We start from the raw sequence: 144179 nt of genomic DNA on the forward strand, positions 1-144179 counted from the left end.
GGCACACCACTGGTCACCGGCCTCCAACCTGACAGACAATTATCCACTACCACTCTCTGGCCTCTCCCTTTCAGCCAATGTTCAATCCATTTGACTATCTCAAAATTTATACCTAAAGACTGCACCTTCCTAACTAACCTTCCATGTGGTACCTTATCGAAGGCCTTACTGAAGTCCATATAGACAACATCCACTGCGCTACCCTCATCCACATTCCTAGTCACCTCTTCAAAAAATTCAATCAGATTGGTCAAACATGACCTTCCTCCCACAAATCCATGTTGAGTACTCCTGATCAGACCCTGTCTATCCAGATGTTTATAAGTACTATCTCTAAGAATTTTCTCCATTAATTTACCTACCACAGACGTCAAACTTACAGGCCGATAGTTGCCAGGCTTCCTCCTTGAACCCTTTTTAAATAACGGAACCACATGCGCAATGCGCCAATCCTCCGGCACTATCCCCATATCTAATGACATTCGAAAAATTACCGCCAGAGCCTCTGCTATTTCCTCCTTCACTTCTCTCAATGTCCTGGGGAAGATCCCGTCTGGTCCTGGAGACTTATCCACCTTTATATTCTTCAAAAGCCTTAAAACTACACCTTTTGTAATCTCTATATTCCCCATATTTACCCAATTTGCTTTTTTTATCCCACATCTCCCAATATCCTTCTCTTTAGTGAATACCGAAGAAAAGAAACTGTTCAATATCTCCCCCATTTCTCTAGGTTCCACACACAGTTTTCCACTCTGATTTTCTAAGGGACCAATTTTGTCTCTAGCTTTCCTCTTACCATTAACATATTTGTAGAACTCTTATGAGCTTTATGAGAGATTTGTTTGTTTTTGTGGTCTATGACAGCTGAAAACTATACAAACTAGGGTTTTCTTTGATCCTGATGGTTGTGCAGCAGTTCAAACTTCTCAAATGCAGAATTTGAGCTGTTTGCTCTCCCAGTGCCCTAGAGCATTGGTTTGGGAATATTTATGCCACAGGTGGTGTTATGGTCCTGTTAAGCCAATGTGAGAGATGGGAAAATTGATCTAAAATTATGAACATGGAAGAAACTAAAGTTCATCAGTAAAATGGCTGTAACCAGTTCAAACAGGATAAGCTTGGGGCTTAGGATGCAGGAAAGCAGAGTCAGCACGATTAACATAAGAATCTTCTAGTCTTTGTGACAAGACCATAGGACTAAGATAAGGAATGGTAAGGTACAATAGAATGTAGGAAGTTGAGGTAGTCTGGATCAGATAATGGGTCTCCTAGCCCTGGACAGAAGTACCAAGTCATACATTTCTAATTAGCTAACCATACACAGATTTATACATATGAAATTAGCCAACCCTAGATAGAATGAGTCAACTCTGCATATCAAGAGACTGTAGCCCAGAGAATCAGGAAGGTGTGAATAAGGACAATGACATGATGGGGCACCCACAGGATACCCCCTGGTCCTCCAAGTGTACTGAAACTGCACGTAGGCAGGAAGGATTGCCTATGCCAAACCCATCCAGGGGGCAGAAGAATGTAAGGGGGAGGGCACTCTGATACTGAAATTGACTGTATAAAAGTTGGGTGAGCCCCAGTGTATGTGTGTATTCCCAGGGTAAGGGGAAGCACCCAACTTTGCATTGTTGTAGTAATAAATGTTCTTTGTTCTCAATTTTTGTCTCGAGCAATTTCTTTAAAGGTACTTTAATTTCTAACACCAATGACTCTGGATCAAATCTGGCCCCGTCTGCAAGGGGTTTGTGTGTTCACCCACTCTTCAGTGGAGGTGGCAGGTTAACAGGGGTTTGTGGGGGGGGGGAAATCGCAGGTGAATTAGGGGGAATGCACAGAGCTGGTGGGGTGAATAGGAGTGTGAGGCAGTTGTTGGCGAAGGAGAGTGTGTTGCAGGGATGTGTAGCTGAGGACTCACCATCCAATCTCAGACCAGAGGGAAACAGGATTCTTATCGTGCTCACAAATTCCTTCGTCACTCCTCGAACGATGATCAGTATTCTGACTCAAGCGTTTTCTGGCCCTGTGACGACAAGCGAGCCTAACGTTCCAATGGCAAATGAGGCAAATGAGGCAGGGAGGATGTTTCCTGTAATAGAGGTAGTAAAAGTTCCATTAGAGAGGAATACGTTGCCTTTAACTGATAACATGCGGTGGGGTCTCAGTTCATTTGGTGATGTCTGGGATCTCTCTATCAATATAAAAAATGAAAATCAAGGCTGGGTCTCTCTGTGGGGGGGGGGGGGGTGGTGTCTAATATTTGCTTATGTCATCATCTAATTCATCCCAACTGGCAGTGCGGGCTTTGTTCCCCAAAGTATCCGTATTGGCTGTCCATGGACCATCTCTGTCCCAATGCAGTCCTCAGTGTCACTTGCATTTAAATCAATGATGGCATCAGCACCTTTTGGCCAATTTTAGCTGTGTTTACTCAGTCAATCTGGCCAGTTTAGTTTTTGATTCAGTACTGGTGTCTGGGGTTAATGGGAGTAGTGGATGATTGATAATTCCTGAAATAATTCTTCATTCATCTTATTTTTTAAAAAATTATTTAATTTCACATATGCATTAAAAACTAATTTTTTATTTGAAATAACATCAAATGAATGCATAGTGATTAAAAAAAATTAACCCCTTGTCTTGGGATGATGGTTTTGGGATGTTTGTGCCTGAGGTTTGTCTCTGAAGTGGACGCTGCTGATGGGTTCATCCCAGAATGGGGGGGGGGGGGGGTGTTTGTGGGCAAGGGCTGGTTTGGAGGCTGCGGGGAATTCTCTTGCTCTTGACTGCAAGAATCATTTCATTTAATTTTTGCTGATGTAAAGAAAAAAAAGAAAAAACATCTGGATAGTATTTATAAAAATTTACCAAACTTTTCAAATAAAATCTAACATCTTAATTTTCTTGATTTTAGGAGTCGGAAGGTTCATGTTGGGTGATTACAACTTAATTCCTACAATTGGTAAATACACATCCCAAATCTTCAAAGAAATTCAAATTTGTTCCGTGAATTCGATGTAACTATTTCAAGGGGGATACAATGACCTATTTCAGTGTGGCCATCGACCCATTCCCAAATGCGCATCGGACTTCCAAGTTACTGCCACACATTTTACCCCTATAACAATTACAGCACAGAAACAGGTCATTTGGCCCTTCTCGTCTGCACTGAACTAAATGCTCTCCTCTAGTACCACCTCTCTGCATTCCCCTCCCCTCCAATTTTCTCTTAAATGACAAAATGGACCCTGCCGCCACTATTTCTCCCGGAAGCTCACTCCACTCAACCACCATTCTGAGTAAAGAAGTTCCCCCTCATGTTACTTCCAAACTTTTGCCTCTTAACTCAAGACCTCTTGTTTCAATCTCTCCCACTTGCAATGGAATTGCCTATCCACATCAACTCTATCCATCCTTCTTGTAATTTTAAATACTCTACCAAATCCCCTCTCGGCTTTCGAGTTGACCGTAATGCAGTCATGGATGGTCGGATGAATTCTCTTGGGGAAGAGTTCATAGTGGCTCAAAAGTGCTTGATTAGATGCAAGGAGAGCTGCCACTGAATGTTGCATGTATTTGGTTCTGGGTTTCGAAGGTACCTCAGCTCTCTCTCTTTTGTACTCGGTCCAAAAGACATTGCTGATCTTATTTGGAATTAGACCAGTTTCAATGAAGCAATGCTGAAGATTTTTGCTGGGGGGGGGGGGGGGGGGGTGGGGGTTGGGAAATAAGCATTGCATTAAATGAAGCTGCGGCTGGTCATCCTTAAGTGTTGATCTGCAGTCCAAGTCTGGTGAGCTTTCTGGGATGGGCTAACATTCCAGGCAACTCCTTCTTCACGCAACAGGATTCAACATTTAATAGGACGGGGGGGGGGGTGGGGGAATAATCTGGGGCTTAGTTCCGTATGTGTTTTGAGTTGATCTGATATAGTTCATGAAGCCCACTGGATTTTGACTTCTGTCGGGAGAACAGTGGGCTATGAACAACATTTCTTGTTGTTTTCAGAGAATATCTTTCCCCTGGTTTATAATTCTTTGTGTGAATCATTTTTTTACTCCTGTCCAAGTTAGTAACAGGAAACACTGTGGGAGTGGGACGTTGTTTCATTGCTGGTAAAGTCCAACAACTGGTGAAACATTCACATGATTGAAGCTCTCTGGAAGGCAGGTTTCCAATTACTGCAGGTAACTTTCAGTTCAAGGTCTTTCACCCCATCTTCCTCACTCGTGCACAGTGTCACGGCCGTCAACAATGGAGGGAGGAAAGTTGGTTTTAAAATGAGCAAATTGTTTACATCAGAGCCAAGTCTGAAACCACCTTTTATTGAACCAAGTGAGATGCAGGACTGGTCACGGTGGCTGCTGGGGAGCACATGCAGATAGCCTTGCCCACAAGGAATCTTTTGAGTCCTCATTCTCAACATAGGGTGGCAGTGTCCTAGGGTCTCCTTCTTTCACCTTGTCTTCCTTAATCATCTGGAGCCTGGTTTCTTTCCCCTCTCATTCAGCCTGCATTATTTTCTGCATCCTCTCCCTGTTCCTCCCTTGCTTTCTGTTCCCTTCATTTTCTCCCTCATCATTAATTTTAGCAAAGATGACTGGCTTGGTTTAGTCTGTAACATGTTTGAGTTTCAAGTGGAACATTTAACGTGGCCTCAGTGCTGTTTTGAAATATTAGCAGAACAGAGGATGACACCAGTCACTAATGGATAGAAGAGAAAAAGATCCCCCTCTCTCTGGTAAGATTGTGGGCAAGAGACCTAAGAGAGGAACAAGTCTGAATAAACATCTTTCCTGATTAACTGTGTCCGGTGCATTGATTGAGTGGTGCTGTTGCAGCAGACCTCAAACTTATCCATAATTGATTGGAAACTAATCTATGGCCACTGGACCCAAAATTAACAACACATTTCCAACACATTACTTAGCATCAGCGAAAGCTACTTTAACAGCTCCAGGTCGTCTGCAAAGGCCACCCCTATTATTCTTGTTAATATTTCAGTAATATCCTGCCAGAAAGGTTTCACATGGCCACATTGCATGTAAGAACTTTCCTATTTCTGTCCCACACCTCAAACACATCTCAGATATTTAAGATTTTGATTGAGGTAATTTCTGTGGTGTGAGGTATAAATGGTGCAGAAAATTATATTACACTAATCTGTGTCTTGCTGCCCAGTCACCTTCCATTATTGTAGCCGCTTTTAGGTGGCCAGAATACCTGACTGTAAAGCCGCCTATTCTACCCCAATGTGGTTGTCGGGTGGCCACGTGAAAGTGGAGAACCCGGCCCCAAGGAATACTTACCTAACCCTCCTCGGGTAGGTATATTCTCCGGCTCAGAGCACCTCTCCCCCCTCCCCCCTCTACACTCCCCATTGCACCTGAACATAGCATCATGAATGTAGCACAAGACACAATCCTTCTAAGATATTTAATATCCTATTAAATATTGTTTCTCTCACCATCAGGTAGGTAACAATTTAACAACAGTACCTTACGTTTAGTTAATGACTTTAACATTGCAAACCATTTATTCTGTTTAAAAAAATATTTTGGGGCATTAGATTACATAAATAAAAACTCGGTAAAAAAAAATACATTGCTTCCAAAACTCAGAACCTTGACAGCTACAGGCAAGGCTGCCAAAGTTGGCACAATTAAATGTTGACAAATAATAGGTCCAAATTAAAGGTCTGAAGAGATCTCAAGAGAGGGGAAGCGAACACAGCAGTGACTACGTCCACAGGAGCCACATTCACTCGGACGTGGCTCTCCCTCAGGTGACAGAAAGGAGTCTTCTCCACGGCCACCCGAACGTCCCAGCCGAACATCCCCCAGCCGCATCTGCCGGCACATTATCTGTGTCAGAGCACCTGAAAGTGGTTTGAGAATCCTAGATCTGACTCCCAACTCTCTCTCTCTCTCAATCTCTGTAAATCTGGCATTGCACTTTCATTTTAGATATGAATTTAGGTGTGTTCTCTAAGATGTGGATACATCTTTAAAATGAACAAGCCCAAATATCACTAGGCTGTGATTTAACAAGATTGTCTGCAGTGTTTCAGACCTGACAAAGGCAGGATTTGCATGATGGTGTGAGAGATAATAGATTATAGGAAGTAAAGTTAGTATGAATGAAATAAGGAATACTAGACTAGACTAGAGGAAGTTAAGTTAGTGCTGAATAGGGATGAAGTCCGTTAAGAGTGTGAGGAAGGGTTACGCAAGTACAATAGAAGAAAGGTCTTATAGTGATAGAAAGAATTAGCAAGTTCTGCAGAATTAGTAGGTCCTGGGGGTTGAGATGTGTGAATAAGGACAAAGGCAGATTCATGAATAAGGACAATGACATGATGGGACCCAGACAGGATACCCCATGGTCTTCCAAGTTTACAGAAACTGCACGTAGGCAGACAGAATTACCAAATGCCAAACCAATCCAGGAGGCAGAAGAATGTTAAGGCGGGGGGGGGGGGGTTCTCTACACTGAAATGAACTATATAAAAGTTGGGTGAGCCCCGGTATATGTGTGTATTCCCATGGTAAGGGGAAGCACCCAACTTTGCATTGTTGTACAATAAATGTTCTTTGTTCTCAATTTTTGTCTCGAGCAAAATCTGTGAAGGTACTTCTGTTTCTCACAATTGGGGGATCGTCCGGGATCCCACTCCCCTCACTGACAGAGTGCCCGACGACGGGGGTAGGTGCACCCCAGCTGATTCAGCTAGACTCCCGAACAACGGGTGACTGGTCAGTGGATGAAGCGAGTGATATCCGAGAGGAGGCATTGAGAACAAAAGACAGGAGGACGTTCTAGGAATAGCTACTGGATCCCGGTAAGAGGAATTTATTTACCTGCTAGTATGGGAGGAGTAAGTAGCAAGGGAAACAGTCCTGGAGAAGGACAGGAAGATCAGATACCTAAACATAGTCTGTTAGGATTAATGTTATCTGATTGGGGTGCAGGGAAAACCCGTGGGAAGGATAAACAGACCATGGTCAGGTATTGTTATCAGGAATGGGTTAAGAATCCGATGAAAGGGAGTTCGTTATATTGGCCAAAGTTTGGATCCGATGAGGACGGATGTGTCAGGCATTGATCATCTGACTCTACCAAAATCAAGGAGGTAATACCGAGAGCAGAGAATATGCAGCCTGTTGGCTCAGTGGATCATTTGATCAAATGATTTTGAGCGAAAAGGAATGAAAGAACAAGAAGGATGAGGAACCCTCTGCCCCTGAAATACAAGGATGGGATGTGTTACATTCCCTTCCTCCACCTTATGCTTCCCCTGTGCCGGCTCCTATCTTTCCTCTCTCACCTACGCTTTACCCTTTTTCACCTTCCCCTCTTCCTCCACAGTTAGAGAAAGAAAAAGAAAGTCGGGGTGGTATGATGACCCGCTCACAGAGTACAAGATTACCGCCTCACTTGACACGAGAGGGAGGAGACTTTGATTATGAGGGTCATTCAGAACATCATAGAGGGGGGCGGGGGGGAATAAGCCAGAAATTAACTGGATGAGACCTTTACGAGAGGTTCCGTTAGGAGGGTATGCAGGGGGTCTCAGATTTGTAAATGTGCCTTTGACTAGTACTGAGGTGCGCAACTTTAAGAAGGAAATGACCTCTCTGATAGAAGACCCTCAGGGATGTGCAGAACAATTAGATCAATTTTTGGGACCTAATATATATACCTGGGATGAATTAATGTCTATCTTTAAGACTCTGTTTACTTTGGATGAGCGTGGAATGATTCGCCAGGCAGGGATTAGAGTCTGGGATAGGGAACACCAAGGGGGACCAGAGGCGATACCTGGGGAAGCTAAATTTCCCCTGGCAAACCCAAATTGGGATAAGACTACTAATGATGGTCGCACGTGAATGGATGAGTACAGGGTTAATCTAATTAAAGGAATGAAGGAGTCGGTTCCAAAAGGACAGAACTTTAAGAAGGCATTTGAGGTTCCCCAAGGTCCCGAGGAAACCCCCTCCGCATTTCTGAATAGATTACGTGCGGCCATACAGCAATATGGGGGGTTGGATACAGGATCCCCAGCAGGTGAACAGTTGGTATTGACGGGCTTTGTTACTAATTCAGCCCCAAATATCAGGAAGAAATTTCAAAAGACAGAGAATTGGTATGAACAGGGAATAACTCAGCTTTTACAGATCGCACAAAGGGCATCCGTCCAGAGGTCTGAAGATAAATAGAAAGGAAAGTCTAAGATTTGGATGCAGGCAGTCAAGGAAGTTGTGGAGGGACAGCAGGGAAATGTTAGGAACTGTGTGCTAGCTCCTGGACATTGGGAGGAGCGCCAGGAGTGGGGAAGTAGAGACCAGAGCAGAGGCAGGGGTAGAGGAGAATTCCGGGGATGACGACCATCCCTGGGACCCCGTGGAGACCCTGGAAGAAATTGGGAAACAAGAGCTATTATTTGCTATTATTATAAAAAGGAGGGACACTTTAAGAGGGAATGCCCAATGCGAGCCAGAGAGATGCGATCTTATGCATTGATGGAGGCAGATTATGAATAGGCGGGTCACGGTTCTCAGTCAATACACACCGTGGGGCTGCACGGAGAACCATTGGTAAATTAAAGCATAGGACCCCACGGTGACGAGATGACTTTTCTAGTAGATTCTGGAGCAGCCCAGTCTAGTATTTTACAACGGCCCGAGGGTGTTAAAACAGAAGGGACAGTGCTGGTTTCGGGAGTGGGAGGAAGAGATTTTATGGGCCCTATACTAAAGAATGTAAGGATACAAATGGGAGAAAAGATAATAACAGAGGATATTTTACTAGTTCCCCAAGCTGGAGTTTGGCTGTTGGGTAGAGATTTACAAGACCAATTGGCTATCGGTACCAGACCACAGGGATCAGGTATCGGGGTTCAATTTTATGTGCTGATGGAGGAGGATCGGGAACTAATAAATCCTAGAGTATGGGCAAAAAAGAGGCAATAGAGGAGGGTTAGATGTTCCTCCCCTGCAAGTTACTTTAAAAGACCCTGACCAAGTAATTAGACGAAAACAGTACCCAATTCCTATGGCTGGCCAAAAGGAGCTGCAGCCAGTAATTGACCAGTTGGTGAAAGATGGTATACTCGAACCTTGTATGTCACCTTTTAATACCCCAATTTTACCTGTCCAAAAACCAGACGGTACCTATTGATTAGTGCAGGATTTAAGGGAGTTAAACAAAATCATTCTCACCCGTTATCCGGTCGTACCTAACCCCTAAACAATAATGGGTAAAATTGATCCCCATAGTAAGTGGTTTAGTGTAATTGACCTCAAAGATGCCTTCTGGACCTGTCCGTTGGCAATAGACAGTAAGGACATGTTTGCATTTGAGTGGGAGAATCCTTTTACAGGACGGAAAAATCAATACCGGTGGACAGTCCTTTCCCAGGGTTTTACAGAATCCCCAAATTTGTTTGGCCAAGTTTTAGAACAGGTACAAGATGAGGCCCCTCGGAGAGAGAATTGTCAATTAATACAATATGTTGATGATTTATTAATCATGGGAAAAACGTATGATGTGGAATAAGGCAATAAGGGTCTTAGAGTGAGCGAGTCAAAGTTACAATTTGTTCAATCTGAAGTTAAATACTTAGGTTATCTGGTTAGTCAAGGGATTAGGAAGATAAGTCCAGAGAGAACACGCGGTATTCTGCAGATTCCGCCTCCAAAGAGTGCTCGAGAACTTAGAAAATTCCTTGGTTTAGTAGAATACTGTAGAATTTGGATTGAGAACTATTCTAGCCTGGTCAAATTTCATTATGATAAACTTGTGTCTCTAGGGGGTGAAACTGTTGTCTGGACGGAGGAGAAGATTAAAGATTTTACCTCAGTGAAACAGCGTCTTATTAGTGCCCCAGTTTTGGCTTTACCCGACCTAAATAAGCCATTTGGTCTATATACCAATGCAAAAGACGGTGTGGCCATGGGAGTATTAACGCAAGAGGCTTTAGACAGTCAGTTGCCTTTCTGTCAAAAATTTTAGATCCCGTTTGTCGTGGTTGGCCAGAATGTGTGCAAGCAATTGCAGCCACTGCTATTTTAGTCGAACAAGAATGAAAGATTACGTTTGGTGCCCTGATGTTAGTTCATACCCCTCACCCAGTCCACACCATTCTCTTACAACGTGCCGGAAGGTGGCTTACTGATTCCAGAATTTTAAAGTATGATGCGATTCTCATGGATAAGGATGATTTGACACTGATTATGAACAAAGAACAGAATCCAGCCGCCTTCTTGGTTTCTCCAGATTCTGATACTGTCCCCAATGAGTTAGAGCATGTATGTTTAGAAGTCATAGATTTACAGACAAAAATTAGAGATGGTTTAAGTGATGAACCTTTACAGAAGGGTGAAAGATGGTTTATTGATGGATCTTCCCGCTGCATTGACGGCATTCGTTATAGCAGGTATAGTGTAGTGGATGGAAATGAAGGAATTGTGATTGAAGCCGGACGTCTTCGCGGTCATTGGTCGGCACAATCCTGTGAATTATATGCCCTCTGTAGAGCTCTCCAGGGTTTAGAGGGAAAGGTGGGCACAATCTATACCGACTCAAAGTACGCTTTTGGTGTAGTGCACATCTTTGGAAAGATTTGGAAAGAGCAGGGAATAATGATAACTGGGAAAGGACAAAAGTTGATCCATGAAAACTTAATTGTTCAATCCTTAGATGCTCTTATGTTACCTGAGGAGATAGCTGTAGTTCATGTACGGGGCCATCAACTTATTGACAGTCCTGAAGCACAGGGGAACAGACGGGCAGATGAAGCTGCCAAACAGACTGCACTCACAGAAAAAATAGACATGCAGCTGTTACTCCCCACCCCACGAGGTTCAAAAGACTCTTATCTTTTCACGGGAAGAGGAGGTTTATGTGAAAGACCAGGGAATGCGTCAAACTGCCGATGGGTTTTGGTGGACGGCAGAGGGACGCCAAGTACTGAACAAAGCCTTGGCTTGTCAGATTATTGATCAGTTCCACCAGCAGACATATTGGGGAACACAGGCACTTGTTGATGCTTTTGTATGGTCCTTTAATTGCTCGGGAATATACACCATAGCCAAGCAAAGTATTCAGGGGTGCCCAATCTGTCAGCGAGTGAATAAGAAAGCCATGCGCCAGGTCATGCCTGGCGGTCGCAATATAGCCGTACGCCCGTTTCAACGACTACAGATTGACTTCACAGAATTACCTAAGATAGGGATTTATAAATACCTCCTGGTGATGGTAGATCATTTTACTCAATGGGTTGAGGCTTTCCCGACCCCTAATGATTGTGCTAGCACCATTATCTGGATATTACTAGAGTCTGTTATTCCGTGTCATGGCATTATTCAAACCATTGACTCAGATCGAGGTACACATTTTACCTCTCAGGTACTCCAGGGTGTGTGTAAAATTCTGGGAATAGATTGGCAGTTACATACCCCATGGCACCCCCAGAGTTCAGGCTGTGTTGAACGGATGAATCAGACCCTGAAAAATCAACTCACTCGACTTCATGAGGAAACTGGCCTCTCCTGGATTAAATGATTACCTTTAGCTTTAATTAGGACTCGCACAGCTCCTCGTAAGGACCTTGCTGTCTCACCATATGAAATGATGTTTGGTCTTCCTTACATGGGATTCCACACTGATACCCCTACCCCTGAGGCTAATGACCAGTACATATCTAAATATTTACAGGGACTTTCTACTTCTCTATATGACTTACGACAGAAGGGTTTATTAGCTCAAAACCCACCCCGGGACTATCCTATTCATTCTGTTAAACCTGGTGATTGAGTATATGTAAAAGCGTGGCAAGACCATAAACTAAAACCGATATGGGACGGCCCTTATTGTGTACTTCTGATTACAGTCACTGCAGTGCGAACAAAAGAAATGGGGTGGACTCACATACAACGCATTAAGCAAACTAACCCACAAACTAAAGACATTGATAATACACCCTCCACCTGGCGTGCTGTCTCGCATCCTTCTGGTCTGAAAGTTACACTACGCCGGGAAAAAGTGCTGTAATGTTATTTTTATTATTTGCTATATTGTTTTTCTGCTGGTTCCCAATTTTTGGGAAACCACCCAATTGTACACAATGTATTAAGTCCTCCTGGAATAGGGGCAGCAGAGGTGATAATTATTTTGAGGAATGGACAAGTTTACCTTTAGAATGCAGACAGGGCACAGGTATAGAGTCTATTCATAGTGGAGTACCTTATTTAGTATGGTTTAATTTAGGATCCCAACATGGACCAGGGAAACAGACCTGCCCTAGGGGAGTGGATTGGGTTGGTGTCATGGCCTCTACAGATATTAAAGAGATGAGTGCTCAGGGCTATACCTGGAGTAGGGATGAAGGAGGTATAAATGCTAATACTCACAGACAAGCTGCTACTCACAGGTTAGGTAACAATAAACGCTCCCCCCCAACTTGGCACCTTGTAAATCATCCTTTAGGTCACGAATGCATTCGGAAGGCTAAAGGGAAGGCTAAAGGCAAGGATAAAGGTAATCACTATAAGGGCGATTCGAGTTGTAAACAGCTCAGACTGCTCCAGACTACCACAGCTGTTTGGCATTTAAACCGTTTAACCAGACTCCAGGCAGTTTTGAAGATTATCACCAAATAGACAGCGATAGCCTTGGATTTATTGGCTGAAGAACCACGTCAGATACGAGCTACAGCTTATCAAAACCACCTGGCTCTCGATTACTTGTTAGCTGCTGAGGGCAGCGTTTGTGGAAGATCAATTGATGACAACGGTCACAATGGTCAGGCGGTTGAACTTTTTACTGGTGACTGGAGGTGAATACTCACAGCCCTTATAGCAGTTGGACTCATTACTTTAGCCATCATGAAATTTCCCTGCCTAATGACTTGTGTGCAGTGTTTAATTCAACGGACCCTTCGTCAGATCTCTACAACCCAAAGGATGTATGTTTCCCAAACTCTGTCTGATGATGCTGAGATTACAGTTCGTTTACTGACTCGCTGGGAAAAAGACCAAGTTTCCAGTTGAGCATTTACTCAGCGTAGCTAAAGAAAAAGTGGGGATTGTGAGAGATAATAGATTATAGGAAGTAAAGTTAGTATGAATAAAATAAGGAATACTGGACTGGACTAGAGGAAGTTAAGTAAGTGCTGAATAGGGATGAATTCCGATAAGAGTGTGATGTGAGGAAGGGTTATGTAAGTATAATAGAAGAAAGGTCTTATAGAGATAAAAAGAACTAACAAGTTCTGATATAGATTAGTAAGTCCCGTTGTGATGTGTGAATAAGGACAAAGGCAGATTCATGAATAAGGTCAATGACATGATGGGACCCAGACAGGATACCCCATGGTCTTCCAAGTTTACAGAAACTGCACGTAGGCAGACAGAATTACCAAATGCCAAACCAATCCAGGAGGCAGAAGAATGTTAAGGCGGTGGGGGGGGGGGGGGGGGGGTTCTCTACGCTGAAATGAACTGTATAAAAGTTGGGTGAGCCCCAGTGTATGTGTGTATTCCCATGGTAAGGGGAAGCACCCAACTTTGCACTGTTGTACAATAAATGTTCTTCGTTCTCAATTTTTGTCTCAAGCAAAATCTGTGAAGGTGCTTCTGTTTCTCACAATGGTTTGAAGTGTTGGAGGTGTGATTCACAGCATGAGACAGGAGTCCGTCATAGTTTTCCAAAGATGGCCATGGGTGTGACTTGAAAAAAATGTGTCTTGCGAGTGGTTTGTTTGTAATAAACACCCAAAATGATGAAGGAATTCAGCTGGTCTTTCCAGCATTTGGAGGAGACAATTGCCCTTCTTCCACAAACAACCCCGATTATTGGAAGTGCAAAAAAGTCAATGTGCATATGCAGACAAATAAACGTGAACAAACTGGAATACAGAGGGAAAAAAATTCAAAGTGCAACAGTAGGAGTCCTTAAATGAGTCCTGAGTCACTTTTCCACAGCTGCAGTGTGAACATGTCGAGATGAGATTTTTTTCATGTGAATTCCATACTGTAATTTATCCATTGGGACCCCTACATATTTTTACAGAGCGGCTGCAGTGTAAAATGACCGCAGCCACTCTGTAAGAAACAGGCCTAATGAATGACGTTCCCCCTCTGACAAACTCCATAACACTGGCTGTGTAAAAGTGCTCCTGTGTAAACAACCACATTGGGATATTCTGAAATATCCCAATTTCTTTCCGAATGATTCCAGTTTCTGTATAAAAATGCCATCTGATTGAGTCTGATGGTGGAGGGGGAGCAGCTATTCCTGAACTGGTGGGGTGAGTCTTGTGGCACCGATACCTCTTTCCTGATGGCAGCAGCAAGAAGAGAGTGTGCTGGGTGATGTGGGTCTTTGACGATCACTGTTGCTCTCAGACGGTAGCATTCCCTGTAGATGTTCTCCATGGTCCTGGGCTGTGTCCACTATATTTTGCAGGGCATTTTGTTCAGGGGTATTAGTGTCCTAATTAGGGAGGCCAGATGTCTGGTTTTAAGCCACAGTCCAATTTTGAGCCCTCTGTCCTCCATCTGGTACCAACTCAAGCCAAACATTAATTTGTTCTCCATTTGGGGGTGTTGGCCCTACTAGGTTAGCCAGACATCCGGGTGGCAGCTTGACACCTCCAAATGGAGGACAAATTAAGGGGAAAAAAGGGCACTTACCTGTGGACAGCCACATTTCTTCTCGCATGCAGGTGTGACGAGGGGGAAGTGTGACAATTGCACCTGTCTTCCCCCCTGAGTTTCTTATGCTGACCCTGCACGTCTTCTGTTTTAGCAAGTTTGAAATGGCCAACTGACCTCAAACCTACCTAAACCTACTCCACAAATTGAATCTTCCCAATCTCACACTTCATAACCCTCTATTTTCCTTGTATCCATGTATCAGAGTGTTGTTAACTTGGCCTGTGACATCACAGGCACCAGACTTCACTCCATGAAGGACATCGACATGATGCAGTGTCTAAAAGCAGCTGCTCACCTCAAAGACCCCACCACCCAGGCCATGCCCTCTTCACTCTGCTACCATCAGGGAAAAGGTACAGCAGCTCAAAGTCGAGCACTCAGTAACACAAGGACAGCTTCTTCCCCCTCTGAATAATCAACGAACCAAAGACACTGCCTTACTTTTCATGCATCATTATTTTCATATTCATGTTGCAAGATGGTTGAAATAGGAATGTTCGCAACTGTGATGGTGCTGTAGAACACAATTTCATGACTTGTTCATGAAAATCAAATCCTGATACTGTTTCTGAGAACCACAGATGGCAATGAGGAACTGAACAGGAGGCAGACAGATCAGCTTGTTGACTGGTGCTACAACAACAACCTTGTGCTCAACATTAGCAAAACGAAGGAACTGATTGTGGACTTCAAGAAGGGGAAATCTAGAAAATACAAATCAGTCCTCATCGAAGGAACAGCAGTGGAAACAGTCAAGAACTACAATTCCTGGGTGTCAGCACCTCCGATGATCTGTCCAGGGGCCTCTGTGTTGATGCAATCACTTTCTCTTTATTTTTAAACTAATTTTTCAAAATATAATTTAAAGCAATTTTGCACAGGGAAAACATGCAAACTCCTTATAGACAGTGCGAGTTCAAACATGGCGGGTTTTCGTGTGAAGACCCCAGTCCCGATTGCTGGTGCTGCAAAGGTGTTGCTCTAACTGCTCCGTCAACCATGCCCCCCCCCCTGAAGTTATTGCACTTACAGGCATAAAGATTCTCAGATCAATATCCTTGGGATGTGTTTTTCCTGGGGCGATTGGGGGAGTGAGGGTTCAAACTGAAATAGAGGGTGGTGTGAGAAACAGAAGTACCTTCACAGAAATTGCTCGAGACAAAAATTGAGAACAAAGAACATTTATGATACAACAATGCAAAGTTGGGTGCTTCCCCTTACCCTGGAAATACACACATACACTGGGGCTCACCCAACTTTTATACAGTTTATTTCAGTATAGAAGTACCCTCCCCCTTACATTCTTCTGCCTCCTGGATGAGTTTGGCATTAGGCAATCCTGTCTGCCTACGTCCTGTTTCTGTGAACTTGAAGGACCAGGGGGTATCCTGTCTGTGTCCCATCATGTCATTGGGGGTGTTTCTACTGAGCCAGGAAAAGCACGGTGATGTGAGGTAATGCGAGGTGAAGCGCAGTGATACGCGGTGACACCTCGAATCTGGCCGCACTGTAAACACATCCGGTTGTGGCCGATGTGCGGCAATTCAAGGTGCTCTGGCATCCTACATTTGAGGTGGTCGATGCGGGGTGATGCGAAGGATGACCTCGCAGTGGAAACACCGCGGGTGACTCACTGGAAGTCGCGATTTTTCACCCGCGGTTTTCAATTGCTCATCGGACTTCCTGGTCACCTCGCATCGCCCTGCATCACTGCGTATTCAATCACTCGGTAGAAATAGTTCAGGTAGTCCAAAAATGCGCGGTGATGCGAGCGGAAAAAAAATCGCGGTGATTCGAGGTGATGCGGGGAGATGCGAGATGTCCTTAGTATAAACACAGCTATTGTCCTTATTGTCCTTATTCACAAACCTGCCTTTGTCCTTATTCGCACCTTCCCAACCCTCAGGGCTTACTAACTGTTATATGCAGAACTTGCTAATTCTGTCTAAGGCTAGAAGACCCTTATCTTATTCAGACTAACTTTACTTCCTACATTCTATTATCTACCCTTATCCTATTCATACTGGCTTTATTCATCACACATATATCCATACTAGCTTTCTTCATCTCTCATATTTTCATATTAGTTTTACTCATCTCTCACAATCCTTACTTTTTTTTAGCTACGCTTCCTGAATTCTCAACTGGAATGTATTACTTGTAAACTTGGTTTTTTTTTCCCAGCGAGTCAGTAAACGAACTGCAGTCTCAGCATCATCAGACAGAATTTGGGAAACATACATCCTTTGGGTTATAGTGATCTAACAAGGGGTCAGTTGAATTAAATACTGCACACAAGTCTTAAGGCAGGGGAGTACCATAATGGCCAGAATAGTGAGTCCAGCTGCTATAAGGGCTGTGGTATCAAACTCCAGTTACCAATAAAAAGTCTAGTCCATCCCACACTGGACCAAGGTTGCCAAGTCTGAACCTGGGCATGGGAAGATTTTTGAACTCCTGAAGAAGTGTCTTTTACCACCTGACCATTGTGAGCATTGTCATTAACCAGTCTTTCGGGAAGTCACGTGATGGAGTAGTGGCCGGTCGGTGAACTCCAGCCCTCTCCAGAAAAGTAGAAAAAAATAAAGGAAAACACAAAGGCACAAAAATAAAAATTAAAGTAAAGTGAGTATAAAGGTGGAAAGAAGATGGCAACGAAAAAAGAAAAATCGAAACGAACGGTAAGAAGAGAGGAAGAGAAGACAACGGAAGAAGAAGGAGAAGGCCTTACCTGTTCGAAGAGGTCCGCAGTGGAGAGAGAAACCCGCTCCCTCAGGTCGGTAGGAAGTGGACTACAAAAATGGCTCGCTGAGCCGAGTAAAAGTGCGCAACCGCGCATGCGCGACTCTTCGCGCATGCAAAACAACACACCGACGGGAGGGGCGACCAGCTGGGGAGTCGATCTCCACAGCCGGCAACGACAGCTGCAGAACAGCAGCAGCAAGAAGAGAACATAGAAGACAACGAAAACAAGAAAGAAGAGAAGGAAAGGGCAACAAAGAAACAACAGATGGCCAACCCAGAGGAAGAAGAAGAGGAAGAGGAAGAGGACAGTGAAATGGAAGAAGAAGGGAAAGGCAAGACAATGGATATACTTTCTCTTATTAAAGAATACATGGATTCATTTAAAGAATGGCAAGCACAAGAATTTAGTGATTTAAGAAGAAGAATAAACAATGCAGAAGAGAAAGTGAATAAAATAGATATGACCTTATCAGAAATAGGAAAAAGAATGGACAAGGTGGAAGAACGAGAAGCAGCAGTAGAAATGGAGGTAGAGGACTTAACATAACATAACATAATAACATAACAATTACAGCACGGAAACAGGCCATTAGGCCCTTCTAGTCCGCACCGAACCAAACACCCCTTTCTAGTCCCACCTCCCTGCAAAATGCCCATAACCCTCCACATTAGGGTTAGGGTTAGGGTTATATAAAAAGAAATTAGAGGAATCTAATAAAAAAGTTAAAGAGACACAAGAGCGGTTAGCTCAGAAAATAGATATAATGGAAAATTATAACAGAAGAAATAACATAAAGATAGTGGGCCTTAAGGAAGATGAAGAAGGCAAGAATATGAGAGAGTTTATAAAAGATTGGATCCCCAGGATCTTAGGATGTCCGGAACTACAGCAAGAAATGGAAATAGAAAGGGCACATAGAGCATTAGCCTTTAAACCACAACCACAACAAAAGCCAAGGTCTATTTTAGTAAAATTCCTAAGATATACTACAAGAGAAAAGGTACTGGAGAAAACAATGGAGAAAGTAAGAGAGGACAACAAGCCACTGGAGTACAAAGGGCGAAAAATCTTTATTTATCCAGATATAAGTTTTGAACTCCTGAAGAAGAGAAAGGAGTTCAATACAGCAAAGGCGATTTTATGGAAGAAAGGGTATAAATTTATACTAAAGCATCCAGCGGTATTGAAAATATTTATTCCAGGACAGCAAAACAGACTATTCTCGGATCCAGAGGAAGCACGAAAATTTGCAGAACAATTACAAAATAGACTGAGAGATGAAGACGTGTAACGAGAGTACAAAAGACTGTGAACTAAAAAGACACATAAGTTTCGAACTCCTGAAGAAGTGGAAGGAGTTCAATACAGCGAAAACGATCTTATGGAAAAAGACTATTCTCGGATCCAGAGGAAGGAAGGAAATTTGCAGAACAACTACAAAACAAGCAGAGAGATGAAGACATGTAATAAGAGTAAAAATGACCACGATCTATATGTATGTGGGTAAAGAGGTATATGTGTGTATATATATATATAGTGTGCATACATGAATGTATCCATATTTAGAGGAAAATATATAGAGTATAGACAAGAATTAATAAGGGAGGGAAATGGAATAGAGGGAATAAGGAGGGAATTAAAAGAGTGACCTTTGTTACATATGAAAATTGAAATCTTTTCTGGGGGGGGCTGGGTGGGGAGGAGTTAGTTCACCTAACGAAGAAGATCAAAAGTTTATGCAAGATATCTTTTTGAAGATAGCAGATACGCAAGGGAACATATTAATAGGAGGGGATTTCAACTTGAATTTGGATTCAAAAATGGACAAAACTGGGAAAAAATTAACAGAAAGAACAAAGTAACCAAATTTATAATTAAATCGATGGAAGAAATGCAACTTTTGGATATATGGAGGAAACAACACCCAAAGGAAAAGGAATATTCATATTACTCGGCTAGACATAAAACATACTCAAGAATAGACCTATTTTTGTTATCAGCTCGTATGCAAGATAGAGTGAAAAAAACAGAATATAAAGCTAGAATACTATCGGACCATTCACCTTAATATTGACAGTAAAGTTAGAGGACATCCCTCCAAGAATGTATAGATGGAGATTAAACCCCATGTTACTTAAAAGGCAGGATTTTAGAGAATTTATTGAAAGACAAATTAAAATGTATTTTGAAATAAATACAAAATCAGTGAAAGATAAGTTTATACTATGGGATGCAATGAAAGCATTCATTAGAGGGCAAATAATAAGTTATGTAACAAAGATGAAAAAGGACTATAATCAGGAAACAGAGCAGTTGGAAAGGGAAATAGTAAATATAGAAAAATAATTAGCAATGAAGGAAGATACAACTAAAAGAAGAGAATTGGCAGATAAAAAAATAAAATATGAAACACTACAAACATATAAGGTGGAGAAGAATATAATGAAGACAAAACAGAAATATTATGAACTAGGGGAAAAACGCACAAAATTCTAGCATGGCAGCTTAAGACAGAACAAGCTAAGAAAATGGTATTGGCATCAAGGAAAAAAGACAAACAAATTACATATAATCCAAAAGAGATCAAGGAAAACTTTAGAGAATTCTATGAACAATTATACCGAACTGAAAACGAAGGGAAAGAAGGGAAAATAGATGAATTACTAACTAAAACTGAACTACCAAAACTACAAATAGAGGAACAAAATAAATTAACAGAGCCATTTGGAATAGTAGAAATACAAGAGATAATAAAAAAAATTACCAAATAATAAGACACCAGGAGAGGATGGATTCCCAATAGAATTCTATAAAACATTTAAAGATTTATTAATTCCGCCCCTCCTGGAAGTAATCAACCAGATTGATAAAACACAAAAGCTTACCAGATTTATGTAAAACAGCAATAATTACAGAAATACTAAAGCAAGGGAAAGATCCACTCACACCAGCGTCATATAGACCAATATCTTTACTTAACACAGATTATAAGATAATAGCTAAACTATTAGCAAACAGATTAGCAGAGCATGTACCGAAAATGGTAAATCTAGACCAAACTGGATTTATTAAAAAAAGACGCACAACAGACAATATTTGTAAATTTATTAACTTAATTCATGCAGTAGAAGGGAGTAAAGCGCCAACAGTAGCAGTAGCTTTAGACGCAGAGAAGGCCTTTGACAGAGTAGAATGGAATTATTTGTTCAAAGTATTGCAAAAATTCAGTTTACCGGAGAAGTATATTAATTGGATTAAAGCATTATATAAGGGACCATTGGCGAAAGTGAAAGTAAATGGATATATATCAAAGCAATTTAACTTAAGCAGGTCAACACGGCAGGGATGCCCACTATCACCTTTATTGTTCGCATTAGCTATAGAACCACTAGCAGAATTGATAAGAACAGAAAATAATATAAAAGGGATAAAAATAAAAGACAAGGAATATAAAATCAGTTTATTTGCGATGCGGATGATGTTATAGTATACTTAACAGAACCAGAACTATCAATAAAAGAATTATATAAGAAATTGAAGGAATATGGAGAAGTGTCGGGTTACAAGATTAATGTAAATAAAAGTGAAACAATGCCTATGAATAATGCGGATTTCTCAAAATTTAAGAAGGAATCACCATTTAGATGGCAAATGCAAGCAATAAAATAAATAAAAATCTCGGCCAACTATATAAACTCAATTATTATCCGCTAATGAAAAAATTACAGGACGATTTAGAGCATTGGAAAGATTTACCACTAACACTAATAGGAAGGATAAACTGTATTAAAATGAAAATTTTTCCAAAGATATTATACCTATTTCAGGCATTGCCAATACACCTGACAGAGAAATTCTTCAAGGAGTTAAAGAAAATAATAAGGAAATTTTTATGGAAAGGGGGGAAACCGAGGATAGCACTAGATAAATTAACAGAATGGTATAAACAAGGAGGTTTACAACTGCCAAAGTTTAAAAATTATTATAGAGCCGCACAATTAAGATACCTATCAGATTTTTATCAAACAAGGGAAAAGCCAGATTGGACCAGATTAGAATTAGATAAAATAGGGGAAAAGATACCTGAACACATATTATATAAATGGGATGAAAAATTGGTACAACATAGAAGTTCTCCAGTATTACATCATCTACTCAATATTTGGAAGAAGATTCATGTAGAAAGAAATAAAACAAGTTATCAATTACCAAAACTAATATTGATGCAAAACAAGTTACTCCATTTTACAATAGATAACCTTTCCTTTAGAGAATGGGAGAAAAAAGGGATTAAAAGAATAGAAAATTGTTTTTCAGGAATTAGATTATTATCCTTTGAAAAAATGAAAGATAAATACAATATAACTCAAGATACAGTGCTGGCCTATTACCAATTGAGATCCTACTTGAAGGACAAATTAGGAAGCAGTCTGAGTTTACCAGAGGGAAGTAACTTTGAATATGTGATTACAGATACAATGATAATCAAAAGATTTATAACAAATATGTATATTAAACTGCAAGAAAAGGAGAAGGAGGAAACAAATGGTAAAACTAAACAAAAATGGGAACAAGATTTAAATATAAAGATAAAAAGGAAACATGGGAGAAGTTATGTTCTGGAACGATGAGAAATACAATAAATACGAGGTTACGTATGATACAATATAACTGGATACACAGGCTATACATTACACCTCAAAAGTTAAATAAATGGGACCCAACAGTATCTGATAGATGTTTTCGATGTAAAAAAGAAATGGGAACAACAATTTATGCAATCTGGACATGTGAGAAAGTAAAAAAATTTTGGGAAGATCTAAACCAAATATTAAATAAAATTACAGAAAACAATATACCAAAGAATCCAGAGATCTTCCTCCTAAGTAACATAAAAAACAAAGAATTTGGAATTGATTTGGATGGAGCACAAAAAAGATTTGTTAAGATAGCTCTAGCCGTAGCAAAAAAATGTATTATGTCAACCTGGAAATTGGAAGATAATTTGAAAATACAACAATGGTATATAGAAATGAATAAATGTATTCCATTGGAAAAAATAACATATAGTTTAAGAAATAATATTGAAATATTTGAACAAATATGGGAGCCTTACATGAAACACAATAGCGAAAACCTACCGGGGACATTCACTACCTAAATTAACGGAAGGAGAAGGAAATGAAAAGAATTGACTCAGTGGAATTTCTTGTTTATTTTTATTGAATGACAACATTGTTTGACTGGTTTAATGTATCCTAGATTTTGTACTTTAAATGGACGGGAGGGGGAGGTAGGGAGGGTGGGATGGGAGGAGGGAGGGGGGGAAAGAGAAAATGGCACTGTTTATGTTTGAAAAGGAAAAAGTGTGTATCATGGTTAATGTGGTTTATGGTGTGAAAAATAAAAAAATTAATAAATTTTAAAAAACAGTCTTTCACAAACGCTGCCTTCAGCAGCCAACGAGTCATCGAGAGCCAGGTGGTTTTGTTGAACTGTGGCTCGTATCTGTCGTCTTTCTTCAGCCCATAAATTCAGGGCCATCGCTGTCTGTTCGGTGATGATCTCTAAGGCTGCCTGGAGTCTGATTAAATGATTTAAATGCCAAGCAGCTGTGGTGTTCTGGTGCAGTTACGTCATTTACAGCTGGAACTCCCCTTACCGAGGTGGTGCTTAACATTCCGAATGTCTGTGTGACCCAAAGGATGCTTTACAGGAGACCAAGTTGGGGAGGGGTGTTTCTTGTCACTTTACCTGTGAGTTGCAGCCTGTCTGTGAACATTAGCATATGTATTCACTCTATCTCTGCTACATGTCCAATCCTGACTAACATTCTGTCTGTCATTGTCCCACCATCTTCTTTGTGCTATCTCTTTAAAACTCTTCTTTTTAATACCCGTAGAGGCCGAAATACAAATCAAATCTACTCCCCTAGGGCCGTTCTGTTCCCCTGGTCCATGTTGGGATCCTATTTTAACCCATACCCTAACTATGATTATACTCTATACCTGCGCCCTGTCTACATTCTAAAGGTAAATAATTGTCACCTCTGCTGCCCCTGTTCCAGAAGGACTTAATACATCGTGAGCAATTTGGTGATTTCCCAAAAATTGGGAACCAACAAGTAAATATAACAACAAATCGTAAAAACAGCATTACGGCACTTTTTCCCGGCGTAGTGTAACTTTTAGATCAGAAGGATGAGGGACTGCACGCCAGGTGGAGGGTAGATTATCAATGTCGTTAATCCGTGGATCAACAGCTCATTTAATTCGTTGGATGTGGCTCCATCCCCTTTCTTTCGTTCGCACAGCAGTGTCTGTAATCAAAAGTACACAATAGGGGCCATCCCAGACAGGTTTTAGTGGGTGATCTTGCCATGCATTTACATAAACCCAATCCCCAGGTTTAATAGAATGAATAGGATAGTCCAGGGGTGGGTTTTGAGCTAATAAACCCTTCTGTCGTAAGCCACGGAGAGAAGTAGAAAGTCCCTGTAAATATTTAGATATGTACTGGTCATTAGCCTCAGGGGTAGGGGTATCAGTGTGGAATCCCATGTAAGGAAGACCAAACATCATTTCATATGGTGAGACAGCAAGGTCCTTACGAGGGGCTGTGCGAGTCCTGATTAAAGCTAAGGGTAAGCATTTAATCCAGGAGAGACCAGTTTCCTCATGAAGTCGAGTGAGCTGATTTTTCAAGGTCGTTCAACACGGCCTGAGCTCTGTGGGTGCCATGGGGTATGTAGCTGCCCATCTATTCCCAGTATTTTACACACACCCTGGAGTACCTGAGAGGTAAAATGTGTACCTCGATCTGAGTCAATGGTTTGAATCATACCATATCGTGGAATCACAGACTCCAGTAGTATCCTGATAACGGTGCTGGCACGATCATTAGGGGTCGGGAAAGCCTCAACCCATCGTGTTAAATGATCTACCATCACCAGGAAGTATTTGTAAACCCCTATCTTAGGTAATTCCGTAAAGTCAATTTGTACCCGTTATATCGCGACCGCCAGTCATTACCTGGCGCATAACTTTCTTATTTACTCTCTGACAGATTGGACAACCCTGAGTACTTTGCTTGGCTATAGTGTATATTCCCGAGTAATGAAAATACCATACAAAAGTATGCACAAGTGCCTGTGTTCCCCAGTGTGTCTGCTGGTGGAGCTGATCAATAATTTGCCGAGCCAAGGCTTTGTTCAGCACTTGGCGACCTTCTGCTGTCCACCACAACCCATCAGCAGTTTGACGCATTCCCTGGTCCTTCATGTAAACCTCCTCTTCCCGTGAAAAGATGGGAATCTTTTGAACCTCATGTGGGGTGGGCAATAACAGCTGCATGTCTATTTTCTCCATGAGCGCAGCCTGTTTGGCAGCTGCATCTGCCTGTCTGTTCCCCTGTGCTTCAGGACTGTCACCACTTTGATAGCCCCGTACATGAACTACAGCTATCTTCTCAGGTAATGTAAGAGCATCTAGAGATTGGACAATTAAGTTTTCATGGATCAACTTTTGTCCTTTCCCAGTTATCATTCCCCGCTCTTTCCAGATCTTCCCAAAGGTGTGCACTACACCAAAAGCCTACTTTGAGTCTGTGTAGATCGTGCCCACCTTGTTCTCTAGACCCTGGAGAGCTCTACAGAGGGCATACAATTCACAAGATTGTGCTGACCAATGACCAGGAAGGCGACCGGCTTCAATCACTACTCCTTCCTTCCCATCCACTACACTATGCCCACTATAACGAGTGCCATCAATGCAACGGGAAGATCCATCAATAAACCACCTTTCACCCTCCTGTAAAGGCTCATCACTTAAATCCTCTCTAATTTTGGTTTACCTCTAAACATACATGCTCTAAATCATTTATGGTATTGTCAGAATTTGGAGAAACCAAGAAAGCTGCTGGATTCTGTTCTTTATTCGTAATCAGGGTCAAATCATCCCTATCCATTAGGATCGCTTCATATTTTAAAATTCTAGAGTCTGTAAGCCACCTTCCAGCACTTTGTAAGAGAATATTGCGGACTGTGTGAGGGGTGTGAACTATCATCGGGGCACCAAACGTAATCTTTCGTCCTTCCTCAACTAAAATAGCAGTGGCTGCAATGGCTTTCACACATTCTGGCCAACCACGACAAACAGGGTCTAAAACTTTTGACAGAAAAGCAACTGGCTGTCTACAGCCTGCCCTCTCTTGTGTTAGTACTCCGGTGGCCACACCATCTGGTTTCTGGACAGGCAAAACTGGGGTGTTAAAAGGTGACATACAAGGTTCAAGTATACCATCTTTTACCAACTGGTCAATTACTGGCTGCAGCCCCTTTTGGCCAGCCATCGGAATTGGATACTGCTTTCGTCTAATTACTTGCTCAGGATCTTTTAAAGTAACTTGCAGGGGAGGAATATCTAACACTCTTCTATTGCCTCTTTTTGCCCATACTCCAGGATTTATTAGTTCCTGATCCTCCTCGGTTAATACATACAATTGAACCCCGATACCTGATCCCTGTGGTCTGGTACCGATACCCAATTGGTCTTGTAAATCCCATCCCAACAAGCAAACTCCAGCTTGGGGAACTAGTAAAATATCCTCTGTTATTATCTTTTCTCCCATTTGTATCCTTACTTTCTTTAGTATAGGGACCGTAAAATCTCTTCCTCCCACTCCCGAAATCATCATTGTCCCTTCTGTTTTAACACCCTCGGGCCATTGTAAAATACTAGACCGGGCTGCCCCAGAATCTACTAGAAAAGTCATCTCGTCACCGTGGGGTCCTATGCTTTAATTTACCAATGGTTCTCCGTGCAGCCCCACGGTGTGTATTGACTGAGAACCGTGACCCCCCCTATTCATAATCTGCTTCCATCAGTGCGTAAGATCGCGTCTCCCTGGCTCGCATTGGATATTCTCTCTTAAAATGTCCCTCCTTTTTACAATGGTAGCAAACTAATGCTCCTGTTTCCCAATTCCTACCGGGATTACCACGAGGTCCCAGGAACGGTCCTCATCCCCGGAATTCCCCTCTACTCTTGCCCCTCCTCTGGTCTCTACTCTCCCACTCCCGGAGCTCCTCCCAATGTCCAGGAGCTGGCACACAGCCCGTACCCTTTCCTTGCTGTCCCTCCATGACTTCCTTGACTGCCTGCATCCAAATCTTAGCCTTACCTTTCTGTTTATCTTCAGACCTCTGGATGGATGCCCTTTGTGCGATCTGTAAAAGCTGTGTTATTCCCTGTTCATGCCAATTCTCAGTCTTCTACAATTTCCTTCTAATGTCTGGGGCTGAATTTGTAACAAAGCCCGTTAATACCAATTGTTCACCCGCTGGGGATTCTATATCCAGACCTCCATATTGCTGTCTGGCCGTATGCAATCTATTCAGAAATGCAGAGGGGGTCTCCTCGGGACCTTGGGGAACCTCAAATGCTTTCTTAAAATTCTGTCCCTTTGGAACAGATTTCTTGATTCCTTTTATCAGATTAACCCTATATTCCTCCATTAATGTGCGACCATCATTGGTATTCTTATCCCAATTTGGCTTTGCCAGGGGGAATTTAAGTACTCCAGGTATCGCCTCTGGTCCCCCTTGGTGTTCCCTATCCCAGACTCTAATCCCTGCCTGGCGAGTCATTCCACGTTCATCCAAAGTGAACAGAGCCCTAACGATTGATGTTAACTCATCCCATGTATATATATTTGGTCCCAAAAATTGATCTAATTGTTCGGCACATCCCTGAGGATCCTCTATCAGGGAGGTCATTTCTCTCTTAACGTTACTCACCTCCGTACTAGTCAGGGGCACATTTACGAAACCAAGACCCCCCTCCTACGGGAACTTCCCGTAAAGGTCTCATCCAGTTAATTTCTGGCTTATCCTCTCCTTTATAATGTCTAGGTTCCTGCTCTCTGGGAAATGAATCAAAGGGTTATGCCCTTCCCTCCCGGAGGGTCTCACACTGTTCTGAATCAAAGTTTCCTCCCTCTCTTGTCAATTGAGGTGGTAATCTAGTACTTTTTGAACGGGTCATCATACCACCCCTACTTTCTTCTCCTTTCTTTAGCTGTGGGGGAGGAGGGGAAGGTAAAGAAGGGTAGAGCATAGGAGAGAGGGGAAAGATAGGAGCTGGCATAGAAGGAGCATAAGTTGGAGGAAGGGAATATAACACATCCCATCCTTGTGTTTCAGGGACAAAAGGTTCCTCATCCTTCTTGTCCTTACATTCCTTTTCATTCAAAACCAGTTGATCAACCGATCCACTGAGCCAGCAGGCTGTATATTCTCTGCTCTCAATATTATCTCTTTGATTTTGATAGAGCCAGATGTTCAATGCCTGACACATCCAGTCCTCATCGGATCCGAACTTTGGCCAATATACCGAATTCCCTTTTATTGGCTTTTTAACCCATTCCAGACAGAAATACCTGACCACAGTCTGTTTGTCTTTCCCCTGGGTTCTCCCCGCACCCCAATCAGATAGCATTAATCCTAACGGACTTTGCTTAGTTATCTGATCGTCCCGTCCTTCCTTAGGACTATTTCCCTTGCTACTCACACCTCCCATACTAAAAGGTAAGTAAAATTCCTCTTACCGGGATCCAGTAGCTATTCCTGGCGCGTTTCCTTAACGTCCTCCCGTCGTTTGTTCTCAATGCCTCTTCTCGGATATCACTCATTTCATCCACTGACTAGTCACCCGTCGTCCGTGAGTCCAGCTGAATCAGCCGGGGTGCACCTACCCTCGTCGTCGGGCACTCTGTCAGTGGAGGGAGTGGGATCCTGGACGAACCCCCATTTGTGAGAAACAGAAGTACCTTCACAGAAATTGCTCGAGAGAAAAATTGAGAACAAAGAACATTTATAATACAACAATGCAAAGTTGGGTGCTTCCCCTTACCCTGGGAATACACACATACACTGGGGCTCACCCAACTTTTATACAGTTTATTTCAGTATAGAAGTACCCTCCCCCTTCCATTCTTCTGCCTCCTGGATGAGTTTGGCATTAGGCAATCCTGTCTGCCTACGTCCTATTTCTGTGAACTTGGAGGACCAGGGGATATCCTGTCGGTGTCCCATCATGTCATTGTCCTTATTCACAAACCTGCCTTTGTCCTTATTCACACCTTCCCGACTCTCAAGGCTACTAACTCTTATATGCAGAACTTGCTAATTCTGTCTAAGGCTAGAAGACCCTTATCTTATTCAGACTAACTTTACTTTTCCTACATTCTATAATCTACCCTTATCCTATTCATACTGGCTTTATTCATTACACATATATCCATACTAGCTTTCTTCATCTCTCATATTTTCATATTAGTTTTACTCATCTCTCACAGTGGGAATTCATGGGAAAAGACAGGGAAAGAATGGAGTGGAGAGAAGTAAAATGTTTAGGAGACAAAGATTCAGTTCCACAGGGAGAGAGTGGGCAGGCACTTCATGAAGCTGAATCACAATCTATTTTCATGAACATGCCATGAAATTTGTGGCAGTGTTACACTGCAAATATTGGTATAAAATTACTTTTAAAAATAAATAAATCAGTGCAAAAAAAAAGGGAAAGTGAAGTCATGTCTATGGTTCATTGTCCTTTCAGAAGTCTGTTGGCAGAGGGGGAGAAGCTGCTCTTGTCACAGGGAGCTCGTCTTCAGGCTCCTGCACCTCTCTGATGGTAGCAGTGTGAAGAGGGCATAGCCTGGGTGGTGTGGTTCCTTGTGTCAGTACCATACTCTGAAATATCTCTATTCTACAACACTCCCCACCATTGACAGTGTCAGTACCCATACCCTGAGGTCTCTCATTTCTATATTCCCCATTGTTCACCATGTCAGTCCCCACACCCCAAGGTCTCTCTGTATGACAACATTCCCCACTTCACCGTGTTAGCCCCGAATGCTGAGGTCTCTTTGTTCCATGACATTCCCCACCATTCGCCATGTTGGTCCCCGTACCTCAATGTGTCTGTTGGTCAACACTCCCCACCATCCACCATATCGGTCCCTGTAGCCTGAGGTCCCTCTGTGCAATGACCCTCCCCAACATTCACCATGTCAGTCCCCATACCCTGATGTTTCTCTGTTAAGAACATTAAAAAATTGGAGAAAGAGTAGGCCCTCCAGCCTGTCAAGCCTGCTCCAGCATTCAATAAGATCATGGATGATCTGATCATTGCCTCAACTCCACCTCCCTACCTTTTCCCCTTATCCCGTGCTCTTCAACGATGACAGCTCGTCCTTCAAAACCATTATTCCCTCAGTGCTGGTCGAGAAGCTACAAACTCTAGGCCTCTGTCCACACCTCTGCAACTGGAGCCTTGACTTTCTCATGGGAAGACCACAGTCAGTACAAATTGGAAACAACATCTCCTCCTCACTAACCATCAACACAGGTGGACTCCAAGGATATGTGTTTAGCCCACTGCTCTCCTCATTATGCACCTATGACTGTGTGGCCAGGCACAATTCCAATGCCATCTAGTGATGCAATTTTTACAGTAATGTCAGACGGTTATGATATGAATGTCTGCACTGACGCTGCCGCAAAACTCAGAATTTCATGACCTGTTCAGATAATAAACCCTGATTCTGAATTATGGAGTGTGCCACAGAAAAAAATAATAAATCTAGATTTAAAATGTTAACCCCCGGCCCCAAAACAAGATTGAAAGTTAATGTTGACAAAACAACGTTGCTGTGAAGGTTTGGGGGGGGGGGGGGGTAACACTGAGCCCACGTTCTGTATTAACACTGAACCTGGAGATGAACAGGCCCCATAACATTTGGAATCTCATGTTTAAATCATTAATTGCGAATCTAATTCTCCCCAATTTAAACAGGACCTGACATCCCTCAGCCGTTGTGCAAAAGTAGGGCCGGGCTTTTATCTTTCCACTTCATCCAAATAGCATGTCTGCATCAGCAAGGAAGCGAAAGATAAAAATCACAAGACCTCAAGATAAAGGAATAGGCATAGGCCATTATGCCCATCAAGTCTGTTCCACAAATATACCCTGAGCTCAACCATTCTAACATCTAGTTCCAAATTCCAGCCTTTCCCCAGATCCCTTGATACCCCAACTAATTAGACACGAATCAATCTCCCCTTAAACTCCCTCAATTATCCCACCTCTCCACAACTGTTTGTGGCAATGAATTCCATAAATCCACAACCTAGCTAGAATGGGGAGGGGGGGAGAACAGAGGAGAAGGAATGGAGAATTAAGATTGCAACACCATGAAACTATGTTCAAGGGAGGTGGAGGAGGCACCTGCAGGAATGCTTTGAATCGGTGACTGGATCATATTCAAGGACTCTGCCTCAAACTTGAATGAATCTGCCATGGCTGTTATTGACTTTGAGACCTGCGTGGATGAGTGTGTGTCCATGTGCACAAACCAGGAGTTTCCCAACCAGAAGCCAAGTACGAATCAAAATATTCTCAACCTGCTGAGGGTGAGGACAATACCGTTTAAGATCCGTGAACCAAATCTCTATGTCAAGTCCATGTACGACCTGCAGAAGGCTATCTCAGCTGCATAGAAGCAATTCCAAGGGAAACTGGAGAAGGAATCAGGTACTCACCAGCTATGGGAGGGATTGCAGGCCATTGCATCCAACAAGCCAAGGCTTGTTGAGGCCAGAAAAGTCCATCCTGCTTCACCACTCGAGGAGCTGAACACTTTTTATGCCGGCTTTGAAAAGGGTGGAGGCAGAAGGCACGAGGTGTAGGGGCCAAAGTAGAGGGCACAAGGTAGAGGGGCCAAGGCGGAGGGTGAGAAAGACTGACAATTCCTCAATGCTACCATACTACCCCATTCTCTCCGCTCCCATGACTGGACACAATTCCAATGCCATTTACAAATTTGCCTGTGACCCCATGGTTGTTGGCAGACAGCAATGAGGAATCATATGGGAGGGAGACAGATCAGCTCGTTGAGTGGTGCCACCACAAGAACCTTGCACTCAATGTTAGCAAAACTAAAGAATGGATTGTGGACGTCAGGAAGGGGAAATCTGAAAAATACAAACCAGCCCTCATCGAGGGAACAGCAGTGGAAACGGTCAAGAACTACAAATTCCTGGGTGTCAGCACCTCCAAGAATCTGTCCAGGGGCCTCCGTGTCGATGAAATCATTTTCTTTTCTTTTAAGCTAATTTTTTAAAATGGCATTTAAAACAATTATCCATCTGTTATGTGGCTGCAAAACAACAAATTCTCTGACCCATGTTCATGACAATAAATGAGAAAAGGGCCATTTAATAAAGATTCTCCACACACATCCAGCAAGGAACCACCTTGGACATTGTATCCACTCACCTTGAAAACTAAGGTTGTGTCTCGCAGTTGGAAAACTTCACATACTTTCTGCAAGACAGACATTGTTTTTAATACTAAAATGTTGCACATAAACATGTAGCTTTTTTTTGGGTGTGGAAAAAAATCAGAATTCGGAGGTGGAAAAGGAATTGGGAATCCTCATGCAGGATACCAGAAAAGTTCACCTCAGGTTGAGTCAGTGGTGAAGAAGGCAAATGCAATATTGACATTCCTATTGAGGGAATAGGACTCAAGAGCAGGGATGTGATATTGAGGATTTACTGTGTAAGACACTAAAGAGGCCTCATGAAGTTCGGGGCACAGTTTTTGGCACATTATTTCAAAAAGAATAGGGGAGGGTTCAGAAAAGATTTACAAGAATGATTCCTGGAATGTAGGGATGAGCAGATGAGGAATATCTGACAGCTCTTGCACTGGACTCCTTGGAGTTCAGAACAATGATGGGGAACCACAGGAACATGATGAAAGTTGAAAGGCCCGCGCAGAGTAAATGCGGCGAAGTTGTTTCCCAGGATAGGGGAGTGGGAAAAAGGGCACAATTTCAGGATTGAAGGGCACCCATTTCAATGGGGAGGAATTTCTTCAGCCAGAGTGCAGAGAAGCTCTGGAATTTACTGCCAGAGGCACCTGCGGAGGCCATGTCGTTGGGTGTATTCATGGCAGAGATTGACAGCCATCTGTGATGAACTAATGTTTGGGACTAAAGGGTCTTTTTTAATTTTATTGGGACATGTAAAAAATTACATCTTGAGCCAAAATTTCTATATATAAAAATCAATACATGCTTTTTAAAAATAATTTTCCTTCCCCCCCCCCCCCCACCCACTCCCTCCCACCTTGAAAAGAAAACCTCCAAAGAAAAGGGAAAAAAGAAAGAGCGAAAGAGAAAAGAATAAACTAATTTTAAAACTATCTGGGGTTATTACCTCCTCGATCAATTGTGATCAAATTATTCTAACACTAACGGTCATCGTTATATCTTTTAAGCATAAAATATACAATAAAATAAAATGCTACTGTATATCATACAACACTTCATCAAAATCAAAGTATAATATTATATTAAAGAAAACACATACAGAACCTCCAGCAAAAATGGGAAATAAAATATTAAAGTTCCCACCAAATTCTACCAAGGGACTAAAGGGTCTTTGACAAGAATCCACTTCTGTCTCCACAAAGTCTGCTTTCCTCTGAACTAAAATGGCCAGACTTTATACAGGTGCTTCTGAACTAACACCTATTGTTTTCAATATCTCAAGTACCATCATAAATCCTTTTCACCTTCTTGACTCTAACTTCAATCAGCACCCATGTTTGTCTCAACTGCCTTCTGTCTGCGATCTCCAAGAACCATGTGTGTTTAAAATGCTAATGCTTTGTCCTTGTGCCCCTGAACCATCCAAGCTAACGCACCAAGAATATAGGTACAATATTTTACCTCTGTAATTTATTTTACCAAGACATTTTTATAAATGAGAAATATTATTTAATATTAAATTAAAGGTTAACACAACTCTGTAACAGATCTGAATAGTCAGGGTGTCAAAGGATATGTGGAGAAGCAGGGGAGTGGGACTGAGTGGGAGTTTTCAAAACCACAATTAGTAAATCAGTTTTGGCTTTTTAAATAAAAATTGCTCGCATTTTTACACAAAGATGTGGCTTTTGACACAAAAACTCGACACACTTTGAAAAAATACAACTTTATAGCAGCGGCTACACTGGCTCCTGCAATAACACACTCAACCAGACGGGTTGAGCTCAGTGAGCAGACGAGTTTATTGCAGGCTGCTGGCCTGCGCTTATACTCCCAGCCCAGACCTGGCTGAGAACTGTGCTGGCTGGAGGGCGCTGACATCAACTGGGCGTCACATGGTCCCCAAGCGCAGGTTTCTGAGCCCTGAGCTGGAAGGAAGGGAAACCCCCGACAGCACCATTTTGGCCGGCTACCCCGCCGCGTGGTTTACAAGCAGGGTCGGTTCGCCTGCCTTATGGTGAGCTGCCACAACCTTGTCTTTTTTTAAAAAACAACACACTTTCCTTCAAAACACAACCTTCAGTTTTTGTTCATTGGAGCCTCCACTTCTCACAAAACAACCATTGTGCACAAATTCCCCCAAACACCACAACCTTTCCTTTCTTGGGGAACCCTTCTCCTAAATATTGGCAACATTTATTCTGGTGTTGCTCGGGCACCCTAATCAGAGTGACCCACAGTCGCCAGGAGTGGGTGCTGCCACGCGAGCCATCATTCAAGTAAATGGCTCGCGAGACTATCTTGTGACTTGAAATCAAGCTGGTGTAAATACGATCAATAACTCTCTCCGTTTTGTGTGAAGAGTTTTGCATATCAGAAATAAAGAGAGTTGGAGTGTGGTTTGGGGAAACTCTGTGTCTGTCATTAATTCTCTGAGTCAACTCAAAGTGGGAGTTCGATTCCTCAGCTCCGTGTGAAGCCCAAACATTTCAGGCACAGTTACACCAGGTGTACACGTTGCCCAAAGCCTTTGGAATCAGCATTGTCGTGCACACAATAATCACGTCAAATAGGATGGAGTGATTAAATGGTTTTAGTTAGAATGCAATAATCTTCCAGAGGAAATAGTTGAGGCAGAGTCAATTCTTTCATTTAAGAGGAGGCTGGATATATACATGGATAAGAGGGAGCTGGAGGGATATGGGCGGAGAATAGGCAGGGGGATCTCGCAGAGTTGTTTGAGTGAACCGGTGTGGACTTGAAGGGCTGAGATGGCCTGCTTCCATGCCATAAACTGTTATATGGTTAAAAATCTAAGCATTACTGATACATGACTGGGCCAGGTTCCAGGTACAGGAGCAAGAGCGGACAAGTCCGGGAAATCCAGGGAGGAGCCAAGAGAGGGGTTGGGGAAGGTCAGGTAGATTTGGGCTGGCCAGTCCATACATCTGTACAAAGGCCTTTCACCACATTCACCCCTTCTTTGAGACAAAACTCGGTGGGGTGATGTGGCGACATGAAGCACAGACTGTACTTTATTACATACACACACAGTTCATAGTGTCCATCACAGGTTCAGCCTGTCGGGTGTCTCGTGATCCTCTGTGATTTCCAAGGCACTGGGTGAGGCCCCTGTTGTTCCTGCACTGAGCTTGCAGACCTGTGTGGGTGGAATTTCAGTTACTGAGCCCTTTGCTATCTGTTAGGATGGGCTCCTTGCTGGCGAGATCTCTATGGGATTGAGTGCCGCAGGTGCTTGGCTAGTGCTGGCGGGGTAGGTTCTACAGATGACCAGATTATCGGGGGGGAGCAGTTGGGCTGGAGTATGTCAAAACCCTGGGACGTGGATGGGCACTGTGTCAATTAATGGACTGGATCTTCTGGGGTCACCTGAACAGTGTTAGTGTACCTGCCTGGACCAGGTCTCATGCTGACACTGTGTCCTCCCTCCTGTCCTGGTACCACACAAATGAATATTGTGGGTTCACGTTCACCAGATGCACTTCTTCCACTAAGGCATCTGTCTTGTGGGGTCTAATATGTCTGTGAAGAAGGACCAGTCCCGGTGTCATCAACCAGACTGGCACAGTGGTTCTGGATGCTGACCTCCTGGGTAAAGAGTTTCTTGTGGGGGTGGTATTTGTAGCCGTGCACAGCAGGGACTCAGTCGCATGCAATGCATCCAATCATACCTCTTGCCACTGGGAAACGGGCATCCCTTTTGACGTGAGAGCAGCAAGATGGCTCTCCAGTTTGTACCATTCAGCCTCTCCACTTGCTCATTCCTATGGGGGTTGTAGCTAATAGTTCTGCTTGTAGCTATCCCCATCGCCTGTAGCTGGTAGTTCTGCTTATGGCTATCCTCGCCGCCTGTAACTAGTAGTTCTATTCATGGCTATCCCCACCACCTGTAGCTGGTAGTTCTGCTCGTGGCTAACCCCGCCGCCTGTAGCGAGTAGTTTTGCTCATGGGTATCCCCCCCACCTGTAGCTGGTAGTTCTGCTCGTGGCTATCCCCGCCACCTGTAGCGAGTAGTTCTGCTCATGGCTATCCCCACCGCCTGTAGCTGGTAGTTCTGGTTGTGGCTATCCCCACCACTGCAGCAAGTAGTTCTGCTCGTGGCTATCCCCCCCACCTGTAGCTGGTAGTTCTGCTCGTGGCTATCCCTGCCACCTGTAGCGAGTAGTTCTGCTCATGGCTATCCCCACCGCCTGTAGCTAGTAGTTCTGCTCATGGCTAACCCCGCCACCTGTAGCTGGTAGTTCTGCTCATGGCTATACCTGCCGCCTGTAGCTAGAAGTTCTGCTTGTGGCTATCCCCATCGCCTGTAGCTGGTAGTTCTGCTCATGGCTATCCCTGCCGCCTGTAGCTAGAAGTTCTGCTCCTGGCTATCCCTGCCATCTGTAGCTAGAAGTTCTGCTCGTGGCTATCCCCGCCACCTGTAGCTGGTAGTTCTGCTCGTGGCTTTCCACGCCGCGTGTAGCGAGTAGTTTTGCTCGTGGCTATCCCCGCCACCTGTAGCTGGTAGTTCTGCTCGTGGCTATCCACGCCGCCTGTAGCGAGTAGTTTTGCTCATGGGTATCCCCGCTGCCTGTAACTAGTAGTTCTATTTGTGGCTATCCCCATCGCATGTAGCTGGTAGTTCTGCTCGTGGCTATCCACGCTGCCTGTAGCGAGTAGTTTTGCTCATGGGTATCCCCGCTGCCTGTAACTAGTAATTATATTTGTGGCTATCCCCACTGCCTGTAGCTGGTAGTTCTGCTCATGGCTATCCCTGCCGCCTGTAACTAGTAGTTATATTTGAGGCTATCCCCATCGCCTGTAGCTGGTAGTTCTGCTCGTGGCTATCCACGCCACCTGTAGCAAGTAGTTTTGCTCATGGGTATCCCCACCACCTTTAACTAGTAGTTCTATTTGTGGCTATCCCCATCGCCTGCAGCTGGTAGTTCTGCTCGTGGCTATCCTTGCCGCCTGTAGCTAGTAGTTCTGCTCATGGCTAGCCCCACCACCTGTAGCTGGTAGTTTTGCTCATGGGTATCCCCGCTGCCTGTAACTAGTAGTTCTATTTGTGGCTATCCCCGCCACCTGAAGCTGGTAGTTCTGCTCATGGCTATCCCCGCTGCCTGTAGCTAGTAGTTCTGCTCATGGCTCTCCCCGCCACCTGTAACTAGTAGTTCTATCTGTGGCTATCCCCATCGCCTGTAGCTGGTAGTTCTGCTCATGGCTATCCCTGCCACCTGTAGCTAGAAGTTCTGCTCGTGGCTATCCCTGCCGTCTGTAGCTAGAAGTTCTGCTCGTGGCAACCGCGGAAACCTGTAGATACTGTCACAGCTCCTGACTCATGAAAGAGGAACCCCTGTCACTCTGTACATAGCTGGGGTATTCCAACATAGTGAATGTGGTCTGGAGGCTTTGATGACCATGGCTGTGGTCATATCCACAAATGGGAACCGGGAGTTCTCATCCACTACATTCAGGAAGTAGAGATTCCTGTTATTGAATGGGAGGGGACCCTCGAAGTCCATACTAGGATGTTCAAAGGGACAAGTTGCCTTAATCAGTTGGACTCTATCTGGTCTGTAAAAATGCGGCTTGCATTCGGCACAGACTGGACAGTTCCCGAATCTCCAACTGAATCGGGTAAATTTCTAGCCCTCATGAAGAGACACAGCTTCGTGACCCCAGGTGGCAGAGCTTGTCATGCAGGAACTTCATACGATCCACTTGTGTGTTGGCACACATTTCCCGGGACAGAGCATTGGGTGGCTTATTAAACTTCCTGGGCCAGTATAAGATCTCAATAATTATATGTGGAGAGTTCAATTCTCCACCACATGATCTTATCAATTTTTATTTTACCCCACTGTTTGTTGTTTAACATAAACATGACAGCCCTCTGGACCTTCAGCAGGGTAAATGGTTACCAGCCAAATGCCTCCAGTGGCACACAGCTTCCACTATGGCCTGGGCCTCTTTCTCCATTGCCGAGTGCCTGAATTCCGGGCCCTGGAGTTTTCTGGAGAAAAGCGCCACTGGCCTGCTGGCCTGATTCAGCAGTAGAGGTATTACTTTCTACTTGGAATGGGATGGATTCATCAAAGACAGGCATCGCCACCTTGGGAACCTCATCTCAAAGGCTTTACGAGCCTCCGCCGATGGGGGAAAATCCATTGCCCTCACTAATGGCCAGGCCTTGTCCTCATAATTGGGCACCCATTGGGCATAATAGGAAAAGAACCCGAGGCACCTTTGCAGGGCTTTCAGGTTCTGGGGCAACGGGAGTTCCCTCAGGTTCTGCATTCTCGGGGCCCAGGGACATGATCCCTCCCTCTAACACGTACCCTGGCATTGTCAGCCGCGAACATGCACTTCTTCTGATTATATGTCAGGTTTAGGGCTTTTGCTGTGGCGAGGAATTCCCTTCGATTCATATCATGTTCCTCCATGACATGGCCGCATATGGTGACGTTATCCAAATACGTGAACATTGACTTTAGTTTGTGATCGTCCACCACATATGTGGTCCATCTCCCTTTGGAACACTGATACACCCATCATCAGACTGAATGGCACCCCGTGGAACTGATACAGTCAGCCATCGGCTTCAAAAGCCATGTAGCACCTGTCCTCTGGGCAGGTTGGGATCTGATGGGATGCTCACTTAAGATCTATGGTGGAGAAGACCCTATGGGGCAGAATCGAGGGTTATGATCTCAGGGTTGTTACCTGTGCCATGTGTTGGTGAAGATCAGAATAGGAACACAATGGTGCTGAAGATGTGGCTGAAGACATTATGTGGGAGGGAGGGATTTGTGTTTCTGGATCACTGGGCAGTCTTCCAGGGAAGTCAGGACCTGTTCTGACAGAACAGTTCACATCTGAACTGGAAGGGAAAGGAATATCTGTGAGGGAAGGTTTGCTAGTGGGGCTCCAGGGTTCTAAAACTATATCTGCAGAGGAAGGGAATCATAGAGGCAGAACAAATTGGGGAGTGGAGGAGAGAAAAACATTCCACAGGGAGATGGATGGAAAGGCATTTATCTGAGTGTCCAGAGCATTGAAACCAAGGCCCATAAATGCGTGGCACAAATCAGTGGCTGTTAGAGATCTGTGGCTCCAGGGAGAAGATAATGGAGAAAGGTTGAACATGGTTATTGATTCAGTGAAAACTGAACTGCAGATGTTTGAATCTGGAGCAGTGTCCTTTTTATCACAAAGAGAAAGATACATCACCAACGTTTCAGGCTTGAGGCCTTCAATATGGTTGAAACCTTGATGAAGGCTTCAAGCCCAAAACATTAGTCAGGCATCTTTAGCAGGTGAAGTACACTGTTTGACTGCTGAGTTTCTCCAGCATTGTATTTTTACAGAATTTGGTTACTACAGATTAGGTTACTGTACATCCTCGCAGACCAAAACTTTAAATATCGATGTACAAAACAGTAACAGGCCATAACAAGCCCTTGTCGTACAAATATCCCAATTCACCTGCCCTTCCCATGTTATGAAGGGTGGGAGAAAACAGATGCAGACACAGGAGAACAAAGATATTCCTTGCAAACAATGACAGATTTGAGCCTGGGTCACTGACATTTTAAGAGCATTGCACTTGCCATGCCAAGATCGAGATTCAATTTATAATAAAGACAATGGAATATTGGAAAAAATTCACTTCATTCTCCTGTAAGGCAAACCGATTTGCCGCAGCCACAAGTCCAGCCTGAACCATCAGCAAACACAAGTTCCACATACAAATCTCAGACACAAATATCCCTTCACCATCACCCCAAACTAAGACCCAAAATTGCTGGCAGAGTAAACCAATGCATTTGAGTCGTTTCAGCTACAATATCTATCAGTCACATGGAAAACACCAGCTTACATTGTTAAACAATTTAGCAATCACAGACAACTACCAACATAGAATGGCTTTCACTAACACCTGATGCCTTTCACACCAACTCAAAGGACAAGCCCAAAAAAATTAACAATTAGAACATAGAACTTTCCAGCACAGTATGGCCCTTCAGCCCTCAATGTTGTGCTGACCCAAATTTTCCTTCCTAGACCCTCCATACCCATAACCCTCTTTTTCTTTCATTCATCTTTCTAAGAGTCTCTTAAATGGACCTAATGGTTCATCCTCCACCATTCCAGGCACCCACAACTCTGTGTTTAAAAAAAAAACTTACTCTTGATGTCTCCCGTAAACCTCCCTCCCTTAACTTTGTTCGTATGCCCTCTGGTGTTTTCTGATTCTGCCCTGAGAAACAGGTGCTGGCACTCCACCCTGTCTCTACTTCTCAGAGAGCAGTCAATGGCATCTTCCAGCTAATTGTTGATCCATAATCCAGCAAGCGCAGTCTCCTCCATCCACAGTTGTGGCAAACAGCAAAACAGCATCAATTACGGAATGGGCGGCTATTATCAGGTGACAGGAGTTCATGGGTTTAAAACGGGGGAATCTCCCCAGTTTAATGCATTCAGAGGGAATATCTCGTCATGTGGAATAAGCTGCCAGCAGAGTTACTGGATATTGATTTTCATATTTAACATAAATTTGAAGAGGTATTGGGGCAGGAGGGGTAGAGGGGGCTATGGTGTGGGTGCAGGTTGACAGGACTAGGCAGAATAATTTGGCACAGACTAAATTGGCTGAAGGGCTTGTTTCTGTGCTGTAGTGTTGGAGTATTTTAGTTGTTTCTATCCCAATTGCAGCAGTCTGCTGAACAATGGAAGGATTGCACAGCAAAGCCTGATCGAGCTGTTACCAGAATTTCATCTTCCATTGATGAGGACAGTGACTTTTGGTGCAATGCAGAAGTTTAAGTTTTCTTTCTATCTGTCTCCTGTACATATGGAACAGTCAAGCTGCAAGCGAGTTCGCTGATGCTTGAAAGCATCTTTGCGCTTCCCTATGGCAGACACTGATTAACAATCCACAGTTGAAACTTTGATATTTGTTCTCTTTAGACAGGTGCACAAAACAGTGCAACACAGAAAGTCAGAATAACTTGGGTTTTAATTTTTCAGTGCAAGTTGGGTCACAAACATTTGAACTGATGTATAATATTATGATCAAACAAGGAATAAAATGTGTCACACATTGAGTACCTTATCTGATTGCAACATATCACATCATCTTGAACCCATTATTTAATACAAGTTTAATAATACCACCAATTTGGCTTCAACAATATTCCAACGGTTTCTTGAAAATGAGAACTCAAACTTCCCACCATTTCGGTCTTGGGATGATCATAAACAGAAAAAAAAATCCAGGAACTTTTGACCCAAGTGAAGTAAAAGCTAGTTTGTATTCAATGCATCAAATATCCTCACCAAGTTTCCAAAATTCACTGTTATATTCTCTCAAATTCAAAATACTTTAACCCTTTACTGAAATCTTAGCCATGCCCAAACTAGTTTCTTATTCTGAAGTTCCAACAAGAAAAGTCATCTCATTGATTCTTTTCAAGTAGTGTACTTTGAAATTTCAGTGAATTCTTGCTGGCCCTGAATGTTCACAGTCATATCAGTAAATATTATAAAATTGACCCAAAATCATGGGAAATTTCCAAGGAGGAAATTTCCTTGTGTGCTCAATGGTGGGAGATTTTGGATGAAGATTAGAATTCTGACTGTTTGCAATTTCCTCGAGTCTTCCTCCCCATTCTCCCAGGGAACAAACTCATTACCTTGTCCCAGCATGGATCGGAACAGGCACCTTGCCTTCCACTGTTGGAGTTTGATTTCCTGTACAAACAAAGCTTCAGACAGCTAAGTTGCTAGGTTACAAAAACAGCAAAGATTGTGCAAGTTCACATTACTTGCATTCTTCACTGCACTTACTTCGTTCATCAAGAGAGTTGACTTTGGGAATGACCCTGTCAAAGGAGTATGGGTTGTACCACACTCAGGTTGCAAGAAGGGGAAAGTGGGAGTGGAGAGATGCAGAGGAAACCCCGTCCCTTCATTTTTGCTTTTGTCATTGTCTGCAGAGTGCTCCAATTATTATGGAAAAAAGTATGTCCAGTTTAAATTAATCATAAACCACAGACAAAATCATTGAAAATAAAATCCACACAGCAATAGTCCGTCTTTCATTATTAAATGGTCCCCAAGTTAATGCTCCAATGGCAATAATTTATCCAGACTTGAATCAGTGTTTTGATGTTCAGCTATTATCCTAATCAGTCAGTTTGAGGCCACTGTCTAAAACTCCTCCCTGTTTCGTGTGAAAAACCAAAGAGAACCAGTTGAGAGTCCTTGTAAATTTTTAACACCAGTCAAGAGGGAATCGAAATTTCTGGATTGAGGTCAAACAGCACAAGTCACTGACTTTCTCCCTTCAATTGGCTTTGCATCAGATTTTAAATTTGCATTTTTCTTCTTGAGATATTTTAAGCTGAAACAGAAAAATAAATGTAACAGACCCTTCACAGCATAACATAGGATGGAGCCTGTAATCGAAATACTGGAAATAAGCTTTGGAAAAAAGCCTTCCTCGCATGAAGTTGCATGTTTACTAATTATCAAAACATGTGAACACTTAAGCCGCTCCTCAAGCTCACAAGAGCTTATAAACATACATCATAATATGCTCTATGTTATGTTCCTAATTCAGCTATTAAATTATCTATTAAAGTGGCAATTGTTTTTAATAAAAAGCGCAAAATATTGCTTCTCAGCATATTTGTGAAAATAATATAAAAATAATTTCTATATTACAATTTTAAACGTTTGCTCGTAAAGTTCCATCATAATGCATCATCTAGTTCACAAACACATAGTTATCTTCTGATATGTTATTTTTACAGTCATAATTAATGTGCAAATTATCACTGGAGTTTATTCTGCAGTCGTGTCATTAAAAAACGTACAGGTAGGAATAGAATCATCTATTTGGTAACAGTCCATGGAGTTCAAACACAAAAGCTCTTGTATTGCCCTGGACAATGGGCAGGAATTCAAATGTGGAGTTTCAATCCTGGAGGCACAGATTTTCACTGTTCCAATACTTCCAATTGCAGCAATTGGCCCAGGACTCGCAAATGCAGTGAACAGATATTTCATCCTGCTTTTAAGATTTCTATTTCGCAAATCGTTCATCAAGATATTTCTAATCATAGAATTGTTTAATATGGAAAAACAGAACTCTCCATCCTGCCATCACAATCAAACAGACTTGTTTCCTCGCTCTCTGCGTTTGAGCTCCTCCTTGTAGCAGCAGGAACAGTAAGACTGTGTCTCCGGACGGCCATAGAAAGGGCAGTTGTGCTGTTTGCATCTGCTCTGTTGCAGGGAATGAGGCGGGGTTGCCACACTTTGCTCTTTGCTTTTCTCCCCACTCTGCCACACAAAGAACGTGTCCTCATCTGCATATTCCATGTAGTCACTAACATCACTGGATCCAAAACCATTGGTATATGTGTGACTTTTGTGTTCAGGGGGCAACAAACACTTTAGAGGTTCCATGGTTTCCATCGTGGGCAGCCCGTGCAGATCCACAGGGCTATAGCTTTGATAAGACAGTGAGCGACTATGTTGTGGGTAAGTTGCACATGTTTTCAGAGAACTGATCATGGTTTGTTGATTGCCAGTTCGATGACTTGATGGCGGAGACATCATCTCAGATACGTGGATGACATGCTGTAACAAAGCTGGTGAGTGGGTAAAATGGGCAGAAGTGAGGGTGCCAGCTTTGGGGATTCCACCATTTTGTGAAGACTTTGTGGATACCTGCTCATTGATCCCATGTAGTTTTGAGCTCAGGTGACCTGTATGGCTTTGAGAAGAGCCTTGAAGAGTGTCCTCTTGTGAATTTGCTTCTGATTTGTTTCTCCAAGTTGGCTCCTGCTCCTCATTTTTACACGTGGAGCCACTGCAAGTCTTTTTCTCTACCTCCTTGCGCTTTTGCTCCTGCTCTGAACTGAAGCGCTGCTGAGCAGTGGTCAAGTAATAATTAATCATCTCCTCGTGAAACTGATGCCTGTGACTGGTCAACAGAAGACCAGCAAAAATGAACTTCCTCTCTCCTTGCATAGCAGCTCTCAAAATGTTGAGGCTGAGTTTGACATCAGTGCTATATTTCCACTGATCAGATTGTCTCTCAATTTGACATTTAACTGAGACATTTGGCTTGTCTGTGGGAGATGAATTTGCAGAATTTGATGACTCCTCCTTACTACCTTTACGATTTTTGCTAGATTCTTTTTTTTTGAGTTTCTCTCCAATTTCTCCATTCCGCCCATTGCTGTTGTTTCCCCGACTGATCTTCCCATGGACGAGGCCTCCAAGTCCTCCCATATTTTTCTTGATTTTAATTCCCAGAGTTTTACTGAGGCTCCCAAGTTTATTTGCAACAGAATCTGTCCTGTTCTTTTCCTTGTCCTTCTTTGGTTTCTCTCCTTTCTCTTTTTCTTTCTTGTTTCTGTTGACATTCAGGTTGGAGTTGCTGCAGACGGAGTCTCCGTCGGACTCTGTTGAGTCGGCAAGTGAATGAACGTCCTCCCCTGCTGAGGCAGTTGGTGATTCTGGCTGTGCCAACGGTGCCTGTGAATACAGATCTATTTATTATTAATAATCTTATTATCCCATCAACACTATGAAAAGACCATTGATAAAATAATTGCAAGATCTGCCTCCTGCTCTCTGTCTGATCCTATTGATGCAGTTGATACAATACTTGGTGACAGAACCAATAAGTATCCAGAACTTCACCTTAATCGTCTCTGTGGATAAGTGTTGAGCATCAGTGGCACCAGGCTTATTGAACACATACAAATGTATGGATGTAAAACAACTGGTTCTTGTACAGGTTCATCACGAGAAAATGCATAACAAACCTACAAACCCATAACTCCCATAGTTACCTTGATTACACCTCTTCACATCCTGTCCCCTATTAGGATTCTGTTCCTTTCTCTCAATACCTCATCTCCATCGCATCTGCTCTCAGGATGAGGTTTTTCATTCCAGATCATCAGAGATGTCCTCCTTCTTCCGCACAATTGCCCTGGCCCCCTCTGCCTCATGATGCAACAGGAACAGGATAGCCCTTGTCCTCACCCCAACATCCTCCTCATTCAACATAGTATCCTCAGCAATTCCCATCACTTACAACAGGTTTGCACCACCAAACCAATCTTTTCCTCTCCGCCTTCCAGAGAGCTTGCTCCCTCAACCACTCATCCTTTCCCCCTTGGCACCTACCCCTGTGACTACAGGAAATACTACGTTTTCGGTCACACTTCCTCCCTCACCAACATTCGAGGCCACAAACGGTCCTGCCAAGTGAAGCAACATTTCACTCATGAATCTGTGGGTGCCATCTACTGCATCCAGTGCTCCTGTTATGCCCTTTTCTACATTGGAAAGACTGGACGCAGACTGGGAGATAATTTTGCTGAGCTCCTTTGCTCTGTCCACAGCAATGGCAGAGATTGGTGGTGGTCAGAGAAGAAGGTTAAGATTGCAACAGGATTCAGATCAACTGGGGAAGTGGGCCAAGAAATGGCAGATGGAATTGAACTTGAATTTTGCATTTGGAAGTTAAACTAAGGAAGGACTTGCATCATAAATGGCAGAACCTCGGAGCATGTTGGAAAACACAAGGAGCCTCAGAATAAAAGTACACACATAGTTCCCTGAAAGGGCAGGATAGTGAACTGTGGCATGTAGCACACTTACCTTCATTAGTGAGGACACTGAGTACAGGAGTTGGGTCATCATGCGACAATTGCAGAAGATGTTGTTTAGAATAAGTTATGTTACCAGGTCAGAAACCCAGTACAATTCTGTGTTATATGGAGAAATTGAATAGTGAGACTTTTTTTCTTGGAGAGTAGGAGGCTGAGGGATGACCTTATAAAGGTATATAAAGGGCATTGATAAGGGGAATTTAAAACTTGAGGGCACAGAAGCTTGAGGGGTTATTTTGTTCCTGGGTACGTGGAAAGAGCTTGCAGAGGAAGTGGTAGAGGCAGGCCGTCATGGAGTCAGTCAGAAGAGAACAGGTCTTTTGGCCCAAATTCTCCATGATGACCAAGTTGGCATTTGAGTTCGTCCCATTTGGCTCATATCCCTGTAACCCCTCCTATCCATTAATCTGTTAAAATGACTTGTGAATGCTGTTCTTCCAGTTTACTCTCTGACAGCTCATTCCATTTACAACCTTCTCTGTGTGGAAAAAAAGTTGCTTCCCAGGTCCCCCGTATCTTAAACCTATGCCCTCTAGAACCATCTAACCTGGGGAAAAGGCAGTGAGCAGGATTCCACAAATTGTTTGCCTCTTTTGCTCAAAGGAATAAAGCTCCAGACTCTCCAATCTCTTTTCAATTAAGCCCTCCAGCTCCAGATAATTACAATTTAGAAGAACTGAGACAGGTACATGGATAGAAAAAAATCGAGCAGTATGGGCCAAGTGAAAGCAAATGGGTCTAGCTCAGGTAGGCCATTGGCCGGCATGGATGAGCTGTGGTGAAGGGCCTATTTCTGTGCCACATAATTCTCTGATCATAACTCATGGTCCATTTTAGATCAGGATGGGCACAGTTGCAATAGCATCGAATGCTCCATTGCCAATTTCTATGATATTTATCATTCTTAAACTTCAAAAGACGGCTTTTAAAATGTTCCGACCGTAAAGCTAATTTACAATCTTTCATGTTGAGCTGAGAAATCTTTTCCACTGAATCAATGGAGCAATGTTCTATCTGTCAATTAAGTCACAGTTCTAACTTCCAAAATGTAGGAGAGAGAGAGTTTACCCTTGTTTCTCCAGGAATACATATCCAGGATACATTCATATAGCTGTGCAGGAGGTGAAGCTTTGCTTCCAGGGAGAGGATCAAACTGCAAGAAAAGATTGCACCAAGACTAAACATCGACACAAAACCAATCAGAGTAAATTGGCTGCCAGTGGAAAAAATATATAATAACGTCAATTGTGGAAATGAATTATACAAACCTAATCAGTCTGAATGTCACCAGACAAAGCTGACAGTCATTGTCCACAACATGCAAATGAACACAACTCGGCACTTGCTTCTCGACATGTACAGCACCTATGTTTCCAGTCATTCTCAATGGGATGAAAGATCACACAGAAATTGATATCACAATGAATCATACCCACTTACTTCGCTAGCTTCGTACTATCACTGTCATCCTTTCCCCATTCCCAATCCTTGGGGTCTGTTGCAAAGTGCAAAGGGAGCAGCTTGTGTTCTGAATCAGTCAAAGGAATCACAGCTAATGAAAAAGAGTTATTAGTACAGCATATTAAATAAAGGGAAGATTTAAAGAATTCAAATACATGGCTGGGCGTCACAAATGAAAATTATATTTCTCTGCTGTACATTTCCCTTTGCAATCTTACTCAGAAACAAGATGCTATCTTCCTCGAATTAATTGTATCAGTGGCCCTCAATGCTCACCTGATGAAGACAAAACATTGACTTGCTTTCCAGATCAGTGTGAAAGACAAGGAGCATCAGCAACCGTGGGCAGGAATTTAAATTTTATTACCTTTGGAGGGCAGCTCAACTCATTCCTACGTGCTCTGTGTTAAGTCATTTGATGGTGAGGTGATGGGTGGGAGGAGGGAACAGGACAGGAATTCTGCAACCAACATCCCATCCTAAACCCTGTGACTGAATCTACTCAGAGATGCACAACGATTCTTATTCTCAAATGCACTGAAGCAGAAGCTACAGAAATATCTTCCGACAGAAATATGTGGATGGTCTATCTCTCGTTACAAAAAGACAATTCTCTGAAATCATATACACATCTGCTTCTTCAAGCATTAGGCTTGATTTCAAGAACTTCCTTCTGTCCTCCTTCCAGGATCCACCAGTGAGCATCACTCTGGTTATTCTACCAGCACTCAACCCCCATCCTTATTCAGTGCTCCTGTCCCATCTCTGTTCTGCCCCGGCACTTTGCCGAATTTTGTGTGTTTTCAGTTTTTAATCATATTTGCAGCTCAATCCATTTACTACGTCTTTATTTGAGAATTCTTTGAAGTTCAACTATATTTTCCACTGCAGACCTCTTCCACTAGACCCACCCACATCCTCCACACTACCCCTCCCCTAATACACACACCCACACAGTCCTCATTCCCATCTTCTGAGATGTCTGCTGTGATCTAATATCTGCTCAGAAGTGAGAATGTACTCTCCATCTCAGCAAATAAGATCTGCAACATCAGAAAAACAGCCAGGAGCTAACAGATTTCCACATGCACAAGAAATTGTGCTGGAATGGAGATTTGTCCTTTGAAAAGAGTTTAATCAGACATACAAGATTCATTGGTGGTTCGTAGAGGATAGATGAACAAAATTTTCCCTGCCTGTGACCCAAAACAGTCAACCATTCAGTGCAGTACACAAAGGTTTTGGAGAAACTCAGCAGATCCATGGAAGGAAAAAAGTGTCACACCTAAAGAAGGACTCAGGCTCGAAATGTCAAATGCCTTTTGCTTTTCACATATGCTGCATGAACCACTCAGATTCTCCAGCACTTCTGTGTATTGTACTGTATCTCAACATCTGCAGACGTACCATATATTTTGGCAGACAAGTTGACTGGCTTATTGGTTGATCCCGATTTTTCAGGCTGTCTGGGCCTCCCAGGAACAACCCAAAAACATTTAAAACACCCCAATTGCAAGTAACAAAGCTGTAAATGAAATAAATAAAAATAAATAATGGCATACCAGAGAGCACTGGCTCCCGGAGTTGGAGCAGTGATATCGTGTTCCAAGTGGCAGCAGAAACCTCGGCCTACCAGGCAGCAGCGGCAACGACCATGGAGCTGGAGCACCAACATGGTGCTCCTAGCGGGAGCAGGAACCTTGGCCTACCAGGCACGAGCGGCAATGGTGACTTCAGGGTCCCAGGTAGGGGTGGTTATGGCAGCACATAGCGGTGGGGAGGTGTTGGGGAGCGGTGCCGCTGGCAGTGGGAAGGTGCTTCCAGCATTGACTTATACGCCAAATTGACGTTAATCTGGTTTTATTTCCTGGTGAAATTAAGGTCTCAAAAGTATATAAGTTGATCCCTCCTTTTTGAGAAATTTTTAAGGGTTACACGACTTAACTTATGCACCAAAATATACATCTTTTTTACATTCAACCATTCAGAACAGAGGTAAGAGACTACGTCTTCACCCAGAGGGTTGAGAATCAGCCATGATCGAATTTGGCGTGCGCAAGGAGCCAAACAACCAATTGCTTCTAGTCCTCATTATTTATTATAATATTGAATTATTGGTACCTTATTGATTTTGAACTGAGAACCTTCTTGGTCTGCCTCACCAAAACTCTACATTATTTTGAAAATGGACAAACTGCTTCAATGGTCATATCCCCTTTCGTGATTTCTCTTTGTGAAATTGCCTTTAATCAATAGTCAATTGAGTTGGACAAACAAACACAAATACCTTGTTCCCTTTGTTGGTCATTCTGTTCCATGGACACGAGTGCAGAAAAGTGGGCCTGATCATAGGCTAAGACTAAAGGTGAACAGTGACATCTGTTAGGAGGAACTTCCAGAGGTAAGTAAATCCCTCCAAAAGGTATTGGTGCAAAAGCTGCAAAAATAAATACAATTTCTTTAATTTACAGTGGAAAAATGTAAACTGGTAAAGCCAAAAAAATCACTCCATGGATTACCCTTCAGAATAGTCTGATGAAGGATGCTGTCTGAAACATTCCTGATTTGGTACTGATTGGGCCATGTGAATTTTCAGTTAATTTTTAGGTGGCCTTTCTACTGGAAATTATCACAGCATTTGCTGCATTCCGTGATGTCAAAAATAGTCTGAGACAGCTGGGGAAGGACCCCAAATTCTATCTTCAAAAAATGATTTCTCAACAGGAATTCTGATTTAAACTGAATGCCTTGGGTCTATTCTTCCTAGAATGGCTTTAAATTACCAATGTTTAGAATAAATGGCTTGAATAACATTGTTGTCATTGAATTTGACTGTTTCAATAGCTTTAATATCGTTAAAAGATCACATGGTCTAAAATCAAATTGATAAAAGCTGTGTAATTGGAAAATCTGGAGCTGACTAAACATGCATTACAGTGAGGAATGAAACGACAAGGAGAAATGAGATGGCATCCAATGCTGACCCCTGCCTAAAACCTCCATCCCTATCCTGTTGAACATCTTCCCAACTCCAGATCCACGGATGTGTCAGGCTGAGATTTTGCTTCTCCATTCCAACTTGCTGCAATTCATGTTTTAACTTCCCACTTCCACTGCTAATGTACATCTAAATATGCAATCCTGGAAATTTATTGTGATATGCCTTTTCCCAGAGCTCGTAATTTCCTTGTACAACGAAGATTAACAGAATGTCTTACTTTATCTTTGACATTATTGTCTCCTTTGAAAAGATGCTGAAAATGTCAGGTTTAGCAGAACAGATCCATAATAGGGCAAAGCTCTGCAAGACTCCGGAAGACCACTGAAAAACACACACCCTGTTTTAAAAATTCCAGATGTATTCGTTGAATAATATAACTGGTGGAAAGGGCGAACACCCTCTCGTGCCAACTCTACTGGGTGCTGAAATTACCTAGTGACATTTTTTTTCTTTCTCCATCCTCATTTTCAGATAAAGGAATGCTTTTTAGTCTTGGCTGTATGCATTTACTCTCAAGGGAAGGCAGATGGTGAGTTAACTTAAACTGCTCCCTTTCTCAGTACTGCCTCCTTGAACAACGTTGCTAGAAAAAATACCCTGAACAAATAAAACAAAGAGGGTGAGGATGTAAGAGTCATACTAACCTTCACCTCCTGAGTCCCTTAGCATAGTATCTGCAACCACAACAATTGGTCTCCGTAATACATGGGCAAGAACAAACACATGGAGCTCCTCCAAACTTTCATACACTGGGTCCTCAGAGTTGTCAACACTGTGAAAGAATAGACCCAGCTTTAATTCTCTACAATATTCAAAGTTCACTCATCATCTTTTAGTCTCTATATTTTACCTTTTTTGTTCAAGATGTGAGTCATTGCTGGAGAACAGAACAATTTTCATCTCAATAATTGGTGTCAGTACATCCAACTTACATATGTTACATAGAGATGCAGAGCAAGAAGATTCCATCTTGTCCCAGCAAAGTATCTCAGTCCTAACCGTCTAATATTATATTTCATATCCCCCATCCTTGTTAACTGGCTCTGGCTGGTTGTTTCATGGTGTGGTTCGGTATTCATGAGGCTGTGAGTTCTGAGTCATTTCAAATGGAACCTTTGCAGCTGGAAAACACAGGTTATTTTTGATCTTATTGAACTGAACAGGGTTTGAACCCAAGCTCTGAAGTGAGAGGACAGCATCCAACACAATGCTCCAACTAATTCTCAAGCAAGATTTTTTGATTTAAAATGATCATTTTTCTGCAAACTATCTATACTAATAGCAAGCAACTTCCAATATGTAAGAGATGAATTCATGTTGTTCCCTGGTCCAGGGGCAAGCCTTAAAAAGAATACTCTATCTAGTAGCACAAAACTTCTACAATAAAATAAACTTAATAAAACAAACCTGTGCACCTCCCTGGTTGAGCGCAGGTAATGTGTTTTAAATTCATATGCTTGAAGTTTTAGTGCACCAAGCTGCTTCCTTCCATCTTTTGGGGGTGGGGAGGGGAAATATCACAACTGGTGAGATTATCTTATCTTGCCTCAACATCGAGCTGTCAGAAAGAGAGCACGGCAAATTGATTGCAACCATGATTTCATCTGCAGGTGCAGAGGGACTAGGAAATGAGGTCAAGATCACCTTAACCTCCAAATGCCTTTCCACAACCCGACTTCAATGCATGTGCATGAGGCCATAAAAACTACGGGAGCAAACCAGAGAAAACCAACATTTCACTACCCATGATGCATTGACATGTTGTACTAGTTCAAGCTAAGAATCCTTCATTGAAAGTGAAGTAAGAATAAAATTATATTGCAGAATATTTATTTCAAGGAAATTGACATTTAATCAGAATAGAGGTATATTGTTAACATAACAATTACAGCACGGAAACAGGCCATTAGGCCCTTCTAGTCCGCACCAAACCAAACACCCCTTTCTAGTCCCACCTCCCTGCACAATGCCCATAACCCTCCATCTTCTTCTCATCCATATACATGTCCAACCTTTTCTTAAATAATACAATTGACTCTGCCGCCACTATTTCTCCCGGAAGATGATTCCACACAGCTACCACTCTCTAAGTAAAGAAGTTCCCCCTCATGTTACCTCTAAACCTCTGCCCCTTAATTCTTAACTCATGTCCTCTTGTTTTAATCTTTCCTCCTCTTAACGGAAATAGTCTATCCACATCCATTCTGTCTATCCCTTTCATAATCTTAAATACTTCTATCAAATCCCCTTTCAACCTTCTACGCTCCAAAGAATAAAGACCCAATCTGTCCAATCTCTCCCCATACTCCAGATGCTTAAACCCAGGCAACATTCTGGTAAACCTTCTCTGCACTCTCTCCACCCTGTTTATATCCTTCCTATAATTAGGCGACCAGAACTGCACACAGAACTCCAAATGAGGCCGCACCAACGTCTTATACAATCTCAACATCACCTCCCAACTCCTATATTCCATGCAATGATTGATAAAGGCCAGCATACTAAAAGCCTTCTTCACCACCCTATTCACGTGAGTTTCTACCTTCAGGGAACGATGTACCGTTACTCCTAAATCTTTCTGTCTTCTGTATTCCTCAATGCTCTCCCATTTACCACATATGTCCTATTCTGATTCTTCTTACCAAAATGAAGCACCTCACACTTATCAGCATTAAATTCCATCTGCCATTTTTCAGCCCACTTTTCTAAGCAGCCCAAATCCCTCTACAATCCTTGAAAACCTTCTTCATTATCCACTATTCCACCTATCTTAGTATCGTCTGCATATTTACTAATCCAATTCACCACCCCATCATCTAGATCATTAATGTATATAACGAACAACAATGGGCCCAATACAGATCCTTGAGGCACACCACTGGTCACCGGCCTCCAACCTGACAGACAATTATCCACTACCACTCTCTGGCCTCTCCCTTTCAGCCAATGTTCAATCCATTTGACTATCTTAAAATTTATACCCAAAGACTGCACCTTCCTAACTAACCTTCCATGTGTTACCTTATCGAAGGCCTTACTGAAGTCCATATAGACAACATCCACTGCGCTACCCTCATCCACATTCCTAGTCACCTCTTCAAAAAATTCAATCAGATTGGTCAAACATGACCTTCCTCCCACAAATCCATGTTGAGTGCTCCTGATCAGACCCTGTCTATCCAGATGTTTATAAGTACTATCTCTAAGAATTTTCTCCATTAATTTACCTACCACAGACGTCAAACTTACAGGCCGATAGTTGCCAGGCTTCCTCCTTGAACCCTTTTTAAATAACGGAACCACATGCGCAATGCGCCAATCCTCCGGCACTATCCCCATATCTAATGACATTTGGAAAATTACCGCCAGAGCCTCTGCTATTTCCTCCTTCACTTCTCTCAATGTCCTGGGGAAGATCCCGTCTGGTCCCGGAGACTTATCCACCTTTATATTCTTCAAAAGCCTTAAAACTACACCTTTTGTAATCTCTATATTCCCCATATTTACCCAATTTGCTTTTTTTATCCCACATCTCCCAATATCCTTCTCCTTAGTGAATACCGAAGAAAAGAAACTGTTCAATATCTCCCCCATTTCTCTAGGCTCCACACACAGTTTTCCACTCTGATTTTCTAAGGGACCAATTTTGTCTCTAGCTTTCCTCTTACCATTAACATATTTGTAGAACTCTTTTGGATTAGTTTTCACCCTGCTTGCCATAGTTTTCTCGTACCTAAATCAATGGAAAAGTAAAAGTCTTCTCAAAGGAAAAAGGAGGACTTTTGAGGCAGATTGTAATCTTACAGTAGAGAACTGGAGCGTAACATCAAATGAGGTTATGCACTTCGTTTTTGCTTCGCTGGCAGATGGTTCTTTACTTCTGTTACACAACACAGGCCAGTAGTTTATGCTGGTAACAGTAAAGTTATTCCACCCTTCCCATTCATCTGTACCATGCAACTCATTCTCTCACAGGCCCAACTTTCTTTCGATATTTTTCATCACTTATGATGTGAAATGGATAATTAACAACAATCTATGAACTGAACAATGAAGACATGTATGTACTTTGACAATAAATTTGAACTTTAAGAGGAAACCAGAGTTACCTACTCTGTCAACATACTCTGTCATCAGGAGAATTTACAAACTTCCACAGACCTCTTACAACACAGATCAAAGAAGCTGTGAGAATAGCTGTAATCTGCCGTATTCTCTTTCCGCTAGCCAGATGTTGAGAGAAGGATGGGAGGCAAAGTCGTGCTGTTCGACTGAAATCTTAATCTACTCAATAAGCTGCTTAGTTATAGTGAATTTCACATGACTGTGTAGGAATAATTAAGTGGCAGATTGCTGTTTTAATCTTTGCAAATACAATCTGATCAACTGAATATTTCCAGCAGTGGAGCCTGGTTTTTCCATTAGATTTTCAATTTATTTTGAACAATACAGAGCTCTCTGTACTGACCTCAAGCATATTTGGTAATATGTAGCAATTACTTTGCTTGTCTCATGGGTATATCAGATTTTGCTGGGTGTTCATCACCATGACAAGTTCCAGTTCATTGTCAGAGCACATACGTGACATCACATCACATGAGATTCTTTTTCTTGAGGGCCAGGCAGCATTTCTACTTCTTGGTCGTGTTAAGAAGTATTCTTATCCAAAAGAGATCAATGTGAACAAGGAAAGAAATGTAAACAAACTGTAACAACAGAAAAACCATTCAATAATAAATAATGTGCAACCCAAGAGTCCTTCAATGTTCCTGAACCGGGGGGGACGAGCCTTGTGGCATCTTTCTGATAGCAGTCGTGAGAACAGAGGTTGTTCTGGGTCCTTGATGATTGCTGCTTCTCTCCAGCGGCAACATTCCATGCAGATTTTCTCAGAGCAAAAAGGAGGATTTTTGAGGCAGGTGGTGGGTGGGGGGGGGGGGGGGGGGGTTGCCTGAGATGTACTGGGTTGTATCCAGGGCTTTCAACTGAGAGGCATTGGAACCCCTGCACCAGGCCACGATGCAGCCAGTCAGCCCACTTTCCACAACACATTGCCAGAAGTTTGCAAAGGTTATACCGAACCTCTGCAAACTCCTGAGGAAGTAGAGGCGCTGACGTGCTTTCTTCATGATGACATTAGTATCTTGAATTGAGGAAAGGTCTTCAGAGAGTGACGCGCAGGAATTTAAATTTGCTCACCCTCTCCACCTCTGACCTCCCAATGATGATTGATCGTATACCATTCAGCCAAGTTTTCAATCTCCCTCCTGAATTGCTGACTCCTTACTCCTTTCTATACAGCACATTTGAAAATGGTGTTGCTATCGTAGCAAGCAATGCAGCTGTAGCTGTTAAGTGAGTCAAACGAGGGCTAGATATGCAGCCCTGTGGTGCTCCAGTACTCAATAGAGAGAATTATGTCATTTAAGTGATCTCCAAATTATGCAGCATGAGTATTAGGCTCCTCAGTTGACTAGATCCACGCTGACTCATCTATGCTCATTCCATTTTACTCACATCATTTCCAAAGCATTTTACATGATTAACAGAAAGATGGTCATGAACTTATTTACAATTAGTTTCTGATTCATCCATGTACCTATTCAAATTTCTCAATTCAGAATCAAGCCTGAATTCTTCAGCTGGCAACTTGTCCTAGACTCACCACACTCTCTGTGTATCCCCTAATGTTCCCTTCAAATCAGTGGTTCATAACCTTTTTCTTTCCACTCACGTACCACTTTAAGTATTCCCTGTGATTCGTAAGGGATTGCTTAAGGTGGTATGTGAGTGGAAAGAAAATGTTTAAAACCCCTGTTTTAATTGCACCGAATTGACTCACTATGTGCACAGTTCCATCACTCCAAAGGAAATGGGCCAATGACAATTTTTCAATAACAATTAGGTCTAGAGCAGTGATTCTCAACCTTCCCTTCCCACCCACATACCACCTTAAGCAATCCCTTCCTAATAACAGACCACCAATGGCATCGGGATGACTTAAGGTGGTATGGGAGTAGAAAGAAAAAGGTTGAGAACCACTGCCTTAAATATTTCACCCTTAACACATGTCCTTTAGTTCTTTTCTCTCCTGACCTCAGTGAGAAAAGTCTGCTTGCATTTACCCTATCTATCATAATTTTGTAAACCTCTCCTCTCATACTCCAACACTCCAGGGAATAAAGTTTTAACTGTTTCACCTTTCTCTGTAACTCAGTTCCTCAAGCACTATCCTCGTCAATTTCTCAATCTTATTGATATATTTCCTGTCGTAAAGTGACCAAAACTCCAAATTTGGCCTCACTATTGTATTATTACAACTTCACCATAACATCCCAACTCCTATTGGTGATATTTTGATTTATGAAGGTGAATGTGCCAAAAGTTCTCTTTACAACCTCATTTACCCTAATCCTAACCCTGTGACCCCGCTTCACAGGAATTATGTATCTGTATTCCCAGATCCCTCTGCTTTACTGTACTCCTCACTCCCCAACCACTTACCTTGCGTTCTATCTTGGTTAGTCCTCCAAAAGTGCAATACCTCACACTTTTCCACATTAAATTCCATCTGCATTTTTCCAGCTCGTCTCGATCCCAATGCAAGCTTTGAGACTCTTCCTCACTGTCTGATCCATTCACCAAAACCTGTAAGGAGCTTTTGGCATCATGATCAGGCAGTAGGACCCTGAAGGATAGCGCTGTTTCTTCCAGGTCTGTACTAGTGGCAGTGCTCCCATTGCAGCAGTGCTATTTTATTTTCCAGATTTGTTATTACAACTTTATCAAAGATCAATGAAAAAAATCAAGCATTGAGAAGACAGAATTATGAAATTTAACATGGATTCAATGTTCCAAAAACTGTTGTGTTTCACAATAAGGACCATTCTATCAATCCTCCAGAAGAAACAGAGTCCATCTCTATATGCACCTTCAACTACCTTCAATTAGCTTATTTTATTTTTAAATTCAATTTTTGTGATAAGGAAAGATAATGCTTCAATAAATGAAAATTAACCAATTCAATATGAATTGCACACTGTACCTTTTTTAAAATTTTTATTTCATATAAAACCACTTAGCAAACATATCACAATATTTCAAACAATCCAAATACATGTGGACAAATTTTATTAAAAAAAGAAAGTAAAGAAATACAAAATAAAGAAAAAAACCTCCTATAAATCCCCCCCACCCCTCACAACTAAAAAAAGAAAAGGAGGGACAAGAAAATCACAACAGGAGTACTTCACTTTCTAATACTTTTAAGTATATAAAAGGAATGTTTGAGATTTATTTAGATTTTAATACCAACAGTCTGTAAATATGGACTCCATATTTCACAAGGTGTATGATACTTATCTCTTAAATTATAAGTGATTTGCTCAAGTGGAATACAACTCTGAACTTCTGCATGCCATCTCTCCATTCCCAGATTAGTATCTGACTTCCAAGTTATAGCAATATATTTTCTAGCATAATTTTATCACATTTTACTTGATACCTATTCAATTTTAATTTAGATTTAATCCCTCTCACATCTCCCAATATAAATAATATTGGATCCTGTGGGAATCTTACTCCAGTTATTTGTTGTAATAAGTTAACCAAATCAAGCCAAAAAGGTTTAATTGTGGAACACTGCCAAGTCGAATGCAAAAAAAGTACCAACTTCTTGTCCACTTCTAAAACATAAATCTAAATAAATATAAATTATATTATGTAACTTTTGTGCTTTTAAATTTAATGGATGAATAAAATTATATTGAACGAACAATATCTCACATTTATTGTCCTTGTCTTATACTCACTTTACATATCTGAATCTGTCTATGTTCATCGATCTGCTTATTTCAATCTACCTCCCATTATGTTTTGATTTATGAACTCCTTTTCGAGCCTTCTTTTGTAATAATTTATACATCTCTGAAAATAATTTATTTAATAATAATTCTATTTCTGTTGGTAATACTAAATCTTGACTAAAAAGTTCACAAAAAAAATCTCTAATAGGCAAAAATCTGTGTATCAATTCAGACCACCTCTTTAAACAGAATGAACATTTGTTTTTTTATGTCCATCCATCGAAGAAGCTAAGAATTCACCAGAACACAAAAGTCCATACTGAATTATATTTTAATAAAGATATTTGGTGGTAACTTTTATAACTTCCATTTAATCTACCAAAGTAATGTAGGTCGCACACCAGCCAATTTGTATAAATTCTAGTTGAGGGACAAGCATTGATAAGACACTGGGGATAATGAACTTTATCATTTTGCAAGCAGTCCCAATTTATACCAAATAAAACGATTTAACAATAAAACCTTGTATTTGAACAGAAAATCTGTGATTGGGATAAGACACGTCAATATTTGCAACTCACTGCAACAGCAAACATGCTAAAATTAGAGTGAACAGTTGAACTCAACAAAACAGTCCACTTACCCACCACTGGTGCCAGTATTCTTACTGTGGTGCGTCCGAGGTTCACTGGATGCAAGTTTAAGCAGCTCATTCCACTCTCGCTCCCATTCCTCTTCAGTGTACACCAAACCAGACTAGTTTGTCAAGGGAGAAAATGGTAGTTCATTTAAATTTGTTGCCACATTTTAATGAATTTTACAAAATTCAAATTGTTTGGGAAAGCAATTAATTTAATGGACACATTATATGAATGGTGATGATGACAACAAAATTACCACTGGCACCCTAAATTCATCCAATTTTTATGGGGAATAGTGTGATTAAGAAGATCGGGTCCACTGCCTGGAAAGAAGATAAATATACGATGTACCTATGCAGGATTTTGCCACTTCATTCTGTACATATCTTTGACAATACGTTTATGTATATAACACATTTAAAACAACTCACGTTGACCAAAGTGCTGTACAGATTATAATTACATCTGCTATTTAAAGTGCAGTATCAAACGGGTCCCTGAGGTTCAAAATTGTTCATACCACATGGTTAGAATCAACAATCACCTCAAAACTCTTGCGAGTAAAAACTTGCACCAGGATTTAAAAGTTAAAGGAAGGGGCTGATTTGATGGAGGAAGGAATGTTGTTCCACAGTTTGGGAGCTGCAATAACAAAGGCGTGATCTCCCAAGTTTGTGATTTGAGCACAGAACAACCAAGTGCCCTAAATTGGGTGATCTGAGGGGTCTTAATGTGGAGTAGGGAGTTAGATCAGTGATTTAAGAGGGGGTTAGTCCATTAAGGGCTTTGTAAACAAACTGGAGAACTTTAAAATCTTTCTGAGCCATTCTGGCAGCCAGTGGAGGGAGACCAGAATAGGGGTGATATGATCCCTCTTCTTGGCTCCTGTGAGGAGCCTGGCTGCAGCATTCTGGACCAGTTGCAACGGGATAATGACAACTGACTAATTCCTGTATATAGAGAGTTAGAGCAGTCCAAACGGGAGAAAATGAGGGCATGGATAAGTTTCAGTGACAGGGATGAGTTGAATTTGGCATAGTGTGGAGCTGGAAAAAGCTAACTCTTACTACTGCCTTGACTTGTTTTTCAAACTTCAGGTGAAATGGAATATCACACCAAGGGATTTGACGTGTACTTTAATGAGGGTGGTTAAGTTACCAAGGATACTGGAGATAATTTTGGTGGAGTTGAGGGGGAAAATTGGATGATAGATTTGTTTAGCTGCAGGAGGTTTTGAGCCATCAAGCACTTCAGATGGTCATTGAGGTTGTTTATCTTTGCTTGGTCATTGGGCTTTAAGGGGAGAGGTCAGTGTGCTAGACCACAACAACATCATCTGGCTTCAAGAAGGTCGAGGTCAATGCGCCAGACCACAACAGCGCCACCTCTGTCTGCAGGTTTGATAACGAGGTTGGGATTGGTATGGAGAGATTGGAGAGTAGAGAGTCTGAGATGAGAATAAATGAGGGGAGGGGAGGGTGTCTCGATAACAGTTGGAAATATAAATATCCAGAGCTGGTAGAAGACCAGAACAAAGTGCAAAAGGAAGAAAGTTCAAGTTGGGAGAAGAGGTCTGCAGTGGGAGATGAAGGATCCTGGAGGAAGTGGGCACAGAGACATTGGAAAAAGAGTTCAGCATCATGGCATGCACAGAACTCACTGAGGTGTGGGTGAAGGAGGATGAAGGCTAGGCCTCTGCTGAGGACAGAATGTGTCATCTAAGTGTGCCGATGATTCGGAATTGATTTGAACAACAAATTGTGTGGAGGACACTGAGAATCTATAGAGACATGTAGATAGGATAAGTGAGTGACAAGGGTTTGGGAGATGGAGGACAATATTACGAAAAGTGAGGTCTTCGACTTTGGAAGGAAACACACTAAATTAAAATATTTTATACATCATGACAAGTTGCAGCCTGCTGTTGTGCAGAGATCACAAAACATGAATTTGCAGGTTCAGCGGGTAATTAATATGGCATATGGGATGCTGGTCTTTACTGCCAGAAGACCAGGGGATTCGACTGCAACTGGAGATGAAACATATTTAATTTCTCCGAGGAAACTAGTGAGCTGTTTTCAAAAGCTGTTCCGTTTTCTTCATCATGCCTAATAACAATACCCGTTTTAACATGACAAAACAAAGAGTTGATCCAAAAACCAGTGCAAACATCTACCTCCTTATTTTGCTGCGTTTGTTGCCACCTCCATCTCCTTTTTAGTGCATCTCTCTCTGGACCTTCTTTCATCATGGTATAAAGAGATTTCCGAAGCATCAGATCTCTATCATGGAAACCCCACATCCCTTTAATACAAGCAAGCATTTTTTTTAAAGTCAAACCTCAAAATATTGCAACAAAATAGAATGAACGTACTTCTCACATGTGTTACCTAGAGAAGCTGCGTGTAAGAGACAGTTCCCATCTCCAGTTGTTGCTAATGGCAAAAGACGTTTACAGCTTGAACAAACAACTGACCACCAATTTAGTCGACCTGTAAAAATCAAGAGTTAGTTCATTAGCAAGATGACCCCCCAATGTTCTTGAGATTTTCCAAGTTTGAGAACTTGCCTAACTATTCAATCGTTCAAATTAATTATATTAGGTGGCATTTTGGAAATACAGTTTAGAGAATTCTGTGGGAGTCTACGTACTGAGGAAGACACTGAAAACTGAAGGCAGCCAACAAAGCCTCTTTTGGGATTGCGCCCGCATAAAAAACTCAAACTTATTACTCAAGGAATAAAACTGAAAAAAAATTCTGAAATCATGTGATGTACTGATTTTCTTTTCAATCAAAGGATACATTTTGTGCAAGTGACAAATGAATGACCACAATACTCACTTGAAATTTATGTCTTCTAATTTTAGACTTCTCTAGCCTGGGACTATTTACCTTTTCTATACCCTTCATCATTTTATATACTTCCACAAAGTTTCCCCTCAGCCTCCAACATTCCAGGAGAAAAGTCTCAGTTTGGAACTGAGAAAAGTACAGCACATGCCAGGCTCTTCAGCTCACCAAACACGATGCCGAATTAAAACTCAAATTCTGCTGTTTACACATGATCCATGACCATCTCTTCCCTGCATATTCATTGTCATTCAGCTTCTCCTCATCATTCAAGCCCAGCAATCTTGGTAAAATTCTTGTCGATCTTTTCTGAACGCTTTCCAGCTTCATGACATCTTTCCTATAGTTGGGTGACCAGAATTGCACACAATATTCCAACTGTGATCCCATCAATATCAATCCCAACATGAGATTCCAATATTTAATCCACTTTTTTCTCTAAAAAACTAATTCTTGTTGAGAACTGGTCCATGGCAAGAGGAAACAATCATACCTCACTTAAAAGCCAACACATGTAAATGGGTAATTAAATAATGAAAACAATAGACCACAGCATATCCAACATTCAGCAGGGGTCTGTAGACAGTAACTGACAAATCTGATACAAAGGTTGGAGATGGGGTGGATAGTGCAGAAGGTTTTAGGTAACAACAGGAAATAGACAGGATAGAGAATTGAGTGGAAAAGTGGCAGACAGAGTATAATCCAGAAAAGTATGAAGCGATGCATTTGGAAGGTCAAACTTTAAGCAGAATGCATTGTTAATGTCAGGATTCTTAACACAATGGAAGAAAAGATGGACCTTGGGGTGCAAATTCATAGATCTCTCAAGGTGGTCGGACAGATTGATAGGGTTGACTGTATGCTGATCTTCATTAGTCGGGGGAATGGAGTTCAAGTGTCATGAGGTAATGTTGCAGCTCGAGAAACCTCTGGTGAGACAAGACTTGGAATAATGTGTTCAGTTCTGGCCATCTCATTGCAAGAAGGATGTGAGAGCTATGGAGAGGGTGCAGAGATTTCCCAGGATGTTGCTGGAATTGGAGAACTTGCATAGCCTGCATCTCCTCGATTTCTTGCACTTCCATTCTCACCCTGCCTCCTCCTGACAGAAGCAGGAAAGAGTCAACTTTTCAACTCTGAAGGCCCTGTATCCACCATCATTCCTTTGCACTTCCATCAACTTCCCCTTCCTGCCCCTTTCTTCAGGAATCATTTTCTCAGTGACTCTCTGGACTCATCTACTCTCCCCAGCCAATCTTCTATCCACTTCAACGCTTTCCACTGCAACCGTAGAAGTAGTATTTTACTACATCTACCCCTAAACTTTACTCAGGACAAAGCTTCACATGCACATTGTCCAACCTAATCTACTGCATTCAGTGTGGCCTTCACCATATTGGTGAGATCATCGCAGAATAAATTACTGCTTCACCAGACATTCTGACCTCAGGTGGAAGCTGAAGCACCTTTTCATTTGCCTCACCATTCACACAAAAACATGTCTGTCCTTGGCCAAACATCAGCTTGAGGAACAATTTCTCCAGTCTTCCTCACCCTCCTCCACCCGTATATGTTTGTATCTCCCTTTATTACTTTAGTCTCAAAAATGTGTTCTGACATGAAACTTATCATTCTCTATATAATTATTCTCATTATCATTACTATATGATCAGTATATGATCATATATGTTCACTATATGATTATTATATGTTCACTATATTATCACTCTTTTCAAGACGCTGTTTACATCCGGTACCGCACGGATGGCAGTCTCTTCAATCTGAGGCGCCTGCAAGCTCACACCAAGACACAAGAGAAACTTGTCCGTGAACTACTCTTTGCAGATGATGCCGCTTTAGTTGCCCATTCAGAGCCAGCTCTTCAGCGCTTGACGTCCTGCTTTGCGGAAACTGCCAAAATGTTTGGCCTGGAAGTCAGCCTGAAGAAAACTGAGGTCCTCCATCAGCCAGCTCCCCACCATGACTACCAGCCCCCCCACATCTCCATCGGGCACTCAAAACTCAAAACGGTCAACCAGTTTACCTATCTCGGCTGCACCATTTCATCAGATGCAAGGATCGACAATGAGATAGACAACAGACTCGCCAAGGCAAATAGCGCCTTTGGAAGACTACACAAAAGAGTCTGGAAAAACAACCAACTGAAAAACCTCACAAAGATAAGCGAATACAGAGCCGTTGTCATACCCACACTCCTGTTCGGCTCCGAATCATGGGTCCTCTACCGGCATCACCTACGGCTCCTAGAACGCTTCCACCAGCGTTGTCTCCGCTCCATCCTCAACATTCATTGGAGCGCTTTCATCCCTAACATCGAAGTACTCGAGATGGCAGAGGTCGACAGCATCGAGTCCACGCTGCTGAAGATCCAGCTGCGCTGGGTGGGTCACGTCTCCAGAATGGAGGATCATCGCCTTCCCAAGATCGTGTTGTATGCCGAGCTCTCCACTGGCCACCGTGACAGGGGTGCACCAAAGAAAAGGTACAAGGACTGCCTAAAGAAATGTCTTGGTGCCTGCCACATTGACCACCGCCAGTGGGCTGATATCACCTCCAACCGTGCATCTTGGCGCCTCACAGTTCGGCGGGCAGCAACCTCCTTTGAAGAAGACCGTGGAGCTCACCTCACTGACAAAAGACAAAGGAGGAAAAACCCAACCCCAACCAACCAAATTTCCCCTGCAACTGCTGCAACCGTGTCTGCCTGTCCCGCATCGGACTTGTCAGCCACAATCGAGCCTTGCAGGGGAAAATTGGTTGGTTGGGGTTGGGTGTTGGGTTTTTCCTCCTTTGTCTTTTGTCAGTGAGGTGGGCTCTGCGGTCTTCTTCAAAGGAGGTTGCTGCCCGCCGAACTGTGAGGCACCAAGATGCACGGTTGGAGGTGATATCAGCCCACTGGCGGTGGTCAATGTGGCAGGCACCAAGACATTTCTTTAGTCAGTCCTTGTACCTCTTCTTTGGTGCACCTCTGTCTCGGTGGCCAGTGGAGAGCTCGCCATATAACACGATCTTGGGAAGGCGATGGTCCTCCATTCTGGAGACGTGTCCTACCCAGCGCAGTTGGATCTTCACCAGCGTCGATTCGATGCCGTTGGCCTCTGCCATCTCGAGTACTTCGATGTTGGTGATGAAGTCGCTCCAATGAATGTTGAGGATGGAGCGGAGACAACGCTGGTGGAAGCGATCTAGGAGCCGTAGGTGATGCCAGTAGAGGACCCATGATTCGGAGCCGAACAGGAGTGTGGGTATGACAACGGCTCTGTATACGCTTATCTTTGTGAGGTTTTTCAGTTGGTTGTTTTTCCAGACTCTTTTGTGTAGTCTTCCAAAGGCGCTATTTCCCTTGGCGAGTCTGTTGTCTATCTCATTGTCGATCCTTGCATCCGATGAAATGGTGCAGCCGAGATAGGGAAACTGGTTGACCGTTTTGAGTTTTGTGTGCCCGATGGAGATGTGGGGGGGCTGGTAGTCATGGTGGGGAGCTGGCTGATGGAGGACCTCAGTTTTCTTCAGGCTGACTTCCAGGCCAAACATTTTGGCAGTTTCCGCAAAACAGGACGTCAAGCGCTGAAGAGCTGGCTCTGAATGGGCAACTAAAGCGGCATCGTCTGCAAAGAGTAGTTCACGGACAAGTTGCTCTTGTGTCTTGGTGTGAGCTTGCAGGCGCCTCAGATTGAAGAGACTGCCATCCGTGAGGAACCGGATGTAAATTGTTGAGGTCTTTCATGGTTTGTTTCAGAAACAAGCCATGATATGATCACTATATATTACTATATGATCACTCTTCTTCTTTGGCTTGGCTTCGCGGACGAAGATTTATGGAGGGGGTAAAAAGTCCACGTCAGCTGCAGGCTCGTTTGTGGCTATATGATCACTATACTATCACTATATGGTTATTATATTATTACTATATAATTACTGTATTATTACTATATGTTCATTTTATTATTATTATATGATCACTACATTGTCATTCTCTATATAATATAGCCTGATCTGTTTATTTGCTCAAGTTTCCAGCATCTTAAGTTCTTGTGTTCTCTTACTAATAATAACATCTGACTTTCTAACAACTACAAATTTAAACACTCATAGAGTAAATATGATGCCACCGTATTAATATACTTAACATCAGTGGTGATCCCAAAAGCTTGTTGTCATGAATTTAAGACCAAAAATCTCCTGTGTCTTATGTTAATTAATTATAAATCTCAAAACACTCCACTTAAGGTGTTTTCTCACCTGCCTGTTCCAAGGCTACCATTGTCGACTGTTCAATCAAATCTCTTTCAATAAAACTTCGGAAATCTTCACTGTAGACATTTAAATCAGGCAGCTGGAATGTATAAATGGGCATCTCTAAAGGAAATTGTTCACTACTGCATTCAGTTGCCACTTGTGAGCGAGCCAGGGTTGCAATGGCTGAACTTGCATGAGAAATTCCTCGTGAGAGGCGTTTTTCTATATTGAATGGGAAAAGACAATCAATTATAATGTCCTAAAAGTTCAAATTCTGATTGGCTAGGAAAGACCTAGGAAAGATCTTATAGTGGAAAAGTAAAACCAGAAAAAAAAACACATTTAAATTACAGAGAAGATTCTAAAACTCTGCAGAGAACTGACATAGAAACAGTCAGAAAAAGATCATTGTTTACAATAAGCGGTACTGGAAACACTCAGATCACACAGCACAGTACAGGGCCTTTGGCCCACAGTGTTGAGCCAACAACAATAACCTATTCTACTAATGGTCTTGTATTTCCCCACTGCATAACCTTCCATTTTTCTCTGTTCCATGTACCTATCTGATAGCCTCTCAATAAATCCTAATGTACCTGCCTCCACCACACTCTGTGTTATGAAGTTAACTTTGACATCCCCTGTATTTATTCCAAATCACCTTAAAACAATGTCCCCTCCTGTTAGCCATTTCATCCCTGGGGAAAAGCCTCTATGATCCACATGATCAATGTCTCTCATCATCTTGTATACTTCTATCAGGTCACCCCTCATCCTCCACTGCTCCAAGAAGAAAACACCAAGTTTACTCAACCTTTCCTCGTAGAGGAATGCTATCCAATCTTGGCAACATCCTTGTAAATCTCCTCTGCACCTTCACTATATCATCCACATCTTTCCATTCATGAAGTGACCAGAACTGAACCCTATTTTCCAAGTGGGGTCGAACCAAGGTCTTGTATATCTCATGAATCTTGAACAATCCCACGGTTCATGAAGGCCAACACACTAGATGTCTTCTTAACAACGTTGTGCAGCAGCTTTGAATGTCCTATGGACAAGGACCCCAAGATCTCAGTTCATCCACAATACTCAAAGTCCTCCCATGAACATTGTATTCTGTCTTCAAATTCGTTTTTCTGAAATGAACCACCTCACATTGTTCTGGTTTAAACTCCATCTCAAGTCAAGTCACCTTTATTTATCGTTCATACATTAATCACAAATAGCACAGTAAAGACGAGATAATGTTTCTCCAGCATCAAGAAACAGATTTACGCAAGTAGGAATGAACTAATAAGTCATATTAGGTTATGACACTAGGTATTGGTTATGAGAGGTTGTAAATTAGATTCAAAATTGGCTGTGTGGGAGAAAACAGAGACTGGTAGTGGATGGTTGCTTCTCAGGTTAGAGGCCTGTGGCCAGTGGTTTGCCTCAGGGATCCATGTTGGGATCATTGCTGTTTGTTGCATTATATCAATGATCTGGATGATAATGTGGTGAATTGGATCAGCAAGTTTGCAGAAGACACAAAGATAGGAGGTGTTGTGGACAGCAAGAAAGTTTTTCAAAGCTTGCAGAGAGATCTGGAGAATGAACCAAAAAAATGGCAGATGGAGTTTAATGTAGACAAGTGTACGGTGATGCATTTTGGAAGGGCAAACCAAGGTAGGAGATGTACAGTAAATGGTTGGGCACAGAGGAGTGCGGAAGAGCAGAGAGTTCTGGGAATACAAATACATTATTCCCTGAAGGTGGCGTCACAAATGGAATGTTTACCTTCATCACTAGAGGAATTGAATTCAAGAGTAAGGAGGTCATGCGGCAACTATACAAGGTACTGGTGCGGCCACACCTGGGCTAATGTGTGCAGTTCTGGTCTCCATACTTGAGGAGAGATACACTGGCCTTGGAGGCAGGCCAGAGGAGGTTCACCAGGTTGATCCCAGAGATTGACCTACGAGGAGAGACTAAATCACCTGGGATTATTCTCACTTAAATTCAGAAGAATGAGAGGAGATCTTATAGAAACATATAAAAATAAGATATATTGTTTTCACAGATAGGTGAGACCAGAACTAGAGGATCCAGCCTCAAGATTCAGGGGAGTAGATTTCAGAAGGAGTTGAGGAAAAATTGTTTCTCCCAGAGAGTAGTGAATCCGTGGAATTCTCTGCCCAGGGAAGCAGTTCTGGCGACTTCATTAAACTTATTTAAGGTTCAGTTAGATAGATTTTTACATAAAAAAGGAATTAAGGGATATGGGGAGAAGGCAGGTAGGTGGAGTTGAGTCACTGATCAGATCAGCCATGATCTTATTGAATGCTGAAGCAGGATCGACGGGCCCGATGGCCGACTCCAGCTCCTATTTCTTATTTTCTTATGACAGGGTTGTCAAGAAAACTTTTGATATCTTAGCCTTTATAAATCAAAGTATTAAGTACAAGAGTTGGGATGTTATGTTGAAGTTGTTTAAGACATTGGTGAGGCCAAATTTGGAATATTGTGTGCAGTTCTGGATGCCAAACTACAGGAAGGATATAAATAAAATTGAAATCGTGAAAAAAAGATTTATTAGGATGTTGCTGAGTCTTCAGAAGTTGAGATACAGAGAAAGATTAAACAGGTTAAGATTTTATTCCTTAAAGCGAAGATGAATGAGAGGAGATTTGACCGAGGTTTACAAGATTATGAGAGGTAGAGACAGAGTGGATGCGAATAAACGATTTCCACTTAGATTGGGGGAGATAAATACAAGAGGTCATAGTTTTAAGATGAGGGGGAAAGGTTTAGTGGGAAGTTCTTCACTCAGAGAGTGCTGGGAGTTTTGGATGACCTGCCATTTGATATGGTGAATGCGGGCTCGATCCTATGTTTTAAGAATAAATTAGATAGATACGTGGATGGGAAAGGCCTGGAGGGGTTGAAATGGGAGCAGGTCAGTGGACTAGGGAGATGGTGGTGAGCATAGACTAGAGGGGCTGAATGGGCTGTTTTCTGTGCTATATCATTCTATGGTTCATAATGCAATAAAAACTATGAAAACAAAACATGAGATACTAGCACACATATATTCTAGGAATTGAGAAGCCTGATGGCTAGGGCTAAACTGTTGCACAATCTAGACATGTGGTCCTGAATGTTACGATACCTCCTTCCAGACGGCAGACGGGAGAAAAATTTACAAGGGGTGTGTGAAGTCCTTCACAATGTTATTTACCTTCTGCATGCATCATTCTTGTAGATGTCCACCATGATAGGAAGAGAGGCCCCAGTGATTTTCTCCACTGACTCCACTATCCTCTGCAGGGTCTTACGGACTAAGGTAGTAAAGTTTCCAAACCAGGCGGTGAAGCAGTTGCTCAGAATGCTCTCAATACATCCTCTGTATGATATAGGGAGGATGGAGGGTGGGAGATGAACGTTCCTCAGGCTTTGGAGGAAGTGGCTATGGAGCTGGCGTTGAGAGATCAGGTGAGATTCTCAGCCAAGTGCACACCAAGAAATTTGGTACTCTTGACAATCTCAATGGTGGAGCCATCAAAGGTCAGTGGAGAGTGATCCCCCAGGCCCTCCTGAAGTTGACAACTCTGTCTTTTGTTTTATTAACATTCAGATGCAGGTTGTTGGCTCTGCATCAGTCTGTTAGCAACTACACCTCATCTTTGTACGCTGACTTATTGTTCTTGCTGCTAAGGCCCTCCACGGTCATATTGTCAGTGAACGATGATGTGGTTCAAGCTGTTTTACTGCACAGTCATGAGTCTGCTGAGTAAACAGCAATGGACTAAGAACACGGCCCTGATGGGCCCCTGTGTTCAGTGTGATAGTCATGGAGGTGCTGTTTCCGATCCAGACTTGCCTGAGGTCTCCCCATCAGGGTCAAGAATTCAATTGCAGAGGAAGGTGTTTCGGCCCAGCAGACTCAACTTCTCTCAGGTACTGAGGTACGATTGTGTTAAATGCTGAACTGAAGTCAATAAACTCCATTCGAAATACGTGTCCTTATTTTCCAAAGGGGTGAGGGCGAGAGAGAGGGTGGTGGTGATGGCATCGTCCACAGAGCGGTTGAATCTATACTGCAGGGGCTCCAGTGAGGGGGGCAGGGCAGCAGGATCTTGATGGGCCCCATGACTAAACTCTCAAAGCACTTCATGACGGTACATGTGGGTGCGACAGAGAGAGTGGTCATTGAGGCAGGACACTGATGACCATTTTCGGCACGAGGACGACGGTGCCGGCTTGGAAGCATGATGAAACCATGGTGCTGCTCAGGGAGATGTTAAAGATGTCAGTGTGCATATCTGCCAGTTGAGCCACACATCCCCTGAGCACTCTGCCGAGAATTTTATCCAGACCAGCAGCTTTCTGTGGGTTGATCTTGCCTAACACTCTCCTCACAATGGCCTTTGTAAGACACAGCACCAGATCATTTGAAGGTGAATGGGTCTTCATTGCCATCAGATCATTTTTTGCCTCAAAATGTGTGTCAAAGTTGCTCAGTGCATCGAGGAGGAAGGCATCACCAACACAGGCAGATGGTGTAGTCTTGCAGTTAGTGATATTTTGAATGCCCTTCCACATGCATCGCCTGCTCTTGGTGTCCAAGAAGTGACTATGAATTTGCTGGGCATGTGCACGCTTTGCCTCCCTGATGGCCTTAGACAGATTGGCTCCCGCAATAGCTTGGGCTACCTTGCCGCCTGCTCTGAAGGCAGAGTCTTGGCTCCTCAGCAACACACGCACCTCTGCAGTCATCCATGGCTTCTGGTTGGAGCAGGTAATGATGGTCTTGGGCATAGTGATGTCATCAGTACACTTACTGATGTAGCTGGTCACTGATGCCATATACTCCTCCAGGTTGCTGGTTCCTTGAACATGTTCCAATAGTGTGCTCCAAGCAGTCCTGAAGTGCATGAATGGCTCCTACTAGCCAGGTTTTAATCTGCTTCAGAACTGATCTAGAGCATCTGACAAGCAGTCTATATGCTGGGGTGAGCATCACAGAGATGTGGTCTGAATAACCGAGGAGGGGGCGAAGCTCCACCCAATACACGTCAGAAATATTCATAAACACAAGATCCAACGTGTTCACCCCTCTCGTAGCAAAGTCCACATACTGATGAAGTTTAGGTAGCACTGACTTGAGGTTTGCCTGGTTGAAATCCCCAGCAATAATAAACAGTCCATCAGGATGTGCAGTCTGCATTCGCTTATAGTCCCATTCAGTTCCCAGATCGCCTCCTTAGTGTTAGCGCTGGAGGGGACGTGCACGCCAACTATGAGGACTGTGGTAAATTCCCACGGTAGATAAAATGGTCTACATCTGACAGTCACAAATTCCACCAGTGCTGAGCACTGACTGGAGACCAGTACACTATCCTTACACCGTTCTGTGTTGATGTAAACACACAAGCTACTGCAACGCAGAGCAGTATCTCTGCTAGCCCTAAATAAAGTGAGTCCATCCAGCTAAATGGCGGCATCCGGGACTCTGTCCCAAGCCACATTTCAGCAAAGACCAAAACACAGCAGTCCCTGAGTTGAATGTAGTCCAGACATTGGCGAGGAGGATGGACAGGAGAGCCGGGTGGCAGGGTTCATTCTCAGCCTAGCATGATCCCCTGCTTGCTTACTGAGCTTCCTCCAGCTCGCACACCATGTCCGTCTTCTCCACCATCCCAAGGCCTAAGACCTAGTCCCCACAGCAGCCCACAGCATAGCTTGACCCGCAGATCTTCCCAGAGCTAAGTTGAAGAGTTTCTGAATAATATTAAATACTGGAGGTTGCATCGGGTAACCATACCTCATGCATTTTTGTAAAAAATAAAACATTCTTTAATGCTATATAACTATAAAATAAGAATAAAACTAACGGTTCCGGAAAGGTTGCTGCATGGCGTCTCCTCAACACTTCTCAGTCCAGCTCGACATTCTATCAATGTCCTTTTTTGTGACTTCTGGCAACCTTCCAGACAAGCCACTTTTGTGTCATCCACAATCTACCAACCCACCCTTTCACTTCCTTATCCAGATTATTTATAAAAATCACAAAGAAGAGGCATTCCAGAACAGATCCCTGCAGGACACCACTGGTCACTGAACTCCTGCAGAATATAAACGATTTACAACCACTCTCTCCCTTCTCCATACAAGCCAATTCTGTATCCACAAAGTGAGACCTCCTTGGATTCCATGCCCCCTTACTTTCTGAATGAACCTTGCACGGGGAACCTTATGAAGTGCCTTTCTGAAATCCATATACACTACATCCACCGCTCTAAAATCTTTATCATTTTTTGTTACATCCTCCACAAATTTAATCAGGCTTGTGTGACATGATTTGGTCGTGACAAAGCCATGCCAACTATCCCTGATCATATCATGCCTCTATGAATGGATGTACATCCTGTATCTCAGGATCTTCTCCAACAGCTTGCCCACCACTGAAGACTCACTGGTCTATAATTTCCTGGGTTATCTCTACTCCCCTTCATGAACAAGGGAACAGTATTTGCAACCCTCCAATCCTTCATACTTCTGTCCCTATGACGATGCAAAGGTCATGGCATGTGTCTCAGCAATCTCATCCCTTGCTTCCCACAGTCGGTTTGAGTAAATCCATACAGAGAACAAGAATTGATGGTGCTCCCAGGATGAGTTTTAAAATTGGAGAATATTTTGTCAAATCACTATTTGTTTTGTTCTTCACAGATGCTGCCTGAGTTGCAATGTGTTTCGAGCATCTTCTAGTTTTGTTTTAGAATTCAACAGTTGCAACCTTTTGCATACTGCACATGTAGGCATTTTAGATTGAAATTTTGACCACGTGAAAAGTGCATTTTGCTGGACAATTGTGCTTGAAAATAAATTTAAGATTTTCATTAATTTCGAGTATAGTAATCATTAAGACATACTACATGAGTTCTGAAAGGAGTGATTTCAGAGTTTTGGGTGAAACAATGAACTCTTCTGAAAAATTCAATTATCTAAGATATTTACATTGCTCGGTCAATTGAAGACACGAGAAAAATATATTTTGCATCAGCCTCAGGGTTTATGACTTGCAGATACAAATCCAAGCAATTTATTTCAGTGTAAACACCCATTGTGTGTTCAGGAATAAGTCTCATGGTTTCTGAGAAAAGGAATTCATTCATATTTTGGGTCCTGGGCATCCCTGGCAAAGGCATCATTTATTGTTCCTCTAATTGCAGATGGCATTGATGAGGAGAAAACATGCAGGAGTCTCTCAATGAGGGCAGGTTTCCTCCCCCCCACCCCCCACCCCCCAAATCACAGCAATCCAGTAACTTTGTGGTCATCACAATTAACAACTAGATCTCTTTTACAAACTCAAGATCATTAAAGTTATCTGAAATTTTACACTTGGCTGATGAGAAATAAACCCATTCTGGTGAGTCAAGTCTCCTTCAGCTGTTGGGCTTCCACCATATTCAGTCTAATATGATATAAATTGGATAAATTAGATCAGATAGTAGTCGTCGTCCTGAAAATATAAATTTCTCCTTTCATAAATCCAGCTTGACTTACTAAGTACAGTAAAATCCCTATTACCTGGATTCAAGCAACTGGCAACAAAAAAACCACGGAAAATAAACAGGTAAAAAATACAAAAGTTTAAAATGGGCAACCCCCCTATCAGTCATGTCACCAATTGTGCAAAAAGCAATCTCAAGCATCCAGCAAGTTCATTCATACGGCATCTACCACTCCCCATAGGTGCCAGATACCAAAGGATTTTACTGTATCTCCAATATTTTCTATTTTAACATTAAACAGTATTTCCTGATTTCCAAACAACATCTCTGACAAACTTTTACCTCGTCGTATTTTGCTCTCACTGCTTATAGAATCTTCTTTCATTATATAGGTCAGGTTTACATTGCTTCAAGTCATGCTCACGTTTTACTCAGCTTCCGCATGAAGAACTGTGGCTTAGCAATCTACCACAATGTAAACTACACAGTAATCAATGAAAAACTGAATGAGACAAGTTTTGAGTTGTTGCCTGATGCAATAAGATCCACGAACTTCTCATATTTTCTATTTCTAATTGTAGAGATGCTAAGTGAACAATGAAATATCTTAAAAACATTTGAAGATGCTTGCAGGAACGTAGGGGAAGACTATTACCTTGAGTAATCTCATCCTGTCTCTGTTCACATGTGTTCACCTGATTGGATTGTTCTTTTTCTTGTTGTTTGCAGAAGTTTCCTTCATTGAACACATGAGTGTGAACTTGCCTAAGTTGTTCAAAATCATTCAGTGCTGCACTCAGATCCCAGTTCTTACCTACAAATATAAAATTATACATGAGTCTTTATTGTCTCAACATAATCAAAATTCTTTCCTTCTACTGATGTCAGGCTCACCAGGTTGCTGGGAAATTCTTTCAGCCAATTTCTAGTTGTGATTCTTAAACTTCTACAGATTAAATCATGATTACAAGCTACTTTAAACAAGTTCAGAATCTTTGCTCAGTTAACAGAAATTGGCTGTTCTGTAAATAAAAATCTACACGACAGCAGAACTTTATTACAAAGGAGATGGAGTACAAGGGCAAAGAACTCTCATTAGAAACTGTTTCTAGCCTTGTTGATGGCCCTACCAGTTATTGTCTTTTTATTTAAGGAAATTCATACTTTCCTGGAGGTAATACAGCTGACACAATTCCTCCAGGACATCGTTAGCACCTCACAGCAGCAGTGCTCTATCTCTGAGGATTCCTAGCCACCATCATCATGGTGCCCAAGAGACTGGATTAAATGACTATCGCCCAGTGGCACTGACCTCGACCGTCATGAGCAAACACAGAAGTCTGCAGACACTGTAATTGAAGTAAAAACACGAGGCTGGAGAAACTCAGTAGGTCGACAATGTACTTTATAGAGCAAGGATAAAGATGCACAACAAATGTTTTGGGCTTGAACCCCTTTATCAAGGTCTGAGCAAAATGTAGGCAGGCGCCCGAACTTCGGTCAGAATCCCACCTTCCTGTGGCATTGGGCCTGTTCCAGTTAGCTTTCCATCCAAACCGGTCCACAGAAAATGCTGTAGCCTTGACCCTCCACCCTATTTGCAAATGGTTTCAAGGAATTGGCATAGTTCACACTTCTTTTTTATTGCTCAGGAAATCGGAGGAATGTTGTGCTGCAGTTCATTAGGGCATTGGTGAGATCACATTTGAAATATTGTGTACATCACTGTTCTAATTTAAGGAAGGATGCAAATGCATTGGAAACAGTTCAGAGGCAGCTTACTAGACTAATAGCTGTAACAGACAGATTATCTTATCAATAAAACGTGGGCAGGCTTGCCGGCTGAAGTTCAGAGAAACATGACAATTTAAATGGATCTGGCAAAATGGATGGAGAGAGAATGTCTCCTCCCATGTCAATGTTTGAAGAAGGGGTCTACTTATTTAAGACACAAGAAATGGAATCTTTTTATCTTTGGGTTTTAAGTCTTTGGTGGAGAAAGAGTCTGAATATTTTTAAAGCACAGACAAATATGAAAAGTAAAAGAGCAGAGTGTAATGGCTGAAAGGTGAATTGAATGGGAATGTACAGGTGAGGTCACTGTCAGATGAGGCATGATTCTGCTCAATATCAGAGCAAGCATGAGTGGTTGAGAAGCCTTCGCTTGATATAAGAGTTTATAGGTACAGTCACACACGGATAGAATGGTTCCTGGAAGTGTGGAAGATGAGTGCAGGCGGGTTATCATTGAAGATGGTGGAAATGGCAAAGGGTGATGGGGAGCAATTTTTGAGAAGGGTAAGTACTGTCTAAGACATTTTTAAACTCAGTGTTCTTGCAAATAAAATGTCGATCAGAGGGACGACAAGTGCCATCCCCGCTACCTTACCATAAATAATTGATGTGTGTATTTGGAAGAGCTAACTGTATCTCTTTATAACTGTGCAGTGTAGTATAATTTCTTCCATCTTGTTATTGTTCTTTACTCACATAACTCACTGCAATTCTTGTTCATTATTTGCCATTCAGCCCTTCTAGTCTGTGCTGACCATTATCCATCTAGTCCTACTGACCTGCTCTCTCTCTCTCACCCTCCAGACCTCTCCCATCCATGTATCTATCCAATCTATTCTTAAAACTCAAGATCAAGTCCGCATTCACCACATCAGATGACAACCCATTCCATTCTCCCACCACTCTCTGAGTGAAGAACTTTCCCCTAATGTTCCCCTAAACCTTTCCCTTTTCAGCTTAAAACTATGGTATTTATCTCCCCCCAGTCTAAGTGGAAAAAGCCTCTGTCTGTACCTCTCATACTGTGTAAATCTCGATCAAATCTCACCTCGTTCTTCTTCACTCCAAGGAATAAATTCCTAACCTATTTAATCTTTCCCTGTAACTCAACTCCTGAAAACCCAACAAGGTCCTAATAAATCTTCTCTGTCCTCTTTCAATCTTATTGATATCTTTCCTGTAGTTAGGTGACCAGAACAGCACACAATATTCCAAATTTGGCCTCACCAATGTCTTAAACAACTTCAACATAACATCTCAACTTCTGTACTTAAAATTTTGATTTATAAAGCAAAGGTACCACAAGATTTCTTTTCAACTCTGTCCCCCTGTGATGCCACCTTCAGGGAACAATGTATCTGTATTACCAGATCTCTTTGTTGCTCCGCATTCCTCAATGCCCTATCATTTTTCTGTGTATGTACTACCTTGGTTTGCCCTTCCCAAATGCATCACCCTTGTTGCCAAGGGGGGCATCCGCGGGCATTTCCCCCCCCCCAAGCGAGGTGCTCTGCCCCCCCCCCCCCCAATATGGTCGTGTCCATTGCTCAGTGTCAGAACCATCCCACCCCCCTCCCCTAGCGACAACACATTAGTTCGGTGGCAAAATAAACAAATATTCCAACTGCCAATCAGGAGGTCACATTCCAATTTCACACAGTTAAGAAATGCTACATCACTGGATAAAACATACAATATGGCAAAGCAAAACAAAAATGAGCACCAAAACATTAAACTGAGGATAAGACAGTTAGTTAACAGTCTATAACTCACCTTCCAGCAGATCTCTTGCCAGACCAGGTTCTGCCCCCGTGGACCGAACAAAGTCTGACAGGACTGCATCCATGTCAAGAGTCATGTGATCATATAGATGGACTGCCTGACCCACCACAGAACTGGTTAGAGTCCGCAAGATTTTAGATGGACATCTGTGAAAACAAAAGCGAATATGAACTGCTTTCAGAGTGAGAAAACAAATATGGCATCAAAGATTTATCCTGGAGGAGCTCATGAATATTTCCCACCCGATACTGCAGCAGCTCGTTGGGGAAGCACAGAATTCTCACAGACTCACTGGTTTGTTTTCTGCGGTGCTACGAATGAAGCAGATCACTTCCGTTTGTACCATCCGGCAGCTGGAAAAGTAACCGTATCACCAGTGTGCGACAATGACTCACACTTTAGGAACCCAAGAATGAAGAGAGCAAACCAACAACTGCAAACAGCACAAGTTAAGAGCTGTTCCATTTTGCTAGAATAATTAATAAAGTAGAATTAATAGCTAACATTGGGGAAATTCTGTGGTGACCTGAAAAAAAGAGGTTATCATCTGGAAAACCCTGAAGGCGGCAAGTTTTGTCACCAAGACACTGGAGTGGCTGATTAAAAAGGAATCAGTTGTGGATGTCCTGGAACAAGGAAAATACTCTCTCTGAAAACCAACAAGAACCTTTCTGAGTGATAACCATTACCTGTTAAGCACCAAAGCCTAGTGAACTTTATTAATGTTAACTTCTAGGCACGGTATAAGCATTGCCTGCAATCAGTGAGATTGGACTATGAACCAAAGAACTTTGCTGAACTTACATACACATTACACACATATGCACTTAGAATTAGCGGGAGGTTAAGTAGGTTAAATGAGTCAATAGAGATAAGTTTAAGTTTGATTCTTTTTTCATATTCAAAGATAATTAAAAATAACTTTTGTTGAAGTAACCCTTTGTCGTGGTGCATACCTATTGCTGCTGGGTTTTGGGGTCCTCTGGACTCATAATGTTGCCTTAAATCTTACAGGAGCACTTTCCTGACACACCCTGTAATGGAGTGGCAGCATCCACCACCTGGTGGCACTGATGAGCTCCTGTTCGGAGGACACACTATTGCCAATCAAGGTCAAAGACATTCCCCAAGCCATCAAGGTGACCCTTGTGATTAGCCCACCTAAATCATCAGGTGCTGCAGTTCAGACAGCCTGCCCAGACTCAGCCTGACCTTCACCTAATTGACCCAGGTGAATCACCTCAGCTAACCCCTGCTGAGTCCATGCACTTGGCTTCAAGCCATTGACCACAATAGCCAAAGGGGCCCAGCCTGCCCCGAGTAATTGGCCCCCAGTACTGCCTGCAGAACTATAAAGAACCATGTGTCCCTTTGTTTTGCCTCTTTGGACTCCTCGTGGCATGTAAATAGCACCTTTCACACTGGGTTGGGGTGAGTTGCGAGGCCAGATAGCATGAGCCGTGTCTGTACCGGTCAAGGGGCACGTGGTTTCACCTTGATCCTAACTGTTGAATGTGTATGTTCATGTAATTTTCCCCAGTCTTCTGTCGGTTTCTCCCTCGCTATCCGAAGTGTATATTTACTCCTTGCGTATTGTGTGTGTATGTGTGTAGAGGTTCGCCGAGCATATTGACTTTGTTGTTCCGCTTGCATTCCCGAAATAAACGTGTGCTCTTTGGTCAACTTTGGTCTGGTTCTTAACCTGTGGGACCCACACGAACCCAAACAACACACCTTTGCTATGAAACCACATATCCCAATCCACTCCTAAATCCTTTCTCATTTCCACAAAATTTGCCTTCCTCCAATTTAAAATCTCAACATGAGGGCCAGACTTATCCTTTTATATAAATGAAGCTAATGTCATTATAGTTACTGGACCCAAAATGTTTCCATTTGTCACCTGACCTGCCTTGCTTCCTAATAGGAGATTAAGTATTGCATGATTTCTCATTGGTATCTCCACGTATTGAATTAGAAAATTTCTTGAACACATCTCACAAACTCTAAGCCATCCATCCATTTTACAGTATGGGAGTCCCAGTTAAGATCTGGGAAGCTAAAATCACTATCACAACGTTCTGCTTCCTACATCGGTCCGTTATCGCTCTACGGATTTGCTCCTCCAATTCTCTCCAACTATTGGATGGTCTATAACACAACCCCATCAACGTGGTCACACCTTTCCCGTTCCTCAACTCCACCCATATGATCTCTGTGGACATGCAGTCCTCGTATGACCCTTATCCTCCCCCTTCCCACCAACTGCTCGAACATACTGAATCCCTCCCCCTGCAAATCAAGTTTAAACCCATCAGGACAAGACTAACAAACCTTCCTGCAAGGATATTAATCCCCTTCCAGTTCAGATACAATTCGTCCTGTCAGTACAGATTCCACCCTCCCTGGAACACAGCCCAGTGAAGCCCTCCCTCCAGCCACGTGTTAAGCTGTCTTATCCTCCTATTACTAATCTCTCCAGCATGTGACTCGGGAAGTAATGTTGAGATCACTACCCTGGAGGTCCTTTTCAGCCTAGCACCTAACTTGCTGAATTCTCCTTTCAGGACCTCCTCACCCTTTCTACCTGTGTATTGGTCCCTACATTGATCACGACATCTGGCTGATCACCGATCTGAGATATCCCATACCCTGGCACCAGGGAGACAATATACCATCCGGGATTCATGATCTCTTCCACAAAACCTCTAACTTCCTAACTATAGAATCCCCTGTCACTGCAGCTCACCTCTTTGTCCCCCTTCTCAGGCACACCACCAGACTCCGTGCCAGAGACCTGTTTTCCATGGCTTGTGTCCGTTAAGTCATTCCTCTCAACAGTATTCAAAGCAGCATACTTGTTTTTCATGGGGTCGCCCACTGGGTGGTCCTGCTGTACCTGCCTGGTCCCTCGACTAACTGTAACCCAACCACCTGTTTCCTAGGCGTAAAAGTCTCCCTGTAACTCCTACATATCACATCTTCTGCCTCCCGATTGCTCTGGAGTTTATCCATTATCTGCTCCAAAGCCTCAACATGGCTTGTCAAGAGCATCATCTGTAATCAACAGGGAAACTATTAACTTCCCTAACAATCCACATCAGACAAGAGGCGCATTCCACTGCCCTGGGCTCCATTCTCCCTCTCTCTACCCTGCTCTCTCTATCCCACTTTCTCTATTTCATAACAATATCACTCTCTGCCTATTTATGCAAGTGGTTCCTGGGGGAGGCAAAAAATCAAAGAAAAACCTGGGGCCAAATACAGGGGAAAACTTGGGAAAATTCCTCCCCGACTCCCTCGTGACATTTGAGCAAAGCTCCAGATCATTGAAAATAGTGATACACCATCAGCAAAACTACTTCTAATATTTTATAACTATTGTACTCTACAACAGAATTAGACGGGTCCTCTGGCCCAGACTTCTCTCTGCGACGACGACTGCTCCACTGGCCTTGAACTCCGCGTCACTCTTCTCACGCAGACCACTCAACTACGCTTCGCCTGCTGACGCTGTTCACCTCCACCTCGTTCATTGCTACTGACAACCTTTCCTCTCACCACCGCTACTGCCAATATCCTCACCGCTACTTCTGCTGACCTCCCCTACCCTGGATATATATTTAAAGGTGGGGTGGGGAGACTTCAGGGGAGATATGTGGGGAATTTTAATTTCCAGAACAAAGGTGACAAGAATGGACTGTCAGGGTAGCAAAAATAACATTTAAGAAGCTTCTAGCTCGTGTGCAAGGAATGGAGGTCTAGTCATCCTGCACAAACAACAAGTGTTTAATTTGGCCTGTTAGGTCCAGACATCAGGAGCCAAAAGGCTCTATGTACATAGATAGTATCCATGTACATAGATAGTGCCTTACACTTTGATCCACATGGGATCAAGGGCAACATATTGAAGACAAAATCACATCGATCTTGAGTAGTCTATTTACCAATGACAGGAATGTTGACTATTCCAATTTCAAGGAATCCTTATCTCTTCTGTTCCCTTCTTTTTCTCCTTCTGATCCACCTTCAAATTTTGTTGCCTTTCTCATATCCCCTGTCTCTCCTGGATATTGTGCCAGGAGGAAAAGAATGGTAGTGTCGGGTTATTTTTTTCAGATGGGAGACGTAACCACAGGAATTGATGCAGGCCCCTTATTGTGATGTTTATTAATGTTTTGAAAGGTTAGATGATTCATAAGTATGCAGAGGCCAACATTAGTGCCACATTAGACTTTGAAGAAGGTGGTTCTCTATGAGGGTTTCAGATATTTAGTTAATTGGACTCTTCCAGGGAAGGTGGGATTTTACAAAAGGGACAAGTTACACCTAGACTGGAGAAGGACCAATATCCTCACAGGGAGATTCACTTGTGCCACTGGGAGGGTTTCAACTCGAGCAGCAGAGGGACTGGAAACTGAGCAGCAGGGCAGAAAGTGGAGGAGCTGAGAGGATGGGAGATGCAAGGGTGAACAGAGGCCAGGTGAATGGCTGCAAGCAGAATCATTATAAGCAGAATAGAAAAAAGGAGATTCAGGAGATATTGCATGCTAGAATTTTCAGAAGCCTTTGACAATGTGCTTCTCGAGGCTGCTAAATAAGATAGGATCCCTAAATATTACAGATAAGGTACTAATATGGATAGATTGGCAGAAGTGGGAATGAAGTAGACCTTTACTGGCTAGTTGCCAGTGACTAGTGGTGTCCTGAAGTGATCAGTGTTGGGTCCGATACCTTTCACATGATTTGTTAATTATTTTGATGACAGAATTGATGGCTTTGTGTCCAAGTTGCTAGATGATACAAAAGAGTCGGCACCAAGGGGGGCATCCACAGGCATTGCACCCCCAAACGAGGTCATGGGCACCCCTGCCTGTCAGACCTGCCCCACTCCCTCCCACATCAGTAGCGTCTAGGTTGATGCCTGCTAGCAACTTTTCACCCACTCGCTGCCACATCACTGGCGTGTATTAAGCGTCAGTAGCGTCTAGTGACGCTTGACGCAAAAAGAAGAGCGCCCTCCTGTCCCACATCAGAGGGATGGCCTCAACAACGTGTAGTCTCCTGCCAGCACTCCACCCCCCCCCCACCATCAATAGGTAGTGTCCTGCCAGCACTCCACCCACCACCACCCTCCCCCCATCAACAGGTCAGTCCTTTCCCCCTCTAACTTGCTAATGCCCCCCCAACATACATTCTGGCACCGACCCTGCGATGCAAAGATAGGTGGAGGGGCAAGTAGTATTGAGGAAGCAGGAATTCTGCAGACGGGTTTGGGCGAACAGACAAAGTAGCAGGTGGAATATAGCTTAGGGCACACATATCAAACTCAGGACCGTGGGCCAAATTTGGCCCGTGATATAATTATATTTAGCCCGCAAGATCATATCAAATATATATTAGAGCTGGCCCGCTGGCCGCCGCGCCAGTATAGCGCATGCACAGCTAATACTACAAATCCCAGAATGCTTTGCAAATGCATTGGCGCGGGCCCGTCAGCCCACTAATCGCCCCCACCTCCTCTCTTTACTTTCATTACCATCTGCGACCTGTCGCCTAACTCACATGTAATAAACCCCTTATGAAAAATGGCCAAACGAAAGACAGAAAACAGGACCTTTCAAGACAGGTGGGAGGCAAACTCTGACCCCAGAGTTTGATGAACTTGTATCGAAAAGAGATGCCAAGTATCTGGTTTAGACCCAGGTGCATCAGAGTAAATCACAGTGGAGCAAGAAAAGCTTGGATTGATATTTTCTTTGGTTAACTTTGGACTGTTCATAGTTGAAAGATTGGATTTTCATTGAAGCAAGTTGTTATTTTTTTGACTTGTTGGCTTGTAAAAAAAAATACATTTAAAAGGAGCTTAAAGGCTATAGAGAAATATTATTGATTGAATATTTTATTTCTTATTTGTTAATGCTTCTTCTGGAAAGAGTTTAACCAAAACTATTTGTCACTGTATAACCATATAACCACTTACAGCACAGAACAGGCCAGTTCGGCCCTACTAGTCCATGCCGTAACAAATCCCCACCCTCCTAGTCCCACTGACCAGCACCCGGTCCATACCCCTCTAGTCCCCTCCTATCCATGTAACGATCCAGTCTTTCCTTAAATGTCACCAATGATCCCGCCTCGACCACGTCTGCCGGAAGCTCATTCCACATCCCCACAACCCTCTGCGTAAAGAAATTTCCCCTCATGTTCCCCTTATAATTTTCCCCCTTCAATCTTAAACCATGTCCTCAAGTTTGAATCTCCCCCTTTCTTAATTGAAAAAGCCTATCCACATTTACTGTCTGTCCCTTTTAAAATCTTAAACACCTCGATCAAGTCCCCCTCTCAATCTTCTACGCTCCAGAGAAAAAAGCCCCAGTCTGCACAACCTTTCCCTGTAACTCAGACCCTGAAATCCTGTCAACATTCTCGTGAACCTTCTCTGCACTCTCTCTATTTTGTTTACATCTTTCCTATAATTTGGTGACCAAAACTGTACACAGTACTCCAAATTTGGCCTCACCAATGCCTTGTACAATTTCATCATAACCTCCCTACTCTTGAATTCAATACTCCGATTTATGAAGGCCAACATTCCAAATGCCTTCTTCACCACACCATCTACCTGAGTATCAGCCTTGAGGGTACTATTTACCATAACTCCTAAATCACTTTGTTGCTCTGCACTCCTCAATTGTCTACCATTCAATGTATATGACCTATTTAAATTTGCCTTTCCAAAATGCAGCACCTCACATTTCTCTGTATTAAATTCCATCAGCCATTTCTCAGCCCACACCTCCAGCCTTCCTAAATCACCTTTTAATCTACGGTAATCTACCTCACTGTCCACAACACCACCAATCTTTGTGTCATCTGCAAACTTGCTTATCCAATTCTCTACCCCTACATCCAGATCGTTAATATATATAACAAATAGTAGTGGACCCAGGACCGAACCCTGAGGAACTCCACTAGTCACCGGCCTCCAATTGGACAAACAATTGTCTACCACTACTCTCTGGCACCTTCCATCCAACCACTGCTGAATCCATTTCACTACCTCCTTATTTATACCTAATGCCTCCACCTTTTTTCCTAACCTCCTGTTTGGAACTTTGTCAAAAGCTTTACTAAAGTCCAAATAGACAACATCCACAGCTTTCCCTTCATCAACCTTTTTTGTAACCCCCTCGAAGAACTCAATCAGGTTTGTCAAGAATGATCTACCCCTGACAAAACCATGCTGATTACTCCCTATCAATCCTTGTACGTCCAAAAATTTGTAAATAGCATCCCTCAGAACACTTTCCATCAACTTGCCCACCACAGACGTCAGGCTTACAGGCCTATAATTCCCAGGTTTGCATTTGGACCCTTTCTTAAACAGAGGAACCACATGCGCCATCCTCCAATCCTTTGGTACCACCCCCGTGGCCAGTGACATCCTAAGTATCTCTGTTAATGGCCCCACTAACTGTCCACTAGCCTCCCTGAGTGTCCTAGGGAATATTTTGTCCGGTCCGGGAGATTTATCCACCTTTGTCTTTTTTAACACAGCCATCTCCACATTTATTAAACATTTATTTTAATAAGAAAAAGTTTAACATTACATATGTTGAAAGAAGAGAAAACATGCAGATGTTGTTGAAAATTTTCAGTAAATATTTAGTTTGGCCCACGACTTAGTCCAAGTTTTTAATTTTGGTCCTCTGTGAATTTGAGTTTGACACCCCTGGCTTAGGGGATTGAGTGGTCATGGACTCTGGTGAAAGAAATAAAGGCTTAGTCTATTTTCTAAATGGGGGAAGAATTCAAAAAGCAGATATCCAAAGGGTCTTGGAAGGGCTAATGCAGGATTCCCTGAAGGTAAACTTGTAGGTTGAGTTAATAGTAAGGAAAGCAATGCAAGTTAGCATTCAGTTGGAGAGGCCGAGTATTAAAAATCTGTGCTGACCAACATATCAATGTATTCTCAGGTACCTTCAATATCTCACTCCAGCAGGATGTGGTACCCATTGGTTTCAGACAGGCATCAATCATACCTGTGCTCAAGAAGAGTGCAGTGACCTGCCTTAATGACTATCAGCCAATAGCACTTCCATCAACAGTCATGAAGTGATTTGAAAGGATGGTGTTGAACCATATCAGCTCCTGTCTGAGCAGTGATATGGATACATTCCAGTTCATCTATAATAGCAACAGGTCTATGGCAGATGCCGTCTCACTGGCTTTACACAAAGCCCTGGACACCTGGACAGTGAAGATGCATTCATCAGGATTCTCTTTATCGACTACAGTTCAGCATGAAACACTATCGTCCCCTCAAAACCACCCCATTGGGTCATGGATTTCCTCACCTCCAGACCACAATCAGTGTAGATTGGCAAGAACATCTCCTTCACAATCCCCACGGAGCTGTGTTCTTAGCACCCTGCTTTATTCAGCTAACACCTATGACTGTGTGACTTGGTTCAACAATAACCCCAGCTACAAATATGCCAGCAATACAACTGGAGTGAATTGTAGAAAGAATCTACAGGAGGGAGGTTGAAAACTTGAATGGTGAACTAACAACAACCTTGCACTCAATGTGACCAAAATAAAGGAGCTGATTGTTGACTTCAGGAACAGAAAGCAAGAGGTTTATAATCCAGTGATCATTGGGGGATCAGAGGTGGAGAGGGTGAGCAAATTTAAGTTCTTGGGAGTCACTATCTCGAAGGATCTTTCCTGGAACCAACACACAAATGGCTTCATGAAGAAAGCATTTCAGCACCTCCACTTCCTCAGGAGTTTGCAGAGGTTTGGTATGATACCAGAAACCCCTGGCAAATGTCTACAGATGTGTGATGGAAAAGTGTGCTGACCGGCTCCATCACAGTCTGGTCTGGGGACACCAATACCCCTGAGCGTAAAGCCCTGCAAAAGCTCGTGGCCCTCCCCATTATCGAGAATATCTACAGGGAACACTGCGATCGGAAAGCAGCAGCAATCATCAAGGAGCCACACCATTAAGCACACTCTCTGTTCTCAGGAAGGAGGCCTCAGTACCACAAGACTCGCACGACCAGGTTCAGGAACAGTGACTACCCCTCCACCATCAGACTCCTCAACGATAAAGTCAATCAGGGGTTCAAATATTAAAGCAAAGATGTAATGTTGTGGCTTTATAAGGCATTGGTCAGACCTCATTTGGGCCCCATATCTGAGGAAGAATGTACTGGCATTGAAGAGGGACCAGAGTAGGTTTACAAGAATAATACCAGGGATGAGAGGACTAATGTACAAGAAGCATTTCATGGCTCTGGCTTGTACTTGCTGAAGTTTAAAACCATGAGGAGGGATCTCATTGAAACCTAGCAAATACTGCAAAGGCTTGATCGAGTGGACAAGGAGATGCTTCCAGGAATGAGTCTAGGACCATGGGAAAACCCTCTGAGCAAAAGGACTTCTCTTTAGAACAGAGATGAGGAGAAAATTATTCAGCAGAGGATGATGAACCAATAGAATTTGTTGCCACAGCCAGCTGTGGAGGCCATCATTGGATATATTTAAAGCAGAGATTGATAGATTCTTGATTAGTAAGGGTCTGGAAAGTTTAAGGGAGAAGGCTGGAGAATGAGGCTGAGATGAGAAATATATCAGTTGTGATTTCAATGGAAGAGTCGGCTCGATGGGCTGAATGGCCTAATTTTCCCCGTTGTCTTATTTGCCCAGGGTGATATGGAGCTTGAGACGTTGGAGGTAGAATCATCCAGGCAAGTGGACATCATTCAATCAGGTTTTTGTTTGTACCTTTTGTGTTTTAAAGTCAGAACCTTTAAACAGTTGTTTAGAAGTAGTTACGAAGAAGATGACACACTGCGTGATCACATTGTTCAAAACTCACAAATTCTTATCGAGTTGCTTCCAGAGAAATGTTCTTTCATATCAATGAAGGTTACAACTCCCCTCTTCCTTACATAGGGGAAACAAAATGTGTGTCTTTCACAATGCTTTCAAAGACCCAGGCAAGGGTCAGATGAAATAACCATCAAAATGGTCATTGCCAGAAATAAAACTTCTCACACATGAGTCTCTTTAAAACTGATGACACGACAAGCTTTATTTACAAGTCTGCAGAGTTGGACTCAACTGGTTTCTCACCAGTTAAGCCCCGATACATACAGTGCATTGATTTTTATACCCTTATTATTTGCCCTTCCCCTTCTTATTAATACTGTTTTAATTGGTTAGTATTACAAAAACATTCTAAGTATAACTGCATTATTAATTATCACGTTCGTTACGTACGCTGTGAACTCTACATTCACTAAATTCTGTTTCTCACACTTCTTATCAATCCTTTGTCTCCTGCATGTCTCTCACTATGACCATGAAAAGATAGGTTTAAAAAAACATATTCAGCAGATCCTTCTGTCCTTGACTGCTAGTAAACTCTCTGTCCGTTCTGGCTTCCCTGTTTATGATTAATCATCACATTTTAACTTAAGTCTTTTTAACCTAAATTCTCTATATCACAGTCATAATCCAAATGCAAGAATGATCATGCTTTCTTTACCTCGATATGGGTCAATCAAAAGTGACCATTACAATGGCCACAGCAGATCATTGTTTCCCCTTGTCAAGGAGAAAACCACAGCAGTGTCCATCTCACACAGTTACTTCATTTCTCTCTTTTCAGATGACACTGGTTGATGATACTAAATGTTGCTTCTTCATTGGGTGGCCATTTCAAAATTACCAAAATGGAGGACATGCAGGATCTCAGCGGGAGGGTGGGAGTGGGGTGCAGTGGTGCGTGTGCCTTACCTGCCATGAACCTCTGTGTGCCGCCATCACACTTCTCCCTCCCTCCAACAGAACACACAAACATGCCTGCTTATATTGAATGCTGCCTCTACTGACACTAGTGCTGTGGGTGGGGGTGGGGAACAATAACTCATGGGGGGGGGGGGGGGTTGTCTGCGAATGCCCTCCCCCTTGGCGCCTGCCCTGAGGACATGGTCATAGGTTATCTATATACACACACACACAAAGTGTTTCAAAAAAAATTATTTCTTTATAAAATTAAGCTGTATTGCAAAAACAACAAATGCAGACATGATAACCTTAGTTATTAAATTAAAATCCTAACTTTTTTTCCTATTTAAATCCAGCAAAAACCTAGCTATTTCAACATAAATCAACAATTATCTGCTCGAGCGCTTTTTCCTATTCAATGATTCATTACTCTGCATAAGACAGTCTTCCATTATTGATCCCTCCATTACTCCATATAATTCTCCATTCTTCCTCAAAAGTTATCCTTCCTTCTTTTTCCCATTTTGTTTTAATGATTGTCAGACCGCGACTCACTTTTATGCATCAGTTTTTTCTTGTCTTGTCATTCAACTACATTTTTAATTTAACAGTGCCGGGAAAAAGGACAATTACCCAAAAGTAGGTATTGGATCTGTGGTACAACAAGAAATATAAATATATCAAGGTTTATTGCTCATTCTCAATATTGAGCTTCCAGAAAACATTTTGCAAACGAGACTCTTGGAGTTTGCCAAGGTGGAATGACGAAAGAATTCAGCCACTGAAGTTGGAATTCGAGGGCCAAACCCATCGGGATCATTGCCTGAAGAGAGCACACAAAATCAGTGAACCGGTGCGGACTCGAAAGGCCAACATGGCCTGTTTCCGCTCCGTCAATGGTTCTATGGTTCTATGGTAAGAAGTTGAGTAAGTCTTAAAATTTGACAGACCTTTATATCCACAACACAATACTTCAAATGATTTTATTACCATTATCTGGATGATATGCTTCTAAAAACAGTAGTGTCAAACACCTTGCCTTGGTTACATTTTTAACTCTCCTATTACCATAATTCACATGATCTGCAAATACTGATAAAAGTCTTGTATTTCTCATAAGTGTTTCTCTTATACAGATAAACCTTTGTCAGCATCTCAGGAAAAGTTTTAGCTTTTATCACATTGATAGCCAGACGACCAATCTTACTGAAATGGAAAGATGATTAATCTCCTACTCATACACGTGGTTACATGATATAACGTCCTATTTAAGTTTTGAGAAAATTAGATACAATATTAAAGATAGAAAGTTTCAATTTATGAAATTGTGGGGCCCATTTTTAAAATTTTTTTTTATTATTGGAAGAATTAACAATTCTGAATATTCCAGTGACTCATGGCCTGTTCTCTGGGGGTCACCAGTGGTTCCACATTATTGTTTTTTTTTTAAATTTGTACAAGGTAATCTTGATTAGAGGGAGGGGGTAGATTAGCTTGAGTTTTAGTTTTCTTTCTTTTTTTTTACAACTTATTTCCACAAATAGGTTTAACATGGTCATACAGATCATTTCATTTTAATTGTTTTTGTGGTATTATATAAGCAATTATTGATGTCATTTTTTTGCATGTGCTTACTTGTATACAAATAAATTGTTATGTGCTTTTCAATTCTCTATGTATGCTTAGATGTTAAACTCAATAAAAATATTTTAAAAAGAAAAATGCTTAGAGAAATACTAATTAAAAAATTAAATTTAAAAAATTGAATCAAAACTGAGTTATTCACCCGAATTCAAAGATCACAGTCCACAAACACACTCCACTCGATGTTATCCGTTATCGTCGACTCAAGGGATCATTTGCAGGCACAGCCAAATATCTTTGCACCACAAGTACAAACCTGTACCCTGAGCTAAACATCTGACCCAAACTTACCCCCCCCCACCCCCCACCATCTGCATGTGGGCCCCCTGTGCATGCGCTGGCTGGCACAGGTCCTCAAATCTATCGCGCATGTGCAAGTGCTGACTGGCGCATGCACACAAGAAGAAACATGACCACGCCAGGTCTTCTGACCCTGGTATGCCACAAATTGACAGGTAAGTACTGTGTCCCTTGACTCCCTTTCCTTTTTGCGGATTCTGTCCTTTAATTTGTCCTGTTTGGGGATGTATGGCCTACAGAGGACAGAGTCCTCAAAAGCTGGACTGACCGGCCTAAATCCAGACACCTGGCCACCCTAGTTTCAATCACATGACTTGCTTGATCAATACTGGTTTCAGTTTCAATTTCCTGAGAGCATGATTCATTAACATATCTCTGTTCACCAGTTGTCTTTTCCTTAGGTCACACATGTCAAACTCTGGCCCGTGGGCCAAATTTGACCCGCGATATAATTATATTTGGCCCGCAAGATCATATCAAAAATGTATTAGAGGTGGCCCGCTGGCCGCCGCGCCAGTATAGCGCATGCACAGTAACTGCTGTCTCCCAGGGTGAGAGAGAGAGAGAAAAATCCTGGTCCTTGAAAAGTAGTGGTAGGTGGTTTAATAAACACGCTGTCGTGTCCCCCCGCCCACCCCCCCCCCCCCCACCACCGCAGCGTGGCCTGGCTGGTGTCAGGGGAAGCCAAGGCCGCTTCCCAGCGCCTGGAACCCCAGTGACGCAGCGTTTGTTGGAGCTGCAGATGGAGTCGGGACACCGGAGGGAAGTTTGGGGCTCCCCGCTGGGCGATGAGGGCGCCGGCCGCCGGCCGCCCTGCATCTTCCCACCGGACCAGCGGCGGGTGCCCGGAGTACACGTGGAGAGTGAGGCTGGTCGGGCAGGTAGGGTGGAACCCCCCCCGCCAATCTCGGGAGTGGCGTGGGCTGGATCAGGATTAGCCGCGCTCACCTGCTCCTCCACCGCTGACCGGGATCCCAGCGCGGTCCTGAGAGCGGAGACTGCCCTGGAAAGGTCCTGGGACACCGGCATGGAAAGAAGAGCAGGGTCCATAGAACATTACAGATCAGAAACAGGCCCTTCGGCCCTTTGACTCTACCTCGTGAAAACCCAACACTGGAGAAACTCAGCGGGTTAAACCGTATCCTTTATCCAGCAGAGAGGTATCTGACAATGTTTGGCCCTTGATCCCCCTCATCAATGTATGAGCGAAAGTCTGTGGTTGTCGTAAAAACACCAGAAGGGAGAAACTCAGCAGGTCAAGGGGGGTCCGGGAGAAACTCAGCAGGTCAAGGGGGGTCTGGCAGAAACTCAGGGGGGGCCTGACCTCGCCAGGATTGTTGCCCACTCCCCCTCCCTGCCGCAAGCCGACCCGCGACTCACTGATCCGCCGAGATGCCGCCCTGCAGCGAGAGCCGATGCCCCCGTACTGTCGTTATCCAACCCGATCGCCCGCAAACCCCGCCCTCCCGCACAGGCCTGAGTAAGTATTATGAACTTTAATCTCAGGATAAAACGATCTTCCAATAGTTTCATGTCACAGTGATAAATATATTCCTGGTTAAAAATGGTCCTGCACCTGGATACAAGCTCATTAGCCATAAAACTTGAAAAGTGTGTAAATCAAAGGATATCTGTACCAATGGAAAAAGGGCATGGCAAATAACCCTGCTAGAGTTCATGCCCACAATCAGTGTCCCATTGGATTGTTTCAGGAATCATGTTATTCTCCCACATTCTCAATAGCCCTCAGATTTTACTATTCGACAGCACACTAGCAACATTTGACAAATCCTCTATAGAGAAATATTATTTATTGAATATTTTATTTCTCATTTGTTAATGCTTCTGGAAAGAGTTTATCCTAAACTATTATTAAACATTTATTTTAATAAGAAAAAGTTTAACATTACACATGTTGAAAGAAGAGAAAACATGCAGATGTTGTTGAAAATTTTCAATAAATATTTAGTTCGGCCCTCGACTTAGTCCAAGTTTTTAATTTTGGCCCTGCGTGAATTTGAGTTTGACACCCCTGCCTTAAGTAAACGAACCATTGTTATAGTCTTTACTTGAGATTATTAACTGCGTTTACAGCTTGGACTGAGGTGCCTCTGCATCTGTTCAAATGATATTATGAAATCTGTGAGTTGCTTCATCCCTGTTCCAACCTCCAAAGTAACTCTAAAATATGACAGAAGCCTGCAACACAGGAGGAAACCATTTTTTTCCTTGTATATAGTACAACTCTGACAATCCTCAATGGTCAGGTCCAGACCAGATTACTGGTCTTTTTTTTTTTAAATAGCCCAGGAGCAACAGGAAATCACTTTTTTTTCAAACTTTATTTAAAAGATTAAAACAACATAACATACAGTATAGAAATAATAATTTTTTTTTACATTAACACGCACCCCACCCTCTCACCCCTTCAGCCAACTCCCTTAAGGGGAGCAACAAAAAAAAAGATATATATTTATATATATATATATATATATATATAAAATATTATAAAGGTTAGTAACATTTCAAAGTATATCTAAATGCATATTATTCAAATATGGAGACCACTTACTAACAAAAGAAGAATAATTATCATGTGAATTATAAGTAATTTTTTCCATGACAATACATACTTTCAATTCATTATGCCAACGTGATATATGAATCTCAGTATCATCTTTCCAAGTACTAGCAACACATTTACACGCAACTGATAACACCAAACATACCAAAACAATTTGAATTTTGTCCAATCCCATCCCCCTTACGAATACAAATTTCCCAACAAAAAAATTGTTGGATCTAATGGTAATATAAAATGATAAAATTTTTCCAAAACTACTTTAATTCCTTGCCAAACGGCATGTAGAAAAGTTCCAATACATGAGCCACCTCTAAAACAAGAATCCGAATTACTAAACCCATTTTTTTTTTTTTAGCTTTTCCGGGGTCAAATATAATTGATGTAAAAAATTATAATTAACCATTCCATATCGTACATTAGTCAATTTAATTACATTGTCCTGACACATATTTGCCCAATCATCATCGGGAAAAATAATACCAAATCACTCTCCCATTTAAGTTTAGATTTCTCCCAATCTGACTTATCCATACTATCTTGTAACAAGATATACATAACTGAAATATAACCCTTTTTCGGTATAGAGGAAATCAAACATTCAAATCTCAATAAAGTAGGTAAAATCATCTCTCTATCATAATTATCTTTTATTAAAGCTCTTTGATAATACGTAAACAAAGAATTTACAGGTATATCAAATCTTTCTCTCAATTGATTAAAAGAAAGATATTGCCCCTCTTCAAAACAATCTTGTATTGTCTTTATACCTTTAGAATCCCAAATCTTTAAATGATTATTAAACATTGAAAAAGGAATAAGCTGATTATTATACAATGGAGTTAAAATTGATAATTTATCTTTCGACCCTAACACCCTGTTTTTTTAAAATCCAAATCTTTAACAAATGTTTCAATATCGGCATATCATATTGCTGTAACAAAATCAAATTCCAATGAAATATAAATTCATGTACCTCAACCTGAGGAATACACGCCATTTCCACCTTAGCCCAGCAAGGAGGATGATCTAAATCCATCAATCTACTAACAAACTTCAACTGGGCCTCTTCATAATAATTTTGAAAATATGGTAATTGCAGTCCGCCCAATGCACACTTCCATTTAAGTCAATGCCACTCGAGCTAATTTACCTTTCTATAAAAACTCTTGCACTGCTTTATTCAAATCTTGAAAAAAGCCCTTAGAAAGTAAACAAGGTATTGGCTGAAATAAATATTGAATTCCAGGAAAGATATTCATTTTAATACAATCAATTAACCTGATCAATCAAAGTTAATGGAAGATTTTTCAACTTAATCAAATCTGCTTTAATCCATTTTAAAATAGGTAAATAATTTAATTGATATAATGATTGATAATTAGTATCCATAAACACACCTAAATATTTAATTTTATTTGTCACCTTAATTATGTAATAGTTTTAAATTCAGAATAATCTCCCACTCCAACTGGTAAAATTTGACTTTATCCCAATTAACTTTATATCCCGATAATTCTTCAAATTTCAACAAACACTTTATAAGCTAATAAAAGCGTGTCTTCTCCCTCCAGTTGTGAGAGCTTATATTTTATTCGCTTATTAACTAGGAGATGGAAGCGCTGCTCAAGCTGAGCATGCTCCTGATCGACTCTCTGTCCCCGGATGCTGCCGAGGAGTTTGCTTACTGGCTGGACTGCTTCCGGGACTACCTGAATGCGACCAAGGATGTATTCAACACGGATGAACTCAGGAGGTCGGCCCTCGTTTCCAGAGGAAGCTGTGCCTCAGCACACACCAGCCAATTACAGTCTTTGCATAATGACCTCTGGCATCCCAGGGTTACCCGGATGGCTCATTTTGTCAAGACACGCAATCTGCCCTTTTCAACGGAAGATATCAGGGAAATGACCAAGTCCTGCCAGGTCTGCGCGGAGTGCAAACTGCACTTGTACCACCCCACAAAGGCGCACCTGATAAAATAATCCTGGCCCTTTGAATGGCTCAGTGTCAATTTTAAGGGACATCTCCACTCCACGAGCGGTAACACATTTTTCCTCTCCATCACTGATGAGTACTTTCACTTCCCTCTTCAGTTATTAAGGCCTTAGATTCTATTTTCACCCTGTTCAGGTATCCCGGCTATATCCATAGTGACTGGGGGTCATCATTTATGATTGAGGAGCTACGTAAATACCTGCTGGCAAGGGCCATCGCATCCAGTAGGACTACTAGCTACAACTCCCAGGGGAACAGGAAGATGGAAAAAGAAAACGCCACGGTCTGGAAAGCCGTCAAATTGACCCTCAAGAGGCCTTCCAAATGCACGCTGGCAGGATGTCCTGCCCATGGTGCTCCACTCCATTCGCTTGCTACTCTGTACAGTGAACAATGTGACTCCTAATGAGCTTTTATTCAATTTTGAATGGAGATTGGCATCAGGAACCACACTCCCAACCTGGCTCATCACACCAGGTCCAGTCCTTCTAAGAAAGCATGTGAGGAGAAGCAAAACTGATGCCCTGTTGGAGAGAATGAGACTTCTCCATACCAACCCCACGTATGCCTAGGTGGAGCACCCAGATGGCAGGGAAGACACTGTCTCTATCAGGGACCTGGCACCTGCTGGAACAGAGAATCCATTTCCTCAGGTGACCCACAGGTTCCAGAACTCTTTTTCACCATCTCTCTCACCATCCCCAATCAGGGTCTCAGGAGGAAAAGTCATCCCCCACTGTTGCAGAACCTACTGCCCACTGTTCCTCTCCTATGAGGGGACCAGGAGACCCAAAGAGCCCAAGGACCACCAGTCTTCCAGGAGTTCCAGACCCCCCGGATTGTCTAATTGTAAATATTCTGATTTTTTTTCTGCTGAGTCTGTGTTCTCTGTCTTCGTCCATAGGCCCTAATTTTGCAGGAAAGGGTGAATACAGCTCCTCCCCCAGGATCCATCCCCAACCACCCACATATAACCCAGGTCTCCCTCCTAAACCCTGATCCCTTCTGAAGATTACTGGTGACCCTAACCTTTGTTATAAGCTAATAAAAGTGTGTCTTCTCCCTCCAGTTGTGAGGCCATTAACAGAGATATTTAGGATGTCACTGGCCACGGGGGTGGTACCAAAGGATTGGAGGGTGGCGCATGTGGTTCCTCTGTTTAAGAAAGGGTCCAAATGCAAACCTGGGAATTATAGGCCTGTAAGTCTGACGTCTGTGGTGGGCAAGTTGATGGAAAGTATTCTGAGGGATGCTATTTACAAATTTTTGGACGTACAAGGATTGATAGGGAGTAATCAGCATGGTTTTGTCAGGGGTAGATCATGCTTGACAAACCTGATTGAGTTCTTCGAGGGGGTTACAAAAAAGGTTGATGAAGGGAAAGCTGTGGATGTTGTCTATTTGGACTTTAGTAAAGCTTTTGACAAAGTTCCCCACAGGAGGTTAGGAAAAAAGGTGGAGGCATTAGGTATAAATAAGGAGGTAGTGAAATGGATTCAGCAGTGGTTGGATGGAAGGTGTCAGAGAGTAGTGGTAGAAAATTGTTTGCCCAATTGGAGGCCGGTGACTAGTGGAGTTCCTCAGGGTTCGGTCCTGGGTCCACTATTATTTGTTATATATATTAACGATCTGGATGTAGGGGTAGAAAATTGGATAAGCAAGTTTGCGGATGACACAAAGGTTGGTGGTGTTGTGGACAGTGAGGTAGATTACCGTAGATTAAAAGGTGATTTAGGAAGGCTGGAGGTGTGGGCTGAGAAATGGCTGATGGAATTTAATACAGATAAATGTGAGGTGCTGCCTTTTGGAAAGGCAAATTTAAATAGGTCATATACATTGAATGGTAGACAATTGAGGAGTGCAGAGCAACAAAGGGATTTAGGAGTTATGGTAAATAGTACCCTCAAGGCTGATATTCAGGTAGATGGTGTGGTGAAGAAGGCATTTGGAATGTTGGCCTTCATAAATCAGAGTATTGAATTCAAGAGTAGGGAGGTTATGATGAAATTGTACAAGGCATTGGTGAGGCCAAATTTGGAGTACTGTGTACAGTTTTGGTCACCAAATTATAGGAAAGATATAAACAAAATAGAGAGAGTGCAGAGAAGGTTCACGAGAATGTTGACAGGATTTCAGGGTCTGAGTTACAAGGAAAGATTGTGCAGACTGGGGCTTTTTTCTCTGGAGCGTAGAAGATTGAGAGGGGACTTGATCGAGGTGTTTAAGATTTTAAAAGGGACAGACAGAGTAAATGTGGATAGGCTTTTTCAATTAAGAAAGGGGAGATTCAAACTAGAGGACATGGTTTAAGATTGAAGGGGGAAAATTATAAGGGGAACATGAGGGGAAATTTCTTTATGCAGAGGGTGGTGGGGATGTGGAATGAGCTTCCGGCAGACGTGGTCGAGGCGGGATCATTGGTTACATTTAAGGAAAGACTGGATCGTTACATGGATAGGAGGGGACTAAAGGGGTATGGACCAGGTGCTGGTCAGTGGGACTAAGAGGGTGGGGATTTGCTACAGCATGGACTAGTAGGGCCGAACTGGCCTGTTCTGTGCTGTAAGTGGTTATATGGTTATATGGACTTTTATTCGTGCTACACGGACATAAACATTTCCTCCCTTTTTTTCAGTCACATCCACAGTGCTATCTGCAGACCTCTTTGCCACTGCAAAACTCTCCACTGGAATCAAAATAGCATCTCAGAGATGTACATGAGCATGCTGGGTTCAAAAATATTTTCATCCTGTGATGTCAGTTCAGCTCCAAATAAATTTAGGAAAATGGAGGATTCCTAATTGCTTCAGATATCTTCATTTATCCAAAAAATTTCGGAGGTGAAATGATGTCATTTTGGCTTTGAAATTTTTTCGGATTGTAATGGATAAATATTGGGAGGAATTTTGTAAAATTAGAGTAGGTTTTTACACACACATTTTAAAACAGATCTTATTTGAATTACTGAAGAATTCATATTCAGTAACATTGCAGGATCTATGGAGAATGTTATGTACATTTCACAAGTAGGTGCTAACTGAAATGATGCCATGAAATGAATAGCTATTGTTCTGGAGGAGACAAACTGGCTGTTTGCAAGGTCCGACGGTGTGCTCACTGAAAGGTCACCCCTGGGTTTTGTTTATCTAAGACAACAGTTTGACCAAGAGTGGTTTGCTGAAGAAGGTGGGGTTTTTTTTTTTGCAAGTAAGTCACATGGGCTCTCTAGCAGTTGGCAGTTGGGGAGAGCAAGAAGATAAGTTCAAGAAGCTCCCTCAGCTAGTGTGTGTGAGACACTGAAAGCAGCTGAACAGGGCAAGCCAGGAAGCTGGTTGAAACTGAAGAAAAGCTCCAGAGCGGCGGATGGCTGTAAGTGCTATCTGTCTGATGTTTCTCTTGGAATAAGTGGAACAGAATGGAATTCTGTGGTAGCCTGAGAGAAGGAGGCTACCATCTGGAGAACCCTGATGGGGCAAGTTTCATCAGCGAGACATTGAGGTGACTAATGGTGGTACCTCAGTTGTGGAAATCCTGGAACAACAAATTGCTCTATGCAAACCCTACAAGAACCTTCCCGCGCGGTAACCATTTACCTTTCGTGCACGAAAGCCTGGTGAACTTTATACATGTTAAATTCTGTGCACAGTACAAGAACTGCCTGCATCCAGAGAACTTGGAAGAAGGAGAAGTGAGATTGAACTGTGAACCAAATAACTTTTCTTAAATTTACACACACATTACATACACGTGCACTTAGAATTAGGGGTGGAAGTGGAGGGGGGGGGTAATTTGTGTTAGTTAAGTATAGAGATAAGTTAAAGTTTGATTCTATTTTCATGTTTAAAGTTGATTAAAAATAACTTGTTTTAAAAACTACTTGTTGTGGTGAATGTCTATTGCTGCTGGGTTTTGGGATCCTTTGGGCTTGTAACAGGATAAATGAGGATTTTTGATTTTTCTGAAACACTCAATTATTCAAAAAAGTTTTCAGAGCTGAACAGACGTCAATTCCAGGTCCAAAAAATTTTTGGATAACTGAGGATTTTGGATAATCCGATTTGTATTGTATTTGCTCTGATGTTGAGTTAGATTTTGCTTCTGTGCCACTTTCCTACCTTAATCCTATGTTCCTGATTCCTAAAATATCTCAAGATCCTTCAAATATCATTTTGGGATTGATTTCTGTTCTGGACATCAACTTGGAGAACCACCTATCCTTCAACCTTGGCAATTCAATAAAATTACTTCTCATTCTACAAAACTCTAAAGGATAGAATTTGCTTAATCACTGGTTGTATAATCTACTAGTCCCAGAAATCTACACCTTGACTGCTTCAACCCCTCCTCTCTTCCACATGTATCCTTCCTTAGATAGTTATAGACCTGCAAACATTCATTTTGGATAAGACTCGATAATCAGAGCAAAACTCTTGTACTCAAATCCTCTTGCAGTAAAAGTCCAACATATTGTAAGCCTACAACATTTTGCAGAATATTCAAATTTGTGGCCTGGTTTGGAAACGAGTGCAAACACACCAAATAACACAGGCATATCTCAAGGAAGCATTTTTAACCCACTGCTCTCCTCCTTATACACCCATGATTGTATGGCTCAACTGTTGTCAACTGTTGTCAACAATTCAACTGTTGTCTACAAATTTGCCGATGACACCACGGTCATTGGAAGAATCGTGGATAGCAATGAGGAAGTGTGCAGGAGGGAGATAGATCAGCCAGTTGAGTGGTCTCACAACACTAACCTTGCACTCAACATCAGCAAAAACAAGGAGATGACTGTGGATTTCAGGAAGGAGACATCAGGAGAAAACGAACCAGTCAGCAGTGGGAAGGGTTAAGAACTTCAAGTTCCTGAGTATCAACATCTCTGAAGATCTGTCCTGGGCTTTGTTAGGTCTGCTTTGTTCATGAATGAGTGAGACAAACACCAGGCTGAGTCGAAATCAGGGTTCTTTGTTCTTTATTACCGGATTGTAACACTTGCGACTAACCATGTTAGTCAGAGAATGCATTCTGCCGTTATCAGCAAAATGGTGATTTTTTATACCCTTGGATATGTGCTTAGAACATCATCATATCATTACTTGTCCAATGACTAAAACTGTTGCTATCCTTTCCCTGCTAGCTTCCTGCCTCTCAATCCATCAATGTCTCTCTTATCTTGTAAGTACAAGGATGCATTCACATCTTGTTACAGCCCTGCACATTCCCATCTCATGATGTTTTACCTAACAGGAGTACAAGGACACCTCCCCTTCTTGTTACAGCCCTGTACAGGGTAACTCCTTACACATTCCCATCTCATGATGTTTTACCTTACAGCTTCCATGTTGATGCAATCATGAAGAAATTTCGCCAGCAGCTAGACTTCGTGATAAATTTGAGGAGATTTGGTATGTCACCAAAGACTGTTGGATATTTCTACAGATATACGGTGGACAGCATTCTGACTGGTGGCATCACTGTCTGGTATGGAGGTGCCAATGCACAGAACATAAAAAAAATAAGTTGTGAACTCAGCCATCGTCATCACAGGCATCAGTCTCCACTTCATCGACAAGAGGTGATATCTTAAGAAAGCAGCCTCTATCCTGAAATACCCTCACCAGCCAGGCAGTGTGCTATTCTCACTGCTACCATCAGGAATAGAAACCCGAGGATGAACATCCAGCAGCGCAGGGACAGCTTCTTCCCTTCTGCAATCAGATTTCTGACGGACAAGAAACAACAGACACTACCTCACTTTCTCATAGTTTTTGCATTTATTTTTAGATTTTAAATGTCATTTTTGAGCAATAGATGCACTTTCACAAAACAATATTCATGATAATAAATCTGCTTCTGATTGAAGCAGTTAAAAGAAGGGTTGATTCTTAAAATTACGTGCGCATTTTATGAAAGAGGTTGGATTTATGCCAAGAATCCAATATTTAAATGCTAAAAGGAAAAGGACACATATAAGCCACAAAGTGCTAAGTGCTTGCATCTGCAATGCACTGTATTAATCCATTCAGTCGTGTCCTTCGTCTCCACTGCACCTGCTCATTCTATTTGGTGCTGGATTATATTGCTGACCTCGCACAACTGATGCAATATCATTTGCTCCAAAGTAAAATTCTCATCTTAAAACAGAAGTTTCAATGTCTTGATTTTAATCCCAGCACTCATTTTACCCAGGACAGAAAGAATTTTGGTTGATGAGAAGTGGGATAACATTATTTTCTGATAGAGTCTATGTCTGTCTTTGGGTCCGAACATAGATTTATGGATCTAATGGTGTATTTATGAATTTCTCTGAATGCTCAAATCTGAAAACAACTACTTTTAAACTGCTTTGAAGAAAAATGGGATGCACGCGGCCTATTCTCTGTATAAAACCATTTCCCTCTCTCTCCCTCTTGGATTTCATTCAGTCCTATTTCTAACTTTCCTTGATTTTGTCATTAAAAGCAGCAGGTTGTTACATTTCATATCCTTTTATTTTATTAAAACATAGCTCCCACTTGCAGTGGTCATTTGAAATTTGCCCTTGTCGTCAATGGGTATATTTCACTGAGATGTTGTTCAATGATCCATTTAAATCTTCTGGTTGACAGATAAGTAAAATGGGGAGGGGGGGTGGGGTTCACACAGACATGGTTCAGTTTAAAGTGGAAAGAAGAGCACTTTTACATATTGAAATACTTTGTGGCACCACCACCGTATTCATAAGTTTCCTAAATGCGGTGATACAATGCACAAAAGGGCTGAAGAAACTCAGCAGATCATGCAGCATCTATAGGAATTAGAGGATAGCCAACATTTCGGGCCTGAGTCCTTCGTCAAGGTGTTAGCAAAAGGTAGACAGATGCTTAAATAAACAGATGATGGGAGGGTTGAGAGAAGAGAGGGGTGAGGGGAGGAGCACAGTCCAACAGGAAATAGATGGGGTATCAAAGCTGAGAACTAATAGTGAAGTTGTTGGCTCTCTGGATGGAGGGGGGAATGGAAGGAGGTGAGGAGTTAGAGGAGAAAGACATGGAGTAAAGGTTTAACAGTTACTGGAGGTCAATGTTAATGCTGTCTAGTTGGAAAGTGTCCAGACAGAATATTAGGTACAATTAAATTTAGTGATATTGCATGATACATGGAATATACACGATTCAGTCTGAGGATGTGAAAGCAGATTGGAGCTCTGTGTATTAAAAGAAATGACACCAATTAACACATTTTGTCACTGACACAACTGAGTAATTGAGATAATTGCCAGGGACAAATAAAGGGAGGGGAATCTAAAGGAGCAGCGATAGAGTGAGTGGCTCAGTAAAGGAGTGGGTCTTGGAGACTTTGGTGAGCAGAGGCTATAGCAAGCAGAAGCTAACTAGGGGCTCCTTACACTACTGGGGAGCAGTCATTGTTGGAGTGGTCTTGGAGAGAATTTATAGTAAAAGGACAAGTTGCAGGTATATTATTCAATAATATCAGACATTGGTGGCATGCATCTAGGATTAGTGTTGTGCTTGGAGCACCAGATGTGGGGACTCTGGGGTCTACCAGCCTTCCAAAGGACTGCATCTATGCCAGGTACTTTGAAATGTGATTCCTGAAAGGACCATGTTGAGGAACTGGAACTGCAGCTTGAGAACTGTTGGTTAATTAGGGAAAGTAAGGAGGTGATTGATAGCAGCTATAGAAAGATAGTAGAGAACAATCCTGCAACCGTCTCCTTCAAAAATTGGTATATTGTTTTAGTTATGGTTGGAGAGGTTGATCTGACAGAGGAAAACTATGGCAAATGGGTCTATGGCATTGTGCCTGGTGCTGTGGTCAAGAGAGAAAGGAGAAATGCAGTAGTTATAGGGGATTCCATAGTGAGGGAAACGGACAAGAGATTCTGTAAGCATTATAGGTATATCATGTGTTGCCTCCCTGGTGCGAGGGTATGGGGAATGTCTTGTTGGTAGCAATAACATAGATGAATAAGCCAGGGGGGTCTTGAAGGAAGATTACAGGGTGTTGGGAAGAATTTGAAAAGCAGGACCTCTGGGGTGGTGATCTCAGGATTTCTGCCTACGCCATGTGTTAATGAAGGCAAGAATAGCAAAATTAAGCCGTTGAATACGTGGCTAAGAAACTGGTTCAGGAGACAGGTTTCAAGTTCTTGGACCATTGGGATCTATTTTGGGAGAGATATGATCTGTACAAAAAGGATGGGATACACCTGAACTCAAAGGGTACCAATATCCTTGCATGGAGTTGAAGCTTAATATAGCTATTAAGGAGAATTAAAATTAAATTGGCAGGGGGAGGGAAGCCAGGGTGTTAAGGTTGAGTAAGAGGATAAATATCAAATTTACTGTGCAGCAAAGATGACAAAAAGACAGGTGAAAAGACAAGATAATTTGCTGTACAATAGAAATAAAGCAAAATTGGAAAACAGATACTGATATAAGTGCATGGAGAATTAGAAATAAAGTAGATGACCTTGTTGGACAGGTACAGATTAAAAGATGTGACATTGTGGCCATCACCAAGATGTGACTTAATGATGGATGTTATTGGGAGCTGAATATCCAAGGCTACTCAATGTATAGGAAAGATCGGCAGATGGGTAGGTAGGGAGGGTGGCAAGGCGAGCAATGATATTAAATCACTAGAAAGTAGTAGAATCCTTGAGTTGAGTTAAGAAATGGCAAGGGTAAAAGGACCCTAATAGCAGTTATATACAGCAGTAGGGAGGTGGACTGCAAGGTGCAGCTGGAAATAGAAAAAGTGTGTCAGAAGGAAAATGTCAAAATAATTATGAGGGATTTTAACATGAAAGTCAGGAAGGTCCCGAATCTCAGGAGAGAGAGCTTGTAGAATTCCAATGGGATGGCATTTTGGAGCAGCTTGTCGATCAGCCCACCAGGGGATTGGCTGTTTTGAACTGGGTGCTGTGTAATGAACCTGAGGTGATTGGAGAACTAAACGTGACAGAACGCTTAAGAAGTAGTGACCATAATATGATTGAGTTCCTTTTCAAATTTGAAAAGAAGAAGCTGATATCAGGTGTCAATATTTCAGTGAAACAAAGGAAATGACAGTGGTTTGAGAGAGGAACAGGATGGATTGGAAAAATAATCTAGATAGAGGGACAGTAGAGCAGATTTGGATGATATATTCAGGATGGATACATTCCAAGAAAAAAGAAAATTATGAATGGAAAAATGGCACAAATGTAGTTGACAAGAGATTAAGGCTAAAATAAAAGCAAAAGGAACCAAAAATTGGTGGGAAACTTTCAAAAAGTTACAGAAGTAAACTAAGAAAGTCAGTCGGAAAGAAAAGATGAATTATGAAAGGAAGATGGCAAATAAAATTCAAAAGGATTCTAAGGGCTTTTAAAAAATGAGAGTAAAAGAGACACGGGTACAGATAGGAACGATTGAAAATGATGCTGCAGAAATTATAATGGGTAACAGGAGATGGCAGAGGAACGAAATGGGTATTTTGCATCAGTCTTCACCTTGAAAGACAATCGTAATAAACCTGACAGTCAGAGGTCTCAGGAAATAGAATTAGATTCAGTCAAGATTACAAGAGAGAAAGTGCTCGGGAAGCTAAATGGCTAAGGATAGATACTTCTCTCGGACCGAATGAAGTGCACACACAGGTTCTGAAGGAGGTGGCTTTGAAGATTGTGGAGGCATTGGAAATGATTTTCCAAGAATCAATACACTCTGACATGGTTTGGAGGATTGGAAGGTTGCAAATGTGATTCTGCTGTTTAATAAGGAGGGAGGCAGAAAAAAGAAAATTGCAGGTCTATTAGTCTGATGTCAGTGCTTGGAAAGTGAAGGACCACGTTATGAAATACCTCAGGGTGCGTGATATGATAGGTCCAAGCCAGCATGGCTTCATGAAAGGAAGATCTCGCTTGACCAACCTACTGTAATATTTTTTGAGGTAATCTCAAGTAAGACTGTCAAGGGAGAGGCTGTGGGTGTTGTGCATTTGAATTTTCAAAAAGCCTTCGATAAGGTGCTGCATAAGAGGCTGCTTTAATAAGATGAAAAACCATGGAATTACAGGAAAGATATTAGATTGGGTGGCGCATTGGGTGATAGGCAGAACACAGGTGGGAATAAAGGGATCCTGTTCTGGTTGGTTGCTGGAGTCAGTGTTGGGGCTGCTTCTTTTTACAATGTATATCGATGATTTTGATTATGGATTGAATGGTTTTGTGGCTAAGTTTGCAAATGACACAAAGTTAACTCCGATTACCTGAAATCAAATTCTCCGAAATATCAATTATCCAAAATTTTTTTGCAGCTGAACTGACCTCACAGGTTGGAAAAAAAAATTCACCTGGCATGAAATTAGAACCACTATTGTCCTTATTTCAGGCAACTCCCTCACCTCTCTTGTTCCATTTCTTCTTTACCTTCCCCTATCAACTTTTCTCTCCAACTCTCCCTCTCGAACTGCGTGGCACCATCTCCCAGCTGCGGTCAGAAGAATCCCTTGTCCATATGTCATCAAGGAGAGCAGGGTCTTCGGGCTCAGTGGTGTTACCTCCCCATTCCTCCCTCCTTAGCACAGTGGAGCTCCCCAATGCTGAATCAGAACAACCCCCCCCCCCCCACCACGCGCACACATACACACCTTTCGGGTGAGCATGTGTGGTATGTCTAGCAAGGGAGTATTTGGAGTCGGGACTTGAGCGTCAGGAACTCCAGTGGCTGGGGAGACAGGAGCTTGTCGACTTGCCAATGAGTGCTCCACTGGCCTGGGAAGCCTCCTCAGTGGTGTGTCCATGTCAGGACTGGCTGTGGTTGGAAGGTCTCAGTGATTGGTGGCGGCCAGGATTTTGTTTTGGTGAGAAACTTTATTTTAAAGCTTCAAAAGTCTTCCCTTGTTGTTTGTTTTTGCTTAAACATCGATACAAGTGATTTGCCGTTGCGACTGGGCTGGTTTTTAAAAAATGACCAGTTCTCCGAAAAAAAAGTTTATCTGACATCAGATAATCAGAGTTGGACTGGAGGTGGAGGAGCAGGAAGTGTTGAAGAAGTCAAAGGGTTGTCGGGAGACTTGGACAGTTGAGGAGAGTGCACAGTGAAATGGCTGATAAGATGCAATATTGAGAAAGGTACGGTTGTACATTTTGGAAGAAAAATAAAAAGGCAGATTATTATTTAGATGGGGAGAAAATACAAAATTCGGATGTGCAAAAGGACTTGGGGGTCCTCGTGCAGAACACCCTAAAGGTTAACCGCCAAGTTGGTTCGGCAGTAAGGAAAGTGAATTCTATGTTGACATTCTTTTCAAGAAGAATAGTGTCCAATAATAAGGAAATGTTAATATTACACGATGGAATACGGAGATACAGAGTTGTATTCCCCTGGAGAAAAATCATGTCCAACTTGAGGAGGAAATATGACACATTCATTCGAGTGTGGCAACCTTGTCTGAAACGCAGGTTAACAGATCTAATTTCACCCCTTTGGAATAAAGGAAATGAAACAATCTGTCCCACCAGGGAAATGAATGAGATCCAAGAAGTGGAACGTGGTGCAGACAACAGACTCTTGTTTTCTTGTCCCTTACCACTTTTTATTTAAGTACCTGGGGTTTTTTCAGTTTTTCGCAAGGGTCATTGCCCTCACTGGGATTTGTTTTTTTTGTATTTGAAAATTTATATAACTTTATTCTCAGTTGTATTTGGGGCATGGGGGGGAAGAGGAGGGAGTGGGGAAGGAAAAGGAAAAACTGAATCTGTATGTTATACATTAAGTGTTGAAATAAAATGTAGTGTCTGAATCTGACTTTGAAAATCAAAAATATTTTTTAAAAATGTAAAGGCGATGTTGATGAGGCTCTCTGGGGCCTCACTTGGAGAACTGTGCGTAGTTTTGGGCTCCTTATCTTAGAAGATTTATGCTAATGTTGGAGAAAGTACAGAGAAGATTGACGAGGATGACTCCTGGAATGCAAGGGCTAACATATGAGGAGCATATATCGATTCTTCGACTGCATTCATTGGAGTGTAGAAGAATGAGAGGGGATCTCGTAGAAACATTTCAAATACTGAAAGGATTGGACAGAGTAGATGTGAATAAGATGTTTCCCTTAGTGGGTATGTCTAAGGCAAGAGGGCACAGAAATAGAGGAGTGGTTCTTAACCTTTTTATTTCCACTCACATACCACTTTAAGTAATCCCCTATGCTATCAATGCTTTGTGATTAGTTAGAAATTGCTTAAGGTTGAACATGAGTGGAAAGAAAAAGGTTGAGAATCACTGGTCTAAACCCAATAGATACTGACATATTTTTGCTCCTTTGGAGTTGTGACACCGTGCACATAATGAGTCAATTAGTTAGAATTAAAATAGTGGTTTTCAAACTTTTTCTTTCCATCCACATACCACCTTAAGCAATCCTTTACTAATCACGGAGCACTGATGGCATAGGGAATATTTAACATGGTACGTGAGTCGAAAGGAAAAGATTGAGAACCACTGAATTGGAGGGGACCCATTCAGAACAGAGATGAAGAGAAATTTCTTTAGCCAGAGGGTCATGGATTTGTGGAATTCATGGCCACATACAGCTGTGGAGGCCCGATCATTGGGGGAGTTTAAGGAGGAGATTGATGGGTATGTAATTAGCCAGGGTATCAAGGGATATGGGGAAAAGGCAGGAAATTGGAACTTGATGGGGAAAAAAGTTTAGCATGGTGGAGTGGCAGACCAGACTCAATGGGCTGAATTGCCTACTTCTTTTCCTTGAGTTTTTCATTGCATCAGACTTGCTTGCAAACAGAACATTGCAGTGTCCCAAGTAAACTGTGATCATTAGTTCAAGAATTTTCTGAGAACTGGCAGGTTTTCTCTCATCAGCTCCATTCCCTTTACGACTGTTACAAATAATTACCAACAAATAAATGGCGGACTGAATGGTGGCAAAAAAAATTGATATTTGAATCGTTGTAACAGTTCACAGACTATCAATAGAATTAGAAAAGAGCCATGCAATGAGTGTGTTCTTTCACATGTCAGACGATGTGGTGGGGGGGGGGGGTGGGGGAGGAGCGGCATCATTTTCCTTGAAGGATGTGATATCTCAATCCACTATTGTTTTTTTTTGCCCACTACTGATCATCTCAAAATGTCCTCATCAATTTTTCATTCCTTCCATTCTACTGCTTCGTTTCCACAACTTTTTTGGAAATGTCTTTGAAAATTTCTCTCATGCCTCCCTTTCAGCTCTCCAAATAGCACTTATGCCTTTTTCTATTCCCTGTCCCCACTTCAGCATATTTTGAAAATCATTCTATTTTTGTGCAAGTGGGTATCCACCCTAAACTTTTTGAGAGCAGTGATCCTTGATTTTTTTTCTTCTCTCGGTTTTGTGCAAATCTCTTTTAGAAAGAGAAATGGTAAAACTAGTGTGTTTTGTCATGCAATGTAATAGGATATCCCATTGGTGAAACTTGAGTTTCTTTGTGCATTTGAGCATTGAATTCACCTCATATCAAAATACAGATTGGACTCTGCCATAAATGAACATCAATGGGAACTGGGTTAAAACTGAGACAAGAAAATAAATGTAATTTTAGCAGGTTAGGCAGTATCTTTTAAGAAAAAGTGAAACAAAGTTAAGATTTTAGTTGAATTGTTTTATTGTCATATGCGGGCTCAATCTTAATTTTTAAGAATAGATTGGATAGATACATGGATGGGAGAGGTCTGGAGGGTTATGGAATGGGAGCAGGTCAATGGAACTAATGGAGTGGTGGTCAACACACTAGAAGGGCTGAATGGCCTATTTTCTGTGCTGTAGCATTCAATGAAAGCATTATTTTGTGTGCTATCCAAGCAATTCAACTCCTACAGCAGGTAGTGCAATAATAAATCAGATAATGGTACAAAGAGTAGTGTTATAGCAGTCAAATTGTGTACAGTAAAGAGAGACAAAAACAGTGCAGGGAAAAGAGGTTTGAAATGCAAATTATCTTATATTTCGGGATACGTCGGGTCCTCATTTTCATGGTTTTAACTTATTGGACATATGTCAACCCCCCAAAAGTTCACGATGACTGAGCTGCTGGGCATTATAGCTGAGGGTGGTTGTTATAATGGAGGCTCCAGCAAAACTAAGCTAGTGTGAAGTGAGTTTCAAGTGAAGTGATAGAACTTGAGCAATTGTGCTGCAGCAAGAAAATTTAATTATATATGAGAATTTGGTAAGAGATTGGAGAAAGAAAGAAGAGACTTAAAGAAAAAATACCAAAAAGACAATTTTTGATGAGAAGAGGAACCACCCATTGGCCAGAGTTGGAAAATCGCATTGCAGAATGGGTACTTGAACAGAAGCAAGATTGCTCCAGTCACGAGAAATCAATAAGAGCATTTGCACTGAAGTGGGCAGTTGCATCCAGAACACAGTAGCTACAGTAGGCTGGTGCATCCATTTCATAAACAGGAAAAATCTGGTAATACAACAAAAAACAAAAATTCCTCAGAAACTACCAAAAGATCTTGATCATAGAGTTGCAAGTTTTCACCAGTTTATTATATGTCACTTGCAAAAACACCAGTTTGCATTGGCAAATATTGGAAACCTGGATGAAACCCTCATGACAGGAATGGAAAGGTGTGAAAACTGTGCAAACCAGAACTACAGCCATGAAAGGACCAGGTTTACCATGGTGTTGTCGTGCATGGCTGATGGGACGAAGTTAAGACCCATGGTAATCGTCAAGTGCAAACTTAAACCTAAAATAAAATTCCCAGCAGGTATTTTTGTATGCTTTCATGAAAAAAGGATGGATGGATGAAAATGTGTTTCAAAAAAAAACTATGGATAGAATTATGGATAGTGGCAGATGAGCGGAGATGCGAGTGACGGCTGAGTCATTACTGGTGGAGGGGAAGCCACGTTTGAGGAAGGCAGACATTTCAGAAGCTCTGGACTGAAAGACCTCCTCTTGGGAACAGATGTGGTGGAGATGGAAAAATTGAAAGAAGGGGATGGAATCCTTGCAGGGGGCAGGGTGTGGTAATTTGGCTCAGCAAGTTTGCAAATGACACTAAGATTGGAGGCATTGTACAGCAAAGGTTTTCAAACCTTGTAGAGGGATCTGGACCAGCTAGAAAACTGGAATGATAAATGGCAGATGGAATTTCAAGCAGACAAGGTTGAGGTGTTGCATTTTGAAAGGACATGGTAAATGGCAGGGCATTGAGGAGTGCTGCAGAACAGAGGGATCTGAGAATCCAGATAATTCTCTGAAAATGGTGTCACAGATGGATAGGGTTGTAAAGAGAGCTTTTGTCATACTGACCTTCATAAATCAAAGTATTGAGTCTAGGAGTTGGGATATAACCATATAACAGGCCATCTCGGCCCTTCAATTCCATGCCGGTTCACTCAAACAACTCCGCTAGATTTCCCCCACCTATTCTCTGTTCATAACCCGTCTGGAAGATGATTGCATTCAGCTACCACTCTAAGTGAAGAAGCATCCTCTAATGTTTCTCCCAAAATTTTGCCCCCTTACCCTCAACTTGTGTCCTCTTGTTTCAACCTCTCAGGGGGAAGAGTCTACTTGTATCTAGTCTATCTATTCCCTTCATCATTTTAAGCATCTCTATTAAATCCCCTCTCAACTGTCTATGTTCCAATGAATAAAGTCCTAACCTCTTCAATCTTTCTCTGTACCCAAGGTATTTTAAGCCAGGCAACATCGTTGTAAATCTTCTCTGCACCCTCTCCACCTTATCTATATCCTTCCTATAATTTGGAGACCAGAACTGAACACAAACCTGGTCTCACCAACCTTAAACAGTTGCAGCATCTCTTCCCAGCTCCTATAAGGGATGGTATGGTAAAGTTTCATAACACATTGGTGGGACCAAATTTGGAGCATCGTGGGCAGTTTTGTTCAACTAACTACAGGAAAGATGTAAATAATATTGAAAAGGTGCAGAGAAAATGTACTAAGATGTTGCTGGGTCTTCAGGGACTGAGTGTCTGGGGAAAGTTAAACAGGTTAGGACTTGATTCCCTGGAGCATATAAGAATAAGAGATTTGATAGAGGTATTTAAAATTGAGGATGATACACAGAGTAAAGGTAGATAGGTTTTTTTACACTGAGAATAAGTGAGATGCAAACCAAAAGACATGGGTTATGAGTGAAAGGGGAAAGTTTAGGGGGAACTTCTTTACACAGAGAATGGTGGGTGCGTGGAACAAGCTGCCAGATGAAGTAGTGAATGTGGGCTCAATTTTAACATTTAAGCAGAATTTGGACAGGTATGTGGATGGGAGAGGTATGGATGGCTATGGACTGGGTGCAGATCAGTGGGACTAGACTAAACAAAAAAATGGTTTGGCACAGATAAGAAGGCCTGAAGGGGCCTGTTTCTGTGCTGTAATATTCTTTGGATGTTATGGTGAAGACATCGATGAGGCCAGATTTGGAGTATCACATGCAACATTGGTCACCTACCTACTAGAAAGATATCAATAAGTTTGATAGTACAAAGAAGATTTACAAGGATGTTACCAGGACTTGAAGAACAGAGTTACAGAAAAGGTTAAACAAATTAGGAGACTTGATTCCCAGGAACCAGAGAATGAGGAAATTTGATAAAATTTTGAAGGATACAGATGCAGCAGACATTTTCCACTAAGAATTCGAGGACATGGGTTTAGAGTGAAAGGTGAAATGTTTAAAGGGAACATTTGAGGGAACTTCATACCGAGTGTGGAACGAGCTGCCAGCTGAAGTGATGAATGCAGGCTCAATTTTGACATTGAAGTGAGTGCATTCACCTCAAAAGTTAAATAAATGGGACCCAACAGTATCTGATAGATGTTTTCGATGTAAAAAAGAAATGGGAACAACAATTCATGCAATCTGGACATGTGAGAAAGTAGAAAAATTTTGGGAAGATCTCAATCAGATATTAAATAAAATAACAGAAAGCAATATACCAAAGAATCCAGAGATCTTTCTCCTAAGTAACATAAAAAACAAAGAATTTGGAATTGATTTGGAGGATGCACAAAAAAGATTTGTTAAGATAGCCCTAGCCGTAGCAAAAAAATGTATTATGTCAACTTGGAAATTGGAAGATAATTTGAAAATACAACAATGGTATATAGAAATGAATAAATGTATTCCATTAGAAAAAATAACATATAGTTTAAGAAATAATATTGAAATATTCAAACAAATATGGGAGCCTTACATGAAACACAATAGCGAAAACCTACCGGGGACAATCACTACCTAAGTTAACGGAAGGAAAAGGAAATGAAAAGAATGGACTCAGTGGAATTTCTGGTGTATTTTTATTGAATGACAACATTGTCTGACTGGTTTAATGTATCCTAGATTTTATAACTTAAATGGACGGGAGGGGGGAGGTGGGGAGGGTGGGAGGGGAGGGGGGAGAAAATGACATTGTATATGTGTGAAAAGGAAAAAATGTGTATCATGGTTAATGTGATTAATGGTGCGAAAAATAAAAAAAAATTTAAAAAAAGTGAGTGCATTCATCCTCTCATTGTGCTAAACCCTCATTAATACAGTTTAAGGTTGTACATCGAGCCCACTATTCCAAAGTTAATTTGGCTAAATTTTATTCTCATCTCTCTTCGAAATGTGACAAATATATAAATGAAGAAGGTTCACTATCATATGTTCTGGTTATGTCCTTCTCTTTCCAATATTGGGGAAGGAGGAATTCTTACCTTGTCTTTAGTTCTTAATATTGACTCCAAATCTTTTTCTTGCTCTCTTTGAAATCAGTAGGTCGACAGATTTGATACTGACATCTTCACAATCCAACGTGGTTGCCCTTGTTCCCTTATCATTAGAAAAGTCATAGTAATTAGATGGAAAGATGATGTCCTTCCCATTCATACTCAATTGTTATCTGATACGATAGCATGTTTGACTTGGGGGGGGGGGGGGGGGAGGAAAAAGATTAAATGTTCCACTACTGAAATGAATCTTTGTTTCTTTTTGGGGTTTTTTAAATTATTTTCAAAATGTATAAGATTAATTATTTTCTGGTTTATGACCCCATTGGTTGGTTTATTTTTTAAAATTATCAGTAGTGGTCTGTTTGTGTTAAGCCAATAGCCTCTGTAGGGTGGGGTTTGATCAGTAGATCAGTAGTTTCATGTTTTTTTAAAATGTAATATCGATTACAATACCATTTGTATGAGGATACAAGGTTTGTTAATATTCTATTTTATTCTCATGTACCTATGTAGCATTTTTTATGATGAAACTAATAAAAATATTGAAAAAGACATTCAAGAAAAATTAGGTACATGGATGGGAAGGAAATGGAAGGCGGTGCTCCAGGCCATTTCATTTGAGACGAGGCAGAATAACAGTTCAGCACAGACTATATAGAGCAAAGGGCTGGTTCTGTGGCAAAACAGGCTCGCCAGGGCAGATGGACAACTCCTGCTCCTATTTCATATATTCTTAATGTATATACTTACTGTTTATAGTGATCAACACAAGTTTTAATAAGAATACATTGGACTGTTTTAACTTTGAATGTACTTTTCAGTTATCCTTTCTACATCTGAGTCTTCTCTACATTGTACAGCTTTGAAATAATTCTACTTTTTATGTCTTTCGCCTGAACAATTATCTCCACTGTTGGAATCTAGGGGTTAAAACATTATGAAATAAATGATTAATCAATAAGTTTATTTGTACTGCATGAGTCAGGGAAAGAGGAATGTGGCTAAGTGGCTGTCACAGCATGGAGCAAAGTTGGCTGAACAAAATTGGCTGCTCCCAAGATACAGGGAGAGGATATGCATAAAACGATTTAGGAGGAATGCTCAACTGAAGGAGGTGGGAAGTAGCACAGGAGACACAGGCCAGATCAGAACAAAGAATGGCCCGCAAGAATCAAAGGGAATGGAAAACCAGTCTAGGAGGAAGATTAAGGCACGAGGAGGTGTTAAAGAGAACAGCAGAAATTGGCCAGACAGGGACCGTATGGTGATTAGAAATATCTGGGGATGAATTAATTTCAGATCTAAACAACAGGATAGTCTGGCCTGGAGGATTAACATGGGAAGGCTACACCCCAGAAATCTGCAAAACAGGAGATGACTTGTGATAACCCTTATGCAAAAAGATCTAGCAGGGAAAACAACTTTTGTTCTGTGTGATAAGATTGACCTATATAAACTGTGCCAACTGGACAATAGGGGTCAGTCTCGGGGAGTAGCTCACTGGCAGGTGACCTATGAACTAACAGACTGACCCAGAGCTCTGTTAAGTTTTATTCTTGTGCTGTGTAATAAATTGACTGTTGAACCGAATACCTTCTCCTATCACTTCATTCAAAGAACGCGCTGGACTCAGACTACACATAGACTAAATTAAGAGTAAGTTAAAGCCAGAGTCCAACAATTTGGTGACCCCGACGTGATGAAGATGGAGAAGTGACGGAAGAAAAGATACGAAACACCGGTCGATTGTGGTGTGATGATAACAACAAGTGACCATTCAACAGAGGGAGGTAAGCAGACGCCTGTTCAAACGAAGTTCTGCTATTGGCAAAGATAAAATTGTTGGACTCTGGGGGAAGAGGGGGCCAGGGAAGATGTGTGGGTATTGGTGGATATGCAGGTGAGGGCTGAGTTAATGGTTGTAGAGGGTAAAACATGTTGTTTGAAGAAAAAAGACATCTCTCAGGATCTGGCATGGAGGATCTCATCCTGGAAGCAGATGCAAGAGAGATGGGGAAATTGAGAGAAAAGAATGGAATCCTGACAGGGGACTGGGTGTGGAGGTATAGTCGAAGTAACTGTGGATTTATTGAAAATATCTATCGAGAATTTATCTCCCAAGATGGAGACAGAGAAATATGGAAAAAGGAGAGTGCTGCTAGAGATGGACCAAGTGAATTTGAGGTTGGGGTGTATGTTGGCAACAAAGTCGATAAAGTCAGCGAGCTCATCATGGGGCCTTGCCTGTGTAGGCTTGTGACATGGATTGCCTGTGGCATACTCTAATGTGCGCATACTCCAGGAGAGCAGTGAACCAGTGAAGGGCACTCGAAACTGGGAGAGTATCCCCTGCTGAAAGTATCCTCTGTTGAGAAGGAGAAGCAAAAGAGATGACCCTACAGGACAGTGATCTTAGCAATGGACCAGTGAGGGGAACAGCAGCTGAAGGACTCACACAAACTGCAGGCAGTTAGCGACTTGCATTCAAAGGAGTCGAACAGTGTGGGCTTCTGACAATTCACGGTCAATGGATCCACACAGGCTGTGAGCTGTGAGACTTCCTCATGGCAATCAAATATCAGAACCAGGATTCCAGAGGGTGCTGAGGGCCAAAAGGGCTCATTGAAGCATCTCGGGCACTGAAGGCTTCCAGAATCTGGAGTTCAGGTTGCCGATGGTTTCTTCTGGAGTCTGTGTGCTGCAGAGGCTGCAGGAGCACTGGAGGCAAATCCTCAGTGTATCTAAAGGAACTCTCTTTTGCTTTTCTTCCTCTTATTGTTAGAGGTGCTAGACAAATCTCACAATGACTTAACCTTACGGGAGACAAAAGTTGAAGTATCTCACGTATATAACAAATGTGACAATAAGAGGATGTTGGAATCTTTGAAATCCTGTTAGTGACGCAGGTAAAAAAAACAATGGTTCTGGAAGGGGAGTAGAATGAAAACAGGTTGTGGGTGGAGTGGGAAAGGGGACAAATATAGTAGGGAGAAGGGAGAACACAGGTGTCTCCACTGAAGTTACTACCTGAAATTGGATAATTCAACTTTTACATCACAGTGCTGCAGATCACCCAGGAAAATGAGAAGTTAAGCAAAGAAATGGTGGAGGAACTCAACAGGTCAGGCAACATCCATGTTTCCATTTCTCATCCAACATTTCAGTTCTGGGTCCCTCCATCAAGTAATGAAGTGGAGGGGAAGCTTTTACTGGGAAATGCACCTAAATTCATAACTAGGATGTATTCTGTTCTCCAAAGCCAAAATGCTAAGCCAGGCCTACAAAGATTGAGGAGAGGTGGAAGTCAGATCTGGGTGTTATAATACCAGAGGAATGCTGGTCTGATTGGTGTTTGGATAGCATGACATCATCAATAAATGCGAGATATGAAATGATTCAATATAATTTCCCACATCAACTAGATCTTGCGCCACAAAAACTACACAAATCAAAATCTGAAATGTGCTTCAGGTGTGGCATTGAAATTGGAACCTCTTTATATTCTACGTGGTTGTGTATGATAGTAAAATCATTCTGGCATGATATTGCTGAAACTCTGAATAAGAATAACAAAAGTTACCTTCATATGTGACCCAGAGCTAAACCTTCTGGGCAACTTTATGGAAGTGAGCAATAAACTGACTAAATTTAAAATTTATTTTGTTAAAGTAGCCCTGGCTGTGGCCAAGAAGCGTATAGCAATCACTTGGAAGTCTGACTCTCCCCTACTTATTGTTCAATGGGCCGGGGAGTTGTGAAGTTGTATACCCATGGTGAAAATTACTTATAACTTAAAAATAAATGCAATACATTGGTAAAGATATGGCAACCATACTCAGATTATATAGGGGTCCAATTAAAATGTGTTTCTTTAAGGCAAAAAAAAAGTGATATCCCAGAAAAAGGATCATGGGGTGGGGGGGGGGTGGTTGGGGAGAAAGAGCTCTGACGGTGAGTGGATATATTTTGTATTTATGGGAGGGGGAGAGAAGGGGAGATTTTATTTTGTAAACATTTAATATGTTTAAAGATTGTATGAATATATTTCTGGAAAATGAAAAATTGAATATTTTTTTAAAAACATTTATCAAGAATCTCTGCAGAATTTGAGGTGTCATTCCTCACTTTGGCAGTGGTGAAGGTCAATGTGAGAACAGTAAGGAATTGAAATGGCAGGTCATGTAAACAGAGTGCAGGGGCTCAATGAAATGGTGCTGAGTCTGGTTTCACTGATGTTCTGGAGGCCACAAAGTCCAGCAGATCAAGTACATAAATATCTTTGTTTCACCTGGATGGGTCGTTTAAGTTCCTGAATGCTGGCAGGGGAGAAAGTGGAAGAGCAAGGGTTGCACCTCATTTGGTGGAGGGGAAGGGGAGTCACCTCATGTATATTTTGTTCTGCCTGTGTCTGTAAAGAAAAGCTTTGAATGAGGATTTCTGGCATTCTAAAGTGGAAGGCTGAAGATTTACTCTAATTAACGTCTAATTATTCGACGTTTCAACAAAAACGACTAATTTACACGAAAATATCAGTCATTCAAATACCTGTAGTAACAAATCAAAATCCACTGCCAAAACCATGATGAGTAATTTAAGTTTTTAACTCCCGCATTGCACATTAAACCAGGAACTCAAAGCTTCACATCAAACATAAACAGATCAATAAGACAATCCAAATATGACAATACAATGAAAAGCGCCTCGTCCTTTAAAACAAGAAGACATCGGGTTTTCAGTTGTCATCCTGCTTTAATTCCCTCCCTGTCCACCATTCTGATGGTGAATGATCCGAGGAGGAGTGCTGCAGTGGCCGGGGCTGTCCGCACATCCGCGACAGGCCGAAACTCAGTGGCCTCGAAAACGGACCCGTTTCCATGAAGACAAGACACAATTACAGAAGACTGTGGCCTTTTTCCTCGTTGTATCTCAATCAGAAACAGGGCCAAAATCAACAGGCTCAGAGCATTTGGGGGTTGGGGTTGGAGTTGGGGGGGGGGGGGTCGGGTCCTTACCGTGGCCGTCCCGCCGTGGGACTGTCCTGAGGGGCCACTTCGGCCACCCGTCACCTCACCTCCGGCCTCCCTCACAAGGACGCCATCCGCCTGCGCGCGCAGCCGCCTCCTTTCGCGCCTGCGCGCCCCGGCCGCCTCCTTTCGCGCCTGCGCGCCCCGGTCGCCTCCGTTCGCGCCTGCGCGCCCCGGCCGCCTCGTTTCGCGCGGGTGGGTCGTCGCTCGCCTCAGCGCGGACCGGGCGGCGGGAAGGAAGTTTCCCTAATCGGGGGCGGCGGTGGCGGGGAGAAGCTTCCGTTCGTTTTTGTCATCGGCACCCTCGGACTTTGTCGGAAAAGTATCGTCTGGGAAGGTCGATTGGCCGTTTGCAGCCTGGGCAGCTCGGCTTGTTCACCACGGATCACGGTGTCGCGACAAGGTCATTGGGGGGGGGGGGGTCACAACAGGCAGGTGGGGGGGGTCACAACAGGCAGGTGGGGGGGGGGTCACAACAGGCAGGTAGGCCTCCAGCCCTCACCAATTCACCTGTCCAGTTGATCAAACTATTTTCCACATGAGTGGTTCACGAGTCCCACCTTCACCCTTCTTGGGCAACATTGACTGAGGTGAAGGAGGAGAACTAAGGAAAATAGCGTCATATCGCAAAGTCAAAAAATTAAAAGTCTTAATCGTGCTTTTCATAAAAAGGCTCAATGTGCGTTCAGCCCAAATATTCGTTACAGCACAAAAAGAGGCCCTTCTCGTCTGTGCCAAACTGTCATACTGCCCCATCCCACTGACCTGCACCCATTCCATCGCCCTCCCATCTTTGCACCTGCCCAAACTTTTCATAAATATTAAAATTGATCCCACATTCACTACTTCAGCTGGCAGCTTGTTCCACACTAATGTGAAGAAGCTCCCCTGGCAACATTATCCAACTCAATTATATCTGCCCTCTTTCCATCTTATTGTTACTTTTCTTTATAGGTGGGTGACAAAAACTGCACACAATAGCTAAATTTGTACAACTTTACCATAACGTTTCAACTCCATTACTCAATAGTTCGCTTTATGAAGACCAGTGTGCCAGAAGCTCTCTTATCTTCCTGTGACCCCACTTTCAGGGAAATCTGTTTTCCCAGATTCCTCTGTTTTACAATAGTCCTCCACGATGTACCATTTGTTGTGTCTGCCCTTCCAAAATGCAACAGATCACACTAGTCTCCATTAAAATAAATTTGCCATTTTGCAGCACATTTTTTTAGCTGGTCCAGATTTCTGCAAGCTTTGAAAGCCTTCTACGTTGTCCACTACACCTCCAATCTTTGTGTCGCCTGCAAACTGACTGATCCAATTTATCACATCATCATCTAAATGAGCCATTCTCATCAGGGGGCCACAACACATTTAAGTAAAAGCCTTGTTTTCACCTTTGTAATAATTTTTTTTTATATAGTCAGTAGCAGAGAAGCATGAAAGAAATCAAAACTTGACTGCTTCACAGGGAAGGGGGCCCATAAACTTTGACCAGAGTCCTCAAGGATGCAGAGCCAAAAAAAAGCTTGAGAATGGCTGATCTCGATCATTAACACAGATGCAAACAACAAGGGACCCAGCATCAATTCTGGAGGCACACCATTCATCACAGTGAGAGAAGCAATCATCCACTGCCACTTTCTGGCTTCTCTCATGAAGCAAATGTTGAATCCAGTTGACGAGCTCACCATGAATACTAAGCAACTGAACCTTCCTGCCTAACATCCCACATCCACAGCCTTTCCTTCATTAACTTTCTTGGTAACCTCAAAAATTTGTTAAAGTTGACCTACCATGCAAAAAGCCATGTTGAATATCCCTAATCAGTCCCTCACTATTCAAATACTTGTTTATCCAATCTCTTAGAATTCCTTTAAATCTTCTGTTGATGTCAGGAATAACATGAGCTATTCTCTGGCACCTCATTTTAAATATTTCTGTCAGGGCCATTGCAAGTTATACACTAGCCTCTGTCAAGGCCTAAGGGAATATCTTGTCAGGCCATGGGGATTTATCCACCTTATATGCTTTAAGACAGTTATCACTTTTTTTAAACATTTTTTCATTTTTCCATAAATATTTTCATATACTCTTTAAACTTTTATACATTTCAAATACATATTAAATGTTTAATGCTTGACAAACCTGATTGAGTTTTTCGAGGGGGTTACAAAAAAGGTTGATGAGGGGAAAGCTGTGGATGTTGTCTATTTAGACTTTAGTAAAGTTTTTGACAAAATTCCCCACAGGAGGTTATGAAAAAAGGTGAAGGAATTAGGTATAAATGAGGAGGTAGTGAAATGGATTCAGCAATGGTTGGATGAGAGATATCAGAGAGTAGTGGTAGAAAATTGTTTGTCCAATTGGAGGCCAGTGACTAGTGGAGTTCCTCAGGGATCGGTCCTCAGTGCACTATTGTTTGTTATATATATTGACAATCTGTAAGTAGGGGTGGAGATTTGGATAAGCAAGTTTGCGGATTATACAAAGATTGGTGGTGTTGTGGACAGTGAGGAAGATTACTGTAGATTATAAGGTGATTTAGGAAGGCTGGAGATGTGGGTTGAGAAATGGCTGATGGAATTTAATACAGATAAGTGTGAGGCGTTACATTTTGGAAAGGCAAATCTAAATAGGTCATATGCATTAAATGGTAGGCTATTGAGATGTGCAGAGCAACAAAGGGATTTAGGAGTTGTGGTAAATAGTACCCTCAAGGCTGATACTCAGGTAGATGGTGTGGTGAAGAAGGCATTTGGAATGTTGGCCTTCATAAATCGGAGTATTGAATTCAAGAGTAGGGAGGTTATGATGAAATTGTACAAGGCATTGGTGAGGCCAAATTTGGAGTACTGTGTACAGTTTTGGTCACCAAATTCTAGGAAAGATATAAGCAAAATAGAGAGAGTGCAGAGAAGGTTCATGAGAATGTTGACAGGATTTCAAGGTTTGAGTTACAGGGAAAGGTTGTACAGACTGGGGCTTTTTTCTCTGGAGCGTAGAAGATTGAGAGGGGACTTGATAGAGGTGTTTAAGATTTTAAAAGGGACAGACAGAGTAAACATGGATAGGCTTTTTCAATTAAGAGTGGGGGAGATTCAAACTAGAGGACATGGTTTAAGATTGAAGGGGGGAAATTATAAGGGGAACATGAGGGGAAATTTCTTTATGCAAAGGGTGGTAGGTTGTGGAATGAGCTTCTGACAGACGTGGTCGAGGCGGGATCATTGGTTACATTTAAGGAAAGACTGGATAGTTACATGGATAGGAGAGGACTGGAGGGGTATGGACCGGGTGCTGGTCAGTGGGACTAGGAGGGTGGGGATTTGTTACGGCATGGACTAGTAGGGCCGAACTGGCCTGTTCTGTGCTGTAAGTGGTTATATGGTTATATGGTTTACAAATAAAATAAAAAGACTAATTTAACCCCTTTTTCCCTCCCCCACCCACCAATATAAGAATATAACTTTGCGTACCATCATTTCTTTCATAATTCTTTTTTCTAGGATATCACATCTTTACATCCATTGAAGGGTCAGGTTTACAATTGCACCCCTCCATGATCTAAGTATGGTTTCCATATCTTATTGAAAGTCATATTTTTTTTTCTATGGTTATACAACTACTCATCTCTCCAAACCATCGAGCAATAAGTTAGGGAGAGTTGGACTTCCATGCAATTGCTATACACTTCTTGGCCACAGCCAGGGGTATATTAACAAAACAGATTTGAAATTTTGTCAATTTGTTGCTCACATCCGTGAGGATGCCCAGAAGGTATAGCTCTGGGTCTCATGTGAAGGACACCCTTGTTTTTTGTGTTTCATCAATATCATGCCAGAATGATCTTACCTTCACACTCAACTATGTAGAATGAAAAGGTTCCAATTTCAATGGCACACCCAAAGAACATTTTCACATCTTTCAGATTTTGATTTATGTCATTTTTTGTGGTGCAACATATAATTGATATAAAAAATTGTATTGAACCGATCCATTTCTTATATTAATTGTTGATGTCATACTGTTCAAACACCAGTCAGACCAGCATTCCTTTGGAATTGTAACACCTAGATCCGACTCCAACCTCTCGCTCGACCTTTGTTGGCCTGGATTAATTCTTTCACCTTGGAATACATCTTAGTTATTTCCCAGTCAAAGCATCCCCTCTATTTCATTACTTGAGGGCAGGACCATTGTGGGACCCCATCTATATTGCAAGAAGGACTTCAACTGAAGAAATCAGTAGAAGGCTCCATTTGACAGATTATATTTATGTTTTAGTTGTTCAAATGACATGAGTAGCCCTTCTTCATAGCAATCATCTCCAATATTCCTTTCTCATGCCAAATATTTAAAATTCTATTGCCCGAATTCATAGGCAATAGTTCGTTCTGGCACAATGGTGCTTTTAGTGAAATCCTCACGTTTTTCCAATATTCTCATTAATCTCATACCAAATTTTAAGCATATATAAAATGGGGTTATGTGGGTTTTTATTAATTTGGCATACCATTTATAAATGAAATCTTTCGCTGCACTCTCTCTCTTATTGTATGTAGTCCCATTTGGATCCATGAGGGAGAGTTCTATTCTTCGAAAAAGGATGAGAGGAACCTCATCTGGGCTGTGAAATATTTTTTTTAATCCAGTAATCTTAATCCTCCCAAACTATATTCCCACATCAGTTTTTCCATTGCGATTCTAGACATTTTATTATTCCAAAGAAATTGTCTTGTATAACCATTAAGTTTCTGAAAAAAGTTCTTAGTCAAAGAAATCGACAAAGATTGAAAGAAGTACTGCAGTGTCGGCATCACTTTCATTTTCAGACAATTAACCTTTCCAATTAAGGTAATAGGCAGGTCTCTCCATCTTTGTAAATCCTCCTCCATCTTTCCAAGCAAGGGGAAATAGTTAAGTTTATATAAATTTTGTAGATTATTATCTAACATTGTTTTTAAATATTTGATTCCATCCATTAAACTTGTTTTCTTTTCAAGATCTTTCATTATCAAAATTAGTTAATGGCATAATTTCACTTTTTTCAAAATTAATTTTATAACCTGAAACTTTCCCATATTTTTCCAGTGTGTTCTATAATTTGGTCAATGATTTAGATGGATCCGATAAGTATAGCAGCACATCATCTGCAGATAAATTGATTTTTTTGCTCGTCCTGGCCAATTCTGAATCCCTTTATATCTGGATATCTCCTTATAATTTCTGCTAATGGTTCAACATGCCTCTTTGACAGTGGGCACCCCTGTCTATTGGATCTCCTCAAAGGAAAAGTCAATGATATTTGGCCATTGGTTATAATTTTGGCTTGTGATAAAGAGTTTTTATCAAATCAATAAATGTTCAGCCCATTCCAAACTTTTTTCGTACTTTGAATAAGAATGGTCGCTCTAGTCGATCGAATGCCTTTTCTGCATCTAATGGTAGAATTATACTTGGATTTTCTTTAGACTTAGCCAAATGAATTATATTAAATTGTCTGCTCAAATTATATGCAGAGTGTTTTCTTTTAACAAAGCCTACCTGATCTGAATTTATCAGTTTAGGTAGATATTCCCAGAGTCTATTGGCTAGCGCTTTTGCCAAAATTGTGTAATGTGCATTTAACAAGGAGATAGGTCTGTATGAAGATGGTTTTAGTGGGTCTTTTTTTTTGGTAGTACCGTAATAATAGCTGTTGAGGAGGATTCAGGAAGAGTCTTAGTTTCGACAGCCCGATCCAATGCCTCCATAATGAGAGGCATCAAAAGAGCTTTAAATTGTCTGTAAAACTCAGGTGGGAAACCATCCTCTCCTGGTGACATGTGCCTGTAATGCATTCAAGGTTTTTTTGATCTCTGGTGAAGGGGGCATCTAATTCCATCTGATCTCTATCAGTAATTGGTAATTCAATCACTGAGAGAAATTCATCTATTTCAGTAGAAAGCCCTGTCAAGTCTGATTCAGACAGTTTTGTATCGTATTGTTTAACAGTATCATTGATTTCCTTCTGATTATATGTTAATTTGTCAGGCTGTTGAATTGCATTTAGCATCCTTGATGTCTCCTCTGCCTTTAATTACCACGATAAAACTTTACGCGCACTATCTCCCAATTCATAATACTTCTGTTTTGACTTTTAAAAAGTTATTTTTTCTGTTCTATATGTTTGTAAAGTATATTTCAGTTTTTTAATTACCAATGTTTTGTATTTTTCTTTCGAACTCATTCTCTGGCATTCTTTTTCAAATCTGTTATTTCTTTATCCAGGCCATTGACCTCCTTTATTTTTTTCATATATGAAATTATCTGTCCCCTCAAGTAATCTTTTAATGTATCCTATATTAGAAAACTATCATTAATAGAGGGCCTATTTGTTTCACAAAACAATTTTATTTGTTCCCTGATAATATTAAAGAAATCTGTCCTTCTCAATGGTGCAGAATTAAGACATCATCTATATACATTCTCTTGCTTCTCAGACAGTGTTATCGTTAAAGTCAGAGGCACGTGGTCAGAAAGTAGTCTGGCTTGATATTCTGTTTCAACCACTCTGTTTTTCAATTATGCAGACATTAAGAGCAAGTCTATTCTTGAACCTTTGAGTCAAATGAATAATCGCTTGCCTGGGGTGGGGGGGGGGGGGGTGTAACGTTTCCCATACATCTATCAGGTTTAAATCTTTCATGAAAGATAGAATAGCTTTCACAGCTTTTGCCTTTGTCAGGTTCCTTTCTGATTTATCAAGGACAGGATCCAAGCAAAAATTAAAATCTTCTCCAATCAGTAAATTTGTCTGTCCTCTACTGTTTTTAAGAAGACATTTTGTATAAAGGATTCATCATCAAAATTTGGAGTATAAATATTCGTGAGCATCCCAGGTTCTACATATATCTGACACTGTGCCATAACAAACCTTCCCGTTGAGTCAATGGGTCTGCCTTCAACCAACACAAGTAATTTTTTATTTATTTCTCACTTTAGTGTTAAAAGAGGAGGACATGACTTGTCCCACCTAGTCCCTTTTCAAATTTGTAAGGTGTGTTTATTGTAGAAAAACTATATCTGCCTTTAATTTTTTTAAGTATGCCAAAACTCTTTTTCTCTTTATATACCCATTTATCCCATTAATATTATAACTGATACATTTTAACATTCTATTCATATTTACATTTGTACATATTCATTAGACCCTTTTGCTTATTTATACAGTGAAGTGATTGTCCCCTTTTATTGCCCCTGCTCTGATGATGATGTAATCAAGAGATCCAGGAAATTAGCAAAAAAAGCCCATGGTACTGTCCGAGGAAAAACCCTCCCCTTAGCTTCCACGCCACTTTGAAAAAATTCTCCCTCTCCGGCGCCATTAATTCCCTTAAGTTGGAGTATCTACCCTGCTACTATTTTACTAAATATTTTCTCTCTGTAGGGCTCTCTGTATACTTTTCAATATTACCTTAAATAATTTATAATGGACAGTTCAAAAATATAACTATCGTTTTACTTTTTTAACCGATTTTTCACATTTACAGTTCATTTTGTCTTTGTTCTTGTTCTTTCTTTTTCTTCCTTCTGGCATCTATTTTTGGGTCTCCTTTTCAGTTCTTGTTGAAATTTCTCTACTTCCTTTACTGTTTTATAAAATCTTTGGGGTTCCTCTGTGACATCGATCCTGAGCGTCGCTGGATACAGCATTGCATATTTTATATTCCATGTTCTTCATTGTATTTTAGCATTGTCAAGTTATTTTCTTTGTTTTACCAAATTAGCATTTCAGTCCTGAAAGAATAGTACCTTTCCTTCTTCCTTCTCGACAGAGCCATCATTTTCCCTGACATAGTCCATTGCTGCTCTCAATGTTGCCTCCCGATCCCAGTAACTCAAAAATCTTACCAGGACTGGTTGTGGTCTTTAGTCCTCCACTCTCCTGGGGCTAAGGATCCTATGTGCTCTCTCAATATTTTTCCTTAAATTTTCCCATTTCCTGCACTTGTGTGATCCACTCTTCAAAGAAATTCAGTCAGTCCTTCTCTCAGCCTGATGATTTGGACAATATTTCTGCTGAAATTTTCCATGTGGTCAGTTTTGTTTGGCAGCAGTTGTTTCCACTTGTTTGTATTTTCCTCCAGGGTTTTTAATTATTCTTAAATCGTTATCAGGTTGTTTACAACCTGGCTTACCTGAGTATTCAGGTCTTTAATTGCCATTGCCCTATCACTGTTATTTTTTTGCCATCTCTCTTAGCACATTTTCCACCTTGGAGAATCATTCACTAGAACATCTATAGATTCTATCAATTTTTGGAAGTCCTGTGTCGATAACCCACTTCCTTGGGTTTGTGCCGACATCATGGCTGCACCTTGTTCACCGCTCCCTTGTGGATTTTCTGTCGATGATCTTGGCAACTTTTGAGCTTCTTCAGTTTTATTTTTCTGGGTCTTGTTCTTCTTACCCATCAATCTTTTATCCTTCAAAAATTTTTTATTTTGATCACTTTAAATCATCTTTTAATCTATCTTCTCGGAGAGCTCTTCCAACCTACGTCTGTCTAGGTCCTCAGCATAGCCATTCCCTCTCTCCTCCTCCTCCTCCTCTTTAAACTGTATAGGTTCCATGGCCTCACTGCTTGTTTGCCTCATTACCTGAGTAAATACAGGTGCAAAAGACCCATTTAAGATCTCCACCATCTCTTCTGACTTTATACATAGCTGACCACTCTGATCTTCAAGAGGATCAATTTTGTCCCTTATTATCCTTTTGCTCTTAATATATCTATAGAAGCCCTTAGGAATTCCCCTCATCTTGTCTGCTAAAGCAATTCATTTATTCTTTTAGCCCTCTCCATTTTTTTCCTGCATTTTTATACTCCTCATTTGATCCTTGTTGCCTACACCTGCTAGAAAAACGCTATGCCTGTTAACTTGGCCTTTAATCCTTAGAGGCACATACAAATTCTGTTCTCTCAAAATTTCACCTTTGAGGGTCTCCCACTTACCTTACAAATCCTTGCCAGAAAACAACCTAAGGCAATCCATTCTTTCTAGATCCTTTCTTTCCTCAAAATTGGCCTTTCTCCAATTTAGAATCTCAGCTTGAGGACCAGACCTACCTTATTCATAATTAACAAAACTAATGGCATTATGATCACTGGACCCAAAGTGTTCTCCTATGCATACCTTTGTCACCTGTCCTGCCTCGTTCCCTAATAGGATATCCAGTGTGGCACTCTCTAGTTGGTGCCTCGATATCTTGATTCAAAAAACTTTGCAGAACACATTTGACAAATGAACCCATCCAGCCCTTATACAGTATGGGAGTCCCTGTCAATGTGCAGAAAGTTAAAATCACTTTATGTTTCCTGTATCTGTGTGCTATCTCACTGCAGATTTGCTTCTCCAATTTTTGCTGACTATTGGATGATCTATATGTCCTCATTCATATGGTCATACCTTTCCCATTCCTCAGTTAACCTGAGTCCATCCTGTCAACACAGATGTGATATTTTCCCTTACGAGCAATGTCAGTCCTCCTACTTTCATCCCTCCCACTTTATCGCGTCTGAAACAATGGACTCCCTGAACATTGAGCTGCCAGTCCTGTCCCTCCTGCGATCATGGCCACAATGTCATAATTTCATGTGCCAACCCATGCTATAAGCTTGTCTGCCTTTTCTACAATACTCCTTGGATTGAAATCAGTGCACCTGAAAACATTATTTCCACCACACACAAACATTTGATTACTGCCTTTATATATAGTTTTAACATAATCTTTTTCCTCCACTATCAACTCTAGCACTCTGGATCCCATCCCCTTGCAAATCTAGTTTAAACCTTTTGGAGCAGCACTAGCAAACCTTACCCCAAGAATATTAGTCCCCTCCCAGTTTAAATGCAAACTGGCCCACCGATACAGGTCCCACCTTACCTGGAAAAGAGTCCAGTGATCCAGAAATCTGAACCCCTCCCTCCTGGACCATCTCTTTAGCCACATGTTAGGCTGCATTATCCTCTTTCTAACTTCATTAAGGTGCAACTCTATCCTAGAGGAAAGCAAGCACAATTTGCTGTGGGAGAAAAAGAATGGTTGAAGTTTTGAGCTTTTCATCAGGGCTGAGGAATGTGCACAGGAGTAGTATAAAGCAGACAGGGTGAGGGGGATGAGGCAGGGCGCCACATGGGATTGGCCACATGGGATTGGCCACATGGGATTGGTCACATGGGATTGGCCACATGGGATTGGCCAACCAGAAGGAGATGAAATAAGATGGACAGATGGCAAAGGTAGTGAGAGGCAAGATAAACAAATGAGCCCGGTGGAGGAAGCTGGGTGATTAGAAGACAAAGGCTGCCAGTATTGGGTAATGTAGGCAGAGAAAATGAGAATGGTGCCGTGAAGAGAAACCAAATGGAACTAAAGGGGAAGCGGAAATGGGGTGGAGATGCCAGATACCAGGGGTTTTACTGTACGTGAAATTTGAGAATTCTATGTTCATAACATTGGACTGCATGTGAGTTATTGTTCCTCCAAGTTTGCATTGGGTTTTGTTCTGGGATTGGAGAAGGCCCAGGACAGACAGGTCAGTGTGGAAAGAGGAGTTAAAATGGCATGTAACCAGGGTATCAGAATAGCCATGGTGGACAGAATGCTCTGCGAAATGGTCCCCAAGACTTCATTGGTTATCACCAATATCTTTGGCTTGGCTTCGCGGATGAATATTTATGGAGGGGTATGTCCACATCTGCTGCAGGCTCATTGGTGACTGACAAGTCCAATGCGGGACAGGCAGGCACGGTTGCAGGAGTTACAAGGGAAAATCACCAATATAGAAGAGGCTTTATTGAGCAATATATTGAGGAACTATCAAGAGAAGAAAATTTGAGAAAATAACTGGCTCAAATCTGAAATAAAACTGAATGTGAGAAACATCTGTGGACAGAGAGTGGAAGTTTTTCAGGTGCAAGACATTTAATCAAAAAATAGAAAAGAAAGAATATAATTTTAAGTTGTCGAGAGGTGGAAGGAGATGGGGCAAATGGAATATCTGCAATACCATGAGACTAGGTCAAATCAGTTCATGGAAAATTTGGAGGCTGAATATACTTTGTATTCAGAGGAAGATCAGCTGTATCAAAGGAGAGAAAGTCTGAGCTGATGACAAGTAGATGACTGGCATAATTAGCCAATTCTGATACAGACCTTTCCTGGACCCACAACATCTCAACAGGGGCACCTGCATTTTCTCAGGAGGTTGAGGAGCGCCTATTTTGACAATATTTTACAGGAGCACATTTGAGAGTGCCCTGACTGGCTGCAATATTGTGTGGGATGGTAGCTGCTAAGTGTCAGACCAGAACTCACTACAAAGAATCATCAAAATGGGCAAGAAAATCACTGAGGCCTCCCTTTTCTCTATTGATGACATTCACCAGGAGCATTGCTCAAATAAGGCTAAAAGAATTATTGAGGACATTTTCATGGAGCACACAGTATCTTTGACCTGCTACCATCAGGGAGGAGGTACAGGAGCATCAAAATCTGGTCTACCGGACTGAGAAATAGTTTCTTCCTGCAGGCTGAGAGATTGATGAACAGTATCATGGAACCAAATAAATAATTCCATGTATTTATTTTAAATTGTATCTTTATGGAAATGTGATTATTATGTGAGCTCCTGTCATCTGAAGTTACTCTGATTTGTCTGGTTGTTTATGTACTGTCAGATGATAAATTCAAAACAGCAGGTTATCTTGAGTTGGAACATTTAATATCAAATCCAATAGGTTGCAAAGTGTCCAAATGGAAGATGGGCAGTTTTCTTCAAGGTTGTTTTGTGCCTCATGTAACAATGCAGGAAAGGGGTAGAGAATTAAAGCCTCTTCTCTATTTTAACAAATTAAACTGGCATACAGGTTCTCACATGGTTATTCAATTAGTGGCCAAAACATGATAGAATTCTTCATTTAAATGGAGACTCAAGTAGTAGAATCAGAAACTGGGATTCTGAATTTGAGCAAAAGAAGTTATCAAGACATAAGTAAACAATTTAAAATTTTTAAATTTAGATATCCAGCACAGTAACAGGCTGTGCCACCCACTTAACCTACAACCCCCAGTATGTTTCAAACAGTGGGAGGAAACCCGAGCACCCAGGTAAAATCCAGACAGACAAGGGGAGAAACTCTTGACAGACAGCATGGGATTAAAACCCTGGTCCCAATCACTGGAATGTAACAGCCACTGTCCTAACTACTACGCTAACCGTGCAGAAACATTGGTAAGGTTTAATCTAAATCAACTGTTCTCAACAGGGGCCACACAGCCCCCCTGAGGACTACAGCACATTTAAGAGGCTAAACACACAATGTCGTGATATATTTTCTCCTTGTACAATATTCCCTACCTGTGTGCTGTTGTATGTATGTGGCTGGCCCGCTCACAAGTGACTCATCTCCTAAGTCTCCTCCCCTTATGACCTCCATTCTTGTACCTGGATCCGGGCCAGCCAAAGTCTTGTATTTATTAAAGCCTATCATTCCCCTGCTCTTGACTTAGTGGTTATTGATAGAGCCTATCATCGCTGAGGTCATATCCAGGCAGGGGATGGCAAAAGGGAACCTGGAGTACTCATTTATGATGTTGAGGAAATAGATATTCTTGTTGGATGAGGGTAGGGGCCCCTTGAAATCGACTCTAAGTCATTTGAAGGGGTGTGTGGCCTTGATGAAGTGTGCTTTTCAGTTGGAAGAACTGCGGCTTACATTCGGCACAGACCCAGAAAAGTCTGGTCATGGACCTGACATCCTCAATAGAGTATGGAAGGTTCCGAATCTTAATGAAGTGGAACAATCTTATAACTCCAGGGTGGCAGAGGTCATTTTGGACTTTGCCAGGGGGTGGGCTTTATCAGCATAATTGGACACCCATTGTGCAAAGTATGAAAAGAGCCTAGGTACTTCTTCAGCGCCTTCAGGGTGTTTGGGACGGGGAGTTTTATAAGGGGTCACATGTGGATGGGGTCTGGGCCAATGACACCATGTGCCACAACGTTTCCAAGTAGGGCCAAGCGATTCATGCTAAGCACACACTTGTCCTTATTATAGGCCAAGTTGAGGGACTTTTCTGTATGCAAGAATTTAGCGAGGTTTGCGTCATGGTCCTGCTGGTTATGGCCTCAGATGGTGACATTGTCTAAGTAGGGGAAGGTTGCTGCCAAATTATGCTTGTCCATTATCCGATCCATCACCCTTTGAAAAAGAGAGACACCGTTTGTGACACCAAAGGGGACCCTGAGGAAGTGGAAAGCCTGCTGTCCACCTCAAAGCCCAAATATATGCGGTCTCCCCGGCGGAGGGGGAGCTAGTGGCATACCAGCTTGAGGTTAATGGTTGAGAACACCCTTTATTGGGCGATCTTATTGACCATGTCAGCTATCCGGGGGAGATGGTATGCGTCTAGCTGTGTGAAGCGGTTGATTGTTTGGCTATAGTCTATTACCATATGGGGCTTGCTCCCACCCTTGACCACCAATACTTGGGCTCTCCAGGGACTGGAGCTGGGGGCGATGATCTCCTCTGATAGGAGTCGCCGGATCTCGGCCCAGATGAACGCCATATCCTTGGTGCTGTAGTGCCTGCTTTTGGTGGCTATGGGTCTGCAGTCCGGGGTTAGGTTAGCAAATAATGATGGAGGGGATATCTGAAGGGTGGAGAGGCCGCAGGCTGGTATTGGGGATTGTGAGGGGGGGGGATCAGTGAGTTGCGGATTGTACACAGTGAGTGGTGATTGTGAACCTCCAAATGCCATCGTCACACTCCTGAACTGACCCTGGAAGTCAAGGCCAAGGAGGATCGGCGCGCAGAGCTGGGGCATGACCAACAGTGAAAAGTTGCAATAGTTTTCACCCCCCCACCGTTAGAGATGCGATACAGTACCCACTGATTTTAATGCGGTGGTCCTTAGCCGCCATTGAGATTGAGCCATTCATCGGCCAGACAGGGAGAGAGAGTCTGCAGGCAACATCTGGGTGGTTGAAGCTCTTGGTACTGCCACTGTTGAAGAGGCAGTTAGTTTTGCGCCCATTTACCTCTATCTCCATCATGGGTGATTGGGTGAGGGTTGCCCTGGTTCAGCGTGACTAAAGCCAGGAGTGGAGCGTCATTGTCGTCTTTGTCGCTGGTGGAGAGGAGGTCCGATGGGCATGGTGGTGACCTCCATGTTAACCATGTGGTCATCGCTGCCGAGGTCGTGGAAGAAGGCGGAATTGACGTCACGGGGCTGGGCAGGATCGGAGTCATCCATGAAGACGGCAGAAGTGACATCACGGAGCCTGGCGAAAGTGGAGTCATGGCACCACCCAGAAATTACGTCAGCATGGAGGGCAATAGTGGCGCTATCCATGCGGAGGGTAGGAGTGATGGCAGATAAGATGGCGCCTCCCTCATAGCGCACGTGGCCGGTACCAGATGTGAATTCGGGATCCCCCATCGGTCGTGCATGCCGCGCTGCCTCATTGGGAGATCTTTCACGGGCCACAGTCATCACGGATGCTTCGTTTGCCTGCAGAAGTAGCACTTCAGATGCTCAGTTGCCACGGCTGCAGCGGTTGGGTCGGCCATCCTGGATGCCATCTCCCAAGATGGTGGCACCCATGGCACGCACATGGAGGGCCCATTCTTGCCAGTGATTGATTCGGCATGGCACTGGGCTGAGTTGAGTGTCCTCGCAAGTTGTACAGCCTGTTTTAATGGTAGCTGGTCCTCTTCAAGCAGACGTTACCTGATGTAATTGGACTTTAACCCTGACAGGCATCCCCGACCAACTCTTCCATGCACTGGTCTTCCGGCTCAGGGTTTGTGGAGCTACTCCAACAGTCTCTTCCCAGCTTGAACAGGGCACGAAGGAACTCTTTTAATGACTCACTAGGCTGCTGTTTCTGGGATGCAAGGAAGTAGTGTGAGTACACCTCGTTGAGCTTAGGCTTGTAGAGGGCATGGAGTTCAGTCATCATCTCTACGAAAGTAGTGCAGCTTTTTATTGCCTGGAAGACTCTCTGACCGACCCTTGCTTGCAAGACTTTCAGCCTTAGTCGTCAGAGTCCACAAGGTTGGCAGCAGCTTCTAAGAAGTTGTTGAAACGGCTGATCCATTGTTCGTAGTACTCGGAAGCCCCTGATAATTGGGGGTACTCTTCTAGGCAATCGGGGCGCAGCAGCTTTTCCACTGCTGGAGAGATGATTCTGTTTATTAAATTGATAGCTCTATCAATAACCACGAAGTTGAGAGCAGGGGAATGATAGGCTTTAATAAACACAAGACTTTGGGTGGCCAGGATCAAGGTACAGGAATGCCGGAAGGGGGGGAGGGAAGTCAACCTTTATGGTCAGGTCATAAGGGGAGGAGACAGAGGAGATGAGTCACTAGTGGGTGGGCCAGCCTCTTACACACAAGTAGGGAATAATGTACAAGGAGAAAACATATCCCTACATGCATGAGATTGTCTGATCTTGGAAGGTAAGCAGGCTCAAGCCTGGTCAGTACTTGGAGGGGAGATTGCCTAGGAACACTAGATGCCCTAGGTTTCTGTGAGGGGTGCTGGATAAAGTGGCGACTCTCTGCCTTACAGTGGACAAAAATCAAAGAATTTCATTATGTTACATTCTAAATATAGTATTATGTGACAATAATGGACCTTTACCATTAACTTTTTTTGTAGTCGCTAGGAAAGAAGTACAGAAGAAACCAACTAAATAATTGTTTCAAAGGGAAGGGGGCCCCATTAACTATGAAGAGTGTCCTCAGGGACCATACCCCCAAAAAAAAGATTGAGAATGGCTGATCTAAAGGGCATCAAACAATCGTGGTAAGATATGATATGGAATTAAACAGGGAATTACAGATGTAGTCAAGAAGGATATTTACTGTAATGATGGGTGACTTTATAGATACTGTCGAGGAAAAGCTCCTGGAATTCAGAGAAGGGGAACAAAAAGATTAAGGAGAGAAGATGGACTCTGAGATTAAACTTGTAGGAAACAAAATTGACAAAGTTTCTACGTTTACAGTATATGAAGTGAAAAGGATTTGTGAATAGAAATGTAGATCCCATATTGTTAGAAATTATAATTGGGAACAAACAAATGCCAGATAATTAAATGTATGCTTTGATTCTGCCTTCAAAAAGGAAGGATGTAAATGAACTCCCAAGATATGCAAGACCACCAAAGGTCCACAGAGGGAGAAATTGAAAGAAATCCAAATAGTTAATGAGACAATGCTAGGATATTAGGCTCAATGCTGACAAATTCCTCAGGCTTGCTAATCTACAACCCCTCTCCTTAGAACTAAAATGAAGTGGCCTAGAAAACCATGAATACATTGGTGGTTACCTTCCAAAATTATTTTTTTGTTTGAATGTACAGCATGGTCATGGGCCTTTTCAGCCCAAAAGCCCGTGCTGCCAAATTTACACCAAATTAATCTACTCTCCTGGTACATTTCAAACGGTGGAGGAAACCGGAGCTCCAAGGGAAGACCCACGCAGACATAGGGAGAACATACCAACTCCTTACAGTGCTGGATTTGAGCCCCAGTCCTGATCGTTGGCACTGTAAAGGCGTTGCACTAATCACTATGCCAACTGTGCCACCCTCTGATACTGCCCTTTGACTCTGGTACTCAATTTCCAGTAACCTCTAGTATCACTGTTTCCATCTTTCCTTTACCTGTTCCCATTTTCCAGCCTATTGCAGTGTTCACTTGTCACTCAGCTCCCACGAGATATGTGCTCTCTTTTCTGTCTTCCCACACCAGCTCTCCCATCTTTATTTGCCCAATAACCTATTCCACTTCCCCTTACCACTTTACTTCAACCAACCTGAAATATTGGTGGTCCATTTCTCTCCATGGATGCTGCCTGACCTGCTGCTAACTCCCCTTTGCACAAGATTCCGTCATCTGCATTTTCTTGTGTCTCTGGCAAAGGTAATCCGACTAAAAGCACAGGGAATTTTAGAAATGTAAACAATATCAGTGGGGAAAATGCCAAAATCTTTTACAACAGATTTAATAACACATCACTGAGAGAGCTTCAATGGGACAAATCAGCAAGGATTAATTCAGGGGAAATCATGGATAATCCACTCGAGATTTTGCAGGGTATACAAAGGAGAAAAAGTGCTTCAAAGGCTTTTGTAAAGGTCCAAAATTAAAGGTTGGTGTGTAAAATTAAAGCACATCGGATGGGAGCAATTTTATTGGCACTAATTTAAGAATTGGTTGACAGGAAACATTTGGAATAAATGGGTAATTTTCTGCATGTCAGACTGTGAATAAAAGAAGACAGAACCTGTGGTTAGCAAAGGAGGTGAAGGATAACATTACATTGGAAAAATAAGGTATATGTACTGGTAAGGCTGGTGGGAGGCGAGAGACTAGGATCAGGCAACAAAAGACTGAAAAGTGGGGGGAAGGAATGATTTTGAATGAAAATTTGCATGTGATATCATTATTCTCAGGGGCACTTGGAGACTGTAAAATAGCTAATGTGACTCCTTTGGCCAAAAAGGGATTAAGGAACAAAGTGAAAAATGATAGTCCATTTTGTTTTGCTGGCAAGATGCTTGAGTCAGTAATCAAACAGGAACTAACTATCCACTATGAAAAGCTGAATACAGCATAACGAACCGTAGTCACAGAGTCCATGTGGTTTTATGAAAGGTAAATTACGTTTGACAAATTTGGTGAAATTCTTTGAGGATTGGTCGGGAGAATTGACAGAGAAGAACCAGTTGAAATACAGTTATTTGTTTAGCTTTCTGAAGACATTTGACAAGGTGCATGAAGAGTCCAAAATATTGGAGGAAATGTGTTAGCACTTGCAGGCTGTTAAAAAAATTGGAATAAATATGTCCTTTCCAGGCTGCAGTGATATAATTAGTGGAGTACCCTAAGAATTGGTTCTTCATCCTCTTGAGTTCTTCGAGGTTGATGAAAGGAAACCTGTGGATGTTGTCTATTTGGACTTTAGTAAAGCTTTTGACAAAGTTCCCCACAGGAGGTTAGGAAAAAAGGTGGAGGCATTAGGTATAAATAAAGAGGTAGTGAAATGGATTCAGCAGTGGTTGGATGGGAGGTGTCAGAGAGTAGTGGTAGAAAATTGTTTGTCCAATTGGAGGCCAGTGACTAGTGGAGTTCCTCAGGGTTCGGTCCTGGGTCCACTATTATTTGTTATATATATAAACGATCTGGATGTAGGGGTGGAGAATTGGATAAGCAAGTTTGCGGATGACACAAAGATTGGTGGTGTTGTGGACAGTGAGGTAGATTACCGTAGATTAAAAGGTGATTTAGGAAGGCTGGAGGTGTGGGCTGAGAAATGGCTGATGGAATTTAATACAGATAGATGTGAGGTGCTGCATTTTGGAAAGGCAAATTTAAATAGGTCATAAACATTGAATGGTAGACAATTTTTTTTTTTTTTTTTTTTTTTTTTTTTTTTTTTAAAATTTTTTATTTTTCACACCATAAATCACAATAGCCATGATATACACTTTTTCTTTTCCACACATTTACAGTGTCTTTTTCTCCCTCCCCCCTCCCTCCTCCCAAGCCACCCCCCCATCCCTCCCCCCTCTCATCCATTTTAGTTATACAATCTAGGTTGCATTAATTCAGTTAGACAATGTTGTCATTCAACAAAAATACACCAGAAATTCTACTGAGTCCATTTTTTTCTTCTCTTCTCCTTCCATCAACTTAGGTAATGTTTGTTCCCGGTAGGTTTTCGCTATTGTATTTAATGTAAGGCTCCCATACTTGTTCGAATATTTCAATATTATTTCTTAAACTATATGTTATTTTTTCTAATGGAATACATTTATTCATTTCTATATACCATTGTTGTATTTTCAAATTATCTTCCAATTTCCAGGTTGACATAATACATTTTTTTGCTACAGCTAGGGCTATCTTAACAAATCTTTTTTGTGCATCCTCCAAGTCAATTCCAAATTCTTTATTTTTTATGTTACTTAGGAGAAAGATCTCTGGATTCTTTGGTATATTGTTTTCTGTTATTTTATTTAATATCTGATTGAGATCATCCCAAAATTTTTCTACTCTCTCACATGTCCAGATTGCATGAATTGTTGTTCCCCTTTCTTTTTTACATCGAAAACATCTATCAGATACTGTTGGGTCCCATTTATTTAACTTTTGCGGTGTAATGTATAGTCTGTGTAACCAATTATATTGTATCATACGCAGCCTCGTATTTATTGTATTTCTCATCGTTCCAGAGCATAACTTCTCCCATGTTTCCTTTTTTATCTTTATATTTAAATCTTGTTCCCATTTTTGTTTAGTTTTACCATTTGTTTCCTCATTTTCCTTTTCTTGCAGTTTAATATACATATTTTTTATAAATCTTTTGATTAACATTGTATCTGTAATCACATATTCAAGGTTACTTCCCTCTGGTAAACTCAAGTTGCTTCCTAATTTATCTTTCAAGTAGGATCTCAGTTGGTAATATGCCAGCGCTGTATCTCCCGTTATATTGTACTTATCTCTCATTTGTTCAAAGGATAAGAATCTACTTCCTGAAAAACAATTTTCTATTCTTTTAATCCCTTTTTTTTCCCATTTTCTAAAGGCAAGGTTGTCTATTGTAAAAGGGAGTAGCTTATTTTGCGTCAATATTAGTTTTGGTATTTGGTAATTTATTTTATTTCTTTCTACATGTATCTTCTTCCATATATTGAGGAGATGGTGTAATACTGGAGAAGTTCTATGTTGTACCAATTTTTCGTCCCATTTATATAATATGTGTTCAGGTATCTTTTCCCCTATTTTATCTAATTCTAGTCTCGTCCAGTCTGGTTTTTCCCTTGTTTGATAAAAATCTGATAGGTACCTTAATTGTGCGGCTCTATAATAATTTTTGAAGTTTGGCAATTGTAAGCCTCCTTGTTTATACCATTCTGTTAATTTGTCTAGTGCTATCCTCGGTTTCCCCCCTCTCCATAAAAATCTCCTTATTATTTTCTTTAACTCTTTGAAGAATTTTTCTGTCAGTTGTATTGGCAATGCCTGAAATAAGTATAGTATCCTTGGAAAAATGTTCATTTTAATACAGTTTATCCTTCCTATCAGTGTTAGTGGTAGCTCTTTCCAATGCTCTAAATCGTCCTGTAGTTTTTTCATTAGTGGATTGTAATTGAGTTTATATAATTGGCCTAGATTTTTGTTTATTTGCACACCTAGGTATCTTATTGCCTGCGTTTGCCATCTGAATGGGGATTCCTCCTTAAATTTTGAGAAATCCGCGTTATTCATAGGCATTGCTTCACTTTTATTTACGTTTATCTTGTATCCCGACACTTCTCCATATTCCTTCAATTTCTTATATAGTTCTTTTATTGATAGTTCTGGTTCTGTTAAGTACACTATCACATCATCCGCAAACAGACTGATTTTATATTCCCTGTCTTTTATTTTTATTCCTTTTATATTATTATCTCTTCTTATCGATTCTGCTAGTGGTTCTATAGCTAGCGCAAACAATAATGGTGATAGTGGGCATCCCTGCCGCGTTGACCTGCTTAAGTTAAATTGCTTTGATACATGTCCATTTACTGTCACTTTCGCTAACGGTCCCTTATATAATGCTTTAATCCAATTAATATACTTCTCCGGTAAACTGAATTTTTGCAATACTTTGAACAAGTAATTCCATTCTACTCTGTCGAAGGCCTTCTCTGCGTCTAAAGCAACTGCTACTGCCGGTGCTTTATTTCCTTCTACTGCATGAATTAAGTTAATAAATTTACAAATATTGTCTGTTGTGCGTCTTTTTTTGATAAATCCAGTTTGGTCTAAATTTACCATTTTCGGTACCTGTTCTGCTAATCTGTTCGCTAATAGTTTAGCTATTATCTTATAATCTGTGTTTAGCAAAGATATTGGTCTATATGACGCTGGTGAGAGTGGATCTTTCCCTTGTTTTAGTATCACTGTAATTATTGCTGTTTTACATGAATCTGGTAAGTTTTGTGTCTCATCAATCTGGTTGATTACATCCAGGAGGGGCGGTATTATTAGGTCTTTAAATGTTTTGTAGAATTCTATTGGGAGTCCATCCTCTCCTGGTGTCTTATTATTTGGTAAATTTTTTATTATCTCTTGTATTTCTACTGTTCCAAATGGTTCTGTTAATTTATTTTGTTCCTCTATTTGTAGTTTTGGTAGTTCAATTTTAGTCAAAAATTCATCTATTTTCCCTTCTTTCCCTTCGTTTTCGGTTCGGTATAATTGTTCATAGAATTCTCTGAAGTTTTCCTTAATTTCTTTTGGATTATATGTAATTTGTTTGTCTTTTTTCCTTGTTGCCAATACCGTTTTCTTAGTTTGCTCTGTCTTAAGCTGCCATGCTAGGATTTTGTGTGTTTTTTCCCCTAGTTCATAATATTTCTGTTTTGTCTTCATTATATTCTTCTCCACCTTATATGTTTGTAATGTTTCATATTTTATTTTTTTATCCGCCAATTCTCTTCTTTTGGTTGTATCTTCCTTTATTGCTAATTTTTTTTCTATGTTTATTATTTCCCTTTCCAACTGCTCTGTTTCCTGATTATAGTCCTTCTTCATCTTGGTTGCATAACTTATTATTTGCCCTCTAATGAATGCTTTCATTGCGTCCCATAGTATAAACTTATCTTCCACTGATTCCGTATTTACTTCAAAGTACATTTTTAATTGTTTTTCAATAAATTCTCTAAAATCCTGTCTTTTAAGTAGCATGGGGTTTAATCTCCATCTATACATTCTTGGAGGGATGTCTTCTAGCTCTATTGCCAATAACAGGGGTGAGTGGTCCGATAATAGTCTAGCTTTATATTCCGTTTTCCTAACTCTCCCTTGTATGTGGGCTGATAACAGGAATAGGTCTATCCTTGAGTATGTTTTATGTCTAGTCGAGTAGTATGAGTATTCCTTTTCTTTTGGGTTTTGTTTCCTCCATATGTCCACAAGTTTCATTTCTTGCATTGATTTAATTATAAATTTGGTTACTTTGTTCTTCCTGTTAATTTTTTTCCCCGTTTTATCCATATTTGGATCCAAATTCAGATTGAAATCCCCTCCTATTAGTATGTTCCCTTGCGTATTAGCTACCTTCAAAAAGATATCTTGCATAAACTTTTGATCTTCTTCGTTAGGTGAATATATATTAAGTAGATTCCAAAGCTCTGAATATATCTGACATTTTATCATAACATATCTCCCTGCTGGATCTATTATTTCCTCTTCTATTTTAAATGGCACATTTTTGCTAATTAATATAGCCACTCCTCTTGCTTTTGAATTATACGATGCTGCTGTTACATGTCCTACCCAATCTCTCTTTAATTTCTTGTGCTCCAATTCAGTTAAATGTGTTTCTTGGACAAATGCTATATCTATTTTTTCCTTTTTCAGTAAATTTAGTAGTTTCTTCCTTTTAATTTGGTTATGTATTCCATTAATATTTAGAGTCATATAGTTCAGCGTAGCCATTTTATATTTTGTTTATCTTCTCTTTCCGTTTTTCCATCATTACCTTTCCTCCTTTTCCATTTCTGTTTTCTTATTTTCAACTCTTTACCAGACAACATTCCTACAACATCCAACATTTTCCTTATTCTCCTATTTCTATCTTCTTTATCCCCAATCTCCCCTTCCCCTCCTGAGTTGCCCTTTATCCCTTGTCGGACAACCACATCTCCCCTCTCCATTTGGATTTGCGAATCCACTCGCAAGCGTCAACTGATTTTGCAGTGACCGCTCTTTTCCCCCCACCCAGCCCCCCCCAGAAAAGATTTCGTTTTTTATATGTCACAAAGGTCACTCTTTTAGTTCCCTCCTTATTCTCTCTATTCCATTACCTTCCCTTATTAATTCTTGTCTATACTTTCTATGTTTTCCTCTAATTACAGATACTTTCACATATGCCCGTTGTCTCTATTCACTCTTATACCTCTTTACCCGCATACATATCAATCGTGGTCATTTTTATCCTCCTTACCCGTCTTCATCCCTCAGTCTATTTTTGTCTTTACCCACATACATATCAATCGTGATAATTTTTGCTCTCATTACCCGTCTTCATCCCTCAGTCTATTTTTGTAATTGTTCTGCAAATTTTCGTGCTTCTTCTGGATCCGAGAATAGTCTGTTTTGTTGTCCTGGAATAAATATTTTCAATACCGCAGGATGCTTCAGTGTAAATTTATATCCTTTCTTCCATAAAATCGCTTTTGCTGCATTGAACTCTTTTCTCTTCTTTAGGAGTTCAAAGCTTATATCTGGATAAATGAAGATTTTTTGCCCTTTATACTCCAGTGGTTTGTTGCCCTCTCTTACTTTTTCCATTGTCTTCTCCAGCACCTTTTCTCTTGTAGTATATCTTAGGAATTTTACTACAATAGATCTTGGTTTTTGTTGTGGTTGTGGTTTAGGGGCCAATGCTCTATGTGCCCTTTCTATTTCCATTTCTTGCTGTAGTTCTGGACATCCTAGGGCCTTAGGGATCCATTCTTTTATAAACTCCCTCATATTCTTGCCTTCTACATCTTCCTTAAGGCCCACTATCTTTATGTTATTTCTTCTGTTATAATTTTCCATTATATCTATTTTTTGGGCTAGTAATTCTTGTGTCTCTTTAGTTTTTTTATTAGATTCCTCCAATTTCTTTTTTAAGTCTTCTACCTCCATTTCTGCTGCTATTGCCCGTTCTTCCATCTTGTCCATTTTTTTCCCCATTTCTGTTAAGGTCATATCCATTTTATTTATTTTCTTTTCTGTGTTGTTTATTCTTCTTCTTAAATCATTGAATTCCTGTGTTTGCCATTCTTTAAATGACTCCATGTATCCTCTAACAAGAGCAAGTACCTCCTTTACCTTGCCTATCTTTTCTTCTTCTATTTCCCTGTACTCTTCCTCTTCTTCTTCCTCTAGGTTGACCATCTGTTGTTTCTTTGCTGCCCTTTCCTCCTCTTCTTTCTTGTTTCCATTGTCTTCTGTGGTGTCTTCTTGCTGCAGGTGTTCTGCAGCTGTCGTTGCCGGCTGTGGAGATCGACTCCCCAGCTGGTCCCCCCTCCCGTCGGTGTGTTTTTTTGTATGCGCATCGCGCATGCGCGAGGAGTCGCGCATGCGCGGTTGCGCACTTTTACTCGGCTCTGTGAGCCATTGTTGTAGTTCTCTTTCTACCGACCTGAGGTAGTGGGGTCTTCTCTCCGCAGCGGGCCTCTTCGGACAGGTAAGGCCTTCACCTTTTTCCTCCGTTGTCTTCTCTTCCTCTCTTCTTTCCGTTGATTTTGATTTTTCTCCTTTTGTCTCCATCTTCTTTCCACCTTTATATTCACTTTTCTTTAACTTGTATTTCTGTGCCTTTGTATTTTCTCTCGTTTTTCCCGACTTTTCTGGAGAGGGCTGGAGTTCACCGTCCGGCCACTACTCCATCACGTGACTCCTCCGAATGGTAGACAATTGAGGAGTGCAGACCAACAAAGAGATTTAGGAGTTATGGTAAATAGTACCCTCAAGGCTGATATTCAGGTAGATGTTGTGGTGAAGAAGGCATTTGGAATGTTGGCCTTCATGAATTCAAGAGTAGGGAGGTTATGATGAAATTGTACAAGGTGAGGCCAAATTTGGAGTACTGTGTACAGTTTTGGTCACCAAATTATAGGAAAGATATAAACAAAATAGAGAGAGTGCAGAGAAGGTTCACGAGAATATTGACAGGATTTCAGGGTCTGAGTTACAGGGAAAGGTTGTGCAGACTGGGGCTTTTTTCTCTGGAGCATAGAAGATTGAGAGGGGACTTGATAGAGGTGTTTAAGATTTTAAAAGGGACAGACAGAGTAAATGTGGATAGGCTTTTTCAATTAAGAAAGGGGGAGATTCAAACTAGAGGACATGGTTTAAGATTGAAGAGGGAAAATTATAAGGGGAACATGAGGGGAAATTTCTTTACGCAGAGGGTGGTAGGGATGTGGAATGAGCTTCCAGCAGACGTGGTCGAGGCGGGATCATTGGTTACATTTAAGGAAAGACTGGATCGTTACATGGATAGGAGGGGACTAAAGGGGTATGGACCAGGTGCTGGTCAGTGGGACTAGGAGGGTGGGGATTTGCTACGGCATGGACTAGTAGGGCCGAACTGGCCTGTTCTGTGCTGTAAGTGGTTATATGGTTATATGGTTATTTACGACCTACATTAATGTCCTTGAGGGAGGAATGAAATGCAAGGTTTCCAGGCATGACAAGATACAGTTCAGGAAGGAGACTGTGGACCTAGTAAAACATCGTGCTGAAGCAACAAATTCTCCCTCAGTATCAATAAAATGAAAGAACTGGTCATTGACTTGGAGATGCGGTAGACTCCTGTCTGTATTAATGATGGTGAAGTGAAGATAGTGAGAGCGTTAAGTTTACGTCTATTGTGTGTGCACCGTAGTCTGGAGAAATGCTGCTTTGTCAGATTGTATAATAGAATTTAAGTTTTTTTGGAGAAAAATCACCTATCCTGGCCCAAAACCCCGAATTCCTCAGAGGGCTGAGTAAGCTCATCATGTCCCCAGTATTTACCAATTTTTATACATTCACCACAGAAAATATCCTGTTCATATGCATCACAGTTTTGTCTAGGATCTACTCTTCCAAAGACTGCAGGAAACTGCAGAGTTGTGATTGCAGTTCAAGCTATAACTATAACACTAATCAAACTTTACTCCATTTACTCTATCTTCACTTCCAATTGCCTTGGGAAAACAGCAGAGATATTAAAAGATGCATTCCATTCCACCATACAGCTTTCTTCCCTCTCCCTTCAGGCAGAAGAGATGAGTTTGAAAACATGTAACTCCAGGTTGAAGGAAAGCTTTTTTCCTTCTGTTTCCAGAGTCTTTTGTTACCAAAATCAAATTCTTATTCTTGAATGGACCATCATGAGGATAAGATGATGCCTTGCACTGCTTAATTGTATTTGTTTCTACATTCTCCACTTTTGTCTTGTGTGACACCTTTACCCAAATGTAACACTGTTTATTCTCTTGCTCTGGCTGTTGTACCATGTCCTCCTCCCCCCCTATCACTCTCAGCTTTTTCTTCTATCCTCCCATCTGTATCCACCTATTATCTCTTACCTCTTAGTCTGTGCTCCCCCTCCTCCGCCCCCACCTTATTCAGGCATCTGCCTGTTTTTCCACATTGTGGATGGAAAGCTCAGGCGTGAAATGTTGATGTCCATTTACTTCCTTTGGCTGATGCGTGACTTGGTGAATTTCTTCAGCATTTTTATAGATTGCACTCGACCCTAGCATCTGGTGATTCTCTTGTTTAACTAACAGTGATTGACTCAGCCAAATGGCAAGGAAACTGATTCATTCCAAACACATCACCTCAGCTATCTCAATCAAAGATGATTATAATTATTGCTTTTTAACTTGTGATTAAATAATACTTTTATAATAATGAATGTAGCTAATCCACTTACATTGTGGCAGTGCCAAATGTTCACTGCTTTTTTTTTCTCCAACTGGTAGTTTGGACGGATGGATCTGTGCTTCACTCAGCCAGGCTTCAACCATTTAAGTGATAAGGATTGTATTGTGGGCAGGAAGTGAACATGTTAGAACAATGGAACACTGCAGCACAGAAACAGGCTGCATGGCCATGCAGTCCCAGTATGGCCCAGTAGTCCATGCCAAACTATTTTTCTGCCTTGTCTCATTGAACTGCACTCAGTGTTGATTTTTCAGTTCAAGAAACCACCATGTAGATTATGTCCAAAGACAGGTGATGGGGTGAATGATGAATGTTACTCCCATCTGCTGGATGAGAGAATCCAGGAAGCCCAGTGAGTGCCAGACATTAAGATGACAACATGAGGCAGAGAGGCCATCCATTATCCTGGAATGGACAACAGAAAAAAAAAATTACTGCAGAAAGGTACATTCCTGTCAATTGAAAGGGCACAATTTACTAACTCACCTGAGCAATTACCAATCTGCTGGAGGACCTCATGAGGTTGAGCAGAATCAGTGAGAGAAAAAGAATGGTCAACATTTTGAGGCAGAGACTCTTCGAGGCCACAGTATGCTATAAATACATGAGACATGGGATCCATGGAAACTTGGCTGCGTGGATTTGGAATTGGCTTGCCCTCAAAAGGCAGATAATAGTAGTACAAGGAGCGCATTCTAACTTGGGTCTGGTAACTAATCTGTTTGGGGACTCCAGCTCTTTGTGATTTTTATAAATTACTCGGGGGAGGGGGGGGAAACAGAGTTTCTAGATGATACGAAGGTTGGAGGTATTGTCGATGTGTAAAAGTTTTTATAGCTTACAACAGGATATAGATAGGATGCAAAGTTGGGCGGAGAAGTGGGAGATGGAGTTCAA

General features: G+C 41.8%; 1 protein-coding gene across 5 annotated transcripts; it reads right to left on the reverse strand.

Annotated features, from left to right (window-relative positions):
- Positions 1–40819: 40819 nt before the first annotated feature.
- On the reverse strand, positions 40820–117130 carry LOC138745374 (OTU domain-containing protein 7A-like). Of its 5 annotated transcripts, XM_069902345.1 has the most exons (13): positions 116722–117130; positions 111695–111809; positions 76614–76768; positions 73702–73860; positions 65545–65763; positions 60817–60918; positions 60603–60730; positions 58429–58541; positions 50625–50752; positions 49267–49416; positions 46959–47070; positions 46587–46671; positions 40820–44370 (listed from the first exon to the last, which is right to left on the reverse strand). In XM_069902345.1, exons 3-13 carry the CDS (start codon positions 76696–76698, stop codon positions 42994–42996), a joined length of 2658 nt encoding a protein of 885 aa, XP_069758446.1. In that variant the 5' UTR covers positions 76699–76768; positions 111695–111809; positions 116722–117130; the 3' UTR covers positions 40820–42993. The 5 variants fall into 5 exon arrangements, with proteins under 5 accessions (XP_069758446.1, XP_069758448.1, XP_069758449.1 ...); XM_069902347.1 differs by lacking the exon at positions 111695–111809; XM_069902348.1 differs by lacking the exon at positions 73702–73860.
- Between the last annotated feature and the right edge of the window lie 27049 nt (positions 117131–144179).

The sequence above is a fragment of the Narcine bancroftii genome, chromosome 11, assembly GCF_036971445.1.
Source record: "Narcine bancroftii isolate sNarBan1 chromosome 11, sNarBan1.hap1, whole genome shotgun sequence".
Lineage (NCBI taxonomy): Eukaryota > Metazoa > Chordata > Chondrichthyes > Torpediniformes > Narcinidae > Narcine > Narcine bancroftii.

What these genes read in the sequence shown, in the direction of transcription:
- LOC138745374 (XM_069902344.1), bottom strand. Translation starts at nt 76,682, where the DNA reads ATGCAGTCCTGTCAGACTTTGTTCGGTCCACGGGGGCAGAACCTGGTC. An exon ending in GGCAAGAGATCTGCTGGAAG is followed by an intron (nt 74,396 to 76,613) that starts GTGAGTTATAGA and finishes CTTCAATTACAG; the next exon opens with TGTCTGCAGACTTCTGTGTT. An exon ending in ACAGGATGAGATTACTCAAG is followed by an intron (nt 65,764 to 73,701) that starts GTAATAGTCTTC and finishes CATTCAATATAG; the next exon opens with AAAAACGCCTCTCACGAGGA.